Raw genomic sequence first — 144,179 nt, 5'->3', positions numbered from 1 at the left:
TATACTTATCTGTTGCCATGTTTAATTGGAATGGTATCACGAGAAAACCCAGCTTTATTCACAAACCATCAGTCAATGGAAGAGCAGGTGCAATGTTGAGGAGAAGTCAGCCTAGTTTTTTTAAGAGGTGAAAGGTTCAGCCAAAATCAGGTGGAATGTCTGAATAAAAACTCACTGCCATGAGCAGAGACACAAAAGCAGGGCTGCTGGTCGAATAGCTGGAAGGTAGTTTGATAAAAGGTAGTTTAATAAATACCAACGTCTGCATCAAGCCTCAACACAATTTTCTTGTCTGGGTCTTTGTAACGTTCGGAGCAGTCATGGTTGGATTTTGGAACAAAGCTTGCTGATGTTTTGTTGGCAGTGCAATATCAAAGTTTTCAAATATGCTTTATCTTCTGTGTGACTGGGGTCAGTCAAGATGAAAGCAGGTGGTAACACAGACGGTATGTGGTTGATCTATCCACATCCATGAATCCATGCTATAATCCTAGACTTTATGGCTTTTGTGGACTTCCTGTTTTGCTTGGGAAGAGTCCATGTCAGAACTTGTCATTGAATTTATTAATTAAAAAACTTTTATCATCCCAGAGGTGCACGGCCTTGTATGTAGCACTCATATATTTCAGTTTTCTATAATCCAGTTGCTGGTGTTGTAACACAAAACATTTGTATGGCAGTTAACATGCTATCCACATCCAAGGTGATCTGAGAGACACCGAGTCCTGTAGTAGTTCCTTCAGAGGGAGAAAAACAGCAATAACAAGCCTCAGATGAAAGCTGAGATTAGGGAAGGAGAGGCAGCAGTGGAGGCTCGCTCCTCAGATAATTCAGGTCTAATCTATGCTCTGCAGGTGTGCAGTTAGCACCAAGACGGCGAGCCAAGCACCTCTACAAAGATTTACTCTCAGCTCTCACCCGCTGTTATTGTGCGAATAGAAACCGCATAAAACACACAAAACACACAACATTACACAGATGCTTTCGGGAGTTTGTCATGATCAAGTTCCGTCACAACATTAAGACCCTGAGTTTGTAACAAGCCTCATGTCTGATGCTCTCAGAATTTATGATTCAGACAAGGTGCAAATCATCATTTGTACATTCAGAAATATAAAACTGTGTTCATTTTAAAATAAATACAAAAAATATGAACCATAGCACAATAGAAGAAATACTAATTAAACATGATGAACCAAACAAACAGTCTAACGATATTTATGTGCTTTCAGAGAGTTTTAAAGAATTATACTGATTAGTGGTGTCTGTTTAGTGAAAGTTTACTTTATTGTGAACTAATCTTTTAACTAATGAAAAGTTTTTGAAGTTCTTGGAATTTTGTTGAAATTTCTATTTGTTCTGTGAAAAATGTTTTTTGTGTAACGTCTGAAAATCTTGTGGCCCTCAACTCAGAAGGTGGATTATTTGGCAATGAATTGATTTGACTCCTTGAGTTGTATACAAATGAATATTGGTCCAAGATTTTCCTGGTGTCACCAGGCTGATCTGTCAATTTAATGTATATAAAAGCGTGCCAGTCAACCAGTCATTGTGCGCCCTTCCCTGCCCTTCCCTGTGAGCTGTCAGCAGGGTTGGGCATGACTGACATGGGTTTAATGTTTTTAGACATTTTGGAGACGATGTGGCAGCTTTGCACACACACTGCTACTGGGTTATACTGCAACAGTGGTCTGAGAAACTTCTACAGAGGTTTTACAAAGAGAAATTCAATTATTTTTCCAAAATTTTTAGTAGGCTCTGTAACCACCACCACCACCACAAACCAGCAATTTTTGCAGCTGCAAGTAGCTTCATTTCCTTTGTGCATTGCATTACAATAGTATACATATACTGTATGTAGTAAACAGCTAATATGTATGTCTTTTGAATCACTTTGGTTGACACGGACACTGAACAACAGAGACCTAAAGATAGAACAATATACTGCACCGTACTGTAGAGTGTGTACTGTAGTATGGAATTCATGTTCATGGACTGTTAATAGTTACGGTGTAAGGAATCCTGTGACGTCATCGTTGTTAGCCAACCAGAACCAGTAGTAACTTTTTTTTTTTTCCAGGCTTCTGATTGGGCAACGTGGCTTTACGGTTAGGTTTCTATCGCCAGCCTGTTGCTTTGGTTTGACATGCTTTTGATAGCGTTTGACAGCATGTTTAATAGATAGCTGTGTACGTGTGGACATGGCCTGAGGAAGATGTCAGTCAGCCACAGTCTGCACACCCACACGGTCCTGAGGGGACTCTAATCAGGTGAATAAGTGAGCACACCTGCAGGGGCCTTTTTAATATTAAACCTCTGATGTTGTCAAACCGTGTTATCGCCTCACTCATTTTGTGTTAACTTAAATAAAGAAAACTTTAAGGTCACCGCAAAAAATACAGGATAAAACATCACATATGCAAAGGACAAAATAAAAGACATTACATCAAAGAGAAGCTTTATTAAAATAGGATTTTGAGTGTTTAAACATATGATACTAATTCTGTGACCCTACGCTACTCGGGCAACTTTTTTCAAAGTCTTTTCAACACCTTTAGTTTAAAGCGCCCTGAGGATCTAAGGCTGCATGCTGATGTGAATTAAAGCTTGAGGCCATGTAATCATGCTTTAAAAGCGAGCGCTATCATCCTAAAATCAATGCAGAACAGGTAACCAGTGAAGAGACGCCAGCATTTCAGCTTTGTAGCGATTATCGTCCTACCTAGTGCATTTGGCATGAGGTGTGGCTGATACCAGAGAAACGGGGGACTGCAGTATGTACGTGTGCTGAGAGACAAACAAATGATTGTCTGTAGATCATAGGCTGCTGAAAAGCGCTTTGTTCACCGTCTTTATATATTCTGTTAGAGGAAACCTTAGCCACCAGTATGCGTAAGACAAAAAGGGTGTTTTTAAACAGTGTCAATTTAAGAACTCATCACAGGATCATAGCCTTTTAAACAGCCAGCCATCTCAATTTTGTGCAGTAAAATTAGTTTGGTGTGTTTTTTAGTTCCCCACAAGTCAGCACTTCCCTCACCATTTTTCCTACCAATTGGTTCTCTAAAAACCTCCAGCACATTCTTATGTTCCGGCTCAGCAGGATAAGCTATAAAACTGCACTTCATTTGTCTTCTCCACAGATGGAGTATGTAGATGGCTACTGCCTCTTTCTGTGCTTTAGTGCTGCGGGCTGTGGTGTGGTATATGGTCGTGCTAGTCAGCCTCCTCCTCCTCCTCCTCCTCCTCCTCCTCCTCCTCTTCTGCACAGTTAGCCAGCTCTCAGTTCAGCTCACACACTCCCCTTGACTTCATTTTCCTCACACAGGAAGGGAGCATATGCCAAATGGACCGTATTCAGTATGTGGGTGCGTGTGTGTGTGTGTGTGTGTAAACATGCATGCTCGTTAAGTTACAAAAGTCAAATGCTCAACTCACTAAAATGCTTTCCTGATGCCGTGTTTGCAGGTTTAATATTTAAAAGCAACTCATTTATTTCAGAAAATTGGTTACTGAAATTACCATTTGTAGTTAAAATGCTAAATAGTGTAACCATTTTAATCATGTTGAGGAACACAAACAGCTGCAGCAGCAGCAGCTGAGTTGAGTTTTCTCACACTGTCTTTGCAAAACCAGAAATTTGGAACTATGTTTGTATAGTATAAACTGCAGTGAACAACGCCTGTGCTCCATTTGGCCATGTCAGTGTGCCACCTGTCGCATCAAAAGTAGGAATCGCACCAAAAACCTCTGCGATGTTTAGTCCTCCTTTCCAGTGTAACACACATGTAACATTTTTTCCCAAGTATCCTATTACTGGACACTTCAGCTGAAAGCACGTGACATGTAGGGAGAGAGACGTGAGGAATGACACCCAGCCGGACCTGGACGTAGGGACATAAAGCGTTTAAAAAAAAAAAAAAATTGAATCACTAGCATCAGCAGTGGGACTGTCGGGGTGGAAATATTGCTCATTTCTTTCTCTACTTTGGTGTAGTTTGAAAATACGTAGCCAATATTGGACAGATAGTTGTAAGAATTTTGCATTTAAATTCACGTTCCCCAGAGGATGTGTCCTGATGACCAAGGTGATCCCCTGATTCTTCGTCTAGCATGACCAGGAGGCTGACATCTTGGAGTAAAATATCTCAACAACTATTGCCGTTATTTTTGCTTCAGACAATCATGTTCACCAGTTTGAATTAGGATGAATTTGGTGAACAATTAATTTGCTTAATGAAAAAAAATCCACTCTCAGCCTCATTATTATTTTTGTGTTTAGTGCTCATCATCAAATGTTTTCAGGTTTTCAACAAACTAAGCAAAGATGGCCTGTTGTGAGCATGCTACCTTGCTAAGATTAGCGTTTAGCTAAAGTCTAGCATGGCTGTAGACTCTTCAGTTTTGTTCCAGCCCATAGAGGATTGATGCTGAATAAACTTTTATTAACTACTTCTACAATACTCGCGCATGGTACGGACAAAGTCTGGCTGATGTTAGCCAGCTGTGACACTGTGTCAAGATCCAGGAAAGATTGCGGTGGTTAGATATTAAGAACACTGTCTCCACCACTGGAGTTCAATCCGAGTACAAGTTCAATCAGGAAGACTATCTTTATCTTTATGCCTCAGTCATGAACAGTTCTACCCCTCCCTCTCACCCCACTTCTTGTAATCGGCTGACTTCAGGTGTTTTCTGTAACCAATGAGATTTTGCCACATTCTCAACCAGCCAATCACATTGTCGCTGTTTTCCTCTCTCCTGCTGTCTGTGCGTATTTCTGCAACCCTCCTCGGCACCGTCCACCTCCGGTCTTCATATCCAGTGCCAGGTCGACCCCGTCAGAGCCCACTCACCACATCACATCCAGATCTCCAGCTTTCTCCCCCCATCACCACCTCCACTGTCTAGGTGGAGGTTTCCTATACTTCGCCAAAGTCTCTCCCATCTCTCACTTTTCTTCTCTTGTTTTTCACACGGCAATAAAAGTTTATTCGTCAACTCAGAATCTGGAACAGTCTCTCCTGTGTTAAAAACATAGGTGCTTAAACCGAACATCAGTATGCTCATTCTTAAACGTGATGTATCTTTCCAGTGGACTATAAAGTGGACTGTTCTCTGGACAGGCTGATTTAGTAAACTGTTATATTTGGACGTTGAGCCAAAGGCTGACCTTTTTTAATAACACCATTCAGGTTTCAGTGCCACAGACTTCCCTTGTGAGTTACACTTAGCTTTTTAAAGATGAATGTTTAGAGCAGCATATTCATCCTCACTGAATAAATCCTTCAGATGTCAACACACTCAAGGACAGGGATTCCCTGAAGTTATGAGCCATCCTTCTTCTGAAGTAATGTTTGTAGCGCTCCTGAGATTAACTGCCAGCTTTTTCCCTTTGCCCAATAGAATTTAAACATAAAATAGACATAGTAATTTAGACATAAAATAAAATCTGTACATTCCTAGGAAGAAAAGTCCATTGAAGATTTGTTTCTACTGGCAGGCGCTCAAGTGACACTTAGTGTGAATGATTGAGACACATTTCTTTAAGTAATAGATACGTTAGATCTTTTTATGCTACGATAAAATTTGATCTGTTGGTTGTTAACGCTTGCTTTTATAAGGAATTCTTGCACAGGATGCAAATAGTCTGTACTTTATAGATTTATATATATTGTGTTAAACCCTTTTTCACTAAAACAGAATAAAATGCTACGATTCTGTGCCTCCTTCCTGCTCCAATGAGAGTTTTTAGGAAACGATCCATCTCTTAGGAGCAACACAGCTCCGAAAATTATTGTAGTAATGAAAAATGGAGAAAGAAAACGTGTCAACAGTTGTCAACAGTGTTTTAATATCTGATTTTCTACCATTTTAAATTCAAAATAGATGGCTTTTTTTTTTTTTTTTTCTTTCAATAATGAGATCAATGTGTCCTAATTGGAAACAGGGCCGTGTTTGCCTCAGACACATTTATTACCGAAAAGCTGTTTGTTCCTGAGTCTTGTTAACTTTTCAGATCTTTGCTGATGAGCTGTGGTAGTTGCCTGCAGATGGAACATAATCCAGGTGAAACAAAAAGGGGAGGAAGACAAAATGAATCACTGCAACAGTAACACAGCTGAGGCTGGTGTAGTGAGATCTTTCCTTCACAATGTCACTACCACCCATGAGGGTGCAGGTTGTTGAAATGTTGAGGACATTCGATGGACTGCTGCTGCTGCTGCTGCTGCTGCTGCTGCTGGGAGGTGCTTTCATTGCTGAAGGCAAAATTGCTATTACCTAACATGTACATTGTCCTGCAGACAATTGGTAGGGGAATTATGGTTAAACTCTGACCTGCCATGTAAATAAAGTAAGAATGTGATTTAATCATTCTCATGATCAACATTGTGCGGCATGTTGTTTATATGGAGTTCTGATGAAACTAGTGGAAATGATGTCATCTTCTTTTCAATATGAGCTTTTGAGTATGTTTGAAGCCTGCAGCACTGACGGCATTTGCAGTATGATAGTCAGCCCTTCAATAAGAAAGCCACCTGTCTGTCTCTCTGACCTTGGCATCACTGAGCAGTCTTCTTGAATCCCTCTGGGCTTTATGGCCTCCATAATGCAAGGCGATGATGACACTCACAGGCTTTATTGCACCATAAACAACTTCCACTTCTAACATGTCTCCCCAAAGGATGACAGGGTCTTAATCTGAGAACATAAAATTGCTCAAGTTTTAGTCAACAAGAAATCACAAACTTTAGAGCCCCTAAGTTAATAAAACTAGTGACATTCAGGAAACACAAAAATCATAAAAGCTTTGGTTTTGAAAGCTGTCAAAGACGTAGCATCCTGTCAAAGTTTATTAAGTAATTTAAATTGTGTATTTATAAAATGTCAGGCATTTTTTCCCCTGAATTGAATCTGTTTGTTGTGATGTGATTTGATACAAGTGAAAAGATGTATAGCTATGACTACAGTGAAAGCAGCATTCACTCCAATATATAAAATGGCAAATGTTTCTTGCATCAAGCTCAACTTTGACCTGTGGATTCACACCACGGACCACATCCCTCTGTCCTAGAAATTACATTTCTGTACAACTAAACTGCAACAGCAAATACTTTCTGTAGGAAACATAATTGCAGTCAGATTATGTTTTATATAAACTATAAACTATATCTCCTTTGTCAGAGTAGAACCTGCTCCAAACAGAGATGTGGTTTGCAGACAAACCAAGCTAAGCTAACCAAGCTAACTAGATTTTAACATCACATGACCAGCTCTGAGATACATGCTGTTATTAGTCGAATTAGCATGTTACCAGGTGGCTATAGCAGTAAGATCACCAGCTACAGTACTTCAGCAACCGGCCTTATTCATTACATCACCAGGCTTAAATTGAACCACATATTTTATGAAAACTGGCACATGGCAGCACTGGGTTAAGGATAGGGAAAGATCATGGTCTGCTTTGATGTGACTGAAAACTGTAGTGTTATAAAAATGAATTCCATATTCAACCTTTAGACCACTTCACCCTAGCTGTATTCATTATACTGCAGTGCTGAGTGAAATACATAGACGGATCAATGTCTGATCCTGGGGTTGCATGCAAGTTAACAACCCACGCTTCAGGTTGAATAACATTATTTTATTAGGTGGGAAGGGGAAACATGGTCGGTCCAGGACGCACAGTCACGCGTGATATGTTATTCATTCAAAATTTTATTGACTTTGGTAACTATGTTATCTTCAGTCAACAACCTTATTAGAGATACTTGCATCCATTGTCAGGCGATTCTTCAGAAGACTCTGACCCACGTCGGTTATTAGAACCTCTAAATAAAGAATGTAGTAAAATGCTATGCAAAAGAAAATTAGACAAAATAAATACTGTAATTAGGGATTTTTGTAATGAGTGTTTGGCTTGAGCCTTTTGAAATGATATGTTATATTTAAAATGAAATACTGCTTTTGTTTTATCCAACAAGTCATCTAACCTGAACAATCGTACGTGTCGTTTATGCCTACCCTCTGATACGACCGTAGGAGTGTCTGCTTGTTGTCATGGTTACAACAATACATACCCACTTAAACTTATGGAACAGTCCCAATTTGTTCAGATTTAGGCACAAAAATTGTGCATTAGGAAAAACATCATGTACTTAAGTTAAGATGACTGTTGTCATGGTTACAATAATAAAAACACTGTCCTTCTGTAAAAAAAGAAGAGCCATAAGTCGCAGATGCCAGCAGCTTATTACCAGCCATAGTTATGTTTTATTGTTTTGCAACCTTGCTGCAATGCTGTAGTAATACCAGTAAAGGAGGAAATCAGCTGATGTAGTATATTGAGCGACAAAGTCCATGTCAAGAAGCAGTTTGTGTGAATGGATGGGTCAACAAAAAACAGGACTTTGAAACAGGAAAGAGAGTTTGTTCCCTGTTTCAAACCAGCAGTCAACATTGCGTCTTTTATCTATAAGCGTTCCACAACCTTTAACTGTCTTGTTTTACCCTTGTTAAAAACTTCACAGTTGATTGGTATTTATCCTGTCTTTAATCTATTATGTCCCAGTTCCATGAAGGCTTAAATGTTTTTGGAGTGAACAGTTGTGTTCGGATGGATTTGTTTGTATGTGTGGGTGCGAATGGAGAAGTGGAGAATGTTCAATTACAGGCCGACACTGATTAAAATATCCTGCTACTTATTGGGTTTTTTTTAACTCTGTTTATGAAATTTGACTTTACTCCATGTTTTGGCATATTTTCAAAGGCATATTTAATTTTTCTTGTTCTTTTCTTACACTTTCCCAACGGAAAATTGAATTCTGTCACACACATTTTTCTTTCATTTACAGTCCCATCACACCTGGTTGGCCAAAGGCTCCCGACAGAAAGCCAGAATGCTGAATTCATTCTTAAGTGGCTCTATATTTGAACCATTATGTTGACCATAATACACTTCTTGGATGAGGGCTCTGTACTCAGGAATGGATGGATGGCCAGAGCAGAAGCCAAATGGACACGGAGCCAAATTGTCTCTGGTGCTTTGGAGAGAGAAAGGCAGCATTGTTGTTCACTCTCGCCTCTCCCAGTGTGAGGCTCTGGGTTTGTTCCATGGGTGGATGCTGTGCTTTTCTCTTCACACTCAGCCATGGACGAGAGCTTAAATAAAGAAATACAAGCAGGAGATTTTTCAGAAAGAAAAAAAAAAAAAATCATTTCCTGCATCCCAATGTTCAACTTTATATATTGAAATAACTGAAACCTTCCACACGGGTTTCTCCAGCCATTCACCAGTTCAGATATATGACAAACACAAATGATCTCCTGTTATGAAGCCATGACATCAGTTTTTGAGAGGTATGTGTTGAAAGGTAATTAAGAATACTGCAAAACTAAAAGGTCTGTGAACATTATTTAACAAAATCTTCTTTTATTCTACTATGCTACACTAAATTGCCACTCTAGTGTTTTGATCTCAAGGCACAAGCTACTTAGGAAACAACCCTTGTGTTATCACGGATAAAACTCAATACCGTGGTAACCTTGTGCTGAAATTTGTAAACAATCTGCATCCATTCAGTAACTGAAATGACATCACTTGCACCAAAATTGGCAAGGAGTGAATAGAGGTAACTGTTGATATAAACTGGATGGTGTGGTGCATTCAAATAATGCACTTGTGCCTCCCCCTGTCAAGGCAGGACAAGGTCATGTGAATAATACCTTTCAAACACACAGGCAGTCGACAGTCCTTTACATAAGGGGAAGAAATGCATTAGAACAGCATTTAACAACCAAAAAACAGATTTAAAGAAAATGGTCTAAATACAATAATTGTAGGAGCTGCCAGCTTCCATCATATTAATCTGTTCAATGATGTGGAGATTGTTCGCTAGCTATCAGCCCACCAGCAGCTATATCATTCTCCAGCAACAGTACAGTGGCAATTGATTGGACTGTGAGATGTTGGCAACTGCTCCTTTGTAACTGAAGGGCAGAATTATACTTATAGGACAAATAATTCACCCAATGGTGAAAGTGTTTGCATTAACTGCTTTAACCCTTTCTGAGGTCAAGAATGAAATTAAGACCTCAGCTTTTAATCAAACCATCTTTAATCCGTAAAGTGATAAAGGAAAAAAAAAACAAGGAAATCTTAACATCTGCATCCTTGACTCCTGGGCAAATTCCACCTACTGATTTGTCCTTATCAGAGTCTGTTTTTATTACCCAAGCATGCAAGCATACAAAACATGTGTCTTGGTGAAAGACACAAAGAACAGGAGCTACACACTGGCTGCCATCCATGGCACAATTTTCTCATGGTGAGATTGTTACAAGATCATTGATGAATTTTGTCTCATCTGTAATGTACGACATGAAAATATCTTTTCACTTAATTCAATCATCTAAAAAGTGATTAAAAGTAGCGATCAATAAAATCAGTCTGGCATTATCCCTGGACCAAGTGGCTCTGGTTGCTGACCACATGTGTCCCATGGGCCGCCAGTTGAAGACCCTGGGATGGGCTCTATCCTCCTCTCTCTGACCTGGGACAGGAAACATGGAAAAAATTACTATAACGCAAGTATGCTAACATGCTCTCAATGATAATGCTAACACAGTGATTTGGCAGGCATAATGTTTACCATATTAACCATCTTGGTTTAGCATGTTAGCATGCTAATTTGCACTAACTGATTGGATTATCATTAGTTTAGCAGGTATTGATTATAAACCAAAGTGTTGGACTGAATAAAATTTTGACCTGATGGTGATGATGGAAAGTCAGGGGATCAATAAAGCTATTGCAGTTCATGCAGAAATAACACGAATGATGTATGTATAAGCCTAGAGCATATTTCAAGGAAAAGGCATTTCACTCAAAACCACAAATGTCAACATCATAGTCGTACTAGAAGAAAAGTCAGAGGATCACTGGGCAATGACTGCACAAAATTTCATTGTGACCTGTCCAGTAGTTGTTTAGATACTTAAATCTGAAACCAAACATTGGTCCAACGTTGCCATCCCTGCCGCTAGCATGACTGAAAATCTCATTATAGGATCAAATTTATGGTAGAACAGCCTTTGCGGCAGAAAGTCCTGCTCAACATCCACTGCGAAAACAGATTCAGTTTGCTCTGTAGAAAATGACTAGAGAAACTGCTTCACAAAGGAAGCTCGAACAATATCTTGCAAAGGGCCCTCAAAACTCTATAGCGGCTCCTGTGTAAGGTGACAGTTCTTTAAGCAGTGATCCGTGAGAGTGATCTAATGGTCTGAAGGCTGGGAGTGGGGCTGCACATGTCTTCCTGATTATCTATCAAAGGGTTTTGCTGAACTATCTACATTCAGCTATCATCATTCATCACCAACAAGCCTTTCTGCAATCCATGTTTATTTAACACCTGTGTATTTATTCTCTGTGGATGAAATCAAATTTTCTATCTGTTCTGTAGACGCTGGGTTCTTAATTTTAAATGCTAAAAATCATAAATTGGCCACCGCTAAAATATATCCGACCGAGATAATAGAGTTACAGAAAAAAGACATATTAACAAACAGGACTTGCAGCAGTTTGTTATCAAAGCAAATAAGAGCTTCTTTTCTTTCCTTTGAATTCTTTTCCATTAAATACATCTGACTGCAGGGCAGAAAATACACCAGTTTTGGCCGTTCACTTACCTGTTGTGATTTAATTTTCTCCAACACCATGTAATTTCTAGAAACACAATGACCTTTGTGTAGGTATTCAACACAATTACATGCATTTCCAGGATGAAAATGCATCAAATGATGTAGTGGAAACATGCCCGTACATGAAAGCTTTCATTTGAGTGGACAGAAATGTAACTTTACATTTTATGTTCATGTCATGTGACTTTAAAAGAAACAAAAGGCAACATGATCTTGCTCAAACCATTTAAGTTAATATGTACAAAGTGAAGCATTTATTAGCTATAGAGCCACATTTCCCCCTCAGGAGTTGGTGGAGACCAAAAACAGAGGTTAAAGGGCCAGAAAAGTAACGATGATGTTGCTCTGTATCTGTTGGATGTGGAAAGAGGCAACTGTTTGCTTACTTGTTCGCCATATCAACATAAAAGATGTTAATATGTCATTGTTGTATTTATAGCTTGTTTATACTGCCTCTGCGTTTCCCCAAAAAATCTGCCATTGCAGGTTTAAGTAACAGATTGAAATTATGTTTTCTCAATATCCTACAACACTCTACATATGTAATTCATTGAAACATCTTGGTCATACTAATACTGCCTTAGTTTCACTTTTTTAATTCAAAATGTAACCTACGCAATGGCCCTTACAACACCTTTCACTTTTCCTGACAGATTCAAACTCTGCTCATGTAAAAGTTTTGGTGTATATGTCTACCTTTGCTGGCCTCCACCCACCAGAGCTTTCACTCTCCTTTCAGTTTAAGAAAAGACTGCTAGTGGTGCTTTTAGGGCACACCAACAGTAAATACACAACAAGCGCAGAGTGCAGTGAAGAGGGTGTGGGTATAGCGCATGTGGATCTATATGGCTTCAATCTAAAGTAACGCTTCAGTGTGTGTGATTCATGAAAGTAAGAATTTGTACGAATAAGCAGAACTGTTTAACTCGCACACCTGAAAGCCACAGGGATCCTGTGGAAACCTGCTGTGTGAAGCACAGGGTGAGTCAACATCAAGCTTACTTTCAGTAACTTCCATTTATCACACACACACACACTGACTTTCCTTTGCTGTTTATCCTCACTTTCAAAGGAGCGAGAGAAAAGGAGTTATTGCATACTGAAAACACTGAGGGCAGTACCACTCTATGGATTCTTTCAGGCATAAATAAGTCTAGACATGCCACCGTTCCAATAATGATGTCCTTGCTTCATAATTTGTAGTATCCCTGTGCATGGACACAAAACAAGCAATCTCAAAGGGCCGCTGGCCAGAAAACTATGATGAATATTGCATGGTTTAGTTGGAGAGGCCTTTTAGGGGGTAATTGTTCCAGCAAAACAACGAATACGTCTGCTTAAGTCTGACACATCCAATGCCCATTTAAGGTATTCAGAGCATGCAAAAGCCCATCGCTAATGCATTAATAATTATCTCACTTCACACAGTGCTCACTGCCTCAATTTGCTGTGCAGTAATGTAGTATTTCCAACCTTGCCGTCTCTTAAACAAAGCAAACATTAATTTGTATTTTACTCACCGATGCTGAAGGAATGTATGCGGCAGCTGATAAGTAGGTATTAATAAATAATTGTCTTCTGTTGTTGTCTTTTGTTTTGTTGATGTCGCTTTTGAAGGAACTGTTGGAGGAAAATAGTGCTCAGACACGTAATACAGTGGTAACATTTATTCAGTGAAAGTCAATGTCATTGTGTCGACGTCAATGTCAGAATTCAACAAGAAGAAACCAACAACCCAAAAAAACAATGTTTCACAAATTACAAGACAAAACTAGTTGAATTTGGTTGAAATCAGTGTCTGTAGCTACAGAGAACTTTCAAACTTCATGCTGAACTTTTGCTGTGACATACGTCCACCCAGAGTGAACGTTAGATTTGTTGATACTGCAATAAACCTGACAGTTCTGCGCTATTGCAACAAAGATGTACAGTACAGCTACGAAAGGCTCTCTTGGTATCGAGCATAAAAACATACTGGAGTGGAATGTGAGTCATCTGTGTTAAGTACAGTACAAATTTCTCAGAAAATGGCCCACAAGGGTATAAATCAGTGGGGCTGTCGTTCTGCGCCAGCAGCCCACTCCTGCCTCCTCTCCACAGCTCCCACTCACCGGTCCTACACTGCAGGGATCCGAACACACAGACAGGTCTTGGAGGGAAATTAACAGATGCACCACATTGCAGGGTACCCACCGCAATGGTGCTTACACTGAGATGGTGAACGACTTGAAATCTCCAGTGCGTATCAAAATTTTTTGTGTATTGTGAATAGACTTCAGAGCAAATATTTGCGCAGTCACAACTCAAATGTTTCATATTCTGCCACTTCCTCTGTAACACTTTTGATTACAACCCACTAATTTCAGTGTAATTATTATGTACATTTGGGGTTTCAAAAAAACTGTACGCATGCCAGGACAAATATGTGAAGACAGGGGAACGACTTTACTAAATAAGGGCATACATAATTGTATGTATAATTATTGACTGCCTATTTAACAGTTACAGAGCATAATAATATATTTACAGGGTAACAAGATGGTATTGATATTGCAGTGAATATTTATGGCATAATTGTCTGTATTGTAAACTACAAATTAATAGTGTTACATGATAAAGTTGTTAAATAAGGAGTGATTCCAGCTGAGGGAACCTTTTAGTGATGGTATACCACCATCAGGAATGAAAGTGTGGGAGGTTGGGGCACGTTACCCCATCGGCTACCACACCGTCCCTGCTTCCAACCCAGCCTGGAGACCTTTTGTTGCATGTCCATACCACTCTCTCTCCCCTCTCTTCTCCTCCTGCCGTTCTACTGACATCTATCCAAGAAAAAAAAAACAGTGGAAGAAAGGATAAACCCTGGGTTTTCAAAGAACCTACTCTGCAGTGGTCCCACCTACTGCTGCTATTCCTGCTGCACAGGCAAAAATAAGTAATAATGTCATTTATGGATTTAAAAAATAAACTTTATAACCTAGCAAGTGCACCTTGAGTTAGAATTATTTTGTCAAACTCCTGCTCTCAATGTCAAGAAGGACATTTCATGCTTTTAAATCTTGCAAGTTCCTCCACTGGCTTCCAATGCTTTAAAATGTGCAGCATGAGAGTGTTTATTCCCAGTTTGGACACCGCAGCTCAAGTTATCTCTGTGTTCATTATCTTTTCAAATACACAAAGGAATTAATGAGTTTTGTTTAAGACGCCAGGCTGTTAACAAATGTAGATTGTTAGGCTGGCACCAATGGCTAATCTAAAATAAGGTTGGTTTTTTTTTTAAGTGGCACACAGTGGCTCAGTGTATATGAGGCTTTCTTGTCAACACCACTGTAATATCTGCTTGTTTAATTAACATATAGTTCATATGCATTTTCAAACTGGTGAACTAAGAGACAGCCCTTTTTAAACAGTTTCCCTGCACGAGTTGACATGAGAGTACATTTATTGGATAGAGCTGGATGAATTCTGCTAACAACCCTCCACCCCCCACCCTCCACCCTCCACACACACACACACACGCACACACACACACACACCTCCACAGCACAAACGCAGCCAAAAAAACGCCCTAGAGTCACCTCCTTGTTAATTAACACATGGAGAAGGAGCCATCTCCCCTGACTGCCACTCTCAGAATAGTCTCCTGCCAAAAGCAGCTGCAGGTGGGCCAACCAATGAGCACAAACAAATCCTGCCTTTGTAGGTTACATTAATTGCATCCCACTCGAACAGAACATACCAACACCAGGTGCTGCAACCAGATGGGTGTGTAATGCCACCTCACAGCCGTGGCCTCACACCAAAAATTCAGGAACGCCCTTGGTCATAATTATTTGTTACTCTCTTTGGACGAGACAAATTTTTGCTTGTGACAGGGTGGCAGTAAGAGCTGAGTTGAGGTTACTGCTTAAACAATAGCACCCCTATTGCTCCTATTTGACATTATGATTTGAAGTTATGCAAAAGATTTTCGGTTGAAATGTTTTGTTCTGTCTGTATTACCTCAGCCTGCTGAACCTTGTCTGTCTCCCTGTGTGTTTGACCTCAAGGTCGTGTCTCATTTTTGATCTGGTGCTATGAATGATGCCCTCCCCGCTCCCTTCCTCCCATTACTCCCATGATGACCAGTGATGCAGTAAATCTCTTGCTGGGGGAGTCCCCAGAACAGAGCCGGCCAGTCTGCGGGCTGTGAGAGGCGAGCACATGGAGAGGGACTCGCAGTGGAAGGTTTCTATCACTGCACAGTCAGTTCTTATCATTTCTCCCTTTGATGAGAACAGAGTGGGGAAAGATAATGTCTGAAGGTCAGCTCTCAGCACTGAGCGGGAAGCTGATAAGGACTGAAAGTGTACTGAGTAAAAGAAACCCTCCGGTCCTGACCGACAACCGACAACTATACCCCTGAAAAAAAGGAGATGCCATTTTGGCTTATTTGAACACAGCTGTACACTTAAGTTAAAGAGCTATGAGTGAGACGTCCACTGTTTGAGAAGTATTTAATCATGTTTCATCTTTCTCTCTTTAAAGTTGAGCTGCGTTTCCTTTTGCTCTCTGTGTAAGCGAACAGTGGAGCCTCTCTGGGTGGGCATTTCTCATGCCAACAGCTCAGTGTGGAGTTTGCCCTGTATCAAACTAGGGTTAGTTGACTCTCTTTCATGGGTTTCACGTTTCAGATTGATTTTAAAATGTGCATACATTTGTAATATGTAACTTTTCCACATTAAAATGTCTAAAAATAACTAGACATGTTATCTATATTTTGAGTTGTGTTCTTACATTATCTCAAAGCCTGTCAATGGTGTCATATCCACTGTGTGCATGTGTTGGCATTGTGGTTTTCTGCCAGAAGCTCAAAATGGACTTTTATCAGAGAAAAATGCCGAGCAAATGTTTGGCAGCTCAACTCAGGTGAATCACTGATTTTTAACATGAAACTGCTTTATTCAGTGCAGAGAATTCAGCTGCTGATTTAAAAAAAAAAAAAAAAAAAAAAAAAAAAAAAAAGAAAAAACCTCCTGAACGTCTGGTTCATAAGTTGTCAGAGAAACAATCAAAACAAAGGTTAGCAGCAATCTCAGCTCCCAAACCCTCCCTGACGTCTCGTGTCCGCTCTACAGCGTCTGCGAAACACTGACTTTAAATATGAAACTGCTTTATTCAGTGTTTTTAATGGTTATAATCACCTGGTCTGTTTGATTTCCTCAACGACTGACACTGAAGGAATCAAAACTGGGAAAAGCATATGGCAATGGTGGCGATGATGACAACTCCCATGATCCCTCGCTATTTCACGACGTCACCCAACGCTGTCTTTTGTTGTTGTTTTGATTGAGAGACCAGTAGTGATAGAAGTTACATACTGTGCCTTTAAACTGTTACTTTAGCATGTACTATTGTACTGTTTTGGGTTTCACATCACATGTAGATGATGATTGCTGTCCCATGACACTTTCTGCTCTATAACACAACTCGTGGCCAAAATGCCTCTCAGGAACTCTCCGCTGCCAAAGTGAGAGGAAATCAGTGAAAACAGTCGGCCAGTGCCTGAGCACAGGAACACTGACCCTGCTCGGAGAGTAATATTTAGGCAGCTGTTCAGAGTTCCCACAGTCGGAGTGGGAACTCTGAACAATGATGAAGTCTGTTTTCTTAAGTTTGTCAATATATTCATTTTTTAAAAATTTCTAAAAAAAAATATTTGATTGCCTTTACCATTGTCAATAGTTACAGGTCCGATGCATTGTCAAATACATAATTAAATTCCTCTCGTCTTTAAAATATCTAGAGCCTACACACACTGACAAATCCAGCAGAACCAATCAGTTGTTCTAAATAAAATAAGCCAGTTATTCAGCGCTTATTGTGTCCATATTCAAAGATGTGGGCTGTTCTCCAGTGATAACAGATAGTGGTGGAATAATATTATCTCTCCCCTTTTGTATTTGAATTTAAATGTATTTGAATCACAATGGAATGTACAATATTCCATTTCTAAAAGATATAAAGGTTTCAAAACATTGGGATTGGTGTTTGTTAGCCATGTCTAATTTATGCACACATCTCAATGAATTGCTGAACTTTTTTTTTTTTTTTTTTTTCCTAAATGGGTGATGCTTCAATCCATCTGTCACTCACTTTTGTATTTGCAATAACACATTTCTATCAATCATGCTCTTTTCTTTCTTTCTACACTGCCTCAAACGCTTTCAAGCCATCCAAATGTGGATTTAATTACGCTCATTTTATCATATTTCTTTTCATGTCGTCTGTGAGTCTCTATTTTCATTGCAGTCGTAGCCCTCTGCTGTGGAGGCTAATGATGATGGAGAAAGTTCCCACAGAGAAAAACTTTGAGCTATTCCAAGAAATTCTTGCCAGTGTTAATACTAAAGTAACAGCTTATTATGAGCCAGTTTCCACCAGGGCTCCTGATACTACAGCTGATGTTTTGGAGTCCAAAGATGTCACCAAAAGCATTTGGTATCAATCCCTCTCTCAAAACATACTCAATGCCAACTTTCCAACAGCTGAATTGATCATTCACTCTGGGTTCAGGACATACAGGCCGTTGCCCCTGTGAGCAACCTAGCACACTGTGTGCTTTTATTGAGAGGTTTAAGTAATTATGTCACTCTTTATTATTCTGACCCGAGGCTCAGAGAGGAAAACACTCATGTACACAATGCACAATTTTAAATATTACAAGAAATCGCCTCTGCAAATGTTTCATCAGAAAGGAAATGCATTCAACATGGTTGTTAGACCTTGATGATACACACCAGTCTCTGAATGTTAACTTTTGTTTGTTATTTAAAAAAAAAAAACTCCACAGGGCACCTTTAACATATGCAGGTAGTTACCTTCAGAGTCTCCACAGCATTGCTCTGCATTTTACTTGCTCTCAAAACAAGATTTATATCATGAGCAGCTGTTCATCAATACTGCTGCGCTTTAAGCTTGGCCTTTTTGAGGATCATTACTCAACTGAATATGGTCAGAGTGTATCCACCAGCCATATTTGATCTACACTGTAATCAGCTCAGTGTTTTTCTAATACCATAAAGACAGAAGGCCCCTTTTTGTCTTTCAGACGTGAATACATTACACAGTCGGTGTCAACGTGCAACATCCGAGGCATAATAAACAGGAAGGATGATGTCAGAGGATGAGTTTTGGTTGTGTTAGATTGAGCCGAGCATTTTACAGTCACTATGAAATGGCATTTTGAGAGAATCTTTCTTTTTTTTTTTAAAGGTCACATATTTTAGACTTTTCCTGTGGTACATTTGAAGTGTTGATCCATAAGAACATATATTTGTTGTTTTAAGAACCAAAAACCATCTTAATATAGTGTTACATCTCCTCTCTCAGGCTTCTCTCTGGAGCTCTAGCAACAATAGGTTGGTGAACCAATCAGAAGAGAGGCTCTAAGCCTCTCCTCTGATTGGCTGACTGTTTTCTGTGTAATCAAATGAAAATATAACAGATTTCAGGTAAACACTCAGGAAAAACCCAAATCCTGCAATGTTGGCTGGTAGGTCTAAGTGGGCGGGGCATGGGACATGGCTGAGAGCAGTGACATCACATTTTAATACACTGCATATTCGTATATCACAGTGAATATATATTTTGTGTGTTATGGTTTAGCTAGTCGGTGGGTGTGTGCTCTACTGTAAATTACTCTACTCTATGGTAACATCCATTGCAAGTTATACACTACAGTATATTTGCCCATGTTTGATTCAGATTTAGAAAAAAAAACAACTTTTATTGTGTCGAAATAAGTGCAGAAAAAAAATGTGGACAACAGTGGTCATAACGTGGGGAAAAAGTGCTTGTGAAGTTGACATTTAACCAACGGTAAAAACTTCACAGGTAAAATTCAGGGCAGGAAACAGCCGGCTATCTGTAAGGGAGTCAGGACAGCGGCTGATTTCTAACCAGTTTTTTTATGAGCTGGATGCTAGAGTGAACAACAGAGTAGGAAGCACAAAATACCAGTGCTTTGACAGACTGAAGGAAATAAATGAAAAAGAAGAGCAAAGAGGGGAGTTACAGTGAACAAGAGAGCCAGATAATACCTTATCTCACTGCAGTCAAGGGTCCTTGCACCACAAAGTCTGACACTGCAAATATTCCCAGTTGGTAACTCTTTAAAGTTTTAACTGTTATCCGTGAAACTTTACTGTTCCCCTTCAATCTATTTTCTTTTATTTACATAGACATTCTTAAAACTGACCTTGCAGTTTTTGCTGGGCGATGTGTGATGAAATTGGAATTGATTTTATTGATCTGAGGTTCATATGCATCTGAGTTTCACTCTGCCGCAGTTACTATGAACTAAGCTGCTGATTTAAACCGCAGAACTTTTTGCAGGTAATGATCATAGTATAGATCTACTGATGAGCACAAGGCCTCCGATAATTGAGGAGTCCAACCTTACCATCTCACCAGCCTAGAACAGTATGTAGTTCTGCAGTGGCATCAGCATATGGCAGAGCAACATTAACTTGTTCGTGCCTGTGAAAGCTGGTGCTGTCACTAATTTAGCGACATAACATGTGGATTGTGCAGTAATGTTGGCCAGCTGTTATGTAACATTGGAGAGACTGTGGTTTTTCAGTTTTTCTTATGTATCTTTTTTGAAGTTCAAGCCCCTGTGCATGCAGCCCGTAGCTTGGATGAGCATATTCATTGTGATAATATAAAAACTATGCAATTTTTGTGAAAGGCTGCAGGAATTGTTGCAGTTTAAGTAAGTTTACTTACGATATATATATATATACGTATATGTATTGATATATTTATTGTTTTTTAAAACCCCAAATTAGAATAGATAACAATGATTTTTAACATAAACAATTGTACAAGTACTGTGACGGTTAGGTAGGTTAGGGAAACACGCTGCTATAGTTAATAAACAGGAAAATAATAATTGCAGGTCTGTGATGGGAAGCAACTCCTGCATGGAAATCAGCCACACTCTATGTCTATGCACCACTCCGATCTCCAGACCTTTACTTTCCACCATGCTACACTGTGGGCGCACTGCTTCCTGCGTTGGCGATGAACACCGGCACTGAACATAAATAATCGTGAGGTGTGGCGTGCGGAGCTGCAACATTCCGACACCGACAGGTCGCTGTTTTCAGTGTCACAAATTCACATGTCAAACAAAAGGTCTAACAGTTTGTGGATTTAATTCACTGCTGAAATCAGATCTGTTGATCCCAACAATTCCTTTTAAAATCAATTATTTACTTTTGTGTGGATATCGCGATGATCAAATCTAATGAGACTGGACGAGCTGCTGAATATCTAAGTTGATTTAAGGAGGGACACTCGCAGAAGATTTGCACAATGAGTCAAGAGGTCGAGTGAGTCTTGGGGAAGTGTCAGTGAATGAGGGCATCCCAATCACAATGTTCTATGCACAAATTATCCATCTGTAATGAGTGTTAATTGAGTCAGGAGTAATGACAATCCCACTTTACTGAAGAGTCATTTTTTATCTTCTACAGTACTTACAGCTCCTTGAGTTCAAATGAATGTGCAGCCTATATTCTGCCCAGCTGTTCTTCTGCATTATTAAGGAAAACGAAGAAAGAAAATCCCTAAATGAAGAACAACTAAGTTTTAGTCTCTAATTAAACTGTGTTCAACTCTGAGATCCGGGAGCTGCTGCGTGTCACTGATGTTCAATAGATCAGGAGGAGCGATGTATTCTTTGAGATGATAGCCACTCAATCAAACATGTGTGTGCTTTGTATGTGGAGTCTGTGACACAGAACTGATTGAATGTGAGACCTTCTAAAATTAGAAATCCATTTTCTTTCTTCTACTTCTCTGAATATTTTCGATCAACACGGCCTTCATTCCTCATTACATCTTTGCTTCGCTGTCTTCAGGAATATTTCACAATTCAATCTGTCTGTTCGTCTGCCTGTCTGCCCCTCCCCAAACCATTTGCATGTACTCACACCCACGCACTCACTTTTTTTTTTATTTTTTTTTTCCATCAGAGATGAGATATGAAGATCACATAGAAGAGGCTCTCTGCGCCCCCTCATCCCTAATATCAGCCTGCTCTGTCTCAACTTGATTCAAGTAGTCGCTGGCTGGCAGCGAGGAAATTTTCTCTGAGACTGGGCTGATGCCAGAGACGCTCTGCGGTGGTTCAGTTTTCAAGTTTCACCACAGCAGCCCATTAGGTCATACATTTATTACACATGACAGGCCGGGGAGGAGAAGAGAGAGAGGAGGAGATGAGGAATACAAAAGTTAATATTTCTTCTGAGGATAAAATAGAAACACAAACATGCTTTCCCTCACTCTCACAGTACATTTTCCATGTCTCCCTACTGTAAATTATACTTGATGAATCTCATATTCTGTTTAGACCAGAAATGAAATGGGATGTGGTTCAGGTGAATGAACAACTGAAAGAGTTAGTTAAGGTCAGGGAAAGATCGTGGTCATAGCAAAGTCACTTTTAAACCAGCATTAGATGATTTTTTTTTCTTTTTCTTTTTTTTTTTTTTGTGATCGCTTGGGATCAACCTTAACAAGCTGCATCAAACAGATACAGTGTAACCTTATAATATCGCATCTGCAGTCATGTTTCGTTCGTCTGAATTAATGTAAGTCCTATTTTCCCTCTTCTTTTAGCTCTTTATTTACTCTCCACCAACTCCTGAGGGAAATATCTGCCTCTTTAGCTGCTAAATGCTCCGTTATTTTCACCAGCTAGTCGTTAACGTTGTCTGTAGGCCACACTCTTTGGTGCTGAACAGTTAGCATGTAGTTGGTGTTTTAGGGCTTTGAGGGAACATCACTAACAACATGAATCATGTTACATATAGTTATTTTTGATCAATTGTTAATATAAGCTAATAATTAGCTTTAAGGTATTGCTAGGCTGTAGTGTCTGATGATGGTTTACAAGGCTACAATGGAGGCAGCCCACACAGCTCATTATTTTTAATTAGCCTTGCTTTTTTTTTTTGTTCATTACACTTGGCCTTTGCTGATGTCTGTATCAGCAACATTGATGCTGCCAATAATGTGTCATTAATGCTTTCACAGTCAAACTAGACGACGTTGATCTGACTGCAAAGAACCATGAAAATCAGTCAACCTTTTAGTAAAAAGGTCGTTTCAGGTGAGATTTTGTGCAGCAGACATGACAATGAATTCAGGTTTGTCACCTTGTGAAGCTGAACAATGTTATTTAAGTGAATGTATTTTTGTTATTATAAGATAAATCTCCTGCAGCCTACATTACTGGCTGAGTAATGCAATCCAAGTAATGAGGAGTTGGCTTTAACAAGGCTGGTGAGTAAAATTCTAATTTTACAGTGCACACTGTATCATTTCTCATGCACTCGGAAATTAAAGTGGCTACATACTAAACCGTGTTACAAACACTGAACACTGAACACCGAACATGAGTTGCAGAGAAGATTTAAGCACCATTTTTCTTTTTTTTTCTTTTTGAAGATGATATTGAAGTGATTCCCATAGGTCCCCCTCCCTACTTCCAGCAGCAATGTGCAAGTGTTGACTATGATAAATGCTGAACACACCAGAGATTATAGAGTAGTCACTTTAATGATAAGTAGTGTTTTCGCACAAAAAATATTTTAGCTCTATTTCCTGGGAGGCTCTCGCCTTATTTATTAGCAAGTAAATTGACTACGTAAATCAGCCACCTAACCACCGGTTTCACTTATTTTCATCTAGTGACCCGCATCACACACTCAGCCGGGACCCTGATCTCAAGGTGGATCGTCCACACGGGTTGCTGGACGCGCAGCAACACTATTCCATTAATGGTCGATCGTGTCTGACACAGGTCAAGGACTCAGTTGAAAAGGAACTGTCACCTTAGACTGTAGTCTGGGAGTATTTACGACACTGGGAGGATATCGCAGGTCACATTGATCTGTCTGCGAAGACCCCATGAAAATGAGTTCACTTTTATACAGTAGCCTACATGGCGATTTAGGAGTGCAAGTGACATCAGGATGAAACCACCTTTTGGATTTGTATGGTTTGACATTGCCACCTTTTATGGAAATGATAAAGCTTGAAAATATCTTTTGTTATGCAGGTATATGATTTCAAATGACTTTTCACAGCACATGATGGATAATGGCATTTTGATAAGTGTTTTTGCCTGTTTTGAATTGGCCTCTGTTAGGGCATATGCTACTGTATTGTGGCGCCAATGGCTTCCTGTGGATACAGTTCATAAATTGCCCATTTGATATGCCATTCTTGAGCTGGAACAGTCCTGAATGTTATTGGAGGCAAAGGGGGAAATGTAAAGGACTCATTAGGTTTAAATCCAGGGCAGGGAGCAAGGGAGGGAAGATGAGGAAAAGAGAAGGAGAGCGTGGAAGAGGGAGAAACGGGAGCGGCAGGTTTTATAGTTTGCCTATGACAGGAAAAATTATCCATAAGGGAGCCACAAAAGAGGCAAATTTCCAAGGGGAAGAGAGAGATGATTATGTTAAATGATAGACAGCTGCAGGGGTTGGATGAGCTGAGATGATAAACGATACATAATCTGAGGCACACGAAAATCATGGGGCCGAATGACTGACAGATAGGCCAATTGGTGGCCGATGAGTGGGGAAGGCAGGCTACAAGTCATGACTAAGTCAGAGTCCATCATTACAGTTCCCAATTTATTTGTCAGAGATAAATCTGTGTGCTCAGTTTGATAGACAGAGTGGGCTGTGTGCAGCACTCAGACTGCATAGAGACGGAGTACACCAACTCTGTACTGTCCACAGAGGAGTCTAGTTCAGAGGTCTGCCTTGGATGAATTGTGATGCTAACTATTTTCTTTCGTGGCTGTGTGGTTGTTATAACACTAAAGTGTATAAATAACAACACTCTTATGCCATGACAAGTGCATTACTTGTAATGATAATACTTATGAATGAAGCTCAGTTGTTTTAAATTATTTGAACGCAGCCTTCTTTTAGTGATAGAACACCTTTTTAAGTCATGTAATACAATAAGTGAATGCTATTACAAGGACTGAATAACACTAAACATTTCACAGTTAAGGGATTAATGGAAGCACTTCAGGGTTGATGTTCCAGATAAAGCCTTTATTAACAGAGTGGCTCTAAATGTTTTTCCTATTAAACGGACCTGGCCAACACAAAGTGTGTGTGTGTGAATGGAGTGTGCACTTTCAAGCACTTCTCTTGGATTTATCCACTGAACATGTGTACTTAAAAATTCCATCTAATTTGTCATGTACTTCATATCAATCATGCAGTGCAGCAATATGAAGTACACACTTGCGCTATAGAGGGGCTGGACACAATAACAATACATGTAATATAATACTAATACTATTCAAAAACAATAGTCCAAGTAGCAGTATTATTGCAAGGCTGTTATATTATTTCATTGTCTATTTATTGTGTGTTTTAATTTTCTGTAGGATTATATATATCCATCATATTATGTTTACATACTACAATTACTGTTTTAGTGAATCTAGTATATTTAACTATTTTTAGGATGTTGTACACAAGTAACAGCCCAACAGCAATGCTCTTTGACATGAAAGATGTTGCCAGTTTGGACTCTATGAGGTGGATTACATGTGTGATTTGCAACTGTGACAGAAGATAACTGATCTAAAATTGATGAGTTCAGTTCTATTTGTACTAGCTTCTTCTCTTAGCCGGGAGTTAGGTGGTGTCAAGCACTGCCAAGATGGTGACAGTGGTGCAGCGCACTCTGAGCTTCAAAACTGCTCTTCAGTAACCATATGGGTGATGTCACAAAGGCTACGTCCATCTTTATTTACATTCTATAGACAGTTTCTTTAAACGTTCCCTGAGTTTCCGATCTCTTGTTGCACTATGGAACTAATTTTATGAGTGGGTCCCAATTTTGTTTTTCACACACGCAGATGATGCAATAATTTCTGCCAACAGTAGTACGCTATTCCACTGATCTACAGGTGGTGGTAATATGCTAAGAAATGTAGCGACACGCCAACAAAGAAAGTGAAGAAGAAGAGTTCTAGCAAGTAAACATGGATTAAAAAACAAAACACTGGATTTAAAATACTTTCTGAATGTTTTATGAGGAAGGAAATTTATTGAACACATTTGTTACAGCTCAAGGATACACACAATGCATTTTGCTGAGTTATATCCAGTGTAAACATATATTTTGTTTTTTTGCAAGAAAACTCCACAGGGCACCTTTAACTCGTATAACTACTCCCTAAGTACAGCATCCGTGGATGAATGATGCTGCATAAAAGCTTCAGTGTTGTATAAAATATGTGGTCATGTGACTCCTTAAATCAACAGTAAACACACCATAAGAGCTAAAGAGGGAATAAATAAATAAATAAATGCATTAGAAATGTTTAAAATCCTAACTGTGGCTTTATAATCTTCCAATTATATATAACCAGAAATCATAAATCTCTTATTCCAGCCCATCAATTATTATTACATATTCGTAATTGTATATAAGTCAAACTTGAAGTGCTGTTTTAACCCATTTATATGTATGGAGAATACTGTAATTCACATTTAAAAGAGCACTGCATTTCTTCAGATTAGCGAAGCCATAATAATCAAGGAATGTTACCTGCTCATTAAAAATAATGGAAATACATTCTAAATAAACACAAAATATAACATTTTCTTTCATTTGGAAGACACACTTTGACCATGTGTTTATTTTTCTTGCTGTGAATTAACACCTCCTACTAGCATTATCACATTTAAAATAGGCTAAGAGCTCCTACTTTAATAATACAGCTAAAGGGACGAATAATAACTCAACCTACCTGTGAGATTAACAGGAAAAACACACATTTTAATATCCTGGACCATACTAAAGCTGGATATACCCAACACACGAAAACAATTTGGTCAAATAAGGTGAATCTAAGTGGATTTGTTTAGTAGGAATGGGCATTTGCTACCACAGTTTCACTTTGTAGTTAAGTCTCATGCAATCTGTGTATTTGTACATAAGAAAATTGCTTAGTAAAGCTTTAACCCTTTGTTCAGTGTCGAAACAGCTGTGATCACTGCTGTACAAACAAAACATGCAGTTCATTCCCAGTCATTAATCAAGTAAAGCCCATGGTAGCAGCATCATATATCATTCCCCATAAAACACACTTCCTGGTTAGTTACTGAGTAACCTATAGGCCAGAGATTAGAGCTTGTGTGAACATCATTTGACATGCAAACTTACATGTATAATTCATGGTATTTGTGATGTCAGAACATTTAAGAGGGATGTGGAATTTGGCAGTTATGGATGTTCTGTGTGTAACATATCAAACAGCAAAAAAAAAAAAAAAAATGCCATTGTGAGTCCGATAAAAGCCTTTTGCCTCAAAGAGTAATTGCCTCACCTTCTCCAAACGTTCCTGCCCAAAAGGTGAGGCCCGATTCTTATCAGAGAGGAGAGGAAACTCTGAAGCTTTTCTTATGGGTGACTTGTACTGTTATTTGATTCCTGTGGAAGGAGTAAATGAGCTGTGAAGGTGAGGGAAGAAAAGAGAGGGATTGACAACCTTTCTTTACCGTTGGAAATGTGTTTATAAACCACCCCTCCCCACCGCCCCGCCTCCCCCCCCCCCTGCCCCATCCCCCCCCCCCCCGCCCCCCCCCCCGCGCGGCCGCCCCCCTCCCCCTCCCCCCCCCCCCACGCGAGCCCCCCCCCGCCCCCCCCCCCCCCCTCCCATCCACACCCCCCCCCCCCCCCCCCCCCCCCTCTCACATGCACAGCTGCAGCACACCATAATACACCCACTCTCTCTCCCACACACACAGACACGACACCACACACACACACACATACACAGACACAGACACACACACCTTCCCTGCAGATGGCGACTTCATTATTCCAGAGGAGAAACAAGCCTTTGTTTAGAACACAAGCACAAGCCAATTCAGACCATAGTGGAGGACTGGCAAGTAATTTCAAGCAGTACATGAACTCTGTGCGCCATGCGATCTGCCCTTTGTGACAATCTATTGCAGCTTATAGCTGTGATCAAAAGGGTACTGAATTATTATTTTATAGTGTTGTTTTTTTTTCTTTTAGGTGAAAATGAAAATGAATACGTGGGCACTTTATAGAGACCTTTCACAATATTCTCTTCACGCATTGGTGTTTATTTAAAAAACAAAACAAATTCTCCTACCCTATGCTGTTTGAATGTGAGTTTATGTGTATGTGTGTTTTCTTATTTCACTGTCTATCTGCAGCTCTGTAGTTGTAGGGCTGACATTCCCTTGGCAGGTGGAACAGCTTGCTGCTCTGGGATTCTGCTCAGATGTTGTTAACCGCAAATCTGTCCCTACAAGCAAGAAACAGCAAGGAAATAGATTCTTCCCTCATTCTGCACACTGGGATACAGAGCACTGTAGTCTGCAAAGCCTGTGCCCTGAGAGACCATATTTTATTACAGCCATACAGATTCCATAGCAGTACCTCAGTATAGCCAAACATGTATGTATGTAAATACATGACATAGTCCTTCTGCACACAAGATATACAGTACCTTGAAAGATTTTTTTTAAAGAGACATGAGTAGCCTATAGCTTAGAAATGTCATGTTTCAAGAGTACAAGTCAACTTCTTTGCATTCTCAGGAATAAATTAACCTCTATATAATTTCTGAGAGTTTTATATTCTACAAGGAAGCATTGGTGTGATAAAAGATTAATATGTATAGGATTCAACTCTCCAAAAATAAGGTAAAATACAAAATGCGCTGCATTTGAGAACATAATAAAATACAGAATATAAAAATCGTTGGGGAGCTCAAGAAAACATCTAAGCTCAAAAAGAAAGAAACTTAATGTTCATCATGCAAACAATATCAATATTGTGTGCATGTTTTCCCTCAACTTCCCACCTTTCACCCTTTGCATGTATAAATACATTCCAGCCCCCTACATGACCCTGCACAGGAATGAGCAGGTGAGCAAATTGAACAAATGAATAATGTTATCCCAATCTCAGTATACATATAATCACTCAAATACACCCAGGCATGACAAGGCAAGATGAGGCAAGTTTATTTATATAGCACATTTCCCACAAAAGGGTAATTCAAAACATTAATCATGAAATTAAGCATATAATGATAGAGAACATTTTAAAGGGCATGCAAAAATGAATTGAAGGAACTGCAGGATGTAAGCACAGGGTGGATAAAAATGAAAACTTAAGTTTCACTCCAGTCACAGGCAGCGAAGAACATACATTTTTTAATCTAGATTTAAAGGAAGTCAAAAGTGGGGCAAGTCTTCATATCTTTTCGCAGTGTGTCCCCGCTCTGTGGATCTGTAATTAAATGCTGCTTCTCCATGTTTACTTTGAACCCTGGGAACAGTTAGCCCTGCAGATCTGAGATGTACTAGACAGTCGGAGATGTGTTTTGGTTAAAACAACTGAGAGATTTAGAGACGGGAAGCCAGTGCAAGGACCTGAGAATAGGTGTGATGTATTCCGTGTTAGGCCTCGTAGCAGCTTTCTCAATGAGCTGAAGATGACTGTGAGTTCCTTTGGGGAGACTGTTACAGTATAGTTCAACTTTCTGGAGATGAAAACTTTCTTTAAACTTATACCTGGATATGAAACATCTGATTCTTACTGGTTTACAGATGATAGAAAGCAAAAGTTTATGTATGTTGGTTTCTAATAACAGAGAGTCAAGGTGAAAACTTTCTCTCCTTTTCCATCAAAAGCAGTTGTGTTTTGTGTCCTCATTTAAATTTAAATTTTGTCCCATCCAATCTTTGGTGTGTTTATTGTGGAAAAAGAATCTATGGGGATATAACTGCATGATGACAAAGCTTTGCATTATTTGGCACAAAGGTTCATGTCAGTGTTAAATGAAAGAGGCCCAAGGAGTGGGCCTTGGGGAACACTGCATGTCATATTGGTCTGCCCAGATACTGCGTTCCATATGAACACAGGCAACTGCTCTCTAGTTATGTAAACATATCTAGAGAATGAGTCCACAAACAACCCATGTAAATGTATCTGCATTTGATCTTTGTTTGATTTCTCATGTCAATTCAAGAGTGAACGGTCTGAAAGGAGCCCACGCGTCTTTGGGTAATGGCACTCTCTTGACCAAAACCTCCCTTAAGTGAGCTATGAATCATAGAGGAGGGAACTGTAAATGCCTCCGTAAAACAGGCTGGAATACAGATGTGACATTTACAGATAACATCTATATGACAGTCCCTCCCATATGTATTACAGTGGTGACAAAGGAGGACAGAGGAGTCTGCCTTTTTCTCTCATCACATCATACTGTTAATAAGATAAATAGATGGATGGATGGATGGATGATTAATGGTTAGATGGATGGATGGATGGATGGATGATAGATGAATTGAATAAATGACTGGTGGATGAATGGATGAATGGACAGACATGCATTATTGGATATATGATTAAAGATGGATATAGATAGATATACAGACATATGGATGGCTGGATTGATGGGTGGATGGCTAGATGTACAGACAAGTGAATGAGTGAGTGGATGAATGATCAACAGTTAGACAGACAGATGGATGGATGAATTGATGCAGTAGTCTTTGTCTCAGTGAAAGATGGGCATCAATTACAGTGACTTATTGAAACAGAGTCATACTGAAAACAATAAGGATGCGGTGCCATGTGTGTGTGTGTGTGTGTGTGTGGATGTTGCCCCATGAGAACCATTGTATCTTAACAAACCTCCTTTCTCTTCTTCAGAGGCAAACAAGCGATTATGCAGCTAACTAAGCTTCCAGGCAGGATGAAGAGGAGTCTCTGAGGATGTGTGTCTCACCACACAGAGCAAAGCTTTGTGGTTTCAACACAAACACACACCACACAAATGTGCCTTTCTGTATAATATAACAACCTACCAGCTGTGAGAAGATGGCCACACACATTTCTCTGATCACATTATTTTGAAAAGATATGCTGGCACATTTCTGTATAATACTGAGAGCTTTCATTCCAACACGCCTGTATTAATACCCACACTACAAAAATGTTACATTCAACAGTATTTATGTTTGGGTTAAGCATATCATGGGTAGCTATTCAAAAAAACAAAAAAAACCAACTGAATCTTATGCAGATATTTCCAGAATGCATCTTACAGTATAGTACAACTTTTGTGGATTATGTAGGAGTCAAGGCTTTTCTTTTCTTTTGGTAAATGCGAGTGTGTGTGTGTGTTTTTGCCCAATGCTTCACACTAACTAGTGCAGTGTGGATGCTGTGTGTGTTTAATGGTCCAATGGAAGTGCAGATGCAGAGAGGTCACCAGCAATGCCCTCTGATTGTTTTTTGCACTTCTTTGCTGCATACACATGCCGACAAGCCAATGCCAGCTGCTATCTGCCACGATGGCTCCGGGGATTTTGTGTGTGTGTGTGTGTGTGTGTGTGTGTGCAGTGCATGTGTTATGAGGTTATATATTAAAGATAAACAACTGTATAATAGATTTTAGCTCAATATTATGAAATTTACAGATTTATAATTCCAGAAGAGTACCGGTTTTAACGGTGTCGGTCTCAGGTGTCTGTGTCTGCGTCTTCGTCTGTGTGTACGTGTGTGTGTGTCTGTGTGCTGAGAGACAACACATAAATCCCCCTCATCCTAATTGGCCGCATTACAAAAGGAAATTGGATAGTATTGAGAACTGTTGGCAAAAGTAGCTGTTTAAACAACTTCAACAAATATCACACAGCAATATTTACGTTTGCCTAATAAGGTTTTTTGGCTAAAGTATTTATTTTCTAGATTTGCAGAAACAAATATGTAACATGTTGTTACACTAATAATAACAACTAATAATTCTTAATGTTCTAAGGCAGCCGGCCAGTTCTGGGGTTGATTTGTGTATTTCCAAAATTGTCAAAGTCAGCTCACACATGTGGACTGTTCTTTGATGTTTTGCCTTGCAGCTGTGATTCTATGATCCACATGGCTCAACTAGCACTATGATTCACTACATATTTATTAGTGGAAGATAGACATCTTTTTGATACGTTGATACTTATGTCTTGTGATCTTCGCTGTTGGAAGCACTAAAAGTAATTTGTACCTTGTTTGAAAAGTTGAACTGTTTAGTATGTGTACCTCCTTCTGAGTGTAAGTACTGCAACTCTGTACAAGATGAAAGAACATGTTTCTGGGGTCCCCTTTCTTTAATAAAATAACACTACTAAAATTTTAGCACTGTAAGCCCTCTCCAGCTTTTTAATGCCAAGAATCATCTCCCTGTCTTTAAATCAGACTCTGACACCTACCTCCACTGAGGAACTTTAAAGGGCAAGCCTGGCAATCTTTCATATTTTTCTTGTTGGCACCAAATTCTGTTAAAAGACCAGAGCCAACAACACATTGGTCCTACTAACAAATTTTATCTGTGTAGCCAAGGCTGGATATACAGTAACTTTTTCCTCTGTGCCATAGACCTCCACTGTTGTCAAAAAACATATAAGCCACAGTGCGGACTGGGTGAAATTTTCCTAACTTAACTCGGGAACCGCAGTTTATTTTGACCAATCAGTGTGATGTATTTTTTCAATAGTGAAAATAACAAAATTACTATTTCCTCCTGTATGAATAACATTTGTTAAAAACTACAGTGCCCAGCTGTTTAAGGAAACTATAGATCCTTTTTTTAAAAAAAAAAAAACAAAACAAAAAGTGAAACTAACTGTTTGTGACCCAGCCTTAAAGTTTTATGTCTCCAGTGGCAACCAATGGGCTTTGGGCTGATGCCCACACAGACAGGTACTGAAGTCAAAAATTGTTGAAACTCTTTAATTTTAGTCTTTGTACAAATATCCTGTGATTGTCTGGAACCACCTTTGTGCGCAAATTGCAACTCTGCTCTGTGCAGATTTTGTTTTAAATAAGATTTTTTTTTTCTTATCACAATAATGAATTCAGAGAATTGTGCAGCTTTTTTAGAGGTGTGCAGTGTTTCCTACTTTTGCTTGATGTTCATGGTCACAGTGGCTCAACTTTTCATTTTTCCCAAAAGTATTAACCATGAAAAACCAGCAAAGCATGATGTTGGTTGTGACTATGAGTTGACATAATATTAATTCATCAGAGAGTGACTGTTCATGCATACTTTGTATGATATTATGATCGATACCCTATTCATGCTGTATACTTGGGAGTTGAATGTGATTCTGATTGCCCAGATTGGAAATCAGTATTTCTTCCCATGATGCACATCATCTTCTGCCACCACCACAAACTTTTACTCTGCAGCAGTGGCTACCTGCTTTCCCGCCATAATGCACCAAGGCGAATTTTCGGTGTCTGCACCCCACTCTAAGTTCAAGCCTATTGGGATGCATTTCAAAATAATGGCCCAAAGCAAAGTACAGGTCTTGAATCAGGCGAGAAGTTAGAATGCCCGTGCTGATAATAGTATAACTGTGGGATATTCAAGATTACAGTGATCACATACACATGTTGGTGGCCACGAGCAGTGCAGTTACAGCTGTAATCAAGTGCAGTGGGGTGTAACATCACAGCCATTGCCATACTATAGTTTAATACAGTTTTTATGTGGGAGTTACCAATGGCCAATGCTTCATTTTCTTTCATAGAGCCTCCAGTGTCTGTGTCATATGACTGACCAGCATATTATTGGTCCACATACACACACGCACATACAAATACAGACATCACACATACATACTGAACAGATGTCTTATGGCTTCACACTCCTTTCAGTCTTGTACATGATGGAGATGTACAAAATGTACCCTTATTTAGAAAGCAAATAACATTCTCAATATGAGAAAAGCTGACATTTTCAGTATCTTTACTCAGATCTCTTAATGTTTTTAAATGTGATGTCGGCTTCGCTTTGAAGACACGTTACAAGTACAGTCGAAACAAGATCTTGGTGGTTTTACATAGTTTGTGAGAAGCTCAGTACTATCTTTAGTTTATCTGTCTGTTTGAGCAGTAATCTGCCATCTACCCTCCTCTATGCTTTTATATCTCAAGCCCAATTTTACTATTTTGAGTTCTTATTTCCATAACCAAGGAGGATAAAATGGAAACCTCATACCACATAGATGCAAACACTCTGTTTAGGAGAAAATGTGTTAATGAGACATTTTCTGACTTATGACAGAAGAGACCCCAGATGTTTCTCAGATTTGAAGGGACTGCTCTTGCATTTTAAAAACAAATATATTTTTTTACTGATCACATACATAATTGACCTTTCACTGAGCCCTGCCTCTCTTATTTGCAGTTGCTACATCTGTGAAGCATTTCATTCTAGCATGGCGTATGAACAGTTTACAATGATAACAGTAGCATCTTTACCACTCAGATTTTTTTTTAGCAATTTTTGAAACAATGCCCTCCCATTTCTAGCTGGCAACTGTTGATTTTGTCGACTGAAATGACTGTCCTTAGCTGTTTAGCCCTAGCTAGCTAGCTAGCTAGCTGATTAACATTAACTCTGTATGTTGGTTGGAAATAGTCTATAGAAAAACAAGCCCTGAAAAAGGTTCTTAATGATGCACATGATGGCTGCTTGCATATATCATGCTCAAAGACTAAAGCTAACGCTGCATATCCCAGGAAAAAAGACAATCCATGCAGCAAGAAGACAAAAAAGGAGCAGCATTGTAACTTTTTATTGGTGGTAGCTAGGAGCAGCTCCCAAGCAGCTAGTACATACTGGAAATTGTCATTTGGGGCTTTTTCCACTGTAAAGTTTAACCCCACAATACAAAATAGCTTTGTAATTATATGCTTACTCTTGACCTCTGAAGTAATGGTGCATTACATTTGATTTGGAGTTCCCAGTTGGAAATTTCAACTGGAATGCCCTCCTGAAGCCAAATTTACGACGGGAGAATCTCACCACTCCAGACCTCAAAATCCAAGATGGCTGATCTGAGCATCAAAAGAAGTGAAAGCTGTAGTATCAGTTGTGTTTCATTAAATCAGTCGCGCACACAGTAATATCCAAATTCTATCTGAGGACATGTATGTGCAAAATACGGCGTAATGTGTCATCATCAGCTGGCCGACAATAACAATAAGCAAGCAACAACAATAACAAGCGTCCGATTTGTTGTACTGGAGCCCAGTCAACTCAGGTGCGAAGTCATTCCCAGCTCTGACTTCCGAGGTAAATGCAACACAGCACATCATTAGGTGACCACTGTAGGTAGTAGGCTAAGCTAGTTAGCTGGACATGCTACAATTTGCAGCTTATGTTAAAGAAACAAACACCCTGTTTCAAACTTTCCACATTCTGTGTGTTTGATTTTGGAAAGACTAAAGAAATGACACTAGTGAGACCAAGTATCTCTCTAATTAGGGTCCCATTCGCAACCACGCAGCATGTAGAGAAATTCTGACAGGCCTGTCATGCCTACTTGCGGTTGCTAAGCTCGACAATCTGTTCAGTGGAGAGGTTCAGCAAGTCGTCAGTTAATGACAGTAACCTACATAAAATCTGTATAAATGAAACACTGCACAAGACACATTTTTTAACCTTATAAAAATACTATGGGCATATTATATTTTAATCTCTATTAATAGTACTCTATTAATGTTATTACTATTACTATTAGTTTTAGTGGTAGTAGTAGCAGTAGTGGTGGAGGTAAATGCCTTTTTTTCTGATTGTAAGGGAGACAGCCTGGTATTTTTACTACCGCACTCTGTTGCCTCTCTATATATATGGCCTATACTATTGGTATGTTTGCTAATGGTTCAGTTGTTAATGTTAACTAACAAGCCGAGTGAGTTGATGTCACTGTATTCAACAAAGGATAGATAAAAGCAGCTGATCAAGGATCGCAGAGAGCAGAGATCACATTAGAATGAATTGCTAATTAATTAGGTCTATTTGTCATTGCCACAAATGTGCTGTGGGACTGCACAGAATCTGTACTTGTTGATTCTGGTAGCTGCAGCTGTGGGGGTATCAGATTTCCCCGGAGTGTCCGTGAGGCGCAGGCGGGCTGAGAAAAGAGTGAGCGTCTGGTGGCTGAGGTGCAGACAGACGCGGCCTGCTGACCTTTGAGCCAGTTGCTGATTCTGCGGGTGGTGGCATGAGGGTAAATAATGGTGACGTGCCTGTCACCTCAGGGTACAACTGCTCGGAAGTTGGGGGGGTGGGTGGGGGGGGTGCTGTCATAAATTCACCAGGGGCCAGATTGGGTGGTCTACTGCCTCAACTGAAGGGCATTTCCATTTAGCTGTAGAGGAAGCCTAATGAACTAAATGCAGTGGCAGGAAGAGCAATTTCATCATATCTTTCATCATTAAAAATTGCTGCTGAGACATTAGCGAGCAGAGTGGCTGCTTGTGTGTCAGAGTGCAATGGCCACCAGGGAACCCAAATCAACAAATTACACATGTTCTGTTCCTTTTTTTTTGTCATAATTTAAAACTCAGCGAATTAATATATCCTACATTACCACTAAATCAAATCAGACTGTGTTTTGCTTTTACCGTATGGTTGGGTCACAGTGTTCTCAACAAACCTTTTCCAGCACCAGCAGCAGCACCAGCAGCAGCAGCAGGCAGCTGTTTTTAACAAACAAGCTGGCAAACAGGTTGGCAGTTGTCTGGTGAAGAAAGCCAACTATCTAAGCAACATAAAGCATCAGTCTTAGGTACAATTATACAAATAAAAATAAGGATTTTCTGCATTCTAAGGTCATATACTATAAGAAAATACAACATCTGCATTCTGTAAAACTGAAAAAAAAAAAAAAAAAACATTAGTTGGTCAGTTTAATACAACCCAAGTGATAGCACAGGAAGAGACTGAATTTTGAAGATATTGAACTATGGCTTCCAAAGATGAATGCCTAATTGTAATTCACAAAATCAATTCCGTTTGATTTGTCTCCCTCTTCTTCTAATATGATATCCCACCACCAAAATGGTACTTAGCTCCTTAAGAGATCGATAGAAAATAAAAGCCTGACAGAGATTTACAGTGGAAGCACCGTCCTCAGAATAAATGAGTTGGAGGGGGGGGGGGAAGCAAGCGTGTACCTTTTGGTCACAGACACACTCAATACATGTGAAATATATAAGTTGTTGGGGACAATATAATTGTATTGTGGCAATTTTGTACCTCAAGCAAACAGCGGCAATTTTTCTTTTCTCAGTGGAAATAGAAAGTTGTAATTTCAGATTGTTATCGTCAATATAGCTTGAATTGGAGACTCTAACTGTTGGATTTTTTTCCTCTCCATAGATAAAGCTCAGACACCATTTAGCTGTAATCGTGATAAACCTTGACAAGGAAATACAGTCTTAGAGATAAACAGTTTGTATTTTTTTTTTAAAAACAAACATGTTACTGGTGTAAAGTAGATCATGGTTTAACTTTTCCACACGTTTAGTGGCCAGTGGGCTACTACACTATATCACTGATAGAACAGCAGATAACCTCTCCTTTATAGGTGACTCTTATTTCTCCTAATAGGGGCCAGCAGACAGATAAATGTATACAGGCCAAATAGAAAAAAAAGTTTGCATTTAGTCAAGATCTTCATTTTATTGGATAGACTCATGTTACTTACACAAAAAGGATACACAGGAAATGATGAATGCATGAAATCCATTGTTACTGTTTGTAGCTTTATCAAAATGATGTCAGCCTCACTGGTAATTTTCACTTTCCTATAGCCAGAGGTGGAACCTGCGTTACATGGCACTTGCTGGTTCCACCAATAACCTCAGGTGTCACTTAAGGATTTTTGAAAAACAATGTGATTGATACATTTTATTAAATATCCATGAAGATAGTCCCAAATGAACCCGATGCCGAGCATTTAATTGTGGTATTTTTAGAAGGAACCTTAATAAAGGCACATAATAACATATGGCTGAGCATAATGCCCAGATGTCACTGCAGAAGCATTGCCCTCCCCTTGACTTATAGGTCACAACATCGGCATCTGTGAACTGAATAAATGTATATGGATATTTTTATTTTTTTATTTTTTTATTTTTTTGTGTGTGTGCGTGTTTTACTATGAACCTGCAAGCCTCGGTCACGTGCTCATGATCCTTTAATGACACGCCTTGATGCCCGAGCGCCGGTCATTCACACAATGAAAAAAGACTAAGGGCATAAACATGCCAGAGATTTTAAAGGGTTGAAGAGTGGGCTGCATTTCTCACTAGCCAAGGGCAATTTTCAGGGTGGAACTAAATGAATGATGATGATAATAACATCCCAGGTTACCCCCGCAGTGATGTGAAATATTTTTGCCTTATCTAATGTATTTTTGATTCTCCAGCATCAGCCATGTCCAAAGGCTCTCCAGTCACTCGTGCCCAGTTTGCTGTATAATGTCAGTCTGTGATGAAATGAAGAAATGAAATATTCACTTCAATTTCACTAACTTTGCAAGGGCCCTGCAATTTTCATGATTTCCTCACTGCTTATGAAAAAAATAGTCATATTATTCTTTATCAATATTTTAACTTCCACACTGATTATTTTTCAGGCTTCTCACAAAAAAAAAATACAGATTCACATGCTGCACACATTATTTTAAGAATATTATTCCTTTAGGCTTAGCACATAGACATTACTCTGTTGTGTACTAATGACCATGTGGATGAAATAAAACCCATTTGTTAATTTCGACAATTTCATAGCACCAGCTGCAATGATTCAGCGCTGCGCTACATTACATTCGCTTGACATTATCCCAGTATAAAGACGACTTCTTGTCTCCCTCCTCAAGGTCCGGATCTCCTCAGTTTGTCTTCAGTCCCAGAGGAGTTGGGAGATAACTCGGCCTGATCAAAGAATTTGAATGAATCATTCTGTAGTCTGTGGGCCTTTAGCTCCAGGGAGAGTCACAGCCTGATTGGATTTTCCACTTTCAGGAGCAATCCTCTGTAATGTCACTGACACCTCACTAAAGCAACACTGCCATAGTCTGTTATCTGGTTCAATATTCTCCTATTGGCATTTTCCTGTCTGTGAGGAGCAGGGGGTATACCAAGAAAATGAGACAAGTCTGGGAATATTCCCCTTGTTATTTCCAGCCAGCAAGAAAGGGAGGGGGAAAAAAATGCTGTTTTGTTGCGTTGACAGAAATACAAAGCAGCGGGGAGTTGACTGTAACAGCTTTTTGACACAGGTAGCACTACAGAGCACCATATCAAACTGTTAGATCTACGAGTACAACAGCACTTCATCAATTATGCTAAAACTAAACATGCAGCCTTATTGACTCTGACGGGAGAGCTCAGTCAGTTCAGTTAGCTGTCGGTGTGTTTGTGTATCTGTATCAGCGCATAATAGCGTATTGTCTGTGTTGTATTTCTTAATGCGGGAACATAAATCATGAGATTTTGACAAACCCTCTCTTTAAGGGAAGTGTTTCAGGTGGAAAATGGACAGACTACACTTCCCCTTTGTTGCTTCCAAAGTATAGATGGTATAAAAATAGTCCAATTTTCCCCTCTTGCATTTATTCACCTAAAATGTGCTGCAAGCTGAAAATAGTAGATGAAAGCTTTCCTTGAGATTAGTCACGGCAGCCTGTCAATTGTACTTATGTTACCTTATCATTTTCCCCCTCTGTTGGAATTCTCCCAGATCATAATATATGAATATCTGATCCCTTATGAAAATATTGAATTTAGCTATCTCAGAAGGATACATTCCATTTATCTGGCTCCAAGACAAAACTTATACAGTTATTCTGCCTTTTGTCATTTTTCTTTTTCTCTCAGGTGTACTTCAAGTCCAGTTTTACATGTCTCCATGAAGATCCGATCTTTGACCAGAAACCTATTTTTCAGTTTTGTATTGCTACTATTGCTAATGCAGTGCAATCTCGAAACCTTTATCTGACTGCAGCAAGAAGAAGAGGAATTCAACAACATAATTTTGACTTAGTGTAATAGAACGTGTTAATTTGACCATTGCATATTATTTAAGTATATTTAAAATTAGCCAAAGTGACCTGAGTGATAGTGATAGCACATTCGGTGGATAGAGAATGCTGCATGTGCTCAGTCACTGGGGCCTGGCCTCTGACAGTTTCAAGAAATGAGCACAGTTTCTTAAAATGCTGACCTCCCCTGTAGATAATAGAGTGGTGGAGGGTCAAGCTGCGGAGGTCAGGGTGACAGATATGAGTTTGCATTCTTACTGAATTCAGTGAAGTTTTTCTATGAGTAAAATATTCAAATTTAACAAAACCTGACCTTTTCTTACAAAGTTGCTTAAGCTATGAATACAGTTAAAATGTTGCATTCTATTTCATGATATCGGTGTATAAGTCAGTGTCATCTCTACACACTTGTCCAAGAGATGTGCTGTACGTTTTAGGGTTTGCGCTTGTTGCTCTAACTCTTTTGAGACTGCTGTGTTGCTCTGACAGTGCTGTTCCTGGACTCTGGGAAACTGCCACTGTACAGAACAGCCTGTTCCCAGGTGCAGTCATATCAAGGCTTGCACAGGACAGCAATGTTTGAACACCCTAATCCTCAGCCTTCATTCTTCCCAAACTTCAATAGCTGCCGCTGTTGCCACTTCCCCCACAACAACTGCCCCTGTAATGTTTTGCACACAAACCCAAAGAGGGCCCGGGCTGCAAGAAGCATTCGTTAGACCTTCAAAGGGAAGCCGAACCTGCCTGATGATAAAACACTGTTTTGACCCATCTCTTTGAAGAGTGTTACAATACGTGAACTGTACCGAAAACATTAGCACACATGCGCTGCACAAACTCACTGATCCACGCACACGCACACGCTCACGCTCCCACTCACACTCACACTCACACTCACACTCACATGGGCATACATACATCAAATGACATAGGGAAAAGATGGATATCAGGAGCAAGTACAGTCGTTTTTGCAGCAGCCTGCAGATCAATCCAAAAAAAGAAAGGGCAGGGTTCTCGCCCTATCAGTATAACAGAGTCTGTTGACCTTTTTAAATGAGTGAAAGATACGCTAAGGTAAAGTAAACAGTGGTTTGTTTGCAGCATCATGGCAAGCCGTATTGATCCCTCTTCTCAGAAAAGGTCATGCACTTGAGAGGTGATTGTTATTAGATAAGCAAAAAAAAAAACAGACAGTGAACTTTTCAGTTTCACGGGTGCAAAGTCGGACAGTGGCATTTAATTGTATTAACGCCGTATTATTTCAGCACTGGAAGTTTGTTTTCATTTGATGCACGTTGTTGTGTTATGTGCAGCGCTTTCGCTCAGCTTTGGCTGGATATCTGAGCTGAATCAGCAGTACGGTTGTGTGGCGGGTCATTAGCTAACGAGGCCCAATCTAATGTCTGTTAAATAGCTAATAAGTGCAGTCTGAGGGAAGGGCGCCAGAAAGCAATAGATGTTCTTTCAGCAGTCCCCATGTGATCTACAATGCTTTAAAGTCCTCTTGGTGATCAGGTTAGGCTTTCACTGCTAATTTAGTCGGTAATTTGGAACTATATCTATCATTGTCCCCATATTGTTTTTTTAAATTGTCTTTTCTTTTTGGATTGGGACCTTTCTAGATCAGATGTCACAAAGTGTTTCACAATAAAAGATAAAAGAACGACACAGCAGGAAGATGACTAAATAATGGACAGCAAATTGCTGCAAAAAAAATGATGCAATTATTTTAGTTGACTTTAACTTCTAACATCGTGATTGTAACAATTACTGTTTCATCAAGAAGATATCATGGGATATGTACTGAGGTGTGTTCGCTTTGAGTGACAGGCTTATTGCCTGCTTGTCCCATTTCTGAATGTGAATGTTTAGGCTTTTAACAACTGCCAAGATCACAACAAGCAAATCAAAGTCAACTCCAGACTTGGAAACATCTGTTCAGAAAGTAGCATGTGACATCACAGATGCAATATCCCTGTTTTCCTAATGGGTATGACATGAAATGTATTCTGATGCCAGATGCTAACAGCTGTCCTTCTCAACTAGATCTGAACACAACCTGGATACGCGACATATGAGGGCCTCAGAAACCTTCATCTTAATCCCGATACTCCTGCATCTTGCTTAAAGGCAGCTTCATATATGATGATGATGCATCACACCTATATTGCCACAAGGCATTATTCAGTTCAAGAAGCATACAGTATGTAAAACATGAGCATCACTTAAGCTACCACTTTCTATTATGCTGATGAGGTGTAGTGTTGATAATAAGTTCATCAAATCAGCTTAATATTTTGTCAGCATTAGCAGTTCCAAGGTTTAAAACTCTTCTCTTTTTTTTTCTCCTTCCAAAAAAATTCTCAGCTGGATTACTGAGCAAACCTGCTCAAAAGGCGACAGGCCTATTCTGCAACAAGTCAAAATGTCAGCAAGTATTGTGTGTGATGTCATTCTTCGAGGGGCAGAGGGCGGAAAATGATGTATCAGAAATAACCCTGAGCACTGCAAGCAGACACATTTTACCCAACTGGGTGATAGACAGAAGAAAGGGCTCTTCTGCAAATGGGAAGATTTATTGTTTCAGGGGCTTTTTATTCTTTTTTTAATGTTTACGTCAGTGAATATTGATTTAGATAAAACATGACACGATAATGACCCTCTGTGCTGCGGTTTGAGTGTGTTTGCCGCTCACTCATCTCTCCGTGCTGTCGTGAGTTCACCAGACTGCCACTAAGAAAGAAAGAAGCCCATCAAACATTGATGAATGCCACTCTCCGCCTGCTGCTCCACTGATTTGCATCTCTGTCCTGGCACTGATTTCCAGCTCTGAATCTTGCAGAAGGGACTAAAACATGCAAATGCACGTCAATTAAACTCGGCATCTTTTGAGCCGGCTCGTTTATGTGATGTGTTACACATTTTAAAGCGCACAAGCATTACACACAGAGGAATATATTGCCTTATTACAATGACAACAGTGTTAGGGCCACCAGCGCAGCCCTCTCTCAACATGTCCTGAGGGCAGATTATTTGCCACCAAAGCACTTTGCTATTTTCCTGCTGAGAGTCTGTGGGGAGAGGAGGCAGAGCTCACAGTGTCAGTTTCATGCACATAATGCACCGTGAGAATACATCTTTCATGTCCCTCGAATGTTAATAACTCTGGGGAACAAGATGCAAGCATGAAACAATATTTCTGGCTGCCACTCTGAAAACCAAATCGACAACCAACCACATCTAAATAACTGAATAAGCACTGAATTGACCATTCGCTAAGCCACACATGCCTTAGCTCCTGTTGCTTTCTTAAACAGTGGATCATTGATTTTACACGGAGGAAGACATAAGCAGGCTTCACAATTCTACCTGGCGACTGTCGATATTCCTTCCTTGCCGAAATGACAACAGAAGGCTACTAGCATAATCCTCTCTGGATGCTTATAGAAAAACATTGTTGAACAAGCAGCACAGAGGTGTTGATGAGATATATGCTTAATGGCTTGTATTTTCTAACTGTATGTTTAAATTTTAATGCTACAGTTTTAATGCTACATGTTTGGCAAAGGTTATCTAAGCTATCGACTGGGCTGCTGGAGTCTCAACTGAATTCAGGACAGAGAAGCTAACTTGATATCATACTCCAATTAAGCTAGCACCTAAAACTGGCTAACATGTAAGGGGTAAATATAAAGGCACACTCGCTCAGCATGTGAAGCGATCCGAAGCTTGACAGGCCTGCCATGCCAAGTTACAGTTGCTATTAAGTTATGTCTGGGCAACTGCTGTTCAGGCGGGTGAAAGGGGTTTAGCTAGTGGTTGATTTAGCATAAAAGTGATCTGCAGTTTTGAGTTACCTGTGACAAAGAACTGGTGATTCACGGATTTCAGTAACGAGACACCGATAATTACACAAGTTTAATTTGTACCTCCTGTGAAAAGGGATATGGTGTCAACATGGTGGCTTGTCTGTTTGCCGCAGATGTGATTACACAAAATATTGTCTGCAGGCAAAGACCAAGCACCCATCATCTGCTGTGACTGTGCCAAGGCCATACACGAGTTATTTCAGCGCTAGTCACACAAATGTTTTCTGTTTTGTACAGAAGACAGGCAGAAAGAGAGAATGAGAGAAACTATGGTCCTTTTAGGTCCTTTTATCCACTCCCAGGAGTGATTTTGACATCCCCCAGATCTGAGGATTAGAAAGCAGCGTGAGGGCCCCAGGGCATTCCCTAAGCTGTCTAAATCTGAGACACGATATGGCTCCTATTAGATAAGCAAATGTGTCTGTAAATACATGAATACCAGAAGACTATGATTGGCTTGTTTTTGTGTAAAGAATGCAACTGAAGACTGAGGCAGTGTCTTGTGGAGCCTGAATGAATCCACTGTGAAGTGCTTAATGGTTTTGTTTTATTAGCAATTTTCTATTTTCTCAGCACCGGCTTGTTCAAGTGAAAATGTGGGCTGGGTGACAGTGAAAGGCAACATCATCCTCAGGGGTTCAAAGCACTCTCAATCCTCTGTATCACTGCCTTAAAGCCCTGGGCTCTAAATGAACATACAGCATTGGGAGCTGGTTGTTTTGAGTGGATTGTTGACATGTGAAACTGTCCTTGTAAAGCAGAATATTTCTGACTTGGGCATCTGTTTCTTGCAGATACATACAAATTCACAACTTTTATAGCAATGAGAAATTATCTAGGCTCTCCCAGGGTGGGAGATGAGTAATGTGTGTTAACATGAAGTGGAGCGCCGCATCATTTTAATGTGCAACAACAAAAAGATGGAGGTTTCTCTACAAACACGAGCCTCCATTACAAGGCTTTACTAATCCATCCATGCAAATCCATGTCCAAAATGCGCCTTTTGTGTATAATCCCGACACAATTTCTGTGGGATTAGGATTTAGCAAGGAAGGGAAAAAAAATGACTGGAATACAGTACATCAAAAATATCAGTCGGTGTTGTGCTCAGTTTGTTGTTTATCCCCCACCGCCTTTATACATTACATCACATGAAAGAGCCGGCCACTCATAAGCTGAACAAGGTCTGTTTGAGGAACATTTTCTTATGTGTGACAATAAAATATATTGTGCCTAACCAGAGTGTTAGTCTGCATGTAAAAGCAGATTAAATTACTTTATCCTATATCATAACAATTTATTCTGCTTCAATCTAGCTTTGTGCCTGCAGTGACACCCCTCAGACCGCACTGCATCTGGTAAGTAGTCATGATATGTTTAGCACACTTCAAAGATATTATCTCCCCAAGCCACCTACTCTACCAACCAGTCAATCAGCACTTCAGAGTCCAGACTCTCTGGAGGAAAGGAGCTGAGGTGATTTGACTGTGAAGGGGGGGAAAAAAAAAAAAAAAAAAAAAGGAAGATGTTTCACTGCGTCTTAGCTACATGATAAAAACAAGACCAATAACAACACTGTCTGCGATAAGCTTAATAATGGAATAGTTTTTTAAACGACATTTTGGGAATTAAGCTTATTCACTTTCTTGCCAAGAGTTACGTGTGAAAATCGATCGCACTTTATCGTTTATTCATTAAACATGAAGCTACGGTCTGAAGCCAGTTAGCTTAGCTTAGCATAAAGCCTGGAAACAGCCACCCTGGCTGTGTCAAAAGGTAACAGAATCTGCTTCACAACTCTAAAGCTCAGTAATTAACAAAAACGTTTTGTATATATATATGATGATGTTAAGTATCCCCACTGTTTGTACTTTTATTGTAGCTTGTAGTTTTGTTTCATGGGAGCTGTCGTTATTTGGGTGCTAAAAATAAATGGCTCGTAAGCTTTGATATTAAAATCACAAATGTTTCAGCTTCTAATAGCCAGAGCTGCAGTGGTTGGTGATTCCTCCTATATATTGAAAGAAATCCCAAGAAACATGGTTTGTTTTTTCCTCACAGGCCAATGAAATAACTGCTGAATGAGAAACTGCATTGAGCTACAGAAGCTAATGGAACAGAGGCTAGCCCGGCCGTGATGTGTGAGTCATCATCATTGCCCTCTCTGTTCTTGGGTGACTAGATGGACTTTGTTCTTGGGGGCTAATAAGGCAAACAGCCTGTTTACAATACATTTTGAATGCACTTCTGTGGTACACCTGGGGACATCTCCAGGGATGTAGCCATCTTATTTGGGTTATGGACCAGTGAGTAACAAAAGGAACTTCAAAATGCAACACAGTCTGAGTCAAATATAGAGTTTATGAGGAGGAAAAAAGGAGGTTATTGATTTAACTGAGGATACGGTATAGGTTTTCATGATAGCCTTGCATGCAGAGAGAAGTGCCCTAATCCATTTCACACATTTAAATTTTTCACTTGCATGCTCTCTTAAAGTTACAACACCGATAAATAATGCAGTAATGTTAACTCCCAAAACAGGTTGCTCCAGATATAGTGCAGTGTATTCTTGTGTCATTTTTTTGGGGGTAATTACGGAAGCTTCTACAACCAAGGGGCTTTGCTAAGATAATCTCCTGCTTTGCTTGAGGCAGCCGAAGACTTTATTTTCAGAGCACAGCAGTTTGTCTCCAGCTGCAAGGGAAATGTAAATTGTTTATTATTATTTCCTATAAATTTCTTGTGTTATTTTATAAAAAAAAATAAAAAAATAAAAAATCCCCATACCAAAATAGTGTCAGGTACATTGTTGATGGAATAAAGCTTAGTATAAAGCCCAAAATCACAGTATTTGTGCAGTGTGTTCGTTTTGCGATGATGTAGTCTGTTTTTTTTGTTGTTTTTTTTTACAGAGGGTCAGTGACACCAGCTCAGAGAGGGTCAGTGTCCTCACTTGAGGACACTTCAGCCGGTTAGATATTGAATAATTCTAATCTCTTTTACGGTTAAGCTCTGCCTCAGGAATCAGATTCTACACAGATTTGGTGGTGGGAGAAAGAGATACCTGGGTGCTCTATTGCTGCAGGCACACTACAAATCATCTGTATCTTTTCCAGATCTCTATCCAGTTTCAAGTTGCAGAGGAACCTACAGCTTAAAACATTAGTCACGGGGAAAGGAGAAGTAACTCACTCAGCATGCCGGTCCGTGCCTGTTCCTATAACATCTCTCAACAACATGAAGACAATCTGTAGCGGATTAGTATGATTTTTAAGAGGAAATTGAGCCTGCAGTGTGCGAGAAAATATGCAGCATTCTGTGGAGTGGAACATCGGGAGGCATCTAGAATGAGCATTTGTGGTGCCTTTCACACTATAGTATGGCACAGGATGTGGAGAGTGGTGGGTCAGTCATCAAGCTATCACACTGAATTCAGAGTGACAGAAAAATTGGCCCCCAACATAAAGTCTCCTGGATGTAAGGTGTTAGTCCTCAGCAGCGTTGTAAAAAAAAAAAAAAAATGGAATCAATTACTTTCATTACTCGGCGGAGTTTCATCCAAGACGACTTGAAACAACTACATCCTCTATACACCCACATACAAATCCCGTAATACATGTAGAATTTGAAATGATGTTGTGGTTTTCAAGCAGCCAGCCTACAGTGTGGAGATTACTGACCATCCACAGCTAACTTAATATTAGCAGCACTTCCAAAGTCCTCTACCCACAGTGAAGCTGCAGTGTTCACACTCCCTCAGACTCCAGCAAAACTGTCAGAGTAACAGAGTGTTACATAGATTAATAACTGTAATGTTATTACAGAAATTCAGTTCGCTTGGTTGTTGCTTTCGGTTTCTTTGTTTTCTTCTCAGTGTCAGACTCGCCTCACAACAGGAGTTGAATTAAGCAATGAACTTGCTTGACGCACATATCGTAAAAAATAAACTTTTTTTTTTCTAGCAAGTTAGTTAACTTAATTTAACATAATTTTTTTCCAACTTAGATTTTTTTATCTGTTGAATAAGGCCTAGCACATAAACAGGTATTTTTTTTCTCCTGGGCCTTTTGTCCACATGCAAACTGCATTTTAGGTAAATGAAAACTGCTTTTTTGCAAAATCCAGGGTGAAGATGTTCAGACACTAAGTTTTCAATGTTGACATGTAGACAGGGAAACAGAAGTTTGGCTTGTGACATCATTGTTGTTAGCCCACCAGAACCAGTAATAAATAATAATCTTCACATCATTTGACTGCGTGTTTTTGCTTTTTCTTGTGGACATGGACAGGGATTTTTTTAAGATCAAATTAGAACTTTATGTTAGACTTACATATTATTTCATATTATCACATCTCAAAATGTACTTCTGTTAATTCACTCTATGGTTAAATTAACTGTGTGCTGTGCCTACTAGAAATGAGCATGTTAGTTTTCCGTTGATATTGTTTTACAGTGCAGGACTGCGCAATCTGTTGTTGAGATTTGGGAGGTCTGTGTGATGGTTCCTCTCTAAGCCTCTGTGACCTTTTGTTACCCATAACACCCTTCTCTGCATAGGTTTGCATAGATGTTTATGTTTGTCTTCGGAGAAGCATAATTCCAGTTTAAGTAGTGAGTTGCTGCCCAACACTGCGCCTTATGTGCCTGCTCTCTGCAGTTGATTTAACTTGTTATTAAGGGGCTGGAAGAGTTCCCCTGTGCAAACACTATACATCCATAAGGTCTATAAGGCTCTAGGACCTGACCCCCAGCAGCCAGGACTGCAAACACTTGGTGAGATCAAAGCAGTGGAACCAGCCCTGGGCATCACCTGACCTGAATTCAATTAAAGCTTTACAGGCAGATCAGAGGAGAGGCTAAGAGAGAGAAAAAAGCTGTTCCAGATACCTAACATTGTCTAAGACAAAACTGAGACTGAGATAGAGGGGAGACCAAGAGAGGGAGAGAGAGAGATGAAACGCTACACACTTGCTCCCTGACACACAAGCTCAATCTTTCTCACTCTCCTTCCTTCCCGCCTGCACACACACATACATGTACACACACACACACACACACACACACACACACACACACACACACACACACCAAGCCCATAGGTCTCGTTCGTTTACTCAGCCTGTGGGCAAATGTGACTTTAATGAGCCAGTGCTGAATGGACATTAGGCAGAGATTCTCACGCTGGACCGCCGGCTGCAGCAGCCCTCTCTGCTGTGGCATTTTTTGGCAGCCACTTCACAGCGCAGTGTCGAGTTTAGTTGTTAACCACATGTTGGAAGAGCTGAATGAGGACATTTGCTGCTCTGATGTTCAAGTGCATTTACTGCTCACTGTTAGAACTAGATGGTGGTTTCTTAAAGGTTGGAAGAAAGAAGTTCACATAATGACTTGAGAAAATGATTGAAAGTGATTTTTTTTTAAAACATGCTGTGTAGTGGTTGCTTTTGGACAGAATAAACAGGAAACACACTGAGCTGTGTGAATGAAAGGCATGAGACAGGAATCTGTGACGTCAGAGCTGTCCCTCTGTGACTGAAGGTTTCAGATTCTGGGTGCCTTCAAGGAGATCTCATATGCTCCCGCTTCCAAACTTAATGGATTTTCCAATGACACTCCAGTGGTTTTGGTATAGAAAATAATTTTTTTTAAAAATGACCCTGTAAGAAAATGTTTTAATGGCTGTTGTTCATTTAAATGCATCAAACTGAAGGAGAAAACATGCATCAACCACTGGCTAAAACTAGCGTTTTAATAAAGTCATTATCATGTGAGATTTATTTAGTAGTTGTAGCAGAAAGCCCGAATAAAAAAACACAAGCTTTAAATCAATACTTCTCCATCATTGTTGCTGTGACTTGCTTTTCAGCTCCGCTCCCCCCCTCCCCCCCCCTCTCCCCCCAAACCCCCTCACCCCCAGTAGCTCTGTCACTTTTCCGCACCGGAGAACTGTAGACAAGTAAATCACGACTTCGCTATTTCTTTAATTTTTTTTTTCTTCTTCTTCTTCTTGCGCGCTCCTATCAGGACTGCGATATTTCCCGATATCACCTGAAGGCAGCAACAGTACTATGCAACTCCACCTGAACCGCTGTGGAGGAGAGGAGCGAGGCAAAGCGTAGCCTACAGCTCTACTGTATCAAGCCACCACCATGTGTGATGACTCTGAGACTCTGAGCGGATCGGAACACACGGCTCTGAGACTGTGAGAGACTGAGGAGAGACAAACTGACGGATTCCCACCAGCAGAAGCCACACTGATCTTAGAGATGCTCGCAGAGAGCATTCACCAAAAATTGCCCAGATTTATGTGAAGGGGAAGTTTGGAGCGGCCGCCGGCGATCATCCAGCTGGTCTGGTGAGTAGCTTTGAGTAAAATGAAAAGACAAGGACTCATAGTTTTTTTTTCTAAAGGAGGTTAAAAATGACCCTAAAAACTTTACGCTCAGGTCAAAGCATCTTTTAGGGGGAGGCGTTAAAAAAGTGAGTGTCTCTGTGTGACTTGTGCCAAACAACCAAATGCACAAATACGCACGCTTAGCGCACTCATCACAGGCAGGAGCAGTACAAGTTGACAAGTTGTCAAGCTGCATGCAGCACAGGCTTTCTGCAGGCGCACCGGCTGGATCACTGCAGTCCGGGCAAGAGCAGTGAGACAGCGCCATCAATCGCATAGCAGCCACACTCCTGAGCGCCTGTGGAGGGAAGGTAGTGCAGCTTTGGGCTGAGGAGCAGTCAGGATGACTGTGTATGGAGGAGGAGGAGGAGGAGGAGGAGGAGGAATGGGGGGGTTGATGGGATCAGCGCCTTCATGGCGACTGTACCTCCATCATCAGTCACCCTGCGCTAATGCCAAAATACAGACCCAGGCACGCACGGCTGGGCGCTATATTTCCATCCTAGCCCGGGCTATTAAAAATACAATAGCATTAGTAAGAATAATGAGAAGATAATCCCAAGAATTGTTGTTATAACACATAAAATACAACAACACGCGCGAGGAAGTTTGCATTTGCAAGTATTATGAACCTATTCATCATCATCAGTGATGCCCTGAACTGCGATTTCATTTGCAAAACGGAGTTAATCCACCTTTTTTTGTGCTGACAACAAAATGTTGATGTGAATTCTCGAGTCAATTGTTTCCCTGCACGGCGACCATAAATTATTCTGTATTATAATATTTGTTTGCTTATCAGCAGATGGAGGTCATATTAAACTAAACTTTTTTTAAAATTTATTTTCCCCACAAAATAACCTCGTCACGACACGCAAGTGGTTTGTGCTGCAGATGGAGAGGTGAATATTGGATTAAAGGTTAGTGCCATTTGGACAGGACAAGGTTTTGCGCTCAGTATGGATATCTCGTGCCCTAACCTCAAGAGGACTTTGTTGTGGGTTGTTTTAATTTGGATAGAATTCATATGTGAAAAAAAGTCATATCAGGGAGTCACATATAGCCTTTAGTTATATCTTGTGTGCCCAATATCCTAAATGTGAGCAGTTTGAGCAAAACAATTACAAGCTAATATTCTTCAGATATAGCCATAATAAATTTTCCTGTGGAAGTGAATGGGGTTTGGAAACTGGAGTAACAAATCATTTCAGTAAAATTACGCCTATAATAATGAGTAGGCTGCCTTGAGGCTATAGGTGAAGTGGTGGATACTGGTTTAAGATTCATTTGTTTCAGTTGAGCACAGCCCTTCGGCCATTTTCAGAATATTGTACACACACGCCTGTATATATTTTTATATATCATGTGGTCGGTCACTATATCAAAGTGCCCTGGTCCAGGGTTCAGGCAGAGCGGATAGGTTTTATCCCACTGCCAGCCGGTAAGTAGATCCGGACGTGCGCAGCGCGGAGAGATACCGGGCAGCTCTAGTGTGGTAGGGAAAGGGAAGCAGTAAAGGGAGCGAGAGAGAGGCTGCCTGGTGGTGGTAGTCGGAGTAACGGAGAGGAGAGAAGTCCATGTACTACCATGCCGAGATTTGGACTATATAAACTACATGCAAAACCTCCAAATCTATGAGATTAACAATAGAAGAGGTACGTGAATCATTGTTTTTGCACTGGGTGTACGTTTTTTAGTCAGCGACGGTTAGCCTCGGCATCTGTGTAACGTGTAAAAAAGTTGCAAGAGGTTAGGTCGGCTATTGTGAGCAGCGGGCTGTGAAAGAAACCAGCCAGCGCTGCTTTCGCTACCTCTTCGGAGAAGTTTAGCCTCAACAAAGCTAAAGGATTATCGTTGATTTTGATGGCACGGGGACTTGAAATATCCGATACTCATTCTGACAGTAGTTTATGCATTGCTTTGTATTATGTTAGAAGGTTGTATGGGGTGTTTTTTTTTCTCTCTTTATAAGCAAACGGCTGCCATCGTCTAGAGAAGTGAATGGCTTTAGTTGGGGGATGGGGGTTAGAAATGAAATGGTCTAGAAGCACCTAACTTATTTTCTTGAAACATTTAACTTTTTCCTTTTATAAAAACGGCTCACTGGTTAGAGGTTGCAGAGAAATGTTGCAAATGCCCACTGTATTTTTGTTTCATGTGTGGAAATAAACTACAAGTTTTAGTTTAAGTTTGAATTTTTTTTTTTTTTTTACAATGGTCCTCCACTAGCAGATGGTTCTTTTGTACCTGCAGGCGATAGTTTCGGATTTAAGGTGATTTGAGCTCGACTCTGTCACTTATTAACCCCACATAAAGCACTGATAACTAAACCCCGGTCGGGTCATTTTGGCACGCCAAAAGCAAATAATGTGGGTTTTATAATACAGCACTCTTGCGCAGACATAGCAACGTCTTGCTTTTATTTGTCTTTGTGTGGACTCCCACGCAGAGCCCGAGACGTTGTAAAGCGGCTGTAAACGAATGAATCTGCAATTTCAAAGCAGTTTCCTACTCATCTCCCCTGTGGCTTTAACCATGATTGTAGCTCGACAAGATTGCAAGAGCACCCTTGTGTTTGATTTAACTCGGAAGATTTTTCCTCTGTGCAGCTGCTGGTATTACTGACAGAAAAGTCCAGTATCTGTAAGTTGTTGTATTGCATAGTTGTTACTCCGTGTGTAAATGTGATTAGATTAATGATCAGAAATGTAAAAATTACTGCATTTCCATGCAAAGGAAAAGGGAAGTGGCCCTCAATGTGCACAGGCTTAGATAGGAAAGATTTTTTTTGCGTTTTGCAGTAAGGAAATTAAAGATTCATGTGTTTTCATAATAGCAGTTCTTTCTATGAGCTCATTAAAGCTGATGTTTGGATAAATTAGGTTCTACTGTTATGAAATGCTCATAGTTGGCATATGGCATTGTGCAGACACGGGAGCAGTGCAGGCTTACATCTTGTCACCTGACTGACTGCTCTGTCTCATCTTTTCCATATGGAGCCTATTACGCCATTTATCATTCCAACCATCACTTGTCGTGGCATTTAAAATCTCGGAAAGTGCACAATGAAGAAAGAAGTAAGGTTTGTGGTATTTAGGCTTATCTTCCCAGGCTACCCACACAGGGAATGAGATGATTGTATGTGGGTATTTGCTTTTTAAATTTTAGTAGTTGTAATCACAGTTAATTACCCAGTTTTGTGTGATTGTAACATTAAGTGTTGTAACATTAACAATCATAATTTTGCTTCTTTCCAGGTGGTTCTGTGAAGATCACGGTACGATAATGGGGAAGCACTTGGTTTCACTGCTTGTGCTGCTCCTGCAGCTCCTCTGTGGCTGTGCAGGGAACCAAAGGATGGCGAGGGCTGCCTCCATTCAGTTCACTCATTCTGTTTACAACGCCACCATATATGAGAACTCTGCTGCTAAGACTTATTTAGAGAGTCACACCAAGATGGGGATCTATATCACAGATCCATCCTGGGAGATACGGTACAAAATCATCTCTGGAGACAATGAGAACTTATTCAAAGCTGAGGACTACCTGTTGGGAGATTTCAGTTTTTTGCGAATAAGGACCAAAGGAGGCAGCACTGCCATTCTGAATCGGGAGGTTAAAGACCACTACATGCTAACTGTTAAAGCTTCAGAGAGGAGCACCAATTTAGAGTGTCGCACTAGAGTTAAGGTGCAGGTACTGGACACCAATGATCTGAGGCCTCTCTTCTCACCAACATCCTACAGCATCTCTCTGCCAGAGAACACAGCCATACGCACGAGTGTGGCCAAGGTCACGGCAACTGATGCAGATATCGGTACGAATGGAGAATACTACTACAGTTTCAGAGAGTGGACGGACATGTTTGCAGTTCATCCAACAAGTGGCGTGGTGACACTGACTGGCAAACTAGACTACTCTGAGACAAAGCTGTATGAGTTGGAGATCCTCGCAGTGGACAGAGGGATGAAGCTGTACGGCAGCAGTGGCTTCAGCAGCATGGCCAAACTTACCGTGAGGGTGGAGCAGGCCAATGAGCATGCACCTGTAATCACTGCAGTAACCTTGGCTCCCTCTGACACGGACCATGACCCTACATATGCTATTGTGACAGTGGAGGACAATGACCAGGGACCAAATGGAGAGATAGCCTCACTGAGTATTGTTGCTGGCGACCCCCTTCAGCAGTTTAAGGCAATAAGAAGCAGCCCTGGAAGCAAAGAGTACAAAATAAAGGCAGTCAAAGATGTCGACTGGGACAGCCAGCCTTTTGGATACAACCTTACCTTACAGGCGAAGGACAAAGGCAGCCCTCCTCAATTTTCATCTGCTAAATTGGTACATGTCACTTCTGCACAGTTCAAAGTGGGTCCTCCTATATTTGAAAAGGCAGTTTACAGAGTCAATCTGAGTGAGTTTTCCCCTCTTCATACACCTGTCACTATGGTAACAGCTGTGCCAAAGTATCCACAGATAAAATATGCTTTTAGACACAAATCTGACAAGAACAGATTTACAATCAATCCAGATACTGGCTTAATCAGCACTACTGGACCAATCAATGCTGATTTCGCCCCCCGATTTGAGCTAGACGTGATTACCAGTGACAAAAAAGCGGTGACCAAAGTGATCGTTGATGTGATTGATGTGAATAACAATGCACCTGAGTTCCAGCAGACATCTTACAAGGCCATCGTTGATGAGAATGTACCCATAGGGTCCAGTGTGGTGACGGTGAAAGCCACTGATCTAGACAGGGGTGAGAATGGCTATGTGACCTACAGCATTACCAATCTGAGCCCTCAACCATTTGTCATCGACTACTTCTCTGGTGTCATCAGTACCTCTGAGGTCCTAGATTATGAGCTCATGCCCAGGATTTACAATCTCAAAGTCAGGGCATCAGATTGGGGATCCCCTTTCCGGAGAGAGGTGGAGGCATCAGTCACCATAACATTAAATAACCTGAATGACAATAAGCCCTTGTTTGAAAATGTGGACTGTGAAGTGACGGTGCCGAGAGACCACGGCGTGGGAGAACAGATAACAACAGTGTCTGCCATAGATGCTGATGAACTGCAGCTTGTACGGTACAATATTAAAGCTGGGAATGATCTTGATCTGTTTGAACTGAACCCAAACTCTGGCATGCTCTCACTGAAGCAAACGCTGAGTGAGGGAGAGGCAGCTAAAGTGTCCTTTCATAGTTTACAAATCATCGCAACCGACGGCGAACACGAGACCCGGCCCATGATCATGAACATAACTGTCATCACGGCGCGCAAGCCTGTCCAGTTAAAATGTGTTGAAACTGGTGTCGCTACCATGTTGGCTGAAAAGCTACTTCAGGGCAGCAAAATCCACACTCAAACTGAGCCGGATGACAACTTTATGGACTTTCACTCAGTCAACCGGTACACTCCTCAGTTTGCAGAATCTTTCCCCACTGTTATTGAGGTTAAAGAGGACCTCCCTGTTGGGGCCCGGATTGTCCATTTAAGTGCCACAGACCCAGACAGTGGCTTCAATGGGAAACTGGTATATGTTATCTCAGGAGGAGACACAGAAAGCCGCTTCATAGTGGACATGGAAACTGGTTGGCTGTTGGTTTATTCTCCTCTTGACAGGGAAACAACAGACCATTATACCCTCAACATTACAGTTTATGATCTTGGCATACCACAGAAATCCTCATCACGCCTCTTGGATGTTAAGATCCTAGACGCCAATGATAACAGTCCTCAATTTTTGCAAGATTCTTACTCAGTTGAAATAAGTGAGAGCACACCTGTTGGAACGGAAATCATCCAGGTGGATTCGACAGACAAAGATCAAGGAGATAACGGAGTCGTCAAGTACTCGATTTTGGGCGGCACAGATCAATTTGCCATCAATGAAGAGACCGGTGTGGTGACTGTGACAAAGCCGCTGGATCGTGAGCTCCATCCAGTTTTTATCTTAAAGATCGCAGCACGTGACCAGTCAGTGAACGAGCCGCAGTTAGTGTCCTCTGTGCCACTGAAGATCACCATGGAAGATGTCAATGATAATCCACCTAAATTTGTCCCCCCTAATTACCGCGTGAAAGTGAGGGAAGACCTTCCTATCGGTACTGTAATTATGTGGCTGGAGGCCCATGACCCTGACATTGGACCTTCCAGCCAGGTACGATACAGCCTTATTGATAATGGAGACGGGAATTTTGAAGTAGACAAACTCAGTGGTGCTGTGCGGATTGTGCAAAACCTAGACTACGAGACCAAACAGGTATACAACCTAACAGCCAAGGCTAAAGACAAAGGGAAGCCCATATCCTTGTCCTCAACCTGCTTCATTGAAGTGGATGTGGTCGATGTGAATGAGAATCTGTACAGGCCTTTGTTCCGATCATTTGTGGAAAAGGGATTTATAAAAGAGGATGCACTTGTTGGGACTTCGGTGACGACTGTAACAGCCGAAGATGAAGACCAAGGACGTGACGGAGAGATTCGTTACTCCATACGAGATGGATCTGGCCTGGGGATATTTACCATCGATGAGGAAACTGGTGAGTGTCTTTTCTCACTGTCACTATAAAGCTTATGTGAAGCTTGTGTTAAGGTGTGCATTAGCTTGACATCATTTGCATAAGCAAAGTTTTCACGCAGGTATAGTTTCTTTAGTCATGTCATGCTGTTGAACAAAGAGGTAAGGGAGTCTTCCAGGAGAGAGAGGGTAAGGTTTCTGATTCCAGTCATTTTTCTTCTTTGGGAGAATTGACGGCAGGAACAGATGGACCAGCTGTCTCTCAGACCTGTGTGGACATTCTTGAGTAGTTGTTGTGGCACTAAGAAGATTGAGAGTGATTTCACCCTCTCTTTTCTACAGTCATGCTCTCACTGTGTAAATACACACTCCTCTTTAAAACAGATTAAACTTGGAAAATAGTCCAATCTGTTTGACCTAAGGATACAATATTCTAATGGCATTTAAAACATGTTTTTTTTAACAGCATATTTGTAATATTGTACTGACGGCAAGGCTTTACTTGCGGGTTTCTTATTTATGTCGCTGAAAATATGTTAATACTTGCTCAGCTGCCCAGAATGATTTTAACAGCTGACTCAAATTAGCTCAAAATAAGCAGTCTGGAATTTCAGGAGTTCCTACCCAAAAAGCCAGCAATCACCTGATATGGATGTTTTGGACCTGGCTTGCTGCCCTCCTTTCTTTTTTCTTTTTTTTTTTTTTTTTACTTGGTAACCACATTCTTGGACCGCTTAGTGTGACTTTTTTCCATATATGAAATTAAAATTCTCTCTTCACTATACATGTTTAATGTCTAAATGAGGCAGTGAAACTTAATGCATTATACATTGATTTCTCTTGGCACATGTAACCTCTGAGGTTCATATCTACATTAAAAAGCTGGAAGTCTTCTGCTGACTGTTACAAAAGTGGTTTATATTTTTTTTACATTTAATGTTTATTAAGACTCAGAATAATTCAATAAATTGACAGGAAACCTCAACAGTGGGAAATGCTTTCCTCTGTGTGGTAAAATTCACTTGAGATGAGCCATTATGATCCATCCTCCATGGCTGTGTGTCAGCTGTGATGCTTTTGTGATTATTTCTGTGTTAATGCTTCCACATCTGATTAGCAGTAGAATTTTGTTTTATCAATGGAGATGTGGAGATATTTAAAGCTTGAACTAGTGACTAGTGACTGTAATGCCTTTATGCACGAATTTCAACTGCTGTTCTGTTTTATTTCATAATTCCTTCCCTGTTTATGTGCAAAATTGACTGTAGTGGAAGTTGAATTTTGCAAGGAAAAGTGCAGATTTAAGATAAGGTGCAGTACTACAGTATTAGATGGATCCATATGCAGGCCAGCAACTGACATCCATGTCTTAACCCAAAATCCTGTGTAGTGTACGGACTCAGGGAGTCTGGTCTGATCTTCTACTTAATCCCAGAGGCCTATATTAAGTGATTATCAGGAGGTGCAATGATAGGATTGTCCTGGGTTGGGTCCTGTTATTATAGATTACATCTGAGGTCAGTAGACAACTAAATACAGCCAAGGTGGTAATGCCCCTCCTATGATTTCACTAGATGAAGGGTGTGGTTTGTTAGGCTACCATATGCATTTAGAATATTATGCCTCTAAAAGGAAAATATAAGCACGGGTGCACACCCCGCTGTATATTCAGTTCTGCAGCTGCATGTTGTGAATTGTAACCAGAATGTTTTAAAATTGTTTAAAATTAGAAAACAAATGAAAAAGTGGTGTAAGGAAAAATGCCCGGAGCCACGCACCTTCAGTTATGGAATTTGTTTTTCCAGAGTGGGAAGGAGTGAAGGAGGACTACTCAAGTCTTTTCCTGTTTTACTTGACACTTGTAATCCCAAACCTTTGCGCATGTGTTGGTTGAGAGCACAAAAGTCAATTGCATGGTCTTAATCTGTGTTGTAGTGTATTTATATTGTGCTCTCACCGCAATATAAATCAATATTCTTTCAGTTATTCCTCCTATAATGACATACACAATAACACTGAAACAACAATACTACTTTGCGGGCAACAAACTTTTGCTGTGGAAGGCACTACACTCTGTGGTCATTGATGCAAGAAGACAGTCAGTGAGTCTCGTGAAGTAGGTGTATCCAACAAATCTGAGCAGAAGATGTATTTTAGAACAGGCAAACCAATCATTTGTATGTTTGTGAGACATAGCGATGTAAAATGTAAATGTGGTGTCCGTGATGGCTGTTTATTGAATGCCACTCTGTCCTCATTTACATTGATCAATTAAAAGAAAAACTTTGAATGTCTTCTTCTCCAGATATGGCTCCTTTTCTATCAGACTGCTTAGGGAGTCCATGACAACTGTTTGCTCAGACATTCTCTGTGTTATTAAAAGCGCTGTGGTCACTGGCTCAGTGCCATCTTAATTTAAAACTTATCAAGATTCTTTTCTGGGCCCCTTCCCATGCAGACCAAATTTACCATTCCTCGCTTTAATCAGAAAATCTGCTAATAGTTAAGCGATTTCTGACTGATAAGGACCACGAAGGCTCTGAGTAATGAAACTGAACCTTGATACACTAAAAGCTTTCCAAGTGCTTATTTTTAACACATTAGCCAACTTAGTTTCAGCAGAAACAGAGCAAATCCACCAATGCGATTTCACCATTAGTTTTTAGCCCTGGTTTATTCAAGTAACTACTGAGAAATATATACACCTTGTATAGTTTGTGAGATATATTCCTATACTAGCCACCAGTGTGCAAAGTCTGTGAGGATCTTCTTTGGTTCGTGTGAGGTTATTTGGCACCATTCGCCCATGTCTGTGAGGGTCAAAATTTGTGACGGCGTGGATTTCACACAGAGGAAGTGCATGCTCCAGATAACAAAATGGTTGCGGCATTACCCACATTTATATGACTTTTATTTGACACAATTCTAAGACAGCAAAATGGCATTTAACTCCTGGCCCTATTCTAATTCATATTCTCATTAAGTGGTCGCACATTATATTTTGTCTTTTTGACTTCTCTTGTTCTCCTTATTGATCTAAATCTAAATCAGCACTGCATACTATATGTGGGTCAGTAGTGAAGAGAGTCGTGAGGATTATAACTCCTTGTGCAGAGCCCACAAATTTAATGTAGTCAAAGGCATATGTGATGTATGATGCACAGATAAAGCGTCAGATCAGTGAAATAATTAAAAGAAAAAAATATATATAAACTGTACCAACAGTTGTTTATTCAGGTGAAGAACACATGAACACGTGAGGAGTGCTTCCACTGCAAGTTGAAACAGACCTGCAATAAAACAATGCTTATCACGATGAACCTAATCAAGTCTCCACGCCTCAAGCTACACCTGGCTGATGTTGAACATGACACACCTTACACCGGAATCGACAGATACAAAAGGCGAGGGCGTTTTTATTGCCAATGAATAACCGTTTATTCACGTCCTATCGTCTGGAATGACTAAGGGAGACGAAGTGGAGCCTTAGTTAATCAAAAGCACGGCTAGACGATATCAGGAACGCTGGAATGTCAAAGGAGAAACAAAGAGTCACCTCCGCATGAGGCCTTTTCGACAGCAAGTTTGTTGCATAGTTCAAGGGACAGTTAGGAATGATCGGTTCTGCTTTATTCAAAGTAAAGGTAGAGTAAAGGTACACTGCTACATAAGTACATCAGGGCCAATATACTGTGATCCAAACTCAGGATAATCAATTTGTGCATCTCTACATGGAAGGAAAGAGTAACTCAAAGCTACATTGCCATAGAGGTAATGGTATGGAGCTCGACACAACTATGTTCAAAGCTTTGTTGTGTCTCGACTTGAAGTGAAATTATCCAATATACAAAGTGACCAGAGCAGAATGTGTTCAGTCTAAATGAGACGCAGATGCTGATTGTATAATGTATGCATTGCCCTTTCTTGTTGGATAATGTATGCATTGCCCTTTCACTTGAAGCTGTTTGCAGCCTGTGCTTCGAAAGCGTTCTTTGTGAAAGCAAATGAAACAGTTTGACGCATAATGACAAAATCCTGTTTTTCATTTCCACAAAAAATTGCCAGTCATTCCCTAATTTTTCCACATTTTCCTGTTAAAGTAAAAAGACTCTTAACAGTTAATGAAATAATGTATGTTTTCATTTGTTTATGGTCAGACCTCTGACTAAAGCTAAAGCTGAAAAAAACTTTTACCCTATGTCCCTAATTTTGTGTTCAGTCTATATGTTTTAGATGGAAATGGGGCTGCAAAGTGGCACATGATTCCAAATAGTCTTTGCTTGAGTGCTGTTACTGTGGAGACGGGACCAGGAATGTGCAGCGGGACAAAGTTGATTGTAGGTTGCTAAATGAAAAACACACTTTCCCTAGTTAAAAGTATGTTGTTCTCTCAGTCCATTAAATCTGTTTAAAGAAACTCGAGGCTGCCTTGTACAGAGGACGTGCTTCATTGTGTGTTAATTCATGTCATGCTAACACTCATGAATTAGATCTATACTTTCTATTCAGTTGATACTGTGGATAGTATTGTAGATTTTATGTTTTTAAAACTGTGTCTTTCAAAGTGGGCCCCACGGAACATTCAGAAGTCCTTAAGTACATCTGCTTATTTGATTTGATCAAATACAGTGATCAAGAACCTATTCCATTATTAGTTTATCATTTAATACTTCAAGTTAATGATTCTAAACAGAGCCTCTTCCTCAAATAGCAGTTTATAGCATTTAGTAGAACAAACAGCTGTAATATTTGGAAAACATTAGCATCTTCCCAACAGACACATCTGAGTATCTACACCTGGGGCTCTGTCTGCTAAATTATGGCTGAGATATAAGAGATACTGACATGCTTTTATCCTTTTATTCAAATTTCAGAGACTATTTCAAGCATTTATAGCCAATTTCATGCTGGGTGATATTTGACAAGTGACAGCCCTGACCACAAATACACTCAGGTGCAGTGGGGTACTAAAATACATTAGCCTGTCCATCAACCCATAATTTTACGGCCAAGTTGGCTGATACTAAAATTTTTCACCTGTCAATTTAAATTGTTACGTTATTTTTTCATTAATTGATTCAAACATACTACTGACTATAACACTACTATTTAAACAATACTTTTTTTGTGAACAAAAGCAGCAACATTACAATCACATTATATGATAAGTGTCTTCATGTGTAGACCATAATACTTCCATGACAAATGTCAGTAGGCCTACATTTAATTTCGTCAAATCTCTTAAAATTGTGCAAAAAGGAATTTTGAACTCAGGGAGGTGGAGTCGATGACATCACTGCCATCATAATATAATATAATCCAGTGACTACGTAGTCATGCACTAAGATGACTGGCTGCACAGGTGGGAAGCCAGCAGGGGATCATGTCCCGGTCACTGCAGTGATATCTGGGAGAGACAGTGTGAATGTTTTCTCACATTATGCTGTCCTGGAGAAATTGTGTGCTGTTAGCTGAGAGTCTACATCCTCTTTAAACCAGCTGAGGTTATTATATATAATGGAGATATAGATTAATAGCGTAGATATAGATGTAAATATAGAGCTTTACTGTTGATAAAATAGTAAATAAAATATTCAGGGGGGGTACAGATATAGACATGAATGTGTTTCTCTCATTGTTATCAGAGGCACAGGCAGAGAGTATTAGGAGGACTAGGAGGTACAGTAACTGCCTCTAAATAATACTGTGATATTGAATCAAGGAGTATTGCTCTGAGGCCTGTTCAAAGGGTTCTGAAATAACAATGTTCCCAGTAACAATGGAAGCTTTGTATCGTCAGCTAAGTCCCAAAAGCTATCTCAACTGGAATTAATAGGCAAAACTTTTTATAAAAAACAGGGAAAATAAACCCTATTCATTCACACATCACAGACGTGTAACAACTGCATCAAAGGAATTTTTCAGTGTCTTTCCAATGCTTACTCGCTCACAAATAAACTGTTTTTATGTTTTCTTTAGGGTTAAAGAAATTCAGAATTCATTATTAGTACTTGCTGTGAAACGGTTTTATACCCCACTACAAAACAAACAAACGAAAAAAAACAATAGGATTACACTGATGTACAGAGCATCAGTGTTCTCCATCGTTAAGCGGGTGAAATGATTGAGCTTGTCTTAAGTACCATTTTCCCTTAAGCCAGCAGTTGACAGCCATTTTTCTGCCAGTAGTGACTGTATATGGCGTGCACAGTGATGCATGAAGTGGAAATGGCTCACTAGCTCAATAGGCTGTAATTGTTTGTTCAGGATATTGAATACATGGGTTTTTCTAATATAGACACAGTTTTTGTGGGGACACTATTATCTTTGTGATCATCTGTGAGACCTATCCTAATGTAATATGACCCCTGTGTGCCCTTCAAACAAGATACAGGAAGTAATGTGAGTCAGCAAGTGATGGTGCTTATTGTAAGACTATTCATAGCAATAGATGAACAATATTGTATGTATTACTAAATATTTACAACCACTGACTGCCAGGTGTGGCTTGCGCAGCTAACTGAATTAGCCATCAAACCTAACATTAGCTTGCTATTAGATGACACATTTAGACTGAAGGGGGAAGAAATGCAATACGGTTGACCCATCTGACCTGACATCTGATAATATGCTGTTCAATAATGATATAATCTTGCAAGATTTTAGATTACATTTCACAAAAATAGCACAAGATATCTCAAATAACAAAACTTTATGCCAATAATGTTTTACTAAATGACATTAGGTTAGCCTAGTCAAACATTCCCCATGCTAAATTGCATGAATAATACAGATTCTGAAACATATCTCAGACATTTTTGCAGAAAAAATAAAAGAAATATCTACATTTAGATTGCAAGTTATGCTAGCTTGTGATGCCACAGTAACCTCCTGTTTATACAGTTGATTGCTTTTGATGGGATGGTGCTACAGATGCATCCTTGCATCTGATGTAAGTTACTAAAGAGTGTACTAGTGAAGACATTTTTTAAATTCCAACAATGCAACCTGAATTTGTTAATCTAATCCAAAACTAGTAAGTATCAACGAATAACACACATACTTAGTAATGGATTTATCAATAGCTGGTGCAGCCTGATCCAAATGCTTTGATCTCGTGCAAATGAAAAATGTATCTTTTGAATATAAGAACGAAAGAATATTTGTAGTTACTAAAGGTTTAAAGAGTCTTTGACTAATCACCATCCCATCATATTGCACTGAAATGATGAAATTGATGCCTCAGGCAATGCTTTTAATATATATAACATTCATTGCCTTGGACTACTACTTTTATTCTGTACATTTTTAAAAGGTTTGAAGGTTGAAATATAGATCTTCGTTACAGATGTCTGGGAACTAAAGGATGATGTGATATTAAGTTGCTGGGTAACAGAAAGCTTAGTTTAGGACCTTTTCTATTACACTAGGTCCTACAACGTGGTGGTGGAATTTGAAGCATTTTGCCAGGCCTGTGGAAAGAGAAGGGGGGGGGGCACTGAGAAAGTTTATGTAAGCATGTGAGCCAGAGGCCTGAGAAGGCTGAGGAATGTGGGGTAGGGGTGAGTGGAATTAACAAAGGTAGTTCAAAGCAAATCCCCAACTTTTCAGCTCTAGAATGAACAAGGACGTTTGGGTAGATGATGAATGCTGATTGTCAAATGTCTAGAGTCAAGTCAGAAATGTGAAAATCAGCACAAGAGACAAACTGGATTTTGTCGATCTTAATCTTGTTTTGATAGCATATACAATATTTAGCACGCTACTTTGTTTCACTGGACAACTTGTGACTAGCAGTGAACAGTTTCACACAGTTCTGCCAAAGCAGATTTCACCCTCTTCAAACTGTAGCAAACTGTGTCTTTACTGTGACTGTAAGTTGTTGTAGAATAAACTCATTGTGTGTCTGTATAGAATGTTGATTTAAGTACACTTATATGTAAAATACCTGCTGGTCTTGATAGCTCAAAATCCATTGGCTGTCTGAAGATTCCACCTCGCTGCCACTGTGCTCAAGTATCTTTGAAGAACAAAGCCAGAGGGAAAGAAAAGAGCAGGGAAAAAAAGCGGAAAGCAAATCTGGCAGAGGCAGTTGCACAGTCTGTTTTTTTTTTTTTCTTGTGGCCTTAGGGCAAGTTTTGCTTCTGCCTTACTGGGTAGGCTAGGTATATGGGATGGGTGTGGCAAGTAAATTCTTCAGATTCATCTTTCATGTGCTTTGTTAGAAACTATTCACCCAAGGGCCAGGGCAGATACCTTTTCATTTTATGTGCTTTAAGGTCAAGTTGGTCTGTTTTTGTGTCTTTTCAGGGATAAATATGAACCAAAACTCTCTAGTGTGCAAGTTGGCATTGACTTTTAGTTTGAAAAGGCAAAAATATGGATGGTAACTTCACTCTTGGAGCTGCAGTTGTATTCATGTTTTCAACTTTTGTAACTTCTATATGTGAAGATATATCGTCTATGCTGATAGATACAAGGTGAACTGTGAACAAAAAGTAAGACCCTGGTGAAAGTTGAATTGTTCAGCTATGCTTGTGTCTGCCAGTCAAACAGATGAGCATTTAAGCACGGGCATCTCCTTGGAAAAACTTAAAAACTTCTCTTACCTTCTCGTTTGTCTCTTCTTTTCTCTTGTACTTTGTCTTTTTAGCATGTGTGCATGTGCACGCATGACCACTTCTTCTTTACTGTAACTCCTCTTCTTTACACCAACTTGCACCACTATCTGACCATTTTCACCTTCTGGTTCATCTTAAACATTCACTATGTGACATCCCCTTCTCCACTTTTGGTGTCTAAAACATTTATTCCCATATACTTAAGTGTTTCTGCTCTATATACCTCACAAAATGATTTGCATTTCTTATCTGGGTTTAATATTTGCAATTTCCTGCACATGTTTTCTTCAAGTAGCGATCTTTATTATCTGCTGCAAGTTTTCAGCTTCAGTGTTGTCACAAATTAGTCATTACCGCGTTATTTAATTTCTAAACTCTTATATCTGATAATCTTATTTTCTGACGTCTCCCAATGTTTGGTTGTGTTTCTCTCTCATTAGTTTGCTTAAACAGAGTCATCTAATTTGCATTCTTGATATATTTGGCCAATGTTGTTTTTGTCATGGGACTCCTGGCTTTAGGGATCATCAGGGAGCTACCTATTTTCCCTTGCCTGACTACCCTTCTTATTACATGCCTCAAGATAAGTTGAGAGAGCTGTAATGATGACTAATGACAAGAGAGAATCCCAGGGCTGAAAACGCAGGGACGCTAAACTAAAGCGGGGCAAGAGAATAAATTAGTTGAACCCCCCAATCTCCCCTCCTGTGTAAAATGTGAGATTTTTGTGACAAGTCATTTGGCATGTTATCTATCTCTTTTTCGGAGAAATCTTTCATTACCAAAGGCAAGATGTTTGGCTGTTCTCAGTTACACTCCATCATTGCAATTCATCAAGTTACAGCTCGTGAACAAAGACAGCAGCAGCAAAGAGATATGTCTATGTAAACACTTGGAACCTTTGAAATTCGTCCTTGTGTGTAGGGTTTTGTGGCGGCTCCTTATCTGGGCCAGCAGTGACTGGAATTGAGCCACAGATTCAGAGTCATTGTAGGAAATGGACAACACCCATACCCGGTGATGATACAGGTGTGCTTATACCGTGATTCACTTTTATTGGTTTCAGATAACGGTACAGTTGTAGCTATAAATTTCCATTGCAGATATCAAAGTTATACAGCTATCGCAAATAACACAGACATGAGAATGGCTGCCATTATAAAGGTTGTCAATGTTTCCATTGTCTGGAAGATGTTGGGGTGTTTTTGTTTCCCTCCGCAGCCTCATATTTTATGCTTGATGAAATAATGGGACGTCACATGTGCAAGTTATCCAAATAACATACTGTTGCTCCATTATCATCAGCTCCTCCTTGTTTGTTTTTTGCAGTACTTTTGACCTCTGAAGACCTTGCCTTTTTTTTTTATCCTGACTCTTCTTCCAGCATATTTAATTCACTGAAGAAACAAAAGAATAGTACAGTGCATCCATCTGTTTAGCATCATTCAATTTGTTTATATTGACACTAAAAACTTATTTGAGTAAGTAACCAATCAAGGTAACTGCTACATTATGACCTTCACATCCCTTTGAATAAACTAGTTTCTCCACCTGATGCTTTTGTGTGATGGACAATAGTTTGTTTATAGAAACAGGGTTAGGCCTGTTTAGATCTATCAACAAGGTTATGCTTACTTCAAGTTTAAGGTAAACTGGTCAAATGTTAAATGACAACAGCAGTAATTAAGCTATCACCTCAGTATGGTTATAACTCAATTATTATTGTGCATATAAACGCATTCCCAAGCAAACTAACCAGTAGGAATGCATACAGATCCTCTTCCCCCAAACAGAAATACCTACCACTGCTTGAACATACGCAAACATGCACACTTATCCCCTCTCCTGCAGTCCAAATGTACCTACTGAGCACCTGGTGAGTGCTCGTAAGTGGGGTCGAGGGGAGATGGAAAGCACTAAAGCAAATTCTCTCTTGTGAACTTTGCTGTTAGCTTTTCCTCAGAAAGACCGGTGAGAGCATTCACATTGCTAGCCATTCTCAGCCGTTTAAACATCTAAACTAGTGTTGACAGATGCTATAATTGCTGCATTACTTTAGTCAAGCAGGTCACCAGCAAAGTAATTTACATGTCCAGTAGAACTGTGTTGCTGTTAAAACCAATTACATATCAATTCTGTGTCATTAAAATGCACCTTATTGTTACAAAACTTAGACCTGCACAATTTCTTAACAGAATTTATTCCTGCAAAACGAAACATGTTTACGCTATTTATCCTCTTTCTACACTCTCAGTCAGTCCTATATTTTCATATGTCCCCTTTAGTTTTTCCAAATTGCTAAATCTACCCATCCTCCACTCTTCCATTGAGCTTCGTCAACTCAGAGGACTCACATGTTTATGAAAGGTCTTTGTTTGCTCAGCTGAGGCCTATAGCCCCCTCATGGCAGTAAAAAAACTTCCCTGCCAGTGAATGTAAGTGAATGCTGGTGTCGGTATACCACCTTTACATGTTTCAGTGGACAAGCCTTCAAACCAATCCCTACATCTCCTTTTACACAAGCTTCTGTTCTCTTCATGGTCAGAAAGTGATTTCAGAGATCATTGATACTGCAGGTAGTAAAGTGAGACTCATTGCACATAAAAATGTTCCCTGACGTGATGCAGACTCAAGAGTATCTTTATGTCTTTCTCATCTCTTAGGTGTTATTCGAACACAAGAACTGCTGGATCATGAGACAACACCTCACTATTGGCTCACAGTCTACGCCATGGATCGCGGCGTGGTGCCCCTCTCTGCCTTCGTCGAGGTCTACATCCAAGTGCAGGACGTCAACGACAACGCGCCGCAAACCTCAGAGCCTGTCTACTACCCCTCTGTTATGGAGAACTCCCCTAGAGATGTGTCAATCATCAAGATAAACGCTGTCGATCCAGATGACAAGGGCAGTGATAAACTCACCTACAGGATCACAAGCGGCAACCCCCAGGGTTTCTTTGCCATTAACACCAAGACAGGTAAGATTGCTGTAACTGCGACTGCAGTTCATGTCACTGTAAATTGCCTCTTCAGAGCAGGAAGTCTCTGCTCTGAGTCTTGATTTTATATTGCAGGACAAAGGACAACCTTAAATATGGCTGCTGGCTTGAGACTATACAGTTTATCTTACCAAGTCCAAATGAGTAAATATTAGCAATAAAAGCTTATTATACTGTCCTATATCACGATGGTCACATCTCATGATTTCCACGGAAGTCAACAACCAGGGATCAGTAAAGATATCCTGACTGATTCATGGCTAGAAATGATCAACAAATTTAGCCTGAAATTCCTCATATATCTTCCTTATCTGAAGACATCAACTACTTTAAAGGTCATAAATGTGGCAAAAAAAGATTGTTCTACATATTACATTATCCTTGAGACTCGGGGCTAGGTTTATATTCTGTTGTGTATGGATGACGAGGTGGTGGGCTTCTGCGAGGTTCCTGTTTCCTTTCTTGTGAAAAGGAAGAGCAGTGTGAACACAATATTTTAACCCAGGACAGGAGTGGGTTGAGCCTACAGGGGTTTTTCCACTCAAACACTCTAAAGTGTGCTCTCATATGCGTACTCTGGAAATGGTGTGATGATTAATATTTCATTGGGTTCTTTTAAAGTTGCTGGAGCAGGCTATGTTTAGTTAAATAGCAGAAAAAAATACTTGTAATGCAAAGTGAAGCTCCATGTACAGACAGAGGTAGTTTGTAAATTTACAGATTTATTCTCGTCAAGTTCTGGACTCAGGATTTAACTGTGATTGTGCTGAAGAATTTGCTCTACATTTGAACTGTTGACTGCACTTCAATGATGTTCCATCATCAAAACATAAAAGAAACCAAGGACATGAGTCAGTGTGAATTTAAATGACTTGACAAATATATATCACAGGAGCAAAACGAGATCCTTAAACTCTGTATCTGCCTCTTGAAATTCCAATTACTCAAATTGTTTTTCTTTCTCACCTAGCTTACACACAGGTCTCTTATTGCTTTGAATGCAAGTGCTCATTAAACTGCAATGAGGAAAGGGTAGTGAAGCAGTTGCTCCAATTTGTCCTCTGTGACGTGTGTGGTCCCGTTTCCCAAGGTAGTCACATCAACAAACTGGAGTTATTTTTGTTGGGAGTGGCAATGTGAATTTTCTGACCAAATAAGGATTCATCATGGAGCGTGCCTCCCAAACAAGCCTTCAAGTAATTCTGGGCTCTCCCCAATGGACAGGGGAAGAAAGAAAAATGAATGATAAAGGAAAAAGGGAAACCTTAGGTATGCGGACACATAAGGTTGGTGTTTTGTCTGCAGGCATGACAAGATCAGCTTATGCATGCTGATAACAAGTCTGGGATGCTGAAGAAGGAAAGTGGAAACTGAAGGAATATGTATCTTCCAACAGAGCAGTCACACTTGATGCTGTTTTAATGGCATGGACTGATCCTAAGCTGTGGAGAAAAAATATCTTGTGTCTTCAACATATATTCTTGTTTCTTTGCCTTTGTGTGAGCAAGTAACCTGAGATAATATGGGAACAGAGCTGGAAATGAATGTTTACACTGGAGCAGCTGCTCTTAAACTGAACGTCCTCGTGTTTCAGTATTTCATTTTGCTACGAGACCGTATATTTATCTCTTTTCCCACAAAAGGTCAGCCTTCTATTTTGATGAATTCTTTTATATTCCATCATAAATGTCCACGGTAAAGTTACACTACATCACTTATTCAGCTTTTTTAAAAAAAAGTCTTCTTACCCCACGTATCTGAAGTAAATATTTCCTACTCCGAGGATTATAGATCATATATGAAGCTTATGGCCAAGTCCACTGTGGGTAGAAACTCTTAACAGGAGAATTGGCTGTATCTTAACATGTTTTTTTTTTCATACATGTCAGAAGAGCACTCTGGGAAAAAAAAACCTTGTACAGAGGACACTGAAGCATGAGGATAAGATCCATTCATGCATAGCAAAGCATGTTAAAACTTTTATTAGTGGGACACCAGAGCCCCTCGCGTCAGGTTCAACAAAGAGTGGTTTGGACAATGAAAACTTCATTAAATCACTGCTCTGATGCTTGAGTTTTTTTTTTTCTTCCTTCTTTGTTTTTGAAGTTTATGGAAGCGAGTGGAGGTAGAGAGGTAGGTGGGGGGAGAAAACAGTGAGCCAAATTTAGCTGACTGCAAGAGAAATCTGTGATTTATGAAGAGGGCCACTTGAAACGGCAGCAACATTCATAATTAGACAGTTTTTTTTGACAGAATTGAGAATGATTACAAATTAATTTTATTTATGTAAATCTGTGGTATTTAACAAGGTCAAAACAGGCCTGATATCTATCCACATTATCAACTCAATATGACATTTGCCCGCATATTACAGGTTTTTGAAAATGTTTAAATTTACAACATGCAAGTCTCTGTAATTATATGCTCTAAAATTGCATTGGAAGCATAGGCCGTGTTTTGGCATATCTACAAAGCTCTGCGAAGGGGTGGGAAAAGGGAAAAGACGTTAAGGCCTGTGTTTTGTGTGTGGGTTTTGGAACTTCATAGGCATGTGTTCCAAGCTAACTAGCTAGCCTTCTATCATGGGTTATGGCCTTGTGCTGCTTTTCAAGTAACCTGTCAAGCTTCAAACACATATGAAGGCTTTGCTTGACGCCTTGGGTGGTGTTGGTTGCCCTTTTTTCCACACAGACCCATGGAGGCTCACTAAAGCCCAGGATGAAAGGCTTAGGCCTACTTTATTTCTGCCAAGTAAACAAGTCCTGCTGTTTTGACTGTTCTGACTTTAGTTTGTCATTAAAGTGCAAGGCCAGCTCTTCTCTCTAGCAGACACTATAGCAATCCCAGTGTCTTGAGACCTCAGAATGTAATGGCTTGATACAGCCTCGTTTTGGAAGGGATTGAGAAAACAAGAGAGGAAAAAAATGAGGCAGAACCATGTGGGGTGAAAATTGTGCCAGTCAGCTGGATGTGAATTATGTGTTGTAAATCAGTATGAGATCAGTGAATTTGAATAATGCTGCTCAGGTCTGACATTTTTGAGAGATGAACCAGTGCTCAGTTTGTCTGGTGGCACAGATCTCATCCCACCCACAGACATGACCACAGTTGTTTCAGGCTCTTTCATGCGCCTTCATTTGGCGGCTAAGGAGAATTGCATTTCCTGGATAAAGACTTGTACGCTGGTTGCCACCAGTTCACAGTAGGATAGAAGACAGATAAATTACTGTATGTGCTGTACTGTGTAAAATGTCCCTCGGTTGTATTGTGTTGTGTGGTTGCATTGTGAAGGTTGTTTATTACTTAGGTGTAAATTTAGAAAAAGCATGGTTTGTCCACACACACACAGCTCTTGAGACAGCCAGCCCACAAGCTGTCTAGTTTTATTTTCTCTTTATAAAGGAGTTGTCAGCACTCGGAGCTAGTTCATCTGAGGTTGTTGACACGAGTTGCCCACCTTTTCTGTGGGAGAGTGAGCTGTGTTCATTACCCAGTGAATCACTCTCTCTCTCTCTCTCTCTCTCTCTCTCTCTCTCTCTCTCTCTCTCTCTCTCTCTCTCTCTCTCTCTCTCTCTCTCTCTCTCTCTCTCTCTCTCTCTCTCTCTCTCTCTCTCTCTCTCTCTCTCTCTCTCTCTCTCTCTCCCCCTCTCTCTCTCTCTCTCTCTCTCTCTCACTCTTCTCTGAAATGCTTCTACTGTGCTATGACTTAGTGGACTTTGAACAGCACTCTTATGCCAGAACATGCAAGTGTTAGGGAAGGGCAACCAAGCAGAACATGCAGTCAGAACACACACACACAGAGGAAGTTTTTCATATCTTAGCCAAGGAGAGAGAGTTGGAGCAAAGATCACTATGATAGCAATCTTATCTTGCTGAATGCTCATTATTATACTTCCTGCTGTACCTATTCTACCTCTTTATGTGTAATATTAGTGCTTTGTAAAGCTTCTCTAATTGCCCCGCTGTTGCCCGTTGACTTTTTAGAGTGAATCATCATTAGTCCATGTTGACCTGACACATGAGATTTCTAGTTGGAGCGCCTCAAGCCTGTTGAAAACTCCACCCTATAATAACGGCGCCGATCTGTATTCGTCACCAGACAATGGTGCAGTTACAGCTGACAAGAACATGCCTTTAATAGGATATGGCTGTCTATACCTGATTGTGTTTGCCCCTTAATGGCAGCTTTCATTCCAGTGGTTAAACCCAAATGAAGAAAGATACACCCAAGTGAATTCTAACAGTGTATTGAACAATCTTAGCCCGTCCTTCTTCTTCGCCTGAAGAAAAAGTCATTGTCATCAGTTGAAAAGGAGAGAAAGTCATTGTCATCAGTTGAAAAGGAATGCTATGGGTAATGCTTTGGCGAGCCTGGATACCTTCGAGAGTTTTCATGTGCATTTATCATTCCCAAGGGTTGAATGAAAAGGTAAGGGAAAACAGCCACTGGACTTTGCAGCTGAGAATCATCAGCTTTTCGTGGTGCTCATATCAACTTTCAGTAACGCCTTCTCTGTTTGGAAGTGAAAACACACACACTGGTGTTATCAGTGGTTTACAAAAGCCCCAATGACTATCAGGGGAAGTGAGATAGGAAATGGATACTTCCAACAACTTCCTGATGTTTCCTGTGATTTTGGGGCCGAACATTTGTTGCAGCTCTCAAAATAGATTGCGAGAAGAAAATACGGAAATGAAAAACTGCTTATTACCCCCTTAAAATTAAAAAGAGTGGCCATGGTGGCCAAGTTGGCTAAGAATCAGTTTGAGCGCAGTATCTATGTGAAAGTAATTCAGCCTGGTGCCTTAGTGGCAGGATATCTTTTTAAACATGTGGCATTCATTCTCTTTTCAAAGAGCAAAGAAAGCCATGTCTTGCCATATCTTGGCTTTGCGGGTTTACGAAGTTTTCGTCGAATCACGACTGCTTTCTATGAACATTAGATTGAAGAAAATTTACCAAAAAATTCAGTGTCAAGATTTTCTTTACGCTCCTTCCAACTGGGTAGGGGCACAAGTAGAGATTAACTCATCTCTCAAACAGGGCTGAACAGTATCCAAAAACATCATATTACCATTATTTTTGACAGATATTGTGATATGAGTCACGGTATTAGCAGGAATGGTACAATTATCAAAAAATTGCACCTCCTGCAATTTGGATATTGGCCCTGTTGTGATATTGATAATATTTCAATTAATTGTTCAGCTCTACTCTCAATTTCATAAAAACACCAAGTTTGATTTATTCAGTGCAAAGTGAAGCTGGACAAATGAATGTGCCAATGCCAGACCATTATGTGTCAGGTGACCAACCGCATGGCTTAAAAGTAATAAGCACAGTATGGTCATTCTGTGTAAAATTAAGCATAGTAACCATGACGACCATCTGTATCATCCACACAGATCAAGCGACACATTTTAATTAGGCTTTTGACTTGTTGATTTTTCTGGTCAAATTTTGAAAGGGGGTGTTTACAGAAACTGTGATGCACGCCCTCACTGTCACTGTTAAAAGGAGGTTGAGTGAGGTATACCAAAGCTAACATGCAGCCAGACAGATGAACAGATTAAACACTTACTGTCACTACACGGTGAAGTTCCAGCATGCAGCGTTGCAGGGTTTTTAGTTTGACTGCCTTATCACTTTAAATGTTCCTTCTCAAGGGTTAATGTGGAAGTGCTCTGAGACACCTCTGTTTAATGGACCAGGTCGTGCCTGTTGGTGCACATCAAAATGCGATTAGGGCGTTCGCTCGTACTCAACCATACAAGCAAGCACTTTTGACGTGGAAGGTGTGAAAGTGCCTTGTCAAAATGAACAGTACAAAGCTACAATTTGAAGGGAGCAATACTTCTCACTTATAATATGTAGTTTGTATATGTTTCAAGTTTCAAAGTTTTACTTGTCAAATGCCGATATACAATAAGCAAGGTGCAGTGAAATTCATCAGTGTGTCTCGTTATTATGCCCAGGGCTAGTTGATGACCTGCAGTAGCTGCTAACACGCTAGCCAGGTAGTAACACGCTACAGTTAGTTGGTCACAACAGCTCTCAACTCTCTATTTTCTCTACTTTGCCATTTACTCCCTCCTGACATTTTAGTCTTGGGGTTGCACATCATTTCATTTAGCGAGGAGTGTCTCAACAGGTGAGTCCACCAGTCGCAGCGATCGGAATAAATTGATTTTGCCATAAAATATATCCACTGTTTTAAATGCTGGTGTCACCATGCGGGCCTTTTAACAGATAAAATCCCTATTCACTAAGTCTGTCAAAAAAACATTTGCTAAAGGACTTAATCAGTTGGCGTCTGCCTTTTCGGCTCTCATCATTCTTCACTCATTGGCAGAGGGTGAACAGTCTAATTGGACTCTCAGATTTATTCTTAAGACAAGGCACAGCAATGGGACTTAGCTGACTTTACATGTCTGTGAATTTCATAGATGCCAAATGATCAGTGTGAAATCCACAAAATTCTCTAAGGACAACCAGAAAATCATTCAATCAGACTCCTTTTCATGTAACACCGCCTTCGAATGTACACACCAATCAGTATGTTAGAGGACCAAATCATCCACCAGCAATATCGACATTCATGATATTTCTGTAATGCCATGTCTTAAATACCTCCCAGATTCTATGTGTACTTAACACAATTTACAGAGGTCAAAGCTACCAGTAAGCACTGTGGTGCCTCAGCTTCCAAACATCCCATCCATTTACACAACACCGCATAACATTCACTTTCACAAGCACTAGGGAACCGGAATCCCCTATAGCCCCAACTCTTCCATGACATGTTTGCCTTTTCAGATTACAAATAAGCCTTGCAGCTGTGAGGTGCTGAGATATCTCAATCCTAGTGTAAACAATGCCCCCCCCATGCCTTTTTACTCATTTTTGCAAAGTATATACGAATGTGTTTGCCTTAGCTAATGTGGCCTCTCTTTGTAGCATTTGTCAAATTCTACGTGTTTGTGGATGACGGCACAGGATACTCGTTGGACTAGACTTTTAAATGGCATGCCAGACACCGCTTTCCCTCTTAGTAAAAGAGAACGGTCAGTAGCTCCTGTTCAGCAGCATTTTTACAAAGGACGGGACAAACAGCTCCTACTTTGATGCACCGATCCCTTCTTTAACTCACACAATCCTTTTGGACTTTGGTGTGCCGTGGGTTTGCTTTTGACAGTATCAATGGTGTAAAAACAGACACTTTTCACAATGTTGTTTTAGGCTCAATTGGCAGACACTTGAATCATAATGAACCCGAGAATATCGCTGCAGTTTCTTCGGGTTGAAAATGTGCAGAAACAACAGGTGTTGAAATAATGAATTCTCATTGCTTACTTTTAGATCTCAAAGATTTTAAATTTACACAGCAAGTCCAAAACACTACAGACACCCAGCACATAACCCGATTGTCTGGAGTCACAGCTGAATGGGTGTCACAGAAATATGCGTGCACCTCTCAAGACTGCTAATCACAGCATTAATGCCTGGGTATGAACAAGCCCAACAATGTCCTGGACTCCTCAACTCCCTCCAGGCCTCCATTTTGGAGCAGTGGTTGTAGCACTCAAGGACATGGTTGAGAGTGCCACTGCTGCTTTGCTGTTGTTTTTCTCCCCCTCTCAAAACAGCATGGCTATAATTACTGTCGGCCCAGCTCAGCCCACGCCTGAGGATGGCTTTTGTGTGTGTGTGTGTGTGTGTGTGTGTGTGTGTGTATGTGTGTGTGTGTATGTGTGTGTGTGTGTGTACATATATATATATATATATATATATATATATGTGTGTGTATATGTGTGTGTTGTGACGAAAACTGCGGTTTGGAAGTGCAGACTTCTTTGGTGAGCTCTGGCTTACCAACCAATCATTTTACAGTTCCTTAACCTTTAGGTAGCGATGGCGAGGTATGCACCTTCATTGACTGGAACACTAATGCCAGCAACATCTTACATAAAAGGATTGTTCCTGGTGAGCATGTGGCATTGCAGGATGAGTTTAAATGGATTCTATTTTTTGCAAGTTAAGTTTTTTTTTTTCTTTTGCTTTCGTTCGAAAGTAATATCAGCACTTGGACATTAGGGTGGGAGGCAAGTCCCGTGGTTAGAGATCTGGCAGCGAACTGGCAGCGAGCTGGCAGCGCGACGGACAGAAATGGAACAGAAGCAAACAAAAGCAGTTTAATCCACAACATTCACACCACATGTATCAAAATAACTTTTAATCATCCACAGATGCAGATGCAACACTTTTTTTTTTTTTTTTTTGCATTTACAGATGTTTGATTCTCATCTCAGACATCTCTACATCTTGAGGTTTCGTGCTCCATCAAAATTCTAAAATACTTAAACTTTAAAAATGTGAGAGCACTGAAACTGAGCTTGTGGTTCAAACTATTTCCCCATGAGGCCAAGCCCCAAAACTGCCTAGCTGACGATTATAGAACTGAAATGATAAGTGATTGAATCAATCTGTTTGATCGCAAAGCGTTTTGACAGTTGATACATTTTTTAAAGTAATTTTGTCAGAGATAAATGCAAAACGTACCCAGTACCAACTTCTCCCATTTGAAGATGTGCTGCTTCTCTTTGTCTTCTGGGTTTTGGACTTTACATTGGATTTGAACACATCACACCATGTTTTAGGAAACGGTGATGGACTATTTTAATTTCTTCAATGTCAAGATTAATTGAGAATGATTAGTTACAGCCCTCGGTCCACCTATGGAACACACCTTATGTCAAACTGAAGGATTAGAAGCGGTTGCACATTATATGGCAGGGTTTTCTGCTGCATTTGAGATGTGTATTCAGAGTACACATGTGGGCAGGGGTCTCCGCCGCCCTCCTGTGAGAAGGTTGGCACCCCGCTGTCGCCAACGGCACAACTGTATCTTGAAGCGGTCCTCACCAAACACCTTCCTCATTGTGTCGCTCGGGACAATGACATTTCAGCAGAGTATTAGTTCCTGAAATCTGAGCGTGCTCTCTCCTGGAGGGTTTCCTGAGAGATTTAGCTGTCACCATTTTTACTTCAGCAGGTAACCATAATGAAATAAGGACCAAATAACTTTTCAGTTATGGCTATAGCTAGCTCATTTTCTAAACGCAATTCCCATCCCTATTTATGACTGGAGGTGGCAGTGCTAATTTGTGTGTCAAGTGGAGAAATGGAGAGAGAGAGAAAGCTAGAGAGAGATTACACCTGAACCAAAATATGATTATTGAACTAGTGTGTGCACCCAGAAGCAAAAGGCAAACAGTAATGTTCTGTCAGTCATTAACTCATCTTCCCGTGTAGCCACTGTTGCAGCATCAAGGTGTAAATTATGTTTGTGAAAAGGGACTTTCCTACAAGGCAGAACTAAAATGAAATTTCTTTTCTCTAGAGTGGGCTCGAGATAAAGGCCAGTCGTTTTGTGATTTTGTTCGTTTTCCCAATGTTCTATCTGTTGCCATTAGAGTTTACTGTTTACACTGAACGCACTGCATGTGTTGTGATACTTAGCCAAGCTTTGATTAGGCAGCTGATTTGCAGAGGAATTATAAATCAGAGGCCTCGACTCAGTGTGATTAATGTTGTCATCTGTATTCTGCTCCATAATACATGTACAGAGAGAAGAGTTACCTAACATGGCACACAGGGGAGCTTAAAAAACATTATCATCCATCAGCTCCAGCCTTGCTAAAGCACATGAATAATTAGTCAGCGCGGCCTGTTTTGATGTGACACAGCAGAACTATTAGCTTTGATGGTAATATTCTGCAGCTCGCTCACTTCATGTAACCCACACTGATCTTTTGCTAACTTTTTACCAGACGTCATGCAACATGGCAAAGAGGGATTCCTGCAGGTCATATTAATTTACTAAGTTTAACTCGTGTTGCCGGTGTTGAGATCCCTTTTTCAGCAAAGTGAGGAGGTGTATGTAACAGTACTGGGAAAGAGGGGTTCTCGTTGTGTTAATTCAGGTTTGTCATTCATATTTTCAGTGGGCTATTTTAAATTAATATTTAATTTGTTGCCCAGCAGTATGTGACTATGTTCGGTAATCAGAGCAAAAACAGGGGCTACGCAGACGGGAAACGTTTGGTGCTCTTTTATTTTTCCTTATGAAATATCAGTAAACCTTTATCTTCACAGCTCACTGTGAAGATTAAATAAAGCCCAAGAAGGAGATGATATAAAAAAAAAGGGGGGGGGGGGCATTTGCGCACCTCACTCATATGCCTCAATTGCAGTGCTGAGGGAGGGCTATTTTAGGACCTGTAAGTTGTGGCCTACTATTCTTGTTGCAAGCGTATGTGCCATTGATGGGTTTGGGTTTCGGAAATCCTTTGCTTTATGCTAATCAGGAGCAGTGTGGCAAGCAGACAGCTCTGGTGCGGTTGAAGCTGGCTCGTCTACACTCGGTGTCTCTGCAGAGTTGTAATTACACTGTGCTTCCTTCATTTTCTTCTCTTTTCTTCCCTTGTTTGTGAATTTGATTCAAAATGGAATTAGCTAGGAACTCAGGCTTGTTTTATTTTTCCTTTTTTTTTTTCAAAGCCTGGCTCGACAAAGTCCCTTCTGTGTGACTGATATCACACGACACCAATCCTCCTACTTTAAATGAATGATGGAGTTCAAAAAGATCCTTGAAATACTTCAGCTAGCAGCAGGATCTTTTCTGAAGTTTCCTTCTCTCTGTTTCAAAAAAGTGCTCAGGACTTGGGGCGACATCTGACCAGCTGTTTATTTACTCAGCTTGTGGAAGAACTAAAAGCAGGGTGTCAAGGCTATGCTGCTGTTTGGTCTCGATTTGCAGACCTTTGTGATATTTCACATATGTAAGGCAGTGTGGTGGTCTGTCTGGCAACTGGATTGACCAAAAGCAGGGAAGACCTACAGGGAGAGCGCTTCTCCAGATGGAGACTCTTAACTCATGGGTGACTGATGAGATAACCAGCAGGGCTCAGTTAATGTCACCTGACAGTGAGTGGGAGGATTGTTTTTTTTTTATTAATCACATATTGTTTCTGGCCTTTTGCACTCAGCCAGTATTTGTTGAAAGTGTCGCTTTGTTTTTTTTTTTGTTTTTTTTTAATTAAAGAAAAGGAGACAACAAAAGCGTGTGATTTAGTTTGTCCAGCACGTAGCTGAACAATACGAGATTTCTGAGGCCGATGCTGATATCAACATTTGAGACTTTTAAAAATCTGTTTAAGATAACACTACATAAATAAACATTTCTGATAAGCATTGTCAGCATATACCTAGATTTCGACCTGGCCTGTTTATATTTTTGGCACTGATACAGCATTTTCAGGGATAGCGTTTTTGTGGTTTTATGATTGCTGATATAAAACAAAGAAATGGTTGTTGCTGTTGGTTGTTGCTTTTTATAATTAATGCTATATCTGTTAATTTTATTATTATTGTTTGTCTTCAACAGGTCTGGTTACAACTACTTCAAGGAAACTGGACAGAGAGCAGCAAGACGAGCACATTCTTGAGGTGAGCTCTATATTAATGCAGATTTTCAACTCTAAAGAGAAAAAAAATGGAGACTGGTCAATGTGAGCCTTTATTTATGAGAAAATGATAATCTGAAACCTTCAAGGTCAACTTGTTTAGTTCGACAGTTCAAAAAGGAGACTTAAGTTTTTTTCAACTTAAGTTTTTTCAGCCGACTTTGGCTTAGTGCCACGTGTTGCCAAGAAGAAACAAGTCTTCTTGTATATGCAAGAAGCATCCTTTTTCGGAATAATTTCTCCTTGTACTGATTTCCGCATGGGGTAGGAGGGAGAGGTGGGAGGCGCGTGGGAGATCCCGGTGACTGTTCCTTTGTTCTTTCCCACTGTTCCGTCTCGTGGATGGAGCAAGCTAGGACAGGAAACTGCTGTCAAACCAACAGGCCAATGTCTAAACTTGCGGGTTTTAATTGAGCTCAGCTCTGATCTCTCCTGATGCTTCCCTCCCCCTCTCTCTCACCACAGAACTCTAGCTTGATAATAGGCGTTTTAATTGTGTTTCCGGTGCTGACAGGGAGCAGATTGGACGCCTTTTAATTATTGTTAGAAGTTGCACAATTCAGTGATCACTGGGTGACGGTTAATGCTTGTGCATCTGGTGCCAGAGCAGTGTTGTATTTCATACTCTGATTGTACATTGCACTGTGCTAATTTCATTAGAGGACTGAGAGTAAATGATAGGGACTAACGTGGGGAATAAGGGAACACTGCTCTTGGACGGTAACTTTTAGCTGATAAATGATACTGAAAAAACAAATTTGAACAATTGAATCTTTAGCTCTTTGCCTTTTGAATTAGTGAAGACTGTTAGGGGTCAGAAAAAGGGGGTTCCAATGCAAACCCAAAGCTGTTCTGTTTAGTGCTTTGCTGTAGACATAGAATTGCTGCTTCCAACATGTGGTTGAAAGCTGTTGAATTACGAGGTTGGAATTAGTGTCCGATGCAAAGTCTTTGTCTTTCAAAAAAAAAAAGAAGAAGAAGAAGAAGAAAGCAAATTCCCGCCTAAGCTGAGTTCATGAATGTTGTTCATTTGTCTCATTTGACAAAACGCCTCCAGACAGACATTTAATAACCACATTAAACACTCGGCTCAAACGCTCACACTTTAATGCTACGCCAGATTCAACACCCCTATTCTCTTCATGCTAATATTCTCGCTTTTCTTTGTGATGTTTATTACTAAAGCTTACAATGACTAATCAGATACTGTAATTCCAGTGCACAAAGAACTGCAATTTTCCAGGAAAATAACTAATTAAAAGTTTCTCTTGCACATTCTTATTTGAGAATATGAGTTGGGTGGATAATTTTAAAGCAAGTAACATTTGACCTAAATAGGTAGAAAGTGGCTGAGTGAACACAGCCTGAGAAGAGATGTGTAACCATGGCAACTTAAGAAGTTTTTGTGTGTTGGTCACTGGTTATTGGGAATCCAGCAGGAAGAAATTTATTGACTATACACTCATAGAATAGCCCCCACCCCCATCCCCATCCCCCCCATCATTCACTCACACACACACCTCAGTGTGTCTTTAAAGCAGTTGATTAAGGGTTAATCATGACTCAGGAGAATACATGTGTGTGCACATGCCTTCGTGTGTGCACCGGGTGCTGGCAGAGCAAGTCAAATTGAAGTCTTAGCTAGTGTTGAAGTTTTTGTACTAGCTTGTTGTAGAAGAAGAAATGAAACATGTGGGGCCATGTGGAACATGTGGAGCAATTAGGGTGGGGGCTGTGTCAGCATTGTTTGCACCAAATGCCAAGAGGAGGTGGAGGGAGCATAGGGGGCTTCAGCTTTTATGATGAGACAGATGGGGGTTGGTAGCCGTCGTGTGCCTGTGGGCGCAAGAGAGAGAGAGAAAGAGCTAAAGGCAGAAAGGCAGTGGGGGAATTTGAGAAAAGGCAAAGCTGCTCTTGATGGTCTGTGTGGGCTCTAGCGGCAGGATAAGAGGCCTCCGTCCCAGGAAGGAGGGGGGGGGTTGGGTAAATAGCAAAAGTGGGACATGCCAGGACATGCTGTGGATTTAGGCCTGGGACTGTAGGGAACACACTATAATGGAAAAGCAGAGGTGAATGGGCTGTTCACATCTGTTGTCTGGAGCCGATCGCAGCATGCGGTTGGCAGGACGCATGGGTACACCCTGCACAGGCCGCTAGTCTGGCTTATTTGACTAGGATATTAGATCCTACCCAGTCCATTTTCCTGATTAATCAGTAAACACGTAAACGTGTCGGAAAAAAACAGTGAAAATCAACATCAAAGGTTTCAGAGTCCAGTGTGACCACTTTAGGTTTGTTTGCTTTATAAAGGAGTACACTTAAGAGGTAAGCTACGGCAGGAACTCAAATTCCCCTTTTGGCATTTCTATTAGAGTTTCCGTTACATTTAAAGAACCGCGAGGACTGGGCAAATCAGACTGATGACAGTTTAAAAAAAAAAAACAATGGCGGCATTTGAAACACAATTTAATAGTTATTACAGCAGGCGATAGTCCCTCCTCTGCAATGCATGTTTGATGGTGATAGGAAAAAGAGCAAGTTGTGCTTTATAACTCGAGCACTGTGTAAACAGCTGGTGTGGAATTCAGTTAAAACTCCCCAACATTATAGCAAAGCATAATAAACATTATGCCATTTTTTACTTTACATAATAATTAACTTACAAAATTACACACAGTGTATCTTGATTCCCAGGATGTTTTTTTTTTTTTTATTTAATGCTAAATGCATTATAACCACTTTACTTACATATGGTTGGGCAGATAAAGCTGAAAGTTTTGAGGTAGCGAACTGGAGCATAATGGGTTGTCTCACTTTCTCCGTTTGCTGCCTCACAGCAGTGCTGTACTGATGCAAAGAGACACACTCCCTCTGGTGTAGCTTCTCTGCCTTTTGTGCAGTTTGCCTAATTATCAGACAAAGGCTTTTGATGAAAATGTTCCAAGGAGCAGCACGTGGTGATGGATAGCTGTGTCGCTGTAGTGTGCATACACACACTCACACACATAGCAGCTGTGATTAGGAACTGTGCTGGGACATGGTCACAGGCTTTTTGTTTTTTTTGTTAAATGTTAAATTTCTCCTTACATAAACAGAATCCCTGTGATATCAGACTCTATACCGACATATATGAGGCCAAAAAGCACATGTGATAACAGTGGAAATCTTGATTACAAAGCGCAGGATGGGTACCAACACATCTTCCCTGAGAGAGACATTCACACGCAGGTTTCTTGTCATCCCATTTAATTAATTCTGCTCATGTGAATAGCACGGACAGCTGCAGACACTGTGAGAAAAACAAAAACACATTATTTTAGAAACTGAAACTATGGTACCAAATGGTGTGTGCCTGCCCCCCGACTCCTGACTGTTTTAGTGAAGCACTTAGCAGATGGTTTTCAATGACTGTGACATTTGTCCTGCCCTTCTGGAGTATTTTTTTCTGCTGTATTTTGCCGCTAGAAATGCTCACATCTCTGCCAGTGTTCAGACACACAACCTTTCAGCCCATCCTTCAGGGACTATATGAAAATTGTGTTTGTTTAGGTCAGCATGTGGCTCTTTGCTTTTGATTAAACTCCTCAAACTTTACACTCAAATGTCCGAAGACGCAACAGAGTGTTAAAACGTGGCGCGCATAACAAAGCGTCAACATGCCACCAGTAACATTGGATGTCAAGACTTGAATTAAGGCTCCATTAATGATGCAGTTGTGCGACACTTTCTTTTTATACAAAAAACAATCTTCGGTTGAGGGCACTGTCTTACTGTTTACTAGCAGTGCAAAGTCACTTATGCCAGTTTGATACACAGCAGCAGAGTCAGTGCAGCTGGTGCTAACAGTATGAAGAGGTGCAGCTAATTAAAAATAATTAGCTCTGGTGTGTTTGCGTACCAGCCATACAACCTACTGTTATCATGATCACAGGAAAACATATTAAACGTTATTTCAGATTAGGAAAGTTCTAAGTGAAACAAATGATGTTTACCTGAAGACACCTACCATAAACTGTAACTCCTCCGGGGCAACAGAGGGTCCAGTATTATCTGTAATCACAACAATAATATTCCAACTGATATTTTTATATTAGTCCTTTCTTAAATGATTGATTGGTGATTGGTGTTGATAATTGCATTGCCGATGTGTATAAGAGCTTACACTGAAACTTTGGGTGCTTCAGGAAGTGTACGTTTATGCATAAAATTAGATTTTTAAATCATTATTATTAGGCTATTAGGCTAAAAATAGAAGCCTGAGAGTCTGAAAGCCCCAGTAGTGTTGTGCTACTGCTTACATCCAACCACACAAAAGTGGTTTGAAACAAAGGGTTTGAACCAAGGGACAGAAATCACTTCAGTTAAAGTCGAGCACACTCTCTCTAGCAAGGCTGAAAACACTGTACATACGATCTAATTTAAACTTGTATTTTTCTGCTGGAGAATTTGCCTCTTAAGACTCAGAGATGTGTATTTGTAGTTCAGAAAAAGTCCCTTTTATACAACATCAAGACATTTTTGTCAGAGAAGTTCATCATTCTGTAGAGATTAGATTTTTAGGTTAAAAAACCAGAGACAATAACTAGTCTCCATCATTGGATCATTGGAACAGTGTATCACAGCCTGTCAGCGATGTGTATTTGTTTTGTTAAGTAAAGAGTGTGTATTAGAAAAGACCCTCTGACAGTAACTCTCAGAGGGGATTCGCTGCCAGTTAACTTGCTGAGAAAGAAGTGGAATGAAAGCATGTTGGAGGGAAAAAGCGTGCTTCCCCTTTTCATCTTGTCTTTGATTAATTTTAGGCTTTGGAATGATGAATATAAAACTGAGTGTCTTGATCTTTACAAATTCCCAGGATAGTTTTGTGTAATGTTCAGTGATGTCGCTGGCATAATTCACTGCCTCCTGTTCACCAACTCTAATGTTGTAACTATTGGAAGGATTCAGGTCTTTACTGCATCTGTATCTGAAATAAAACAGCTGTGGCGTTGTGGAGTGGTGGCGATGAGATATTGAATGTAATAACATTGTGATATTTACGGATACTATCGTGATAACCCTTGCTTTTGAGTCAGTGTACTTGGTCTGAAGTCTTTATTCTTTATTCTTCTCAGATCACCATCACCGACCATGGTGTTCCTGCGAAGTCCACCACCGTCCGCGTCATTGTCCAAGTCCTTGACGAGAACGACAACAGGCCGTTGTTCCTGGAGAAAATCTACAAGATCCAACTCCCTGAACGGGAGAGGCCGGAGAGAGAGAGAGCCACGAAGAGAGACCCAGTTTATCGGGTCATTGCATCGGACCGCGATGAGGGGCCTAACGCTGAAATCTCCTACAGCATCGAGGAGGGAGACGAACACGGCAAGTTCTTTATCGAGCCCAAGACCGGACTGGTGTCTTCCAAGAAGTTCTCCTCTGCTGGAGAATACGACATTCTCACAGTAAGTATCTAATCCCAGGCCTTCGTCCTGTCCTCAGTCTCTCACTGAGCAGTAAACTTTAACAACAGGTGTTTGTTTATTGTACTCCCCCATCCTCTCATGTGTTCTAGCCTCCTTTGTTTCTCTGACCTTTTCTCAGTTCTTGTGTTTAAAAGCAGTAAAAAAAAAAAAAAAAAGGTCTTTGTAAGAGAGACCCACCACTAATTGGTCCACACACATCACTTTGGACCACAAGTGCAGAAGAAAATTACTTGCAAAAGCGTCTACTTTAAATTATAGGTTCATCAGCATGTTCACCAGCCAGCAGCATCGAATTAGGACAAGGATATTACAAAGATGTACTTTTGTGTTTTTGCTGTGATTCTATTGCTGTGGCTTTGGGTTGCCTTGGTTAATAACACAGCCGAATTTGTCAGTCATTGATGTGACACTTCACTTTGGTTGTTTTTGTAAATCTTGTCACAGCGTTAACCACTATGTCAGTTGTTTTTTGAAGAGTGTTTTATGATTACACTGTTTGTTATACATGTGAAAATTAATGTTATCTGTCAGTCTTCCACCTGTGAGGCAAGTTAGTTATATCAGCTGGCTGTCCAAACTGCAGCGACTTAGTACGCTTAGTGGTGAGACCTGAAGTGATTTTATTCACAATTAAATGTAAAGGTCGTGTCTCTTGGTGCAGAAGACACTTCTCACCACAGTTTACAGTAATTGAAGTCCTGACAAAAGGTGGAATCACAAAAGAACTCCACACAATAGGTGTTTTGTTATTCTAAATACAAGGTTTTGTTGCCATGTGGACAGCTCAAGAGTACGGAAATGCCTTCAAGATTGAAAGACAACCCATTCTGTGGATTTGTGCCACAAATCAGCGGCCCTGTTTATGCATACACTGTGTTTAAAATTGAATAAGGTTTATTGCTGTATTTGTACTATCGAGCTACATAACCAAACGTTCCTGTGTGTTTTACTTCCGAAAAAGATTCAGGTAGAGGATCTGCTAGAGAGCTGTGCAGGAACTCATTTGCAACAGAAATGTTGCATAACACTGTGTAACACAGTCTTTCATTCATTCTGCCTCTCTCTCAGATTAAAGCCGTTGACAATGGACGTCCTCAGAAATCCTCCACTTGTCGTTTGCACATTGAGTGGATTCCCAAACCAGAAGTGCCAACCGATGCAGCTCCCCTGCTTTTTGAGGAGTCCCCCTTCACATTTTCTGTGATGGAAAGCGACCCTGTGGCGCACATGGTGGGCGTCGTCGCCACCGAATCCTCTGATGTTCCTGTGTGGTTTGAAATCACAGGTACTGCCTAGTTCACAATTCTCTACCTTTGTGTGTGTGTGTGTGTGTGTGTGCATGCATACTGTAGAAACTCTCTGTGTCATAGAAATGCTTTTTAGAAAGAAAAACCCTCACTTCAGGACTAACGTAGTATTTGTGTGTGAAATGGCCTGATAATATGACAATTTAAAAAACAAACAATAATTTGGAAGACAGATATGTCTATTGCATATTAAGAGTTTTAAGTTGTTTGTTCAAATCTGACTTCTCACTGCCATGACAGCCATTTTCTGGTAGAAATCTGACTTCCTGTCATGTTTGCTGCCAAAGCCAAAACGCAAAACTTCACATTTTGTCAGAATTTGTTTTACCATATAAAAGATTGCCATAGAAGTGAATAACTTTGTGAAAACAGCCTATAAAGTTGCCACAGAGAGAAAAAAAGATATGGCAAGCTTAAGCTAAAATAAAAGATAGCCACGGCTAGCCGCAACTAAAGCTAAAACTAAATTTATTCACTGTTTTACCCCAGCTGTAATCTGTATTTTAAAAATACCCATTTTGATGAACCGACCTCTTGGTGACTGAGTTTTTTTTTTGACTATATTTTCATGACTAAATTAAGCTCCAAACATGAAGGGAAAAAAACAGATGTTCAGCTCAATCTAACTATGAGTAGCAGTAAGTAGCAATAGATTAGCAGTAATTGCCAGTTGTATATTAAACTAAAATACAATATTCTTTAAATATTAATAGTGGACAGACACTAGCAAAACCGACATGTTTTATCCCTTTAATCACGCACTGTAAATTGTCAAATAAAGTTTATTTTCTTAAAAACTCGGTTTCCTATGAGGATTATGAACAGGCAGAGTGCAGTCTCTGCATTTTGAAGTCTTTAAGCTTTTAATTTACCTAAACACGCATAGAATGAAGATACCACAACTTATATTTTATGCAGTTTACTGGTACTGATTTACAGTCTGAAAACAGTTTTTCTCATTTTTATTGCTTCTGCAGTTACTGCTGCCTGCCTGTGTAGAGCAGGTTAGATATGACAATTGTACCATGAATCAGCAGGTCAAAAACAATATTACTATATATTATAGCTTTTATGGAAGAGAGAGTATATTTCCTCACAGTTTGAATTGGCAACTATGTTTTGAAGTGTTACTTATTTTATCCTCTCTTGAATGTGTGTGTTTCTACTTATGCTAAGCACTATGTGCATGAGAAGACTTCAATTGACTCCTTTCAGAAATGCTTGCCTCTTCTCCCTTCCTCCCAGCCTATCCTCCCTCTAATCAATGTCTGACTGACACGTCTCTTTTCTTCTCTTCTCTCTTCCTGTGATCTGCTACTGCTTTCCTCTTTTCTCTGGAATGTTCTGTTTGGTTGGATTTTTGCAAGACGGCATAGAGGATACTGAGATGTTTTACATCCTTCAGATGGCTTGTGACCACAACTGTACAGCAGAAGGTAGCTGCTGGGATCTCCTAATAGGCTGTGCTGTATTAAGAGATCATCCTACATTGTCTGTCGGTGCTGCCTGTTGGCTGTGAATGAATTGTGTTGTGCCACTGGATTGATGTTGTGCCACATTGTTCTCATGATGTGAAGTCTCTCCTTTCTTTGTGTGAATTAGAACTCTTATTTTATATCCACTGTTGTATGGTTCAGCCTGGACTAATTAGAGTAATCTTATACAGTGTATATTGTACACACACTGCACGTGTTAGAGTTAGTTGTATAAATCGATATCGATTTATGTGGATAATATTTAGATAATATTTAGATAAACAGGTCTATTCTGACAGCACATAACAACATCAACATTATTGTATCTGTTCATTATCATGTATGACATCAGCACAGCAGGAAATTGATGTTTCTGTGTCCATCTCAGCACCCCCCATTCAGTGTTTGTGTAACCTTGGTACATGCACACAACTAAGCGATGATTTGTCACTAATCTCTCGTCCTTCCTTGTTTGTACAAAAAAAAATAATTCCACAGGTGGTAATTATGACAGCCGCTTTGACGTGGGCAAGGCCAGTGGAACCTTGATTGTAGCACGGCCCCTGGACGCCGAGCAGAAATCAAATTACAACCTGACGGTGGAAGCCACAGATGGGACACGAACTGTCAGCACCCAGGTAATTGAAACACTAATGAAACGGTTGGAAGCTGATGAGGCAGTTGTCATGGTTCTGTTTCTCTCATGTGAGATACATCAGGAGGAAAGCGAACGGTAATGAGTGAAGCAGTGGCCAAACTGTCTTGTTTGTTGGGATATGTTTACGTTGTGAAGCTATCATTGCTGTCAACTGGCCAGGGGAAATTGGTGGTGTATAGGTCTGAGTGTCATTACATCCACACATGACCTGACTTCTAACTGTACAATGCTGCCTTGAAAAAAAAAAATGGACAGATAATACAACAATATGGGATAAGATCAAGTCAGACTTTATGGCTTTATGAAGAGGTCGTCTTGTATTCTCTGGTGCTGCCCGTGGAGTGTGGTTGAATTGTGATTTACCATTAGATCTTTGGCTAATGGCGGCAGATAAAGAGAGAGTTCATTTGATCAAAAGAAAAATAGTTTGACTTTTTGGAAACATATTCGCTTTCTTGGTGAGACTTAGATGAGAGGACTGTAATATAATAAGGCTACAACTAGCAGCTGATTAGTGTAGCTTAGCATAAAGACTGAAAACCAGAAGAAACAGACAGAGCCCACCTCTGTCCTGGCTGTAGAATCACACAGACATGAGAGAGGTATCTAAGAAAGCAAATTAGCATATACCCGAAAAGAAGAAAGAAAGAACGAAAGAAAGAAAAAGAAAGAAAAACTAACAAATTGTCAATGACAAAGTAGTTAGCGTTCCACCTCAACTATTCCGCACCATCTCAGTTCAGCATTGAGCTCCAGGAATCTTCCATTGTCTCATTCCTGACGCGGAGCTGCTGCGGTGATGGTGCCGTCTAGCCAGAGTTGTTTTTTGTTTTTTGTTTTTTTTTAAAGAGTGCATTCTTGAGCCCCCTCCACTCCTCCACCCCTCCACTCATCCACTCATCCACTCTGCTGTGTGTCTCGCTGAACCTGTGAACCTTCTCTTACTTTTCTCTGAGAGGAACAGATTACCTTGGTCTTTTGTGAAAGGACTTTAAATAACTAGGTGTATTAGACACATACATGTAAAACCACGCTCTTGGCTCAGTCTGGAAACTGTAAAAATCAACTGAAAAGATGATTTAAAGAAAATGAAAAAAGTAATGGCTACTGTAAACCATATGTGAGCCATTTTGATGAATATGAAAAATGGCTTCCAAAAAAACCTCCAAAGCACTTGCATACTTGCATTTTAATATATTAATATGCTAATTTAATCCTTCTTGCATATATCTTGCTCCCCAGCTGATACCAAAGCTTAACAGCCATGATAAAAGCTTTTAAGCATGCAAATTGTCTTTAGTTTTTGTTCAGATGGTCATGCCTTGTCCATGAGATTTTGAACATTTTTACATGGTAGTTTGGGTCATATGGGACGGTGGCATTCAAAATGTTTTGTCCTTTGTCCTCAAAGGGGAGCGTCAGAGAACTGTAGCTGGAAAGGAATCTATTTGTTGTCACTCTGTATGAATAAAGCCTTTCATCATCTGGCTGCTGTGCTCCACTGAGTCTTGGATGAAGCACCGCCTTCACTGGCATTTTGCAGCTCATCCGCGGAAGCAGCGAGTCCTTTAGTTCAGTGCAGAACCTTAAAAGCAGCCGCAGAGTACCCATTTTCACAGCCACCATTTCCTCTCCCGTCGTAAAAGCGCTTTCTTAAAAAACCCCGGCAACAAACAATCTAAGAGCCCCTCAGCAACACGGCATGCAGGGATATTTGAAGTCAAATTATCAAATTCAAAGGCTAATTCTCAGGGGCTGTATTAGCAACCCTTACATTACAGGCAATGATTTAATTCATTGTTCATATAAAAAGAAATACAGAATCACTTAATGGACTTGAAAACTTACTTTGATTTTAGTTTGTTTACTTTGCTTGCTGCATGACTACTGTATTATTTTCAGGCTACTCCAGAGACAGACCTTGAAACTTTATCACATGCAGTGATGTCATGGCATTTTATCTTTTAAAGAAAGTTTAAAGATTTAAGAGTGTGGTGTGAAAGAATATCAGAAAACTGGATGTTCAGCAGTCTGTGATGTATTTAAATTGTGTGACCTTGGCAGTAAATGTTGATGTCTGGAGTGGCTTTTCTTGTTTTCAGAACTTACACTTTTTAAAGTTTTCCTGCACCGATCCAAAAGGACAGTGTAATGACAACTAGAACTGTAAGAACTGTTGGATATGAATTCCGTAACTACAAGCCCTCACGGCTCCGTTGAACTTTAAGTTTGAGCCTTGAACCTCAAGAAATGGGTCAGAGAACACTCACTTGTTCTGTATATCAGATGAACCTTCTCACCAACAACAGCTCAGTCTTTCTCGCTGCTTGCAGATTTTGAATGTGCATTTTTTTTGTATGTAATATTAGTTCTGTGACTGATGGACCCTCTTGCAGAAGAGTGCTAGAGTGTAAGATATTGTATACCCAGCTGACCACCGTAGGTCAGCTGTTTTCTGTTGAGGGAACAGATTTACTGAATTTGTATGCTCCATAAACCACACTTAGTGATGTAGGCCAGCTGTGTGGGATATACCGAAAGTCCAATAGGTGACTGAAAGAGGCACACAGCACTAGCAGAGGCTGTAGCAATCACCCAAATTTGGACGGGTAGTCATAAATACATCCTGAAAGTGAACAGTTATTGTTAGTGCAGATAATTTTCCACGAAAAACGAATAACTTGTCTTGGCCTCTGTAGATATCATGGTTTGAAGATCAGCATTTAAGTAAGCTAACAAAGCAAGTGTCCGTAGTGCAGTATCTAACCTTCATATTTGAACCTGCATACATACCTACATATTTGAGGTATCACATCAGTTGGTTGGCTTGCGCATGTGTCTGGGAAAACCTCACATGTCCCGAGGATTCAGAATACAGTGTACTGTGACATGTTTCAGGAAAGCCATCTGAGTGTTTTGGCTACCAACTTGTTTATCTGATAACATTGTTCATCGACAGTATTTGCTGTTAGCCGGTGGGGGGGGGGGGTTTAGAAGAAACTGTAAACACACCTCTTGCTGGGGAATGCATATTCGTCGCATTGGAATGTGTGAAATCACACTGAATTGTTTTGTAGTAATTTACTTCTTGGTGTAGGTTTACTCATTTGCTATTGAAGGCAAGCAAAGTAATATTAACGCTTTAGATAATGAAATTGGTTATATAGTATTAAGATAACCCGTCAAAAAACTTTAAGAAATGTTATGATCTGTAGATTATAATATGAAAGAAAGAATTATGTAGAGTAATCAGATTTCCTTGTGTCTGTGCTCGCAACATCAATGAATCCATTTCAGTAAGGAAACACATGCAAACAAGTCATTAATTGTTTGTTATTGTGTATGGATTTGTTTTCTTTGGGGACAGTGTGTTGTTTACCCTTTAAAAAAAAAAAAAATGTCATTCGGAGTTTCACTGCAGATTAGATCAAGCCGATCACACACATGCAGTGCACCTCGTGAAAGTTCAAAGTCGGACTTGTCTATTCCGTAAATCAAAGTCATGTGGATGTTTTGCTGCCCGACAGGCTGGCCTATTTTCTCTCTCCTTGGAATGTTTTTTTTTTTGTTTCTCTCCCTCTTTGTCTTCCTTTCTGATTTTCTCCCTCTCTGGTTTTCAAAAATCTCCACATTTATTGGCCAGGCATGCAGGGATGATGATTATTCTGTTAGGCTAGAATAAAGCGCAAACAAGAGTGCTGGACCTCTGTGGGTAGTGGGCTGTGTTAATCCTGTTTTGGGAACATGTTCGAGTGCTCGGTGCCAGTGCCCTGCCTTTGCCCAGAACCTGCCACCTGGCAGGGGGGCTTCCTCTCCTACGCATGGCACGGGAGGACAATGAGCACAATGAGAACTCCCGTGTGTCCTGTTCAGGATACCACACAAAAGGTGTTTCATTATTCACAAGGTGCTATTCTACGTGTGGTGCCTTAAGCAGACTTTTATGCTTAAATGTCTTTTATTTTCAAATTGCAGAGAAAAGTGTGAGGTGAAAATTGAGAATTATTTTTAACCCTGCCATCCTGTGACTCCAGTGCTGGTGTCAGTCTGAGGAACTCTGTTCTGTGGGAGGTCTGTGGACAACAGTCGGCCATTCTGTTGTGCACTTTCCATTTGACTGTTGTAGCTCTACGAAGGCGTCTCTGAAGGATCAGCTGATGTAGACAAGGGGTGCCGCATTCCAGCTCGGGCACCTCATAGCCAGGAGCTGCGCCAACAAGGCAGCCTCGGCATGCAGCCCAGACTCCCTTCCCCCATCTCCAGCTATATGACATCCTCCCTTGGCCGTGCAGAAGTACCTCAAGCTGTTCTGCTCACAATCTGTTCCTGGTCTCCCGTTTCTCATGTTATCTGCGTCCACATAACAAAGACTCTCTTTATGTCTCACTCCAAAGTTCACCTCATGTGTAAATGTTTTCTTGTCTTCTTTATGAAAGCTGACTATTATATGTAGGACTGTCTTCTCCTGGACTTTCTTTTTGTATATTTTATTCTCAGCCACATTTTTTTTATTTTCACCTCCAACCTGTGTTTTCTAAATTTGACAATTTCCCTTAGCTTTCTTTGTTTTTTTTTTCACTGTCACGTCTCTTTCGTACTCTCATCTCACCCTCACAGCACTTTTTTTTTTCCTTTAGTATCTCCATCTGTCACATCTGTGTCTCAGTCCCAATCTTGTTCCTCCTCAGCATTCCCAGAGGAAGCCTTATACAAAGACTACAGAGTTTTCTTCTACACCAGCATTTCTGCTGTAGCCAGGCTGTATCATGCTGCTTTGTGATGTTTGGGGGCAAAGTTCCTTTGAAGTGTTGTAGAGCCTCTTTGCAAAGGGAAAGGCAAGTTTGTGTGCATGTGGGGGGGTGGATGGGGATGGGGGGGCTGCTGAATAGCCTTTTGTGTGCTTTCTAAACCTACTATGAAATAGTACATTATGGATAGATGTGGATACTACTGACTAGGTTCCATTTCTTTCTGCTTCTTGACGGCACTATCAGCCCTCGCCACCTTACTCACTATTCACAAGACGTGTTATCTGACACTGGCCAGATAGAGACACACTGGACACCCTCTTTGTGTGTGTGTGTGTGTGTGTGTGTGTGTGTGTGTGTGTGTGTGTGTGTGTGTGTGTGTGTGTGTTGTGTGTGTGGAAGAGCATATTTTATGTGGCCGTCGCTGTGCATGCATTTGCATCTGTGTGTGTAAACGGTGGTTTGTGAGACATCAGGGATCTGGTGCTATATGATGTCTGGCATGACATGAGAAGACATGCTTGGAATGAGATGGATTCTCAGATGTGCAACATGCACTGGAGGCCCAATTACATACGTTTTTTTTTTGTTCAGGGTTAATCTCTTATTAGAAAATCTTATTTATTTTACATCACACGTTCTGATTAGCAGTGTGACATGGGTTGCTCATGACACATGACTTGCGGCAAACAGCCAGCTCACGGCACTGACAGACAGCATGCAGCCCAGCGCTCCCCCTGCAAGATGACATCTGTGAGCCTCAGCAGCATTGCCAACATCACAGCACACAGCAGATTGTAAATGTTATCAGTCCTGTCAGGTTGAGTCTATATTTGTCTCTGATATAGGCTCACAGTGCTCAACAAACAGTATTATGACAAAAAACAACAGCGGGCAGTTGTGTCGACCAGAGATCTGACAAATCCTGGTCAGCTAGTGAGCTGTCAACGGGTCAGAGCTTTTGTGACTACAGTCCCCTTCAGTCTTCGTGCACCATACAGCTCGGCTTCCACTGTTTCCTTACGGGACATCACCCCCTGGTGTCTGGTATGCAGGTGTCTAATCTAGGCTGATCCCTTTGTTCCCCATGTTTGGCAACGGTAGAAGCCCCTCGCTGGTCTGGGAAGCAGAGATGGCATTCCAGCAGCTCCCCATAATCCTCTGTCGGAAGTCCAGTAGACGAGTGGCTGGTGTTGATAAAACATGCTCCCAGTGGAATTTTACAGTTTGGGGATGTGAGATTCTTTGTTGTGTGTGGGGAAAAGAGCCCTGCACTTTTTGCTTTCCAAAGCAAGAAGCAACAATGTGTAGAAATGTGTTTCATGCCTTTGAGTTTGTGAAAACATCAGCAGACCATTTGGTATACAAAGCAGCACCACAAAGACATATTTACCTATTCTAAAAGTTATGTTACTTTTAGACATGTTATTACATTTTTCCTCTTTCCACAGTTGATAATCACTGTCCTCTCAACTGAATCTCCAACACCTACCTACCTCAGTTTTCATCTAGATGCATTGAAGTTAATCAGTATTGATTTCTTGTTTTCACAGTTAGCTGCATGAAATGAAAAAATAAAGTATTGCTTTTGCTATCATATGTGTATATACCTGGTGTATATCTGCACAACACACTAGTATTCTGGTAATTATTAGGTTGGAAACCTCACTCAGGTTGGGGATCACAGCTGTAGAATTACCCTCTTCCGGGCTTTTTATCAATGAAATGATCAACAGTAACTTGAAACGCAAGGTTGACTTTGAATAATTTATCCATCCAGTTATCCTCTGAAACATGACAGTGCTTAATACTCTGACAAAATTAGAAAAATAAATTCACATGGGTGATTTGGGAGATGACTAAAAAAAAAAATCTCTCCAATTTATTTTTCTCCTGAAGGTGCTTATCCGTGTCATCGACACCAACAACCACCGGCCACAGTTCTCTCAGCAGGCGTATGTTGTGAATGTCCCTGAAGACACACCAGCGGGGAGCGAGGTCATGCAGATCAGCGCCGTGGACAGAGACGAGAAGAACAAACTGACCTTTACACTCCTGAGCAGCACCGATCCATTCAGCCTGCGGAAGTTCCGACTTGACCCAGGAACAGGCACTCTGTACACCGCTGAGCGACTGGACCATGAGACTATGCATCATCACATCCTCACCGTCATGGTATGAATCAATGAAGTTTATTTCTGTGCTTTTCAGAATATGAGTAGTAAATGCATTATGATGTTAATATTCAGGAAGGAATTATCCCTTGAGGGCTCTCACACTCTTTCCTCTCTCTTCTTATTCTTCGGTCACTATCTAAATTTCTCTTCTCAAGGTTCGAGACCAGGACATCCCAGTAAAGAGGAACCTTGTGCGTGTTATTGTCAATGTGGACGACACCAATGACAACGCACCCTGGTTTATAGGCACACCTTACTCTGGCCGTGTGTTCGAATCCGCTGCCGTGGGCTCGGCTGTGCTCCAGGTCACAGCTCTTGACAAAGACAAGGGCCACAACTCAGAGATCGTATACAGCATCGACTCAGGTAAATATAGACACATTTGCTGTGCCACTCTGCGGAGCCGCAGTTTGCCTTTTTTTTTTTTTTTTTTTTTTCTCAGCAGAAAGCTTTCATTGTAAAATGATGCAAATGAAATCAGCTCCTAAAAATGCATGAGTCATCTAGAGTCCTGCTGCCCACTGCATCATGATCATGAATGGAATACTTTACAAAAACTAGGAGAATATTGAAGACTTTGTCTAGAGGATCTCCAAATACGTGGGAGGTGGGCAGATCCCCCCTCAGAATTTCCCACAATGGTTTTCTCCTACATTAAGCAACAATGTGGTGATTAGCTTGTTGTTTGGATACATGCATATTTGAAATAGGTGTGATGACTTAATGTAATTGAACTTAAACATGTTTTTTTGAGTCAAAGCGATGGCTTAAAATGGAAGTTTACTATCTAATGTTGAAGGGGGGAACTTTTTTGAACATTTTGTGTCAAATGCTCATCAAACAAATCTTCCTAGTACAACACACAGCAAAATGCAGTTCTAGTTTGATTCTATTTGTGGTGGTAGTTGAAAATATATAAGTTGCACCACTACAAATATTTTAATTGCCAAGTACTTTGTGACATATAAATAACTGAATAATATATGCAGCTCTCTGTCTGTGTTTGCTGTCAATTTCACCTGTTGCTCCTGCCCTGGCTGGCACCCCCGACAGCAGCAGCGCGTTGGCTGCTGTCCTGCTCCTCCTCTCCTACATCACTCTCTTCATTACCTACAGTTATTCCTTGCTGACCTTCTCTTGCTGCTCTGACTGCCACAGCAGCATTGGTTGAAGCCTGGAAATATTCAAAACAAATTAATTGGGTAGCTAATCACACTGGTCGGACTGTTAAGCTTTCCCATGTGTGTTTTCTTAAGTTTCTAGGTACTCTGTTTTGCTAACACCTCTGGTCCAGACTGTCTCTGTGCCCCTTTTGAGTCTGAAAGTATTTTTCAATATTCATCTGGATGGAAGGAGCAAACGTTCAGCATCAGAGTTAAAGACTTAACATTAACATTATCCACTTGCACTTGCATGAGCAGTTCCCTCTCTCTCTCTAGAGAGAGACAGAAGGGGAAGGGGGTGGGGAGGCAGGAAGGGGCTGAGCGAATTAATGCGCTGCGCTCAGCTCTGCAGTGAAATAAGATTTTACCCATTTGAAATAGCAAAAAAAGTAGAAAATCAATACCAATGTTGATATTGTGGCTGGCTGCCACAAATAAATCAATGTATGGTAAAACACTGATTCTGCCCTAGTTGCCATCACAGGTCAGGATGAAAAACATTTCTAGCACAGCCACATAAACATATTATTCTTTGGTCTTCTCTGTCTTACAGGAAACGTTGCAAACTCATTTGCCATCGACCCTGTTCTCGGGACAATTGCAGTGGCCAAAGAGCTTGATCGCAGCAGCAAGACCCTGTTTGAACTCACTGTTAAAGCATCTGATAATGGAACACCTCCACTGTCAACTACAGCCACTGTACACATTGTGGTAACAGTTTCTGATAATGCAGCTCCCAGGTTCGCTGAAAAGGAATTCTCTGCAGAAGTCAGTGAATCTTCCCACCCGGGAAGCTTTGTGAGCTTGGTCACAGCTGTCAGCCAGTCATCGGTTTTCTATCAAATAAAGGATGGCAACATCAATAACGCATTTGATATAAACCCAAACTCTGGAGTGGTTGTGACCCAGAGAGCTTTAGATTATGAGACCACCTCTCAATACAATCTCATCATACAAGGCACCAACATGGCTGGAATTGCCAGCAACACAACACTTCAGATTCACCTAAAGGATGAAAATGACAATGCTCCAATATTTCTCCAGAGGGAATTCAAAGGAGTAATTAGTGAGTCTGCTCCCGTCAACAGCGTTGTTCTGACCTATGAAAACACTCCTTTCGTCATTCGTGCCTCTGATGCTGATTGCGACCGAAATGCCATGCTCGTCTATCAAATTGTCGAACCTTTCGCACACAACTATTTTGCCATTGATTCGAGCACTGGAGCCATCAGAATTACAACAGCCTTGGATTATGAACAGAGGAGTGTTTTCCGCTTCACAGTCCAGGTCCATGATTTAGGAATGCCACGCCTGTTCGCAGAGACTGCAGCCAACGTGACCATTGAAGTAATTGATGTTAATGACTGCTCACCAGTTTTTAGCCAAGAAGTGTATGAGACAACTGTCATAGTGCCAACATACAAAGGCGTGGAAGTGATTAAAATGAACGCCACAGATGCAGACTCTGAGCCTAACTCCAAACTTCTCTTCTCCATCTCCGAGGGTAATATTGGTGATAGATTTAAGATGGATCCAATCACAGGCGTGATCTCCGTTCAGAATGTCACACAGTTGAGGAGTCGATATGAATTAAAGGTTAGGGTGTCAGATGGTAGATTTGCCACTGTTGCTACAGTAAAGATAAACGTGAAAGAAAACAAGGAGAGCAAGCTGAAGTTCACCAGGGAGTCCTACAAAGCCTACGTCCAAGAAAATTCGTCCGAAAAGAAAACACTAGCAGTCATTGCTGCTGTTGGGAACCAGGTGAACGAGCCTCTGTTCTATAAAATTTTGAACCCTGACAGCAGGTTTGAAATCAGCCGCACGTCTGGAGTAATCTCAACCACTGGGATTCCTTTTGATCGTGAGGCACAGGACACATTTGATATCATTGTTGAGGTCACTAGAGAGGACAAATCTGAAGATACGGCTCATGTTTTAGTGACTGTGACCGTGGAAGATGTGAATGACAACAAACCTATGTTTGTGAACCTTCCCTATCATGCCCTGGTCCAGATGGACGCAGAGGAAGGCCAGGTCATCCGACAGGTCACGGCCGTGGACAAGGACATGGGTTCAAATGCAGATGTTCGTTATCACCTGAAAGAGCATCAGGACCACTTTCAAATTAGCCCCTCTGGTGAAATTTCCCTCAGAAAGAAATTTGAGAAGGAGTCACTCAACACAGACTTTGTCATCGTTGTCATGGCAAAAGATAATGGAGAGCCGGCACTCTCGGCTGAAGTAGAAGTGCCAGTAACCGTGGTGAACAGAGCAATGCCTGTATTTGAGAAGCCTTTTTACAGCATTGAAATCCCTGAAAACATTCAGTTACACACGCCTGTGCTTCATGTACAGGCCAATGATTCCGAGAGCCCTCGTATCGTGTACACCATCTCTGAGGGAGATCCTTTCAAACAATTCTCAATTGATTTCAACACAGGTGTCATTCATGTGATTCAGCCTTTGGACTTTGAGACTCATCCTGCGTATAAGTTAAATGTAAGAGCCACAGACTCTCTGACTGGAGCGCACTCAGATGTGTTTGTTGATATCATACTGGAAGATGTAAACGACAACGCCCCTGTGTTCCTGTCAAAAACCTACTATGCCAATATTTCGGAAGCCTCTGTCATTGGTACATCAGTTTTGCAAGTTGACGCCAAAGATGCTGATACTGGTAATAACCAAGAAGTGTTCTTTCAGTTGGTTGAGGAAAAGGGGAAGAGCTCAGATTATTTCACCATCGATCGTGACACAGGAACAATCTCTACAGCTCAAATACTCGATCATGAGGAAATCCAGCAGCACAAATTGAGAGTCCGCGTTGTGGACGGAGGTGTTCCAGCCCTCTCCGGTGATGTCATCGTGACAATCGACATTACCGACCTAAATGACAACGCTCCAGTATTTACAGAGCACACTTACAAAACCACTATCAGCGAATTGGCTCTACGTGGACATTTCATCACCCAAGTCCAAGCATCAGATGCCGACAGTTCAGACTCCAACAAGTTGGAGTTCTCAATCATATCTGGAAATGAAGATCAGAACTTTGTCATAGACAAACACACAGGCGCCATCATCATTTCCAACCATCGGAGGCCACATATGCAGCCTCTTTACAACCTCAATGTATCAGCATCTGACGGTGTATTCAGAAGCTCAGCACTTGTCATAGTCACAGTTATTGGTGCCAACTTCCACAACCCCACCTTCTCTCAGTTGGACTATGTGGTAGAGCTGGTTGAAAACTCACCTGTTGGTACCTTGGTAGCAGAGGCAAAGGCAACAGATGATGATGAAGGCATTTATGGGCAAATAACATACCAGATTGTCAATGACTTTGCAAAGGACAAGTTTTCTGTCAACGACAACGGGGAGATTTTCACTCTAGAGAGCCTTGATCGTGAGAACACAGTTGAGAAGGTTATTCCTATTTCTCTCATAGCTAAAGACGGTGGTGGAAAAGTAGGCTTTTGTATTGTCAATGTCATTCTCACAGATGTCAATGACAATGCCCCGCAGTTCAGAGCAGCTGAGTACAAAGCCACCATTGCATCAGATGTCCCAAGGGGAACCTCTGTGGTTAAAATTGCTGCTTCAGACATGGACGAGGGAAGCAACGCTGACATTGAGTATTCAATCGAGGCAGATGTTGAAAACGTGGAGGAGAACTTTAAAATCCACCCAACCTCTGGGGTCGTTGAAACCAAAGAGAGTCTCATTGGACTTGAAAATGAGCTCTATGCATTCTTTGTGAGGGCGAAGGATACTGGGAATCCATCCAAACATTCAGTTGTACAGGTTTACATCAGGATTGTCGCACCAGAGACCCCAATTCCCAAATTTGCTGAACCACATTACCGTTACACGATTGCTGAAGACCTTCCCATTGGCACAGAAATTGATGTGATTCAGGTAGAGAGTGAGCAACCGGTGGTGTACAGCCTTGTGAGAGGAAACACTCTTGAGAGCAATGAAGATGAGGTGTTTGTCGTAGACAGAGACAGTGGAGCCTTGAAACTCCAGAAAAGCCTCGACCACGAGACTACCAAATGGTACCAACTCACTTTGGTTGCCCAGACCAAATATGAGAACTACGACATAGTTACATCTGTAAACGTAAACATCCAAGTGAAAGACCTCAATGACAACAAGCCTGTCTTTGAGTCAGACCCTTACGAGGCTGTCATTGTGGAAAACCTTCCAAGTGGGACTCAAGTGATCCAAGTTAAAGCCACCGACCAAGACTCTGGAACCAACGGCCATGTCGTATACAGCCTCGACCCCAAGCAGAACTTGCGGGAGATCTCAGAGCTGTTTGCTGTTAATAGTGAAACTGGATGGGTGACCACTTTAAAAGAGCTAGACCGCGAAAAGATGAACAAATACACACTCGCTGTCCTGGCCACAGACCAAGGGGATAAAGTCCAACATGTTACTGGCACCAGAGTGGAAGTAACAGTCGCTGATGTGAATGACAACCCACCCCGCTTCACTGCAGAGATCTACAAAGGCACAGTGAGTGAAGATGACCCTCCACCCAGCGGGGTGATTGCTATCCTCAGCACCACGGATGACGATTCTGAGGACATCAATAAACAAGTGAACTACTTCATCACAGGTGGGCGTTTATTATTTTGCAAAACAGATAATTAGTAAGCCCAGAGAGTTTACTCCCTACTCCTTTGTGTAACAGTTTTTCATAAACAGAGCTTAGGGGGGGATTATCCGTTTATGCCACTTAATATGATGATAATATCTCATCTGTGAAACATTACACAGTCCTATTATCTCTTAGGAGTCTGAGTTATTGCCTAATCTGCCCAAGCTCTAGGCAAATATTTAGGTCATCATAATACAGAAATGTATAATTATCTGAATAATGCTTTGAAATAGACTGGGGAAAAATACTTCCTCTGGTGCTAATTAGCAAGTGTGAAGAACTATGCCAAGTCTGGAAATATCAAGAGTAATCAGGAACCAAAATTATCATTAGATCATGTACATTTTTCAACATTCGGCTGTTTTTTGGTTTTTTTTTGGTTTGAAGATTTGCTTGCGTACCAAACATGTTTGATTTAGAAGTAATGATTTGTGAAGTAGTGCTGAATACTTGATACATGATTTGAGAGATCATTAATTGGAGTTAAAAATTGAGGACAGATCTTTATCCTTGTGTCCTTTTAAAGACTCAGGCTGCTTCCTGCTTCTGAACTGATGATCATTCTAAAATGTTATGTTCTTTTTAACGCCAAACAGGAGGGGACCCGCTCGGCCAATTTGCCATCGAACACATTCAGAATGAATGGAAGGTCTCTGTCAGGAAGCCGTTGGACCGTGAAGAGAAGGACAATTATCTCCTTAACATTACTGCCAGTGATGGCATCTTCACTGCCAAAGCCATTGTGGAGGTCAAGGTGCTGGATGCCAATGACAACAGCCCTGTATGCGAAAAGGTATACATAACCCGCCCGCCCCCGCCCCCACCACCGCCCCCGCCCCCTCCCACCGCCCCCCCCCTCCTCCCCCTCCCACCCCCCCCCCAGTTATGTTGTAATTTCAGCAGTTCTGTTTCGGTTTGTTGTTTCCTCTTCTTCCAAGTATTCACTTTAATTTCTCTCCCTCATGCATTTTCCTCTTCCTCTATCCGTCCCCCAGTCTCTATACAGCGAGAGCGTCCCAGAGGACTCCCCCGCAGGCAGGCTCATCTTGCAGGTCGCTGCCACAGATGCTGACATTCGCTCAAACGCCCAAATCTCTTATGAGCTCCAGGGAGTTGGATCAGAATTGTTCGTCATTGACTCTGATACAGGTGTGTATCTGTGTGGTAACAGGCTTGAGTGCGATGTTTTGTGGTCAGTGTAAAATCACAATTTTTATTGTATTCATTTGTCTTTTCTGAAGCCATCTGTGTCCTCATTCATTGTGTTGGATTTCATTCAAGCTATGTTGCAGGTTATTCTGAATTTCAGGGAGCAGTATTTGGGAAACTCATGTTTAAGTCTTTCATCACTCACGGCCCTCTGCTTCGAGTCACAAAATGAAAAAGGCAGCTCAGCATGACAGCAGTCTTACATTCTATGTTCTTAAGATTCAGGAATTGTGATCCTTCTGCAAAATGTAAACTTTTTTATATTTGTGTTTCTCTGTGTGTGGGTTTGCAAATCATCATCATCCATGAAGAAGGCCAGCAAGTTTTCTTTTGCCCAGTTGTTATTTACTTATTCGTTTTTTAAAAATAGCCAAGAATATTCTCCTGCAGGGCAACTGAAAGAGCCACAGTGGCGCCAAAATACAGAGTCTAACACTTCAATTGAATTGCTGCAATACTTGCCTCCAAATAATGTCTTCTGGGAGACCTTCTAAATGAGACACCCCAGCTGGTTGCTGGGATGAAAAAAGAAAGAAGGAAAAAGGAGAGAAAAAACAATGCTAGTTAATCACCACCAACCTGTTTTTAAAACAAATGCAAAGTAAAATCATTAAAGGACAAAACAAACTAAGCCAGCAGATTTAAACAGCCATGCAACACATCTGCTGTTGCACAGGATCCCTGAGCAACAGCAAAATTCAGCCTTAATATGCTGAGAGACTGACACCAAGACAGACAATAAGGCAACAATGCCATCCAGCTGTCATTTGACTACACTCAGTATTAAGTCTCTAGCAGCAGTGCTACTGTTATGGAGAGGGAATGTTTTTTTTTCTCGGTGCAGACAAGTAGGATTATTGCAGATGAGGACCGCCAAGAGGCCCTGGAGTTTTCCAGAGAGGCTGTGGTAATGTTGGCTGCCGCAATTCCAAGCTGATCTTAGCTGCCAACACTGATGTTTTCCTTCATCGCCCCACTCTCTTTGCCTTTTTCTCCCTCCTCTTGCGCTCCGATTACTTATTTATTCCCCCCTCTTCTCTGTCTTGAAAACCATTAGTTGTTTAGATGCTTTTGACTTGGTTAGTAGACAGTAGGCGAGGGGGTTACAGTGTTTTGTTCTCTTATACACAAACTTAGTCTTGTGATTAATTGCACAGATTGTATTTTTGTCTATCAAGGGAATGGCTTCGTTATTATTATTTTTTTACACTCTTCTGGGAGTAGAAGGGACATGTCTCTGTGTATTTTGTTCAAAATAGTTCTGTCTCACCTCCAGGGGAGTTGAAGACCTTACAGCCCCTGGACCGAGAGGAGCAAGACGAGCACAGGTTCAAAATGCGGGCAGTAGACGGAGGAGGGCGGTACTGCGAGGCTGACATCCACATCACCGTGGAAGATTTCAACGACAACCCTCCGCAGTTCTCGTCCGATCCCTACACCTTCACAGTCTTCGAGAACACAGAGACGGGCACATACGTGGCGAAACTGCAGGCAAACGATATCGACAGTGGTGAGGAACTTTATTCTCAGGCACAATTTTTTCACGACCTTGTACTACGACCTTGTACTCCACCAAAAAAATCATTCTGGTATTTCAATTTCTGATGCGTAGTAGAGAAAGTGAATACAGCACCTACTATAATGGATTCAGTTCAGTGCTTGGTCATCACGATAACTGGGAAATCTTTGTTTTTGAGGTAGACAAACAATTAGTAATCATTATGATATGGGTCTTAATGTCATTTTTTCCGTTTGAGTTCTTCTTTTGAATACTTTAATATTTTGTAGCTGCTGTAACGTTACTGCCACGGTGCACTGAATCAATAAGTATCAGAATTATGTTTTAGCTAAACTTTGGAGACGCTGGGAGCTCTCAGGATAATCGGTTTCCATTCAGTCTTAGTTTCTGCTGAGGCAATAGAAAGTTAATTATGAGGCAATACGCTCACAAATGCCTGTACATTATTCTTCAAATGCAATTAACAGCATCCCAGTTCATTACTCAAAGTCACAATAAAATAGCAAGCACTTATAATTCAAGAATACTTTAAACCAGCTTTTTTAGATTCATGGTATACTGTATGCATATGTGTTTTGGCTCAGTGCTGACTAACAATGCCCAGGTTGTTATCTTCCCATTATGCAACTGCATTACACTAAATGGCAAGAGGGAGGGATAACAAATGTGGAATTTCATGAATGATAAACCCCTCAAATTAAAAGCTCCATTACACTCTAATGAAATTCTTCTCTCTTCAAGCTGAATCCTCAAAAGGGATAATTGCAATTTTCCATTTGCCTGGTGCAAAGCCACCAGGCCTCATATTTATCTCAGGCGTCTTCACCTTTCAGCAAAGCATTGCCTACCAGTGAGAGGTTTACACGTGGGTAAGACTGAGATCTTAAAGCCGAGCGATTTAACAGTCATTTAAACTCCTTGAGACTTAATCCAGGAATCGTTTGGACCTTCCGCTCCAGACTACAGCTTTAGTTTAGCGGGGAGGAAGCAGGACGTTCTAGCTTAAAGAACCATTTCAGCCTCTTCCCTGTCAGAGAATCAACACCCTCTCTTTCTATTTCCCCCTTTTTTCCGGTCCCTCATTTTGGATGGACTGACAGCCTGACATAATGAAAGGAATGCCAGAATTAGGTCCCTCAGAGAGGAACATTAAATGGTAAAATTGGAAAGAGCAGGTATTAAGATATTTCTTCCCTGAGGCTTTGCTGGCACAAAAAGCTTCACATTTTGAATATCAAGGATAAGGGTACTTGAAGAAAGGGGGGAGAAAAAAGGTGCTCCCTGCAGTTTAGCCAGGAGCAATAATTATTTAGAGTTACACTGAGTTGAAGCAGAGGGGGATTTGATTAGTATTTGTCTCACACTCACGGATATCGCACATTGAGAGTTCTTTTTTTTTGTGTGTGTGTGTGTCTAGTATTTTTTGATTTAGGTGCAGGCTTGAAGCACAACTGGCAAGTCCCACACAGACACACAGAGAGTACAAGAAAAATAGACGTTGTAGCTTTGACCCAGTTCACTCAGGCTCCAGTCAACTGTCTTGCAGCCAACCATCAAAATGCGAAGCCTAATGTAACCCTCCCCCTAAGAGAAAAGAGTTGCTTTATCTTGCATCGATATTTGACTTTCCATGTCTCTGTGTGGACTCGTTCTTGGCACTAGTTGCTGTGTGCCACAGCCCTCTGCGATCCGCCTGCCCATTTGGCTGGAAGACGTTTGATAGTTACCCACATCGCTGCTCCTCAGTTCAGCCTGCTGCTACAATCTCTGAGAGGCAGCACTTATCAGTGTGGAATGGTTATGAACCAGACAGACAATCAGACCCAGACTGGTGCCCTTGATCTGTGATAAACTAAAGTTATGCGAGTACACATTCCTTCTTTAATTCTGCTCTGACCTTTATCACTCTGCCCGGATCTGTCTGTTTCCCTTCGCCCTCTGCACTGCCTTGCTGTTGTTATTTTGCTTCATTTGATTTTTCATGCCGCTTCATCGTAAGGGAACTGAATCATTTTCTGCTTTGTCCACTTCTCTGTGCCAAGCTTGTTCTTGACAGTCTGGCATCCAATTGAAGCTAATGAAAAATATGTCTTAAAACTACAGATGTCCACAAAATAAAGTCTGAAAACAGCCAGCAGTTAGTCTGCACTGAATAAATGTTATGTACAACACTCTTTGATATAGAGCTGTAAGTAAAGCTTATTTTCATTATTAATTAATCTGCTACTTTTTTCTTTATTAATCCAATGAATCGTTTATTTAGAAAATAGCATAAATGCCTATTATAAGGTTTAGGAGGTCAAGTTGATGCATTACCAAAGATATTCAGTTTACTATCATACATGACAAAGGAGATGCCAATTAATCGACTGTCAGTCGACTAATCACTCTGCTGTAATATTACATGATTCAGGCGTGAGCGTACAATCATAATAGCATGCACTAAGAAATATAGCCAATCATAATTCAACACAATTCTCTTAACACTTCTCCACCATTAAGCAGTTGTCACAAAGATGATCAAACCAGATTAAAGTGATTGGAAAGCGTATAAGCAGGGCTCCCCACGGTAGTCTCTCCAGCCCGATAATGAGATCCATGGAGGATGGGGGGTGGGGGGGGACTTACCTGATAAATGGGAATATAATAGCATATTTCAAACGGAGGCCACCTGCAGAAAGGCATTATGATTATTATTGTGATCCGTCTCTGTCTTGTTGCTGGGAGCGTCTTGCTGGTGGGAGGACATGAGTTATGGGGATGGCACGGATTAGACGTTTACAGCTCCTGCTTTATCAGAGGCTGTGTGAAAGATGGATGCTTTGGAATGAGAATAGAGGTTGACGATTTTAATCAGTCTAGGATCAATACGTCAATATAAGAATTGATATGCTTGTTTTAAAGGAGTGTTTCTGTTGATGTGGCCATCAGGCTTATTGGTGATGATAACACTTCACTCAGCAGCCTAATTGTTTGGATGTGGATAGTCTGTTCAGCAACAGGAGAGGTCAGACACTCAGACAGGTTGTAAACTGAGAGGTATCATATCATAACTACTCTGCCAAAATGCAATAAAAAAGATCCATGTTGCACAATAAAAAAAAACAAACTAAATTGTCCTTTTTCTTTCATTCCAGGTCTCAATAGTGACATCCTCTACTCGTTAGTCAATTCCGCTGATGGATATTTCTCTATTGACGAGCACACTGGTGTAATAAGCCTGGAGCGTCCCCTGGACCGTGAGGTGCAGTCGGTGTATGAGCTGAAAGCCCGCGCCAGCGACCAGGGTTCGCCGCGTCTCTCCTCGCTGTGCCAGGTGGTGATCTCTGTCCTGGACATCAACGACAACCCACCAGTGTTTGAGCACCGTGAATACACAGCCACCGTGTCCGAGGACGTGGGGGTGGGCACACAGGTGCTCAGAGTGCAGGCCGCCAGCCGGGACACGGAGGCTAACGGAGAGATCTCTTACAGCATCATCAGCGGGAATGAGCACGGCATGTTCAGTGTGGACCCACGTACAGGTATGTGGTAGCATGAAATAGATTACTTGTATTGTGCTCTCAGCTTTCTGCTATCACTAGCACTGCACTACTTCCTGCACAATTAAATTTGATAATGAATTCTAAAAACTTAAATTTAATTTTAATGAATTTAACAAATTCAAACATGATAGGAGAACATATCATGACCACAGGATTAGATATCTGGAGCGACGTCGCCCATACCATTACATTGTTGGCAGCTGATGTGGACAAAAATGGCAGTATCTCTGACACTTTAGCCTTTTTTTGGACATTTGCAAACAAACAAATAAAACTCACTCAGAACTTTCAAAAGCAACACCTTGTTTTGTTTCAGACTGGATAACTGCAGCGCAGCACCAAAGAAAAAGAATAGGGTATTGTTCTGTTGTCCAGCTGCAAGCACTAATGCAAGTTAAAGGAGCTGAGCCAGGCCAAACTTTTGAATTTCAAATGAGAGCTAGTGACGGATTTGACTTGTGGTTTGTGTTGCATTTCATCTGAAAATGTTTGCATGTGGAAATATAAACCAGTTGACTAAAGTAATGACAGGAGTGGACATAATACGTTGTTTGCTTTATGTATATGTTGTTGCATCATTATGGTGCTCAGTAAGAATTTTCATAATGTGACACCAACACACTCTCTAACTTCCTGCCTTTTCTCCTGTCTCCATGTCCTCAGGTGACATCTTTGTGATTGAGCCATTGGACTATGAGGTCTCCCATGAATACTACATCACCATAGAGGCTACAGATGGTGGCTCACCGCCGCTCAGCGACATGGCCACTGTGAACATCAACCTGACTGATGTCAATGACAACAGACCTGTCTTCAGCCAGGATGTGTACACAGCTGTTGTCAGCGAGGACACGGAGCTGGGAAAAACTGTGATGGCGGTAAGAAAAATACGTACTATGTTTACATACAGTAGGTGCTTGTTGTGGCGAAATAACCCATAATTAATATAAAAGTGCATCCAGGGTGAGAGACATGTTTCATCTCTCTCCCTCACCTCACTCTCTCTCCACCCAGCTAAATCTGTTGGTTCGTTTGCTTTCTCACTCAGTCGTTCGTCTACTCCCTCACAGGTTTTCTCCTCTCTGTCCATTACTCACTGAACACACTATCACGTATCTGCACCTGTGGCAAATCACCATCTGGTGGCACAGCTAAATTAGGACCAATGCTCTTCATGCTCACTGCACCCCTGTTCTCGAGCATTATCTGACACACATGCTCAAACAGTTTAATTAAAAGGCATTTGACTCATTAAGCCTCTATGCAAGATAAGGCACTTTCTACCTTTTGCATGTAAAAATTTCACTCCATCTATTCCTGTCTACCTCACCTCTCCTCCTACCCCATAAAAGACTGATGCTTACGGCCATTTATCTGTGTCTAATGTACCTGAATATAAATTATCGATCATGAAATTAGATTTTAATACCCACCATTGTCCCATAGTTGTAAATCTTCACTGTCTGCTGATTTCCCTGGGGATTCCTTTCAATATGTGACGGTTGGTGGGTTTTAAGATTGTGTGTGTTTCTGTGTGTGTGCGTGGTTGTGTTTGATGGAGGAGTGTGGAAGGAAAAGGTCATACGTATCTGTATGACGTTGCAACTAACGATTATTTTGATGTTTGTCAATCATCTGATTATTTTCTCTATGAATTAGTTGTTTCGTTAGAAAATCTCAACTCTGAGATTCTGAGAAAAATCTCCGAGTCCAAGGGGAAGGAAAAAATCTGAGACACTGGAAAAACTTAAATTTTGTGCACTTTTGTTTGAAAATTCACTCAAACAATAACAATGATTATCAGAATAGTTGCCAATGAATTTTCTGTTGATTAAAGTAAGATTAAACGATTAATCCATTGGTGGTTTCAGCTTTACTTTGCATTTCTCAAAAAATACATATTCATAATTAAACAACAATCAAAGATTAAGTTAATTAAAAATGTCTTTATTTTTTATTTATTAAGAGTTCAACACTCAAAAATCTGTTTAATTTGCTTCACTAGGACTGTGACAACTCACCAACAGTCATCAGACTTTAATTCAAATGTTGCTAAATCCTGATTGGTGCATGGAGGTATATGACATCACATTTTCCAATGAATCCCGCCCACTGGAAACTAGTAAAGACACAAACATAAATATAGAAATCCTCCTATAAAATAACCTGATTTGGTGTAAATGTGGCAGATAATTGTGTGTTCATGTAAAACCCCATCACTCATAGGAAGAAGCTGATTGAGAAAATAGGTTTTTAGAGCTTGAAACATATAAGCTAACATAAGCTATACAGGCAAAGGCATTAAATTGTGGGTTAAAGGCCTTATCAAAGATTGTTGATTGATCATTGATTTGATTGTTTGATTGATTCAAAGGTGATGGCTGAGGATCTTGACGGTCCTTCCTATGATCGCGTACGCTTCTCCATCGTGGACGGGAACCAAGGCAGCCCCTTCACCATCGATCCGGTCAGAGGAGAACTGAAAGTTGCTCGCCAGCTGGACAGAGAGAGAGTAAGAGAAACAGCAGATACAACGCTGACTGTACACATAGACTTTAATCCACTGAGGAACTAATTGCACTCTATGCAGAATCCAATCAGAGTCATGTCAAGCCTAATAGGAAAGCTTGTTTACCGAACTCCACTGCATTATTGCTTAGAAAAGCAGCTTTGCCTATGTATGGTAATTCTCTCTCTGTTTCTCTCTCTCTCTCTCTCTCTCTCTCTCTCTCTCTCTCTCTCTCAGACTTCAGGGTACACTCTGACGGTGGTAGCCTCAGACAATGGGGTGCCCCCTCTTTCAAGCAGCACCATGATCAACATCGACATCTCAGACGTCAATGACAACCCGCCACTTTTCTCCCAGTCCAACTACAGCCTCATCATCCAGGTGAGGGGGGGGTGGGATGGGTCGGTGTGGAGGACATGAAAATGAGGTGGAATGAAAGGAGGAAAGAGTGGGGGAGGTGCAGGGGGGAGAGGGTTGCAGTGGACACAGAGAGAGGGATTAACAGGGAGGAATAATGGGAGACTGTGCGACTAGAATGTCAAGAAGCAAGTAGGAGGATGGAGCAGTAACAGAGGTAAGGAAGAGGGAGAAACTGAAAGACATAGGCTGCATCTTAAGTACAAGAATGCAGATAAATATTTATCAGAAAATTTGAAGCTGATAATGAATGGTTGACTCTAGTACAGGGAAAACGTGTAAAGTTGAGAAAAATGAGAGGAGATGCACTTGCATCCTTGTTTGGGAAATAAAAAAAAAAAATAGGAACCAATAATGATCCCAAAGGTAAGAGGGAAGGTGATCCGTTTCCAATTTTCCTGTCTGTTTAGAAAACTGAAAAAGTAATTTATGAGATACTCTGAGAAGACACAGCTCAAGCACCTCACGATAAAAGATTGCTCTGCCCCTGGAAAAAAAAAATCCTGACTGGTTTTACTTTACTCACTGTGGAACTTTGATCAAAGTGAAGCACAAAATCACACTAAAACAGAACAGGAAAACACACACACACGCACACACGCACAGGGCCCACACATACTGTACACATCACCAGGAATATCAGGAGCGCTTTGAGTCATGACTTGAAAGAGTCAACAGCGGGGACACATCTGAAGCTCATTCATGCACAGAAAAGAAGAGACAAGGACTTAACTGTGAAACTGACGGTCCCTTTGACTGTTACTCATCACAAGCCTATTCACGGCATTGTGGACCAGCTGTTAGACAAGGGCATGAAGCAAACACCAGTACCAATCAGAGAACATAATATGAATTGACAGAAACTAGATTTTACAACTGCAAAAGTCGTAGATGGTGAGACTAAATGAAAAGTTGAAAACGATTACCGGAGTTATTCCAATTCATGTCACTCGGAACCACAAATGTCAACCACTCTGTGGTGCCAGAGGAAAGGTCAGGGGTCGTCAAAGTCATTAGGATTCATCATCTGGAAACCATGAATATTAGTGTAAGATTTTGTGCCAGTCCATTCAGTAGACCTTGAGAAATTTCTCAGGAAGTTCAAACTTGGACCTGCAGGTGGTGCTAGGGGAAGAATGAAGGATTGAAAGTGAATAGGATTTCTCCTCTAAAGACCATGAATGTTTGCAAAACATACATGACACACCAACATTTCCACCTGCTGCTGAAGAGTTTCACTTTTTTTGGCTGGAAAGAATATGGTCCCAGCAGATCTTCAATGAAGACAGTTTGAGACAGTCACTGTTGCAACACATTTCTCCCACATCAGCAGTGTTCTGTGGGTGCATATCCTCACTTCTGAAAAAAACATTTGCAGTAAAACATGACAGAACTGAACAGCTTCACGACGACCGCCTCCTCTCACCACAAAATATTAAACTCTCCCCTCTTGTATCCCACAGGAGAATCGACCGAAAGGCACAAGTGTTCTTCAGCTCACCGTAACCGATCGGGACGCCTCCCACAACGGCCCACCTTTCACCTTTGCCATCGTGGATGGGAACGAGGGCGACGCTTTCCACATCAATCAGCAGGGAGCTCTAGTAGCCATGGGGGCGCTGAACAGGAGAAGTAAAGAACACTACCTACTTCAAGCACAGGTGAGTCACAGCAGTGAGGAGAAACCAGAGTTGAGAGGTTGTATTGATTTAACCATCAAGCCACAGCAACCTGATGTATTTGTCTTTCCTCTTTTCTCTCTCTGTACCTTTTCTGCCATCCTCACTCACTTGCTATCTCTTCCTCTTTTTCCTCTCCAACTATTCAGAGTTTGTCTCTGCGTCTCCATCTTTTAATCCCGCTAAATGTAATTTGAAATACAGCATTTAGCCTTTGCAAACAACAGCATAAAAAGACTGAATTGAAACAGGCAGTATAATAAAGCTGCTGCATCAGAGTGCATCTCATATTAGAAGCATAAATAAAAGACATTTGCTTTAAGTTTGTTATGGTACGATTATGTGTGTTGCTGGCTGTTGATGTGTCACCTTAGAGGAAAGAACAAAGGAAAAAAAAAAAGAGTGGGCAGATGGGATATGAGATCTAAGTGTGAAGTCTTGTTACACACAAGATGCACACTCATGCTTGAGTTATAGTTTTTTTGTTGTTCTTGCAGAACCGGTGAACGCCCATGTGTCAGTGTGAATGTTGAAGTGCACGATCTGTATATGTTTTGATGGCTTTAATATCTAATGTGCCGACAGTACGTATGTCAGCAGTGGAAGAGCTTGATTGCCCTCTGCTGTCGGAAAAATAATTCTTGCGGATAAAAACTTGGATGTATCTCCCTTCTCCTCTCTCACATTAGGTGTCAGACAGCGGCAAACCTCCGCTCTTCTCCACCGCCTTCATCAGTGTGCGTATAATCGAGGAGAGCGTCTACCCCCCTGCCATTCTTCCCCTGGACATTTTCATCTCCACCGCTGGCGATGAATACCCCGGAGGTGTCCTGGGCAAGATCCACGCCACTGACCAAGACATCTACGACACCCTCACCTACAGCCTCGCCCCTTCATCCACCTCCTACTCCTCGTCCGCAGATGAGGGCGGTGCCTTGTTTTCGGTCTCCGCCTCCGATGGTAAAGTTATCGCCCTGCGGCCTCTTGATGTGGGTCACTACCCACTCAATGTGACGGTGACCGACGGGCGCTTCACCACAGCCGCCGATGTCACCGTGCATGTTCGACAAGTAGCTCGTCAGGCCCTGGACAACTCTGTCGCCGTACGCTTCGCCAATATCGCTCCGGAGGAGTTTATCGGGGACTACTGGCGCAACTTCCAGCGGGCGCTGAGGAACATCGCTGGGGTGAGGAGGAGTGAGGTGCAGTTAGTGAGTCTGCAGCCTTCTGAGCAAGGAGATCTGGACGTGCTGCTGACTCTAGAGAGATCTGGAAGCCCTTACCAGTCACAGGAGGTAAGATCAAGCAGAATTAGCTTTTATGTGTCTAGATAATTACTAGTTTATTTGTAGTTGACGGTGCTTGTTTCGGGACTGGGGATGATTTGGGCCGCAACAACCATCAATCAATTAATTTTTTAGTCTATAAAACATGAGGCCCAAGGTAATGCATTTAATTATTTTGTTCAGCCAACAGTTCAAAAACTCAAAAATATTCCATTTATAATAAATTGAAAGAGAGAAAAGCTGAAAATCTTCATTTGAAAACCTGGAACTGCAGATTGTTTGGAGTTTTTGTTTTGCAAAATCACTAAAATGATCAGAACAGCTGAATAACTTTCTGTCGGGCAAGTAGTCGATGAATCAATGAACATGTTATGATTACATTTAAGGTTGCAACTAAGTATTATTTTCATTATTGATTAATCTGCAGATAATTTTTCCGATTAATCAATGAATCATTTAGTCTGTAATGTCAGAAAATACTGAAAACATGGCAAACTCATTTTGCTTGGTTTCTTTCTCACCACCAGTCTGAAGTCCACAGATATTTGATATACAACAGCAAAAAAAATCAGCAATTATTTGACAATAAAATGTCAGGAAATTGTGAAAAATGTTCATCACAGAATTCATGATGGCATCTTCTCATCCCACGTTTTATCTTATTATTTATCCAATACCCAAAAATATTAAATTGACCGTCATAAAAGCATCAAATCTTCACATGTGAAAAGTAGAACCGGCAAATGTTTGATATTTTAGCTTGAAAAATGACTTTTTTACCTCATGATGTGACAGTGAAAGTTTATGATCCAACTTCCTGGAGTGCAGTAAACTTAATTATCACCTCTGTGAAAAATATGTGAAATGATTAATCAGTTATCAAAGCAGTTTCAGATTCATTTTCTGCCAATTGACTGATCAGTCAACTGTTTCAGCTTATCCTTGAATATTTTTGCTTTATAAATGACTGTCATTAATCAATAATCAACATTACTGTGGATGAATTTTCTATTGATTAACAGAGTACTTATCTCAGAACGGCTTTTGCTCTTCATCCTCAGGTTGTCTTCCGTAAGCTGAACTCCTCTGCAGCGGTCATTGAGGAGATGACGGGGGTCCGGATCATACGGGTGGTGCAGAAGCTGTGTGCCGGGCTGGACTGCCCACTGCGCTTCTGCGACGAGGTCATCTCCCTGGATAAAACCGCCATGTCCACTTACAGCACGGCTCGCCTCAGCTTCGTTACACCGCGCCACCAGAGAACTGCAACCTGCCAGTGTGACGGTACGCTGATCGCACCTCATATTCACACACACATATTTATTCACACATTTATTGTCTCTTAGAACTCCCATTCTGAGTGGATGTATTTTGGTACATAGGAGGCAGGTGTCCCATGCTGAACAACCTGTGTGAGAGTAGTCCCTGTCCTGAGGGGATGGAGTGTGAGGCGGATCCGAGAGAGAACATATACAGCTGTGTGTGTCCAGAGGGCAAAAAGGGCAAATGCTCTGGTAAGACCACCCCCCTCTTTATCCGTGTCCCAAGATATCTTTGTCCTTTGCTTTTTTTTTTTTTTAAATAAATGTCTGTCACCTCATAGATGGCCACTCGCTGACGTTCAGCGGCAGCGGCTACGTGAAATATCATCTGATGGAGAATGAAAACAAGGAGCTGATGAAACTGTCTCTGAGGCTCAGGACATTCTCCAGCCACGCTACTGTCATGTATGCTAAAGGAACGGACTACAGCATCCTCGAGGTGTGTGTGTTGTGTGTGTGTGAGTGTGTCTGTGTGTGTGTGTGTGTGTGTGTGTGTGGGTGTGTGTGTTGTGTGTGTGTGAGTGTGTCTGTGTGTGTGTGTGTGTGTGTGTGTTGTGTGTGTGTGTGTGTGTGTGTGTGTGTGTCTAAACCAGCCGTAATCCTACATTTATTCCTCCAGCCTCTTTAAAACTGACACGATGACCTTGCTTATCATAATTAAGTCTAGACTGACCGACCTCTCTACATTTCTTAGCCCATCTCTGTATTACCACCCAAGCATTTCCATATCAGAAGGGCTTAATAAAACACACAACCTACCCGCCTTCCTTTGGGACCATCCAACCATGTGTGTGTACCAGCTAACTGTGCTGAAGGGCTCAAGCCAAAAAAGAAGCCATTTTTTAAAAACTCCTTTCACATGAGGGACGATGGGAATGTGGTGGTGGGTTGACAAACTCACACACAAGAGCTATTTTAGTACTGGGAGGGAAACAGAAAGCAGTTTTCCACACATTCCTTTTAGAGTCTGTCTGGAACAGCAGTCTGCACGCCAGACTTTAGCCTAAAACCTGACTGGCCAGCAGGCAGGCACTTATTGTTTATCAGACTGCCATGTAAGGCTTTTAATATCTACAGTTCCTATGTTTGTTTTAGAGGCGTGAAGCAAAGTTATATTGTTGTACAAAGCTGTTTTTCTCCCTTAAAGGAAAATAATCAGGCGTATTCTCTGACAGGGAGTGATCTATGACAGCGTTATACATTGATTTCTAACAGCGACTTGATTTGATTACAAGTTTTAATGTTGTGTTAATGAAGTCTGATATACACTGAGTGTTCAGGGGCGGCTGTGGCTCAGGAGGTAGAGCGGGTCGTCCACTCATTAGAAGGCCGGTGGTTCGATCCCCGGCTCCTTCTGTACGAGTGTGTGAATGAATGGCTGAATGTGGCAAGTATTGTAAAGCGCTTTGAGTGGCCAGTAAGACCAGAAAAGTACTATATAAGTGCGAGTCCATTCACCATGTTCTCTGTATTTTCTGCCTCTGCAACAGATTGTGAACGGCCGCCTGCAGTACAAGTTCGACTGTGGCAGCGGCCCCGGCCTCGTGTCAGTCCACAGCGCTCAGGTTAACGACGGGGAGTGGCACACTCTCTCGCTCGAGGTAGACGGTAACTATGCGAAGCTGGTGTTGGACCGAGTGCACGCCGCCTCAGGCACTGCACCAGGCACCCTGCGTACCCTCAACCTTGACAACAGTATTTACTTTGGCGGTCACGTACGCCAGCATGCCTCCTCTCGCCTCGGACGCAGCCTGCCTGTCACCAACGGGCTCCGCGGCTGCATGGAGGCCATCACCCTGAATGGCCAGGAGCTGCCTCTCAACACCAAAGCTCACCGGGCCCACGCTGTTCTGGAGGACATCGTGGACGTGGCTCCGGGCTGTGCCCTCGCACCTGCTGAGAGTTGTTCCAGCAACCCTTGCACCAATGGAGGCAGCTGCACCTCGCTGCCTAATGGAGGTACATAATGTCCTGCTCAGCTCATTGCACTCACTCACATTTCCTCTGAAGCCGCTTCATTTGAATTTCCAGTTCTCCTTTTTTTTTTTTTTTGTATACCACACTGCTTGAGTACTCCTACATTTTCCTATGTCTGGAGGAGATTAAGAGGAGCTTTACTTTTCTGTTACTTGCAACAAGGGGTAGCATAAAGTCTGCTGAAGATGAACAACTAGAGGCAGACTAATTAATATGAAGAACACGTGTTTCCTCATGTGTCCCTGTGCTCTTTGCTGTTAACACAAACTCAACACTTCTGCATCTCTTTCACATTAAAACCCATAATCCCTCACCATCTCCAAAACATCTGCAGGATGTGTTGAGTTTCAATAACATCAGATTAATTACAAGAAAAAGGCCAAACAACACTGTGGTTAGCACATAACGGCTGAGTTATTGTGCTGTTGACATTTCTGACAGACAACACATCAACAGCTTTTTCTTTCCTAACTGGCTTTTGTTTGAGATTTGTATAGCACTTCAGAAACAGTGTTTTCACTTTGCCTTTTTCTTCTTCTTTGTCTTCTTCATACCACAGGCTACTTCTGTAAGTGTCCTGCCTCTTTCATGGGCACCCACTGTGAGATTGGCATAAGCCCTTGTGCCTCCAACCCCTGCCTGTACGGAGGCACCTGTGTCCCTCGTGCAGAGGACTTCTACTGCCAGTGCAGAGGGCAGTACTCAGGACAGAGGTATCACAACTTTTTCTGAACATTGTGTACAAACCTTCAGCATTGATGTGACAGATAAAGGGATTTTATCACACGTGTCTATGGTTGTTATAATAATGACATGATAGAGGTAGATAAGGGTAAAATTATCAGTATGCTCTATAGCAGTCATTTTAATTTAATATTGACATGAATACTTACTAGTAAGATTTAATGTTGAATAGTAATGATTATATTTGAGGTCGAAACCTGAGCAGCATTTCTCAAGTCTGAGGGACTCGCTGTCCTGTAATTTGTCATTTTTGTAATCATGTCTTCACTCATTTGCACAGTGATATATCCTACAGCAACATACAACATACGCTTTTCCACAAGTTCACTCCTAAATACAAATCTTTCCCACTGAAGAACACAGCTCAGCAAGATTCTTCGGGATCCTCATGAAATCTTGTTTTGAATTCAGGTGCCAGTTGGGGCCGTACTGCAGAGACAACCCCTGTAAGAACAGTGGAAAGTGTATTGACAGTCTGGATGGTCCAGTGTGTGAGTGTGAAACAGGTTTCCAGGGAGACAGGTGTGTACATTTTGAGTTCAAATTCATGAACTGAACTCACTTAATGATTTAATGACGTTTCCAACCTGACAAGTCTGTTCTCTTGCAACAGTGGTGTGTGATGTACTCTCCCCTCGTTCCCATGTATTGTCCAGGTGCCTGAGTGATGTTGATGAGTGCATCAAGAACCCCTGTGCCAACGGAGGCCAGTGCCAGAACACGTACGGCTCCTACAAGTGTAACTGCTCGCTGGGCTTCAGCGGGCAGATGTGTGAACTCCGTGCAGAGGTTCGCAATGAATTCATCTCCACCTCCTGGAACATCGGCCTGGAGGAGGTGATCGGCATTGTGGTCTTTGTCTCCAGCATCTTCATCATGGTCCTCCTCTTCATCATCGTCCGCAAGAAGGCGTGTCGCAGCAAGTCCAAGACCAACAACGACGACAAACATCCCGGAGGTTCAAACGTGCCTCACTCCTTCCTTCAGAGACCTTACTTTGACGCCAAACTCAACAAGAACATCTACTCCGACATCCCGCCTCAGGTCCCCGTGCGGCCCATCTCCTACACTCCCAGCATTCCGAGCGACTCACGGAACAACCTGGACAGGAACTCATTCGAGGGCTCAGCCATCCCGGAGCATCCCGAGTTCAGCACCTTCAACCCAGACTCTGTGCACGGTCACCGCAAGACCGTGGCCGTGTGCAGCGTGGCACCCAACCTCCCCCCACCCCCTCCTTCCAACTCAGTCTCAGACAGCGACTCCATCCAGAAGCCAAACTGGGACTATGACTATGACAGTAAGTAACTTCCCTGTGCCTTATTGCCTACCCTCTAAAAGACTTATGCGTATGCAGGAGTAGGACAAGATTATTCAAAAATCATCACTGGCTTTCCTGAATCCTTGAATAATAAGATTTTGTGAAATTCTGGGTATCATTTTATTTTAAGGGTCTATAATTCCCCATAATTTTCTTTGAGGTTTCCTGTAAAGCACGATATCATTTGGTAATAATTATAGAGAAAATAGAGACAGTATTAAATTGGTACACTTCCCATTTCAATTATTTGCTAAATTAACCTGTAAACGTTTCTACAGCCAGGCATACAATTCAGCATACAGTGTATGGACAAAAAAGTTTCTAAAAATAAATAATTAATGAATGAATATTTACTTAGGTTTAAATGGGGCAGTTCTTTGAGGGAAATTCCCCTGTAAGTCTGAAAGTGCTTATGGGCTCAACACAAGTAACTAAAGTCTATTTTAAATAATTAAAATAACAGAACTTTGCCTTTATTTTGTCTAAATGGCTCCAAATTATGCAGTTCTTTCCAGGAAACTTGTTGAGAATTGTTTAAAAAAAATTATGTACCCTTAAAATAAAGTGCTGCCCGAGTTAATTCTTTATGAAAGAAAATGATTGTGGTATTGCGTGTGTTCCACTGTGCTCCACTGTTCTGCATGAGGCATGGTTCATTACATAAATTTGATATTATAAACAAACCAGAACCAGACCATTATATTATAATCAACCAGAAAAATATGCATGTTTTACATTCACTTTCAACAGTTTAAATGCAGAAATATCCCATAAAATGGAAATGTAGCAAAGCTTGTTGCACATTTCTATACTCTAATACCTAATAATGTATTTCAACCATATCGCTATGTCCTACACAGGATGTTTTCATATCTCACGCATGTAGTTTTATGCTAAAACTCTACTGTGCTTTCTGTACTAGCTAAAGTGGTGGACCTGGACCCGTGCCTGACCAAGAAGCCTGTAGAGGACAGTGCCTGTCACCCCTATAACACCAGGGGCAGCATGTCTGAGGTCCAGTCCCTCAGCTCCTTCCAGTCAGAGTCCTGTGATGATAACGGTATGCTGCCATTCAGCTTGTTAAATCTATCTCTCCTAGTGAAGATGGAGGAAAACTAACAAGACAGCAGAGTTTGAAAAGCACTGTACAGATGTAGATGTACATGTAGGAAATGTCATTTTGCACTTTGTGATGAGTTATTGTCTTTTCTTCTTTCTTCTGCACGATTTTTGCAGCAGTTACCTTTGTTGATTTCAGTGCTAACGCTCTTTCTCTGCATGCTCAGAATGGACAGCCCAAATGGTTGCTCTGGGGTCATGTGATCTTTTCTCTTTCTTTTTGCTGCGGGGCTTCAGCTCCCATATGGATCAAATCAGTCCACAGATCCAGAACAAGGTTTTAAATAGGGGGTCCAGCCTGTAAGTCCTCAATCACTACCGGTACAGACGGAAGCAATCACAAAAACTTGTACTGTGTAATTCTCCTGGGATTACATATATATATATATATATATATACTGTATATATATATATATATATATAAAAAGGAAAAAGCATTCTGACCCTGTTTTCCATTCAGCCGGTCTCAGTTTACCTGAGCTCAGCTTCAACAAAAGGAGTTTGATGACTTACTCAGACAGCAGTTATGTTCTGTTTGAAAATCACATCTGCATATTCCTTTTTTTTATTTACAAGCATGTTCTTTTTTCTTTTTTTTTCCTTTGTGTCTGTCTGTTCTTTTTCTTCAAAACATAGCCACAAGTGGATGTTTAAAGCAAACATCAAGGAACATATCACACGGGTATATACGCATACGTTATGTTCTCCCAGCTCCTCTTCATTTCATACTTATTACCCTGTGTCATCACTGGGATATCATGTTGGGGGATTATGCTGCTCATAAGTCATCAAAACCTGCATCTACACACTCGAAAAATGAGAACGAATCCTAAAACGATTAAGAAATGAAATGTGTTGTGAGGAAGTAATTCTATTTCCTCAGTTTGTCTCCCAGACACACACTCACACACACACACAGAGGCTCTTCTCTGTGTTTAGGGTTGGAAATGCGTTTATATCTCCAGGGAATTTCACTGATTCTTCCATCTGTACTGTCAATGGCACCCCGTAGCATTCAGTATGTTGTTGTTGTTGTTGTTGTTGTTGTTGTGTGTTATCTTGCACAAACAAAACCAGACCCTCCCCCACACTGTGTCGCCTTCCTCCATTGTCTTGTGCCCAGCCATGAAACCCTCCCCCCCCCCAGACATTCGTTGGCGACACAGAAAAGCCAAAAAAAAAAAAAAGTGTGTCCAGCAACAAGGACGGCAACATCTATGGGAAGTGTTGCTTGTGCTCCCACCAACCATGCTCTCCATATGTGTTTTTTTTTCTTTCTTTCTTTCTTTCTTTCTTTTTAAATTATAAAAGCATTTGTACTAATGCTAGGTCTCTTCCACCCACTCTCCCTTCCCTTGCCTCTCACACAAGCCTCCATAGTGACAGTAATCCACCTTGTCAACTCTGCTGTTGACACGGTGGAAGGAGAAGGTACTCTTTTATTGCTTCCATCTGCCAGTAGTTTTGTCCTTGGTGTTGGGATGTGAAGTGCAGGTTGTAGAGTTGCCATTATCTTACACTGACAAAGCCCATCCAACCCTGACGTGTGCCTTTTCAGATGCAGCTGCTAATTAATTAAGATATGCAAATACTAAATTAAACAGGCACACAAGTGTTGCCTACAAGTCTCGGTATTGATCTTTGCCAACTTTTGATTACACACCTCAAGAAGTCTGTTTAAGAAAATGGCAAACCTGTTGTCCATGAATTAACCTGTCACTCTCTTCATCATTATTTGGTCTTGTAGTGTTACATTGTCCTCATTTCATTTGTGTTCTTTGCCGATTGTTCCTTCCATTCAGGTTCTAATGTGACTTGTTCTTTCTCTCTTTTCTTCTCCTTCTTGCCTGATATAAAGAGTCTTTTTTGGCTCATGATCTCAAGAACCCAAGAGGTGACTTTTTTCATCTTTGTTTGCCTGATGTACACTGGTGTTCCCCCCCGATCCCACCCTTTAACTCTTAACCACTAACCCCCAAAGCTTAAGGGTTAAACCTCCTCACTAAGGCAAAGCTGGTGCGACACTTGAGCACCTTTTCTGCATCAGTGGCCTCATACGGTGTTACGTATGCCCTTGTAAGATTATTTATTACCCCCCAGAAACATTCCCATGCATGGCTTTGATGTGGTGACAACATTAGAGAAAATGTTAATCCAAGTGTCATGTGATCAAAGGTTATGCTCAGTAACTAACTGGAAATATTCTGAGTCATGTGTGTTTGTAAATGTGTATGTGTGTGTGTGTGTGTGTGTGTGTGTATGTGTGTGTAACTACTGTTGAGAGTTTGTCACAGGATCTACAGTAACTATTTTCAAAAGATTCACTCTGACATTTAGTATTTGTGGAAGGAAGGACAACTCTGCCTTAAAGATACAGTGAAACGAAAGTTAGAAAGTCTTCAGCATCAGTGGTGTGACGTATTTCCGACTGAATTAGAACATGTAGTCCAGGTTTAATTACGAGAGAGATTGAAGTGAAATCCTAAAGGACTGATGGGATTGATTTGCAGCTGTAATGAGATACAGAGCCGTAGAGGACTGTGGGATCTCGCCCACACCTGCCTCGCCTGTGTTGTTAGATCGAACCATTTTAGCCAGCTGATGTCCCAAACACACAACTAGAGATACCCATGTTTTAAACAGGAAGAACAGAAACACTCAGAAAGTATTTTCATAGTTTTGGCAGAGAATAAATCAGGGAGATTGAATTTTTTTTTTTTATCTCACTGTCTGTGAAAAAGTCTCTCACAAAATTAAGTGTGTATTAATGAACAAGTCATTGTGTTGGTGTGACGTTGTTGTACTGTGTTCCCTTTGCATGGTGTGGGGTTTTTAACATTTAACATGATGGCATTTGGTGAATGTTAATAACCAGATGTGATGCATTGAGCTTTGGTGCAGGAACACTAATGAGTGGCTGGTTTCGTCTCTAACAGGATATCACTGGGACACATCTGATTGGATGCCAAGTGTTCAACTTCCTGGAATCCAGGAGTTTCCACAGTATGAGGTTGTGGAGTCGCCTGCCCCTCTGTACAGTGACCCAAATGCCATCGACACCGACTATTATCCCGGCGGCTTCGACATTGAGAGCGATTTCCCTCCGCCGCCAGAGGACTTCCCTGCCAACGACGACCTGCCGCCGCCACCTCTGCCCGAGTACGGAGACCGCTGTGACACGCTGCGGCCGCTGGGCAGAGACTTGGACCCGTCTGCTGCCGGCTCAGGCGGCTCGGGCGGGGTCCGCCAGCGCCCGGCCCTGCCCCAGCTCTACAGCCTTAACCAGTACCTGCCGCAGCACTCCTACCCAAGCGACGGGGGTGACACCGAGGGCCAAGGGGCTACTTCCACCTCAGCCAACACCACCCCAGCTTCTACCTTGGGCACCAGTGGCTACAGAGGGGGCTACCCTTTAGGTTGTAGTCGGGACTTTGACTCCTCAGCTCTGGACAACATGTCCATGTCTCTGTACACGTCCACAGCCTCTTGCTCGGACATGTCGGCGTGCTGCGAGGAGTCCGAGGTGATGATAAGCGACTACGAAAGCGGCGACGAGGGCCACTTTGAGCGGCTGGCCATCCCGGCGCTGGACTCCCAACAGCACACTGAAGTCTGACACTGGATCCAAACAAAAGTGCCTGAACCCACAGCTACACCTTACGTTTGCCCCTCACACACCACCCACACTAAACACACAGTTTGTGGACACACAAAACACAACAACACACACACACACACACACAAACATATACATACATGTACACACACTATGAGTCAAAACACAGGGGTTGTTGAGACTGGTTGTGAAGGCCAATCGGCTGAGAAGATCTGAAGAAGTTATGGGAGAGACTCTGTAGCATCTTTGCGTCTGCTCAGTCCAACTCCTGCCCCTCTGAGTTGGCGGTGCCATTGCTTTAAGTAACTGTCATCTCACACAGGAAGTGGATTGTCTGAAGGATCAACATTTCAATGTACAACAGGAAAAACATCATGAAAAAAAAAAGAGTATTTCACCACAATATCTTTGTTTCTATAAAAAAAAACCAAGCAAAATGTTTTTATACAAGTCCTCATTTTCAATGTAAATTTAAATGTACAGTTTTGATTTCAAAGTTTACTAGGTTTTGTAGATATTCTATGCTTTTATTTTCAAAAAAAGAGTTAAATGGTGTGACATTATCAGCCTTACTGTGCTTACATTCACGAAAAAAACAAGTGTCAAAAAAAAAAGAGAGAAGAGCGTGGCTTTCCCGCACAGTGTACTCGTAAAGTTTATTGTCTCCTGCTCATTTCAAAAAGGGTCTTCAGTGAACGACTGCATATTCTTGTGTTGTTGTTTTTTTTTTTTTTTTTTTTAATTTGTCTGTTTGTAAATTTTGACTTTGGAACCTCTTTATTTTTCCACCAAGAAAATGGGACCCAATATATTTATAGTGCAGAGTTATCCATGGACACGTGACTTTTTCAGGTGTCTATGTGTGTGTGAGCAATGCTATGGTCTTGTTAAGGTTTTTATTGAATACTGCCACAAGCTCACGCTTTCCTACTGGCAATAAATTATTCCTAAAAAATATTTCTACCGTCTCCGAGTGCATTTATTTCCAAAGCATGTTTATTAATAGAACCAATACGTTGTTAGAATACTGCTGCTGTGGCTGGTATTGAAAATAAAATAATGTAAGGCAGAAATTTTAAAACAAACTTTTAAACAGGTGGCTTTTTTTTAAATGTTTGGATTGCTGTAGTGTTTCCAAGCTTGAAGCTTTAATCTAGGATTTACGTTGCACTGCACGTACAACAATTACTTGATTAACAGATAATTAAGCTGTTACAGTTTTGATTATGGATTGATCATTTACTCAACTTTGATCTCAAGAATGATTAATTGATAGAGAATTGATATTCACTGTTTGCATCTTGTGTAACAGTAAGTAAACATGTTGACAACATGCTTTTGTTAACTGTCGTGTGTATCTGTCTCTGTTTTATGGATCAACAATTTATAGATATAGAAATAGCGGATGGTTTATAGACCAAACAATTAATTGACTATTTGAGAAAAAAGCGGCAGACTGATTGAGCGCTGCTTCAGTAAAATGAATGTAATTTTTAGTTTAATATGTGACTCACATAAAACATCACATAACTTCAATGAGGAGTTGGGTTAGAAAAATATGACACAGTCAGGCAGCCTGGAATGAGATGACATTAACAATCATGAAGCTTCAGTATTCAAGGGAAAGGAAACGGAAACTATCATGTTAAAAAAAAACGAGTTAAAGTCACGAGCACATCTTGTTTCAGGCCTCCTTAAAGTCTGACAGTTTCATATCAACTCCCTCCTCGGACTCCCTGTGGCTGCTTGTATCAATAGAAACCCTCGTTGTCTCACATGAGGCTGATAAACTAACATGACCCTGATACCTCCAGGCCGGGTCCACCACCACTACAGTCAGTCTGTTCTCTCACTGTTTGGCTCTGTGCACTGTGATGACCTGGTCGTGGTTCCAAGCAGGACTGACTGTTCTTCCTCCTGGGCTCTTTCATGGAACAGTGACCTTTTGACCTGCAGTCAGGACAGAAGAGTCAATCCCAGTCTGCTGTTATAGGCTGACTACTGTCAAGACACATCTCTCCTGAACCTCCCTCTAATGAGTCATAACTGCCTGTCTGCACAATAGTGATGCCCACTGTACCACAGGGCTGCAGAGTGTGTCCCCCACTGAATAAAATCTCAGAAAGCTAAGCAACTAGTGGCTTTTATAGTTGTATTATCTAATGAATTGATGCCTAAATATCCAATAACCCATTAGTGGCAATTTATGTTGTGCAGCACAACTTGCTGTGTCTTTTCATTAGGAGGATCTCTCCAATGATGTGAGGAGTACATTTTTAATGCGATTACAGTGCAGTCACATAAATGGCAGTGGGCTCTGCTGTCTTTTGGGATTTCAAATTGTACACATGCAGTAGTTAACTGAATAAGATAAGAGCTGCAGACTTAATGGATCATTGTAGTGGAAGAACCCATTATAACATTTATAACTGCAGAACCGATGGTTTATTATACAGTGAGAAACTAAAGACGCTTCATTAGTGGATTACTTGCGTTGAAATAAGCCAATCAATCTGCAGATATAAATGTCATTAAAGCATCACCGATTTCTCACTTTCCAATAATTTCCCAAATCTGCAGCTGTTAAGGCCATTTTTCCTTTATGCTTATGCCTCACTCACTGTTAATAACTAGATTCCTCTGGCTTCCTCATCTCTCATAACGTCAGTCCTCAAGCATCAGAGTGCACCTCTGCATTTTTCGCCCTGAGAGGCGGCTCTTACAAAGACCTATTAGTTTCAGAGCGGGAATGGACAATACTCTCTCAGCTGGGTTGCAGAAACGATCGGGGTCCTAAACTCTAGCAGTGGTGGGTAATCGAACCACCACTAATTGCAACCACTCATGTGCTGCTTAATGTCATGCTTGATGGATCCAATTAACTCTGGAAATGGCACCAGGTGTTTATATTTTCCATTAAATAAATTAAGACCTACCTTTTAATGCATTATTCATATTATAGAATCACAAATGTAATTCTGTTGGAAAAGGAGGTGTTCTGCTTCGAATGTTGTGATTATTAGCTCTCAGCTGTGGAGGCTGTGAGTCTGTAGTACAACATGACAACCACAAGATGGCAGCATATGGCAGCTCATGAAAGCTGAGGGAGGACGGGATGTTTGTGAGACCCAAGACAGCAGAACAACCCAGTGAGAGATGAGAAGTTTCATCAAATGATTCCAATCAGTAGATCCTTCTGGCTGGATAAAGCAACACAAATCGGCCAATTCACTGATCTGTTGGTACGCAAACTTGCACAGTGATTACACACTCTGCATGATCTCCCCCTCACAGCTCTGTCTAACAGTTACATTCTCTCTCTTTGACGTTTGAAGCCAGATAGTCACATTTGTAATATTAACTAAAATGTTCCATATATCTTATATATATGCAAAGCATGCTCTGGAAAAAAAAAAAAAAAAAAGTTCACACTGAAAGTTTAAAACAGTCAGTGTAATCCAGAGATTAGTTTTTCATCAATCACGCCTCGAGCTATGATTTGCTGTTTGCACAGGATGTGTGCACAAGACCGTTTATAAATGCAAACCTTGGTTCCCTGGACAATATGCAAATATTAAATGCCTCAAATATCAAGTCAAATCAAACAAACGTGTCTGAGAGAAATGCAGAGAGTGGAATAAGGTGATTAACTAGCGGCTAACGTGCTGTTTAAATATGTCTACACAGTAGTGAATGTCGAGGGGGGAAAAAAAAGAGAAATCGACCTCCCGAGCCTGAAAATCTGCCGAGTCATTCATGAAAAATTGTGCGGAGATTCCCCCTCAGACCCATAAATGTCTGATCTTTACAGAGAAACTCAGAGCTGTTATTAACATCGACCCACCTCAGCTGTCTGCCCCAGAATTATTCCCCACAGACAGACAATGCAGACAGGGAGAAACGCTGAGCTGCTGTGGGAAAACAAAGACACTTGTTGAGGTGGCCTGGTCACAACAGAAGCAGCAGGTATAGAAATAAGGCGAGGGTGGCTGCCATGCCAATCTGAACTGTATTAAACCTCTCAGTAATGACATGTTTCATCGTGGAGGAGCCATTCTGGCAGAGCTGTGTATTTATTTGTTTTGTTAGAAGATTTTTCCTAAGCCTTAAAAAGCCAATTTTACACACAATCTGTTTACTTGTCGGTAAAGTTAGTACAGTTAAACTTTTGAAATCAGGACTATAATGTCATTTGTGACTTTGGCGGAGCTTTGTCAAGCCTGAGAAAATAACCCAGATGGTGTCATAGTGATGTCATCAAGGGGGTTACAGAAGCCCACTTCAACCATGTGACAAATCTAGCAACTTTTTTGGCTGACATTAGCTCCTTTCTTTAAAGACAGTCATCATTAATCATCTGTGAATTGCCAATGTTCAGTTATTGGCAGAGAGCAGCACTTTTATTAACCAATCATCAGCCAGACAGAAATGTGAATGTGCTCCTAATGACCGAACTCCAAGCCCCGTCGTTAGCTCGAGGTGCTGCTTCATTTCTGTTCTAAATGAAATAACTCCACTACTAAACTTTTACTTGCTAACTTATTAGATAAGACAAAAGTTTACAAGGGTTAGTTTTTTCAAGGTCTACAGCCTCGCCCACAGGAAAGTAAGACTATTCATAGCTAATAATAAATCTGCTAGGCTGGGTTTCATTTCATTTTGTGAAAGCATTTTCAGTCTTTTAAAGACCCCCTCTGATGAAAATCAAGTGTTTTACCTTGTTAATGGTCCACGTGATGTTTTATTATATAATACAAGACATATCATGAGTGAAATAAGCAGTCAACGCCATGACTATTTCCACCTTGAAACTACATTGAATCAAAAAACCTCATTCAGACTGGCACAGTTTCAAATGTCACGAATCTAAGGAACCGATCCGGTCAACTTGTGTGGTGGTGGTTTCCATAACATACAACATGAACAAATAAAAGATGCTAACAATGCTAACCTTTTTGGTACGCCTGCTAGTCACCCATTTTGGTGCACAACAGACTGCTCATCTGAGTCTAGGTCTGACTGAGGCTCACATGTGTCTGAGGCTCTCCGATGTTTCTTCAAACACTAACTATCTTCATATGCACTGCTCTTTCACCTAGCATTAGCAGCAGTGGTGGGCCAGGCACGAGGCCTGTTCCAGAATTTCTCAGAAAGGAAGTAGGTGTAGAATGTGCTTCCAGCCCCTTTTCAGAATATTTTTCTCCCTATTTATGCGCGGAAAACTATTGGGGGTTTAAATGTTTTTTATAATGAATAATTTTGTATACATTTAATTATAACACATGAAAGAAAAACACACACTGCCATTGTACAAACACTAAGGCAGAGGCACTAAGGACAGTCCAACTTATACATTGTTATGACAGAATTTTATTAATATATTTCATTTAATCCTTTAAACTTTCAACTTTATGGAAGTGCAATAGTAAATCACTTGAGTTCGAATAATCTACAAAACACACTGCACTGTTAGCGGTCTGGGGCAAATGAGTTCTTTAGTTTAACTCTCTGGGGGGTCGATGAATTACAACAAAAACAACAACAAAAACTATTTGTCTGTTCCCATTCATGTAAAATAATCAGTTACTGTATTGTTACGTGTTTATGCATAGTCATAAGCTGTGAGAAAACGTGTGTGTGCATGTGCGTGAGAGAGAGAGAGAGAGAGAGAGAGACACACGCATGCAGAGACCACTGACCCCAATAATCCTCTTTCTCCCAGCATACACATCTCTTTCCTGGGTGGAGCTCCGCTGTTGTCATGGCAACCAGCGGAGTGGTGGAGGAGGAGGGGGAGGAAGAGGAGGAGGGAACAACGGCAGATAAAAGCAAACACTCTTGTTTCTCTGTGGGATGTAGTGATGACCAGTGAAGCGGCAGAGACATGCCGGGGCTGTGTCGAGACCGCACTCATTACATTACTTCTGTCTCTTCTCCTTCATTTTGCTGACAGCTCTCTCAAATGAGAGACGTAAGCGGGAGTGTGTGTGTGTGTGTGTGTGTGTGTGTGTGTAGGTGTGTGGGTGGAGGGGTAGTGGGTCCTCTTGGTACCCTCCTGTCCTCATCATGGGTGCATCTGCCCTTTCCCTCCCCCATACACAGCGCTTCTCTCCCACTCTCCTTTCTCCCCCTTCACCCTTCCCCTTTTCAACCCCCCCCCCCACACACACACATACACACACACACACATACACACACACACACAGACACACACACACAACTCATACCGGGTCTCCTCCCTAACCTGTTTCTCTGTTTAGTACGATGAAACCATACTGTACATCTTCGCCCCATCTCTGTCTCTCTGTCCTTTTTTTTTACTTTTGCAATTAAAGTTTGAAGGTATTTACATTCCTCCTGTTCTCTATCAGTCAAATTCACTTTGAACTCAAACCTACAAAATGCACTTCTGTCTCATCTTTCTTCCTCTGAAGACACAATGTGGTAAAAAGCATGTGTTCATAGGTGCGTCCTGAGCCAGAGCATTATCTGGTTTACTCTTTAAGACCATTTTAATAAAAGTAAACCCTTGTAGCGACAGCATGCTTTCCTAAAAGCATGAGAGTCAAAACAAAACGCTGTATCCCCTGCAGATACGTCTCTCTCCTTTTCAGATGCCTTTTCATTACTTGTCCTGGGCTGGGTTACATGTACTATGCTTGCTCCTCTACCACTGAAATTATTGATTTATAAACTGCTTCAATTATCCATTAGATAGAAAGTCTCATTGCTCTGGATGATTATAGAGGTACAGCGGGGAAAACACTGATGGCTTCCAGCAAAGAATAGGAGGTAGATACTGGAAGTCTCAGCTACAGATGTACGGGAAGAAATATTTTGGCATGCTTGATCAAAGTTGAATTATTATTTCTAATAAATCAGTATATCATTGTGGTTTGTTTGAGTTGTGCAGTTACCAAAGGGAATTCATTAAAGCTTTATTTATTTTTTAAATAAAACTAATTAACAATTACTTGTTGGTCTGTAGTTTGACTGATGCATCATCTCTGTGGGCAGGTACTGAAAATAGTTTTTTTTTTTTTTTTTTTTTTAAATATCCCCACAGTTTCTACAGGTACACAAGCAATTAACCAGCTGAGAGTCAACACTGGTACAAGCTGTTTAGTACTATCTGTGATTTGAGCACCACCATTTCTACTTCCTTCAAGAATGCAGAACGAACACTTCACCCAGCAGGAGCTGCTGATGACTCAACAGGTGTTGAAATAACCCCACTTCCAATTCTGCCGATGAGAAAGACTACATCATATTAAACATAAATTAATTAAGCAAAATTATTTATTACGTCAAAATTTTTTACTCATTTTACTTCACCCCGTATCCATCTAATTATTGTTCTAATCGTTTTTATATTGTGTTTATTTCAATTTTATATGAATACGTATACTTCCGGTATACTTCCGCCAGCCAGGGCGCTGGCCAAATGAGTAATACAACCATGATGTAGCTCCTCAAACTTTTGGAGAGCAGGTGAGCTGAGGCTGCGTTTCAATTGGCGGCTTCAAGATTTGCCCCGGGACCTCATTTTTTACTAGAAGCCAATCGGAGTTGCTTTTAAGTTTTTCTTTTAATGTGATTGGACAGTTTTCTACGGACTACCATATTTGAGGCTGTCGTTTACTCCTGGTCGTTAAATCGGAGCTTTCAGAAAATTGCAAATTCAAGTGGACCCATGGAGAAAGAAAATTCTATTATTTCTTTACAGAAACATCCTTTTACACGGCGTACACTGGAAGAACAAAAGAGGATTAAAGAGCTTGGACCGGACCCAATTTAAACATTAAGCAGCAGGCAGGTGATCTAGGACGGGCTTCTCCCGCTCTTATCTTGACAAACAGAGCTGGCTCGCTGGATGTCGTGTAAGTAATGCCTTTTATTGCTTTCCCTGTTTGCTGGGCACCGAAACGTTGTAGACAACGACGGGCTACAACCTTAAAAGTCTTTCTGAGAAGTGCAAACGGCACGAAAGTATCCATCTTGACAATTGTTTAAACCTAAGTTTTTTTGGCAGGCTTAGCTTAGATGAGGGTACAGAATTGGTGTTACAAGGCACAACGAAGAGGTGACAAAAAATCGACACATCCTATCCAGAACAATCAATTGTATGAAATTTTGTGGAGCCTTTGAGCTTGCTTTACTTGGCCATGATGAAAGGGAGACCTCCAATAATCCCAGGATCGATTTCGTTGCTTCCCTTGATGGAGTGTTGAAAGAACACCTTGAGAACGCCATCGTATCCAAGGGAACATCCTGTTGCCAGGGAACACATCGTCAGAGAAGCCCAAAGCTGTGTTTTTTATTTTTATTTATTTATTTAATAATTTTTTACATTTTTAAATCAATCCAGGCAAATGAGACAGGCAACCAGAGACAGTAGAGAAACCGAGACGCTTCTTTTCCGTTTATTTCCTGTGTCTTTGTCACGTGGGTTTCTCCACCTCCCCGCCCCTTTAGTAGACCGGAAGCAGGTCTGACTGTATTCATTCCAATGGGTGAAGTGAAGGAGATCACAGATTACCACAGATTCTTTCGCTCCATGGTCACCGAAATGAATATTGGACCCAGTTTTCACATGCCACATGTCTTCAGAACATTCTGACATCAAAATAACATATTTCAGACAACCAGATCTGGAGATAATTTACTTTATTGGAGACCTGCCTCTGTCTCAGTGCCATACTATGGCTGGATCTGTCAACTGCTGACATCGCTTGCCAACCGATAAAGGGATGTTTAGATGGAGCAGTTATTCTTGGATTGACTTATTTATACGTTAAACTATGGATTAAACTTTAAAACTTCAATAAAACTTGTTTCATTGCTTAACAATTGCTAAAATAGATTGTTAGCCTATTAAATTGACATGACTTTGTACTGGGTTGATCAGATGTCGTTTAGTAGGTAAAAAAAACAGCGACAAAAAAAGGTGCAAATTTGTACTGTATCTTTGCATCGTCTGTTGTTGTATTCTTTTGGCAGAGACAAGTAATCCATAAATTAGTGTTTAAGATGCCTGAGCTTTGTGCAGCAATAGGCTGAAATAACAAGAAAAACATCTGTCTTTTCTTTCCCAAAGGATGCAGAGAGGTAAGTTTAGACAGGGATAGATTTTAATATTAGCTACTGTCACATTTCATGCCAGTTGCTTTGGCTTGAGGGAGGGGTTGAGGGACAACGGCCACTTAGGAGACCAGAACTGTGTCCCATTTCATACCATTGGTGCTGCCTGTAATGCGGTATCTTCTGTATAGAGGATCTTTGACTTAACGTTAGCTGGTGCTGAAACACTGTTTTTAAACCTAAATATTGGCAGCTTCCATGTTCTCGTTCTGATCAGTAAGCAGTACTTAAGAAAGAATTCACTTGGACTATGTTATCATCACTTCAGTCTTTGTTACTTTAATTTGTGGATTTACACTTAATAATCACTTTCACACTGTTAACTGCTTGATGTTCTGTATAATAGGACTCCATACATTCTGTATGCTGCTGTTTGCAGTCCTTCTGACCAGTGCTTGGGAAACATTAGGGTCTCTTTTTTTTTTGATTGGTTTGAAAGTGTAGAAAACTGCATAATATGTGATCTTATAATAAACAATGGTTTTGTAGATCATATTTAATGTCATGCATTCTTTCATCCTACCCTACCTTTTTTGGCTTCTTTAAATCAAGGCTTTCCTCGTAATGTGAAAATCTCTTAACACAAACTAATACAAGTAAAACTACTTATGCACTCATAAAACTAGACTGAAATTAAAAAATCAGACTGAAGGACTCAATAAGAAAAACTAATGAAAATTTAAAAAGAATAAAAACTGCGCCTTTTTTTAGCATCAGCCGCCATTGGAAATTGTGCTAACATTTGTGGGCTAGGTTAAGAAACATTTTTTGAGGAAGTTATATTATCTTGCTAGCTTTTACTGTCTTAATGGAACACAAAATTCACATTATGTAAAGGCCTAGATATGTTAAATGGCATGATGAAGTTTGTGATCAATGCTATGTGAACCTCTTGAAAAAGGAGGGGGAAAAACCATTGTGTATCTTTGTTTGTTAGCTACAGGGCTTTAACTTGCTCCTGTCACTAGCATAGCGCACCACTTAACTTGTGGAGTCACTGACTCGGCAGGTGTTGAAATAACATGAATTAAAAGTAACGTCTATTAAAAATCAGTGCTAATGTCAACCATCAACTGGGTCAACAGTTCTGCACTTTGTTGGATGTGACGGGACATATGTTGTAAATTGCTAACGGTACATAACCAACTTTATATCATATCAGCATTTCATTGTTAGTGGGCTACAGGGATATGATGTGCTCCAGTGAGCAGTACATGAAGCAGTTTGATCACCTAGCAATGCTGGGCCTCAAATATCAGTCAGCTGCTGCCATGATAAACCTCAACTTAGAAGCCTGAAGCCTAAGTGCTGTTTCCACAAAATATGTCCAGAAAAGGTTTTATCCCCTTTTGAAAAAATAGCTATAGAAATATAGTTTATAGATATAGACAATTAAATAATTGTAAAGCTGAAATTGCAGTATCTTTTGTTTAACAACATTGTAACGTGTTGATTTGAAATAACAGGGATCTGTCTGTTGATCTGTAGCGTGGGTCAAGACTCTGTGAGTTGCAATGAGTACAACTAACATTTAATTGTAAATTATGCAAGCCATGAAATAATCATATTAATACTTTCCTCACAAAATGTATCTGATGAATAACAGGCAATTTATAAGTATTTGCAGCTCTGAAATATGCTCCACTTGTTCTGCTGTCGCTGCCATGGCTTCTTTTATCATCAAACAAAATGAAAATGAGTGAACATCAGCAAATGACGCACAAAGATTCACACTTTCCTTTCCTCCCCTTCTCTCCCTCCAAGTCCTCATTTACTTTTTCTTACAGTGTGTTTGCTATACTTTCTCCCTAACTGCTATAATTATTCAGAATCAGACACTGCTGCTTCTTTTCCCTCCCTCCAATTTATTCTGATATACAGCCGGCTTTTTTGTTCCTCTAATGTGTTTCTCGAATGCAATACAGATTTCTGTGTTTGCTGATCCATGTCTGATAGCAGAGTAGTTCAGTATGAAGAACAGACTGACCTGAAATGTAATATAGAGGACTGAATGAGGAGAGATAATGATCATATTTTGCTTGAATGAAACTCACAAATATTATAATATTTATTATAATAATGAGCTGTTTGTACTTTAAAATGATATGGCAAGAAGCAATGAAATGGCTAAAGGATAAAGGAAGAGTTCAAAGGGCAGCACAGGATTATTATGACTAATAATTTTGGGACATTGTTGAGTAACAATGTTTTGAGAAACAGAAAGGGACAAAGATGAGTCTCTTCAGAATAAAAGCAGTTACCCTTGAAATCAGTGAAACATGTACACATGTTGATAAAAAGAACTTGGTGACTTCAAAAGAAAGAATTGAGTTCAGGAGAAACATTTTCCTCATATACTGTATATATTTTTTTGTTATTTATTTTTTTTTTATTCCAAAGTTGCACTGGTGACAACTACATAGAGAAGTATCCTCATGGTGTGTGGAAAAAAATTAGCTGCAGATGTTGTGATACTAGAATGACTCACTATTACCAATGGTCAGTTTTAAACTTTTTTTCTTTTTTTTTTTTTTCTTCTTTTTTTTTAATTAATTAATTCGTGTGTTGGTGTGGTTTCATACAGACAAATATGTCGGCGCTTTTCAGAAAGTACGTGTTTGGCTCTCAACAGCTTAACATTAGCAGCTGTGGGAGTCTTGGTGAATAATGTAACAAGGCCGAGTGTTTTTTTTCTTTTCAGTGAGAGCTGAGGATACAGACAACATAACAAACCTTATTGAAATGAGGGTGCTGAATAAATAGACTTCACATGTTGCTTGTTCATTGTCATGACTACACAGTGGGTAAATAATTGATTTGGCACTGACAAAAGCAAAACATATTGACAATTCTATTTATTATATTGATGGTAAAGTGTAATGATTATTGTAGATTTACTTAAAGGATAAGTTATCGATAACTTGTCAGTGTCTGTCAGTGACTCGTGGGTCTGTCAGTACAATCAGTACAGGTCATTAAGGGGTGAGCTCCAAGAGGTCACAAGATATGATTTTCAGGCAAATGATACAAAATAAGATGAATAACAGGATAGGAAAGTAGAAAAACAACTGCCTGCTACACTTTTTTCAGACATTTCTCTAATGTTTGCTTTTCTGTCTGAATTTATGTGTGATGCTTTCTTTTCAGTCCTCTGAAACATACTTAAACAATCACTCTTTGGCGCACTGCTTCATTTCATACAGTCAAAAATTACGGTATGTTAAGGCCACACCGAACAATAATTTTCATTATCAGTTAATTTGGGATCATTTTCTTCATTGTTTCATTGGTTAGTCTTTAAAATGTCAAAAATATGGGAAAGATATTTCATTTCAGTGATATAAAATAAAAAAGTGGGGAAATCTCCATATTTAAGAGGCTGAAAACAGCTGTCTTTTGTGATAAATGACTTAAACTATTAATGATTATAATGATTTATTATTCTGCTGATCTATAAACGGTTTCAGCTCTATTGTATTTCATAATGAAAAATCCTGTGTTAAAGGGGTGGGGGCTGGGGTCATGACTACTGACTGACTGGCTTCATCTTTGCAAAGCATAATTATTTTTCAGTATCCTCAAATCTGCAGATCAAAATAAAACCATAAAATGAGGTTTTACCTTTTTATTATGACAATCTGTCATGTAATGAGACAGCTTGGGAATAGGCTGCAGAAGCTGTATGTGTGTAGAGGAGGGTTGGGGGGTTGGGGTGGATTTGACCCATTTATTGTGAACATCATTAACTTACAATACAAACAATAGCATAATGGCCACTCCAACAATCATTGTCATGGATGCTCACACAAAAATCTTACTAGTATTACTGTATATTTTAAGTCTGCACAGTGGGAGGGTCAGTGGTTTCACTGTGGCCAATAATATCACCTTATGCTATACAGACTAAATGCAGTGTTGAATCGTATGTAAAACGCATTTCTACGCCTCAAAATAAAGTTGACAAAGCATAAGTTGTGGATTATAGATAATTTAAAGACAGAATGACCTTCAATCACCAGTTTGTTTTAGCCTATAGGCGACAATAAGACAGTTTCCTAATGTGTTACTGAGTATTGGGGCGTTTTCCTGAAACAGATAAAAAAAACATGAATGATTCTTCAAAAATAATAATGAATGGGGTGAAATAAAGCAAAGCGGGAGACCGTCAAGCCATGAATGAACACGCTTCTGGTAAATGAAAAGAAGTAGGAAGCTTTTCCGAGCAGTAGAACTGCTCTTCCTCCTCTCGGCCACCAAGCGACAGTATTTCTCCCTGGAAATAAAACCCGCTCCTCTCCGGACTGTTTGATCACATGCTGGGAAGGTTTGAAGTTGCGGCTTCATGTCACACATGCGTACCGACAAAGTGAATGGCACACGGGCGCAGAAGTGACACCGAAGCGACCAGAGAGAGGAGACTACCAGAGCTGATCCACGGCAGCTGGGCGAAGTCCACGCGGGAGAGAAGAAGTACAAGAAGAAGAGGGAGAAGTGCGCGTGGAGAGGATGAAGATGAAAGCCGCGGGAGGCTTTAGTATCCCATCACCGGCGTCTGTGAAATCCAGGCTTTAGGACGGCACGTTGAATTTGGCTCAGTTGAGAAAGTTCAGTGAGTGTATACAATGGTTATAAATGGGTCTCACCTGAACAGCTCCTCGCCAAACCCCAGTGACACCGTCCTGAACCGCCCGCCGTGGGTTACCACAACTTTGGGCTGCTTCCTCATCTTCACCATCGTTGTTGACATCCTGGGCAACCTCTTGGTCATCTTCTCCGTTTATCGGAACAAGAAGCTCAGGAACGCAGGTGAGTGAAATTCAGGGAAAAGTGTGTGCGTGCGTCCGTGGTGACGGAGCGGTGCGCGCGCGTGATCTGCACTCTGCTGAATTACAAAAAAAAAACCAAAATAAAAACTCTTCAGCCTAACATTTTTAAAGTGACAACAACCCTGTATGTGGGGGTTCTCAAGGTTAAAACATACTTTTTTGAAGTGTTTCGCGTCTTCAAACTGACGTCCTCTCTTGCTCAGGCGCTGTGTTATTATCACGGATGAGAATTTTGTTTGTTTTGTCATTTTACGGTTGTCCATCTTTTCCTGTGAGCTGGTCGTTAAAGCCGAGCCAGCATGAAAATGCTGCTCGCGACACAGTACAACCTCCCATTGAGGTCACTGTTTTTTGTTATCTTGTATCATTTTAATACAACAACTGCCACATATATTTTATGCTCTTACATGTATTCTGAGGTTATTGTATAATATATATATATATATAGGCTTACTGTAAATGGACAGTTCAAATCGACCTCCATTTGCTATAGCCTACTTTTGAAGCGGATATAATTTCACTGACCTACACCAAGTACACGGGCAGCTAAGCACGTTCAGAGGAGAGTAAAAGCGAAGAGAAACACTATAGTAATTATTGACACTGTCTGAAGCCACGGGGAAAGCCCGGCGCGCATCCCAGCGGTGCTTAGACTAATGCTTCCTAGGCTTTTCCACTATCGATGTGACTCCAGTCAGGAGATTTTATTTAATAATCGTAATGACAACAGAATTTTTAAATTATTAGCAGGTCGACGATGGAACATTGAGCCACGTGTGTGTTTTTATGCACACCAACTTGGACGTGAATGTAATTAAGATAAGGGGTTTGGATTAAATTGTGCGCCCCCCAGTTTGGACAAGATTGACTAAGCAGTGTTTATCTTGCTGAGTGAAGGTGGTAAAACGCTCATGATTTAATAGTCAGAGAGGACAGGGCGCTGCTGCGAAAACCCAAGAGGCTTCTGTCGTGCTCAGGTCTGCACACACTAACTGGCAGCTACACTTATTATGGCTGTCATTATTTGGAGGCTGTAGTAGGGTGATTTGCTAAATACACTCCTGACATTACCATTTCACTCACTGCAGAAATGTTAGGGTCAGAATAGATTTCCATCATGTGGATAAGAGAGCGGAGATCCCCTGCGGGGAATACTAAGTGATATCCAGGATGTACAAGGATGTGATTGCCTCTCACTGAGATTCTTGCAAACTGCCATTACTTTATGATAATCAATACATGATAAAGCGCACATGCAACTCTGCCATAGTTACCCTGGATTTGACTATTTTCACAGAGCTGCTGACAACACAGTTTTTGCCTTAGCTGTCTTGAAAAAGAATCTATCTCTAAAACTGAAAACGTGTGATTTCTGTAAGTCATGGTATTGCATGTTAAATTGTGGAGCAAAGTATGAGACAAGAGGAGAGATATATTTAGGAAACTGTATCTTTGAAGTCTTTCCATTAATTATAGTTAATTACATGTAAGGAGGACATAATGCAGCAGCAGCAGGAATTCAATCAAGTATGGAGTTAACTTATATTATCTCCACTTTAATGTTTTATATGGTTGAGCATTTCTAGCTGGGATTACCATTTTTTTATTCACTCCATTGGATATTCAATTTTCTTTTTGCCACACAGAATTCCGACCCGGCGTCTATAAGAAAAATGTCTGACGATCAAAATAAAAACCTCAGCTTAATTGTGTTTTGCAAAACTGTCCATGAATACTGATAAGGCTTACGTAGGCTGGTTTCTCAAATTCATGCCTTTTGTAGTGCATTTGCCACTTTCCATTCAAGGTCTGGAGACGTGCATGCCTAACTTAAGGCTCTTACAATTTTCTGTTCAATCAGCCATTGGCAAATTGGCAGACATATTGATTGGTGTAAAAACTTTTCCATTCATACTTTCATCACTGTTGGAATGTTTTGACGGCAGGCGGGCCGTTACTGTTCTACTGGACCTTATCAGGGAATTTGATGCCACAAATTATTATTTCAAAAGCAGCCACAGAGTTGACTCGGGCCGAGCACCAGTCTAAACCTTCAGGAGTAGGTTTTAACTGCCATGTTTTCCATCCTCAAAGAATTCCTTTTCCTGTTGTCAAATAAATCAAATCTCCTCTGTGGAAAAACAAATGGGCATAAACTTTCTTGGCAAGAACTAAATGTTGTTAGAGGTTGCACAGCAGTCCAACAACAAGGTGATGAATTAAATAATGAGGAATGCAATATACTCATTGGAAAAGCTGGCAGGCATCGTGGTCACATATTGCAGGCAGCAGCAGCAGCAGCAGCAGCACTCCTGTCTCTGCATGGCCTTCATCAGCGCACGAAATGGCCAGTGAGCGAGTGAGCGTGAAGCCAACAACACATGGTGAGCGGTTTGAAGCTGCATGGCTGGATACAGAATGAGTTCATTGCCAATAAATCATGTTAAATGTACCTGTTCTGTTGTAGATAAATCAAATTTTAAATCCATGCTGAAGAAAAAAACAAAAGATTGCAATGAGGAAACGTGGCAGCTGACCGCTTTGGCTAGCTGTTGTGCGACATTAGCTCATGAAATATTACATGAGGTGGATTTATGTATCTTTTATTGACGACAACAGAGGAGAAAACCAAACCTGTGTGATTGTTGACATGCCATGCAACACCATTTCTTCGCATAGGTTGTGGTACAAGACTCTTAGCTTCTCCTCCATGTTAGATCCAGAGCTGTTTGTATCTGGTATGTTACAGACGGCCATAAACTGATTTGACGTGTTGTGAAAAGGGGTTAACATTTGAATTTTTAATTTGAATTTAAATTTTTAAGCATCTTGGCAAAGTGAAAAATCTGAGCAGTCCTTGTTGTCCAGTACAGCGACCTGGCTATCTCCAGCAATATTCATTAGAAAATAACGGTATCATCCTTTTTTTCATGAGAACCAAAGAGAGCGAGATGTCTGTAGAATATCTGGAAAGTCTTAATTGTGTCACACCATCCCTGTTTTCTTTGTACTTATCATTCTCAAAGCTGAAACTTTTCAGATTCAACAGCACAGGAAGTTTAAACAGTGACTTACCTACTGTACCAATCACAGGCTGAAGTGACAGACAAAGACGAGCTTTAGCTCATACCTCGGTGTGCTGAGATTCTCTGCTGCAAAATAAACCAGAGCGCTCCACATTGGAGCGGGGCTGTCTGTTTCGGAGTTTATCCTTTTTGGGGTTGCGTGACTTGACTGTGTGTCGGCAGAATGTTATTTGGAATCGTTCAGTACACCTCTAGAGTGTCTGGTACAGTAGTATTGCTCTCAGGGTAATGAAAATATTCAGGCATTAATGCAGAATTAAGTGGCATTTGCATGTGTCTCCAGTTAAAATCAATGTTTTAGTTCTCTAAATATCCATTGGCTTTGTTGGGAGATTCTAAACGGAAATTAGCTCCGAACTGTGGAGCTTAATAAAGAGTTGACTATGAAAAGAAAACAAATCCCCTTCTGTAGATGTTGTACAGTAGATGTTGCTTTCGCAGCATCCTGTTTGATTTTCATCATGAGGATAGCCATTTGAAAGACTTGTTTTGTGAGAAACTGTAATCCTGTAGACCAGGGTTAATCAGGGCCTCACATAGCTGTATCAAGATTGCACAGCAGTGATTAAACCAAAGAGAGTTTCTTGGGTTGAATTTGTTATGTTGGAACAAAGCTAAAAGAAAGAATGAACTCGTGTCCCCTCTCTGACAAGCTGAACGCTGATTTCTATTTAAATTCAAACGTCAGTTTGAGGTCTCTTTGCTAAGTTGAAAGTAGGTCCCAAGCTGTTTTTTATTAACTTTAATCATACACTTGCATAAGAAATACCTGGCCTCTCTATACTATTCTTTTCTCCTAAAAAGAAAAAAAATCAGGCATCCCCAGTGCAGTTGTCCAACAATATAATTTTCTCAATGCATGCTGTGCCTAGGAACCATCTGCGACACCTGCCGCCTGAATGGCTGCATTTACTACTCTCTAAAACTGTGTGTTCTCTGCATGGCTAAACACCACTTCAAAAAACTTAAATTGTAAAATCTAGATGAAGATGAGTTCAGTAACATAGAGAAGCCATGTCTTTGAAAATGTGTAAGGCATTGTCAAGCTACACTGCATAATGTATCCACTGCCAGCAGTGTCAATATCGGGTGGCTGTATCATGTGTTCCCACCTCTGATGACAAGGCTGCCTCTTTGTGAACCCTGCTGTGCCCGCTTTGGCTCACTCTGCTACAGTTTCACTAACAGTGACTGAAGTTGTTTTCTCATATGAACTCCCTTTCATACACAACAGGAGATTGTCTGTGTCTCAGCTACTGAAAACACTCCATTTGGTTTAGGTGAGGGGAGGCCTCTGCGTAGAGCGTGCACTGCAGAAGTCGCAGTGTTTTGTTCACGGTTGTCTGACGATTTTGGTGTCGGCCCTTACTGACACAATTTCGAATCTCGTCGTCTTCTCCAGTCAAACATTTTCATTGGTGTCTTTGTGTAAATAACCTTTCTTCTTCTTCTTCTTCTTCATGGTACCTTGTGAATTCCCCAGACAGCGACCTGCTCAATAGGACATTACATGAACTTTGTACTATGGATCTGGCAGTCTGTTTAAAGGTCCCATATTTTACGTATTTGAAGTGTTGATATCCATAAGGAGATATAGTTGTGGTTTTAAGTAGGCTACCAAAAACCATCACAATGTAGTTTTACAGCTCCTCTCTCAGGCTTCTCTCTGGTGCTCTTGCAACAACAGGTCATTTAGCCTCTGTTCTGATTGGCTGACTGATTTCAAATTGATTGAATAAAAATATAGCAGGTTCAGGTAAACACTCCAAATCCTGCAAGGTTGGATGGTGGGTCCAGGTGGGGCTGGGCTTGGGGCGTGGCTGAGACTGGTGACTGCTGTTCCTCACAGCTCATTTTAAGGCTCAGTTTCTGAATACAGGCTGTGTGTGTGCATTTCTCTGAGGACTGAGCACTTTGATACTTTCACTGCCTTATATTCAAAAAGACATGGAAATGTCACTAAATACAATATGGGACCTTTAATGTCCAGTCCAACGGATTCGGATGTTTACGTTCTCACACACGGTTCCTCTGAGTAATGTGCAGATGAGTTCAGGGTTGCAGTGCGTGTGTGGAAGCATCATAAGGGACAGGAGCTGTGAATGCATACCAACTATGGCTAGGAAGTTTAACTGTTGTACTGTTGTTAGGCTAAAATTAATTTTGCACTGCGTGATCAAGGCAAGTGTGTGTTGTACAACCTGTTGTATTAAACAAAGGACAGTGAACAACATGTGGTATCACATTTTTTGTTAAACTCAAAACTGTGTTTTGCTTGTTATTCCTTGACGTTGATTTTTTCACTGTGCAGAGTTTGAGAGAGTACACTGAACTCATTGTCATGTTCATGAAACCAGTTTGAGACGACTTTTTGCTTTTTGGCATGGTACATTATTAAGCTGGGAGTGATGATCAGATGATCAGTTTACATCAGCAGTAACCTATTACAGGTCTTACACTGTGTAACAAGAGGGAACATTAGACAGGGAGGCTCAATTTGTCTCTACGCAGGAGGAGTAGCATGAGCACCATGTTAGCAGAGCAGCAGTCTCCATGCTTGTAAACACATGATGCGTTCAGGCACAGTAGTGAGTTGTAGGGCGCTGAATCTCACCTACTCATCTCCTTAACACTATAGTCAGGTATGTAAAAAGGAAGGAAACAGGCTTGAAACATAAACATGTTTTGAGCCTATAGCAAAAAATAAACCACGCTATCACCTGGCCTGTCTTGATAACTTGATTCTGTTCCTTCAGATGCGCATGAGACAGATGACTGAAAAACATGGCTGTAGCCTGTGAATCCCTCATCCAGCATGGGAATGGTGTACTCCAGAGATACTTCCTACACGTAAATTCATTGATTGGCTATTACAGAGAAATCGGGTTTGGTGTCATGAAATTTTAAGGATTATAACTTTAAATCTGAATTTAAGATGTGCAAGTCTTATGTGGAAGCTTGAAACCTCCCGTGGACAAGGTATTTGAACTTGGAGAAACCATATCAGACACTGTAAAGACAATCCTGCAATGCACCCTTGCCTCGAGGCTCCAGGTATGATGTGTTCAGTTAGACGCGTTCACAAGAAAAACAAAGTGATCCAATAGTATATATAAAATAAACAATATTTATTATGAAAACAAAGTATGTTCCCTCATGAAAACTAGAAAATAAACAATAAAAGTTCTATACGCCTTTAGATGGAATGAAAAAAAAGGACAATAACGTACAGTCAAAACTATGTGAAACCGCTCTACCTGAAAACCTCCAAGGTCAGGAGCGGTAAAGGGGAAACATGGGGGGAAAAAGGGCATGGAGTTCATATTGTGTGAGTTAAATGCAAAGCACAATTATGTTACCAAATTAAATATCTTACGGGGCAACATAATATTTGCACAAAATCTTGACATGAAAAATTTGGGTCCTATAGCCTCAAATTATTATTCAAAGCAGAGTATTTTTATGTTTCATTAAGCATGAATGAAGGGATCAAAAGTTTCTCTTGTGCATGAGGCAGATTCAGCTTTTCCATGAAGTATAATGGTATTTAGTTAGGGTTCAAGTGGGCCTCAAAGCTTAAGTTATTAAA

At 40.8% G+C, this 144,179-nt stretch overlaps 2 protein-coding genes across 6 annotated transcripts in view; both read left to right on the top strand.

Annotated features, from left to right (window-relative positions):
- Window positions 1–53,226: 53,226 nt before the first annotated feature.
- On the top strand, window positions 53,227–124,494 carry fat1 (FAT atypical cadherin 1). Of its 5 annotated transcripts, XR_002664921.1 has the most exons (30): window positions 53,227–56,488; window positions 67,751–68,065; window positions 79,534–79,595; window positions 84,727–85,056; window positions 86,146–86,362; window positions 87,752–87,820; window positions 88,358–88,497; window positions 95,165–95,440; window positions 95,598–95,808; window positions 97,159–101,232; window positions 101,871–102,067; window positions 102,270–102,423; window positions 103,760–103,993; window positions 107,140–107,526; window positions 108,211–108,425; window positions 109,922–110,059; window positions 110,294–110,437; window positions 111,937–112,134; window positions 112,842–113,447; window positions 114,500–114,722; window positions 114,821–114,952; window positions 115,042–115,199; window positions 116,251–116,719; window positions 117,297–117,450; window positions 117,893–118,003; window positions 118,138–118,781; window positions 119,725–119,862; window positions 120,159–120,221; window positions 121,780–121,815; window positions 122,858–122,889. XR_002664921.1 is itself a non-coding variant. In XM_022738086.1 (29 exons), exons 1-29 carry the CDS (start codon window positions 53,227–53,229, stop codon window positions 123,535–123,537), a joined length of 13,974 nt encoding a protein of 4,657 aa, XP_022593807.1. In that variant the 3' UTR covers window positions 123,538–124,494. The 5 variants fall into 5 exon arrangements, 4 of the variants coding, with proteins under 4 accessions (XP_022593807.1, XP_022593811.1, XP_022593809.1 ...); XM_022738086.1 differs by lacking the exon at window positions 120,159–120,221 and having other exon boundaries at window positions 122,858–124,494; XM_022738090.1 differs by lacking the exons at window positions 121,780–121,815; window positions 122,858–122,889 and adding an exon at window positions 121,293–121,347.
- Window positions 124,495–137,274: 12,780 nt separating this feature from the next.
- The window catches only part of mtnr1a (melatonin receptor 1A), a 42,988-nt gene continuing 36,083 nt past the window's right edge, over window positions 137,275–144,179 (top strand). The window contains exon 1 of the mRNA XM_022738159.1: window positions 137,275–137,484. Within this exon, the coding sequence (XP_022593880.1) occupies window positions 137,301–137,484 (184 nt within the window). The 5' untranslated portion in view covers window positions 137,275–137,300. The remainder of the gene's footprint in view (window positions 137,485–144,179) is intronic.

Source organism: Seriola dumerili, unplaced genomic scaffold, assembly GCF_002260705.1.
Source record: "Seriola dumerili isolate Sdu_G_001 unplaced genomic scaffold, Sdu_1.0 BDQW01000035.1, whole genome shotgun sequence".
NCBI classification, from domain to species: Eukaryota; Metazoa; Chordata; class Actinopteri; order Carangiformes; family Carangidae; genus Seriola; species Seriola dumerili.
This window is presented reverse-complemented; position numbering and strand designations above follow the sequence as displayed.

What these genes read in the sequence shown, in the direction of transcription:
- fat1 (XM_022738086.1), top strand. Translation starts at nt 53,227, where the DNA reads ATGGGGAAGCACTTGGTTTCACTGCTTGTGCTGCTCCTGCAGCTCCTC. An exon ending in GAGAATACGACATTCTCACA is followed by an intron (nt 85,057 to 86,145) that starts GTAAGTATCTAA and finishes CCTCTCTCTCAG; the next exon opens with ATTAAAGCCGTTGACAATGG. An exon ending in ACAGGTTTCCAGGGAGACAG is followed by an intron (nt 118,004 to 118,137) that starts GTGTGTACATTT and finishes TGTATTGTCCAG; the next exon opens with GTGCCTGAGTGATGTTGATG.